The following is a 144,179-nucleotide window of genomic DNA, read 5'->3' as shown; positions in this document are numbered from 1 at the left end:
TTCTTATCTCTTCTGCTTCTGTTGGGTCCTTGCCATTTCTGTCCTTTCTAGTGACCATCTTTGCATGAAATATTCCCTTGCTATCTCCAATTTTCTTGAAGAGATCTTTAGTCTTTCTTCTTCTATTGCTTTTCTCTATTTCTTTGCATTGTTCACTTAAGAAGGCCTTCTTGTCTCTCCTTGCTGTTCTCTGGTCTGTGTTGCTTTGATAGGGTTTTGCGGTGAGCTAATCTTATGGGAAACAAATGACAAACAGATTAGGTGCGCTGAATCTGTTCGTGCTGAGTAACTGTGGCTGTAGCATCTTTGCCATTGCCAGCCCTGGGTCTGCAGCTGTCTCATGGGGTTGGATGTGGTGGACAGTCACACAGACAGTCACACAATGCATCCTGATTCCCTTCTAGAGGACCTGGAAAGTTGTGGAGGTGGGAAAACCCAGAGTCACACTTTGCTTCCTATACTTCTTTGTGGCTACAGTCCTAGATATGAAAGCGATGACACCATAAGATGCATGTTCACCTCTACAGCTACTATTCTTTACCTAAGGCTCCTTGTGTGTAAAACCGAGATCACAGCATCTACCTCATAGGGTCCTAATGAGAACTAGTGAATTAAACTATATAAATTGCTTAGCCTGGTGCATAGTATTGTTAGGGGAAGCACACTGATTGAAACCGCCCACCCTGGCCAGGCACCATAGTAACCATTTGCATGGATTGTTTTATGACAGGAGATCCTGATAAGGAATATGGAACTGATAAGCCACCACCAACCAGAAGAGTTTGGGAAAGTTCGAAAGGAGACACCGCGTGTCTATCTACTTCCCGGAATCCCTCTCGCTAGCATCCATCTTGGCTGAGCGATGCGTATGCCACCATGCGTATGAATTAGAATGATTGGCCAAAGACCACCTGGAAACTGATCCCATCACCATAAAACCTGAGACTGCGAGCCACGCGGCAGAGCAGTTCTCCTGGGCTCCCTTACCCTACTGCTCTCCACCCAGGTGCCCTTTCCCAATAAAATCTCTTGCTTTGTCAGCACATGAGTCTCCTTGGACAATTCATTTCCAAGTGTTAGACAAGAGCCCAGTTTCGGGTCCTGGAAGGGATCCGCCTTCCTGCAACAGTATCAAGTAAGTATTACCTTTATTACCATCTTTGTCACGGTAGTTATTCTGAAGGTGGAAGTGACGGGCAGGCTACCTTCCTGGTGTGCAGCTGTCTTCCTCTGCCCTGGGGATTTCTACAGCCTGGGTTTGGGGTCCCTCATTAACTTCCTAGTTGCCCCAGGCAGTTGGTTGTGGATCAGGACTGTGGAACCGTTTCTTTGAAGTCAACAAGGCTCACTCAACCTCTGACTCCATGGTGGGCCAATTTTGCAATATGCCTTTGAGACTTATTGCAGAGGCCCAGCCTAGAGCCCTTTCTTCCAGCTCCTGCAGTGATTTTTGTAAGAAAATTAAGAAGATTAGGGTTAGGTGTAGGGTTAAGGTTCGGGTGAAACCATTTTCGATAGCTCTTTCTGAGTATGCATCTGTTGCCACAGTGGAATCCTGAATGTGCCTTTCTCAGTGTCCCTTTGCCCATTTTCAGAGTTCTGAAAATGAACACGAAACCTGGCTTAGGAGGTGTCACAGAGCTGTCTTGCAAAGCCCGGTCTGGAACCCAGGGGGTTCCAGCAGCACTGTTCTGCTCTATCGGACTCCAAGGAGGATGTCCTGTCTAGAGCTGCCAACTGACTCTAGAGATCACACCCCGCCTCCCCACAGAGCCGACAACAGAGAAGGGGGAAGGGAGCTTATCCTTTATTGACATCCCCTGTGTTGGACACACCTCTGGAGGCAAAAGACCAATCGTATTCATCTTGTAGCCCCAGTACTGGCACAATCTATTCTGTTTATCATGTGTTTGTTATATATCTGAATTGAGCTGTTGAACAGGGCATATTACAGAATTCCCACATCTCCACTGAGAACTAAGTTTCTGAGGAAACCAAGGGAAAATGACGATGTGCTTATTTCCATGTGTGTTTTAGGTTGGTATTTCAGATTGAATTTACTGTGCATTTTATTTGCTCTGAACTGAGAATGGAAGTCCTAACACAGTAGAACCTAATGAAACTACTGAAACTGTGATACCTCTCTCATTTAAGATGGCATTAACTAAATAAGTTAATTTTTTTAAGATATTCAGATTCTGTGGCTACTGTTTAGTAAGTGGTCTTTATTTCTTAGTCAAAGTTCTTTGGGTTACAAATTAGAGAAAACCAAGCAGAGGAAGGTAGGGTGAATAGGGGGGTTTTTATTCTAAAATGCAGGGTCACTGCACAGATTCAGAGGACAGGATGTGCCCTTGGGGTCACAGGGGACAGAACCAGGAGCCAGAAATCGATCAGACAGCTGCTCTCTGTGTCTCCCATGCTGCCTAGTGCATATCTTCCTTTGCTTCACCCAGCACTTCTGCATCTCTCTCTCTCTCTTTTCATTTCTCTCTCTCTCTCTGCAGGCAAGCTCCTTGGGCTCCACAGACATAAGGTGCAAGATGGCTGCCCCACTGTAGTATCTTCACAACCCCCTTCACAGGGCCTCCCATTTACAGACCAGCAGACACTCTCCCACATCTCTAAGTCTCAACTTCCTAGAAAGGAATGACCAAGTTTGGCTTGCATTCCCAACATCGGTCAATCAACTGTAGTAGGAAACAGTGGCCATCACATAGGCCAAGCTTCCTGTGGAATCAGCTCTGTGGACAGGTGGGAGGGGCAGTTCTTGGGGGCACAGAGAGCAGGTAAACACACCATCCTGTGTATTTGATAATGTCTCAGATAACAGTTCCCTGATAGCTCAGTTGATAAAGAATCTGCCTGCAATGCAGGAGACCCTGGGTTGATTCCTGGGTTGGGAAGATCCTCTGTAGAAGGGATAGGCTACCCACTCCAGTATTCTTGGGTTTCCCTTGTGGCTCAGCTGGTAGAGAATCCGCCCGCAGTGCCGGAGACCTGGATTCGACCTCTGGGTTGGGAAGATCCCCCGGAGAAGGGAAAGGCTACCCACTCTAGTATTCTGACCTGGAGAATTCCATGGGGTCGCAGAGTCGGACACGACTGAGTGACTTTCACTTTCACAGGGAACAAGGACTTTGTCGCTTTAATGTGAAATTGATATAACTCTTATACTGCCTGCATATAGGAGTATCCTGCTTCACATTTAAAAAATGATGCTCTTTTCATGTGAATGTGCATTTGCATTTGAAGTGTGTTTGCGTATGGCCACTTAAAATAAACCACATTAGCTCGGTCTCTTTAGTATTTCCCTTATCTAAGCAGGATGGTATGGCTCTGAGAATAGTTATCAAAGTAACTAGAAAAAGTATCTAATGAGATAACTAAAAAAAGAAGTTGTGGGTGTTGCTGGGTGGCTAAATCATCCTGGGGGTACAAATTAGGCCATTTGGAAGGGACATTCATTTATTCAGGCCACCAGAGCATCACTGGAGGAATTATTATTCTGGAAAGTCAGAGTAAAAAGGACCCTAGTGACTGAAAAATTTGAGACTGCTTCCAAAAGCTCTAATTTGCACCCAGGGAGTACAAAGAAGAATTTGATTGGAATAAATAGCCAGATAAATAATGCAAAAGCAGAGTGTCTGGGCCAAGGTGGAAGTCATATTTGTGAACTCAGGTACTGATGGAAAGATTTAAAGTGTGTTTTATAGAAAGGTGTGTGTGCCTGTACTTTGTTGCATCTGACTCCTTGCGACCCCATGGACTGTAGCCCACTAGGCTCCTCTGTCCATGGAATTTTCCAGGCAAGAATACTGGAGTGGGTTGCCATTTCTTTCTCCAGGGAATCTTCCTGACCCAGGGATTCAACCCAGGTCTCTTACATCTCCTGCACTGGCAGGCAGGTTCTTTACCAGCTGAGCCACTGGGGAAGGCCTTGGTGACCATAGCAAATTGATTGACATGAGGCTTTGACATTGGGGTGTCAGTATCTAGCACACATACCATTGTAGATACACATCTAAGTTTGGAGCCGAAGCCCCAGAATGTCATATCTGAAGTTTTGCAAGAGGAGCAGGCTCCTATTATCACTGCTTTCCAGGCTTCCCCTCCTTCACAACCTGTGTTCTCTTCAACCCTCATCTAAAGCAAGATTCCTCCACTGCAGCAATAGATACTATCAACGTCTTTTTTTTTTTTTAATGTCCTCATAGGTAGTGTCTGTGCACAGAGAATTATTTTTAAAAAATTAGTATCTCAGTTATTTAAAACATGATTATTTCTTAAGCTTTTAAGAGGTCACAGTCTTTTTAAAATTTTCTATTTATTTATTTTTGACCGTGCAGGGTCTCCATTGCTGCATGTGAGCTTTCTCTAGTTGTGGCAAGTGGGGGCTACTCCCTAGTTGTTGTGTGTGACCTTCCCACTGCGGTGGCTTCTCTTGTTCTGGAGCGTGGACTTATTTGCCCCATGACATGTGGGATCTTAGTTCCCTGGCCAGGGATCAAACCCATGTCCCCTGCATTTGGCAGGCAGATTCTTAACTACTGGACCACCAGGGAAGTCCCACAGTTTTTAAAACATGTAATTCTTTTTATATATCTGGACAATTTTAACACTCCCCTTAAGAATAAATTTTTCAAGTGAGTAGATTCCCTTAAATATTTCCTACTATGTTTATACTTTTAACATATTTGATTTACCTTTCAAGTACTATTGAAACAAACAAAACTTTCCTATTTTAAAATCTCGTAAATTAAACTTATAACACCTCAACTTAAAATCAGGAGCCAAATCAGTTGCTCAGTTATACATTTAACTGGGAGTTACAAAGCTAAAATATTATGAATACAGGCCAAATTCTCTTAAAGACTTAAAAATCAAATATGTACAATTTCTTTACCCCAAAGATATTCATGTGATTTTCCTAAACACTCTCATACTAGTTGCCTTCAAAAGTGGAGAGGTGCTTATCCACCAAGGAAAAGATGATGTCATCCCACACCCAGGAAATTATCTTCTCAGGTGCTTCAGACATCACAGAAGAACCAGAAGTTTCAGCCTGACCAGCTTTTCTCAGAACCCGGCCTAGGCTGAGTTCCCGCCTCTAATTACTATAGTTTTTGTGCCATAATTTAAGGGAGTGGGTAGTGAACAGCAAGGCTGACATCCATTAAGTGACGGGCACAGTGTCTAGGACTTTGTGTGTGTGTGTGCCTGTGTTCAGTCTTGTGCAATTCTTTGCCATCTCATGAACTGTAGCCCACCAGTCTCCTCTGTCCATTGAATTTTTCCAGACAGGAATACTAGAACAAGTCACCATTTCCTACTCCAGGGGCTCTCCCTTACCCAGGATCGAACTGGTGCCCACAAATATATTCTAATTTTCATTTCTTTTAAAATCAGAAGAAAATATTAATATGATAACAATGCATCAGTTCAGTTCGGTTCAGTCGCTCAGCCGTGTCCGACTCTGTGACCCCATGAATCGCAGCACGCCAGGCTTCCCTGTCCATCACGATCTCCCGGAGTTCACTCAGACTCACGTCCATCGAGTCAGTGATGCCATCCAGCCATCTCCTCCTCGGTCGTCCCCTTCTCCGCCTGCCCCAATCCCTCCCAGCATCAGAGTCTTTTCCAATGAGTCAACTCTTCGCATGAGGTGGCCAAAGTACTGGAGTTTCAGCTTCAGCATCATTCCCTCCAAAGAACACCCAGGGCTGAGCTCCTTCAGAATGGACTGGTTGGATCTCCTTGCAGTCCAAGGGACCCTCAAGAGTCTTCTCCAACACCACAGTTCAAAAGCATCAATTCTTCGGCGCTCAGCCTTCTTCACAGTCCAACTCTCACATCCATACATGACCACAGGAAAAACCATAGCCTTGACTAGACGGACCTTAGTCGGCAAAGTAATGTCTCTCCTTTTGAATATACTATCTAGGTTGGTCATAACTTTTCTTCCAAGGAGTACGCGTCTCTTAATTTCATGGCTGCAGTCACCATCTGCAGTGATTTTGGAGCCCAAAAAAATAAAGTCTGACACTGTTTCCACTGTTTCTCCATCTATTTCCCATGAAGTGATGGGACCAGATGCCATGATCTTCGTTTTCTGAATGTTGAGCTTTAAGCCAACTTTTTCACTCTCCTCTTTCACTTTCATCAAGAGGCTTTTTAGCTCCTCTTCACTTTCTGCCATAAGGGTGGTGTCATCTGCAATGCATATATACTACCAAATCAAGTTTGGATTATATTCATCTTTATTCCGATGCAGTAGTAAAAATGCAATAAGATTTTTTCCCACAAAGGCAAAAGTGCCCAAAGCTTGCAAAAATCATCAGGGGACCCTGGTTCCTTAGCCCAATTCCCTGGGTGTGAACTCTATCAGGCCCTCATTCTTAAATCAATCTACAGAATTTTCACACCTCACCTAGAAGCATCCCTCATGCCAGTACATTTCCTTAGCTTTTAAGGTACTTAGGGGTCAGAATTCTGTGTTCCTTTTAAATTTTGAAGGACATACAACCCTTACGTATGCTAAAACACTATACAATTAACAAACTTTGAGACAGTCATTTCGTAAAAGAAGCTTTTCAAATGACAGTTGAGCACATAAACTACATCATTAGTCATCAGCAAAATGAACATTGAAACCACAATGAGATAGGTTTTTAGTGCCCTGTATGGGCATATAATGGGTACAATTTTTTAAACTGACAACTCTAAATGTTGGCGAAGGTATGGAAAAACCAAGACACTCAAACATGGTTTATAGGAGTGTGAAGTGGTACAGTCACTTGGGAAAAAATTTTGGCAGGTCCTATGATCCAAATAATTCCACTCCTGGATATTTACCCTGGAGAAATGAAAATATATGTCCACAGAAAGACTAAGATAAGAATGTTCTGAGGACTTCCCTGGTGGTCTAGTGGTTAAGACTGCTTTTCCAATGCCGGGGGCACGGGTTCAATCCTTGGTCAGGGAGCTAAGATTCCACATTCTTTGTAGCATGGTCAAAAGATAAAAATAAATAAAATGATAAGAATTTTTTTTAAAAAGAAAAGAGAATCTTCTAAGTAGCTTTATTCATACGAGCCCAAAATTGGCAATGCCCATTGATAGAAAAATGGATAAACAACCAGTGGTGTATTTATAGGATAAAAGTGAAGTCTCTCAGTTGTGTGACTCTTTGCAACCCCATGGACTGTAGCCCACCAGGCTCCTCTGTCTATGGGATTCTCCAGGCAAGAGTACTAGAGTGGGTTGCCATTTCCTTCTCCACATAGGATGGAAACTGCCTAGAAAAAAAGAATGAATTCTGATACATACAACAGCCTGAATTAATTTTGAAGACATCATGCTGACAGAAAGTATTATGCAACTGTACATAATGCATGATTCTAGTGGGGTTTTTTTGTTTTTTATTTTTAGTTTTAGAGCAGGCTGAAGCAATATTTGATGAATGAAGTCAGAACAGTGATTGTTTTGAGGGATGGGGGAAGGGATTTACTGAGGAAGAGTTTAAAGAAAGTTTCCAAAGTGACAGAGATTTGGATTCACACATTGTCAAAAGTCATCCAATGTTACATGTAGAATTTGTGCACTTCACTTGTTAAAAACAAAATTCAACTGAGGAAATTTCAAAGATTTTATTGACTATATTCAGTGATTCATGAACCAGGCAGCATCAAATGCAGCAGTCAGAAAGGAGTTCTGGGGAGCTGGACAAAATGCAAGACTTTTATAGTTAGAAGGGAATGGAACAAGGAAGTTGTAGCAGGCAAAATAGCAGACTAGTTATTGCAAGGTCACCTGCCTTAGAGGATGGCAGGGGTCTAAGAGGCCAATTACCTAACTAGTGCTGAGCAAGTGACTCCTGATTGACTGGTTGAAGATTCCATTTCAGTGTTGAAACTGTCCTATCTCAGTTTAGTGACATGAATCTTTGCCTAAGTGACTCCATCTGGGGCCGGTTGTCTTGTTTTTAACACACTGTATGTAAATTTTTCCTAGAAACAAGAAACCATAAACAAATATTGAGCTAGAGGTAATAATTTTCATGTTGAACTGTTGAAACTACCACACAATTGCACTCATCTTACACGCTAGTAAAGTAATGCTCAAAATTCTCCAAGCCAGGCTTCAGCCATACATGAACTGTGAACTTCCAGATGTTTAAGCTGGTTTTAGAAAAGGCAGAGGAACCAGAGATCAAATTGCCAACATCCACTGGATAATTGAAAAAGCAAGAGAGTTCAAAAAAAAAAATCTATTTCTGCTTTATCAACTATGCCCAAGCCTTTGACTGTATGGATCACAATAAACTATGGAAAATTCTGAAAAAGATGGGAATACCAGACCACCTGACCTGCCTCTTGAGAAACCTACATGCAGGTCAGGAAGCAACAGTTAGAACTGGACATGGAACAACAGATTGGTTCCAAATAGGAAAAGGAGTACGTCAAGGCTGTATATTGTCACCCTGCTTATTTAAACTTCTATGCAGAGTACATCATGAGAAACGCTGGGCTGGAAAAAGCACAAGCTGGAATCAAGTTTGCCGGGAGAAATATCAATAACCTCAGATATGCAGATGACACCACACCTGGCAGAAAGTGAAGAGGAACTAAAGAGCCTCTTGATGAAAGTGAAAGAGCAGAGTGAAAAAGTTGGCTTAAAGCTCAACATTCAGAAAACTAAAATCATGGCATCCGGTCCCATGATTTCATGGCAAATAGATGGGGAAACAGTGGCTGACTTCATTTTTCTGGGCTCCAAAATCACTGCAGATGGTGATTACAGCTAATAATTAAAAGATGCTTACTCCTTGGGATGAAAGTTATGACCCACCTAGACAGCATATTGAAAAGCAGAGACATTACTTTGCCAACAAAGGTCCGTCTAGTCAAGGCTATGGTTTTTCCAGTGGTCATGTATGGATGTGAGAGTTCTGTGAAGAAAGCTGAGCACCGAAGAATTGATGCTTTTGAACTGTGGTGTGGGAGAAGACTCTTGAGAGTCCCTTGGACTGCAAGGAGATCCAACCAGTCCATCCTAAAGGAGATCAGTCCTGGGTGTTCATTGGAAGGACTGATGTTGAAGCTGAAACTCCAATACTTTGGCCACCTGATATGAAGACCTGACTTGTTTGAAAAGCCCCTGATTCTGGGAAAGATTGAGGGCAGGAGGAGAAGGGGACGACAGAGAATGAGATGGTTGGATGGCATCACCGACTCAATGGACATGGGTTTGGGTGGACTCTGGGAGTTGGTGATGAACAGGGAGGCCTGGCATGCTGCGATTCATGGGGTCACAAAGAGTCGTACATGACTGAGCGACTGAACTGAACTGAAGTCTTTAAGTGTATACTGTCTATAGCTTACATTGCAATATCAATAAATAAGCTGATGGGCAAAGAATTTAAATGGCCTTTTCTTCAAAGAAAATGTACAAATGGCTAATAAGAACATGAAGTATGTTCAGCATCATTTTTCATTAGAGAAATGCAAATCAAAATCACAATAAAATATCACTTTACAGCTCCTAGGATAAGTCCAATGATAATAATAATTTTTTAAAAAGACAGAAAATAACAAGTGTTACAAACCTGAGATCCAGCAAGTCTGCTTCAGCAAATTAATCTAAGGAAATAATGACAAGTTAGTTGAAAAAAATGTATGTGGGAAGAAGTTTCCCAAAGTGTTGTTTATCATAACACAACCTTTGGAAACACAGTAAATAAACACTGTGGCAGAGATGAATCTCAGAGCACAAATTGAGGTATGCCTTAAGTATAAAACTGTAAATACTTTTTCTATGACAACTCAATTTTTACTTTGAGCCCATTCCATAGGAAGAGTAACAATCTCAGTCAATTAATAATTTTCCCTCTTCATGCGTAGGAAAAAAGGGAACCCTCTTACACTGTTGGTGGAAATGTAATTTGGTACAGCCACTATGGAGAACAGTATGGAGAGTCTTCAAAAAACTAAAAATAGAGCCACCATATGATCTAGCAATTCCACTTCTGCACACATATCCAGACAAAACTCTAATTTGGAAAGATGCATGTACCCTACGTTCATAGCAGCACTATTCCCAATAGCCAAGGTATGGAAGAACCTAAATGTCCATTGACACATTAATGGATAAAGAAGATATGGTGTATACATATATATATATATATATGAATATTACTCAGGAATTAAATAATGCAACAACACTGACACAACTAGAGATTATCATATTAAGCAAAGTAAGTCAGGAAGAGAAAAACAAATACCCTATAACATTACTTATACATGGAATCTAAAACGTGACACAAATGAATACATCTGTGAAACAGAAATAGACTCACAGATACAGCAAATGGGCTCCTGGTTGCCAGGGGTTTGTGGTGAGGTGGGGTGAAGGATGAATTGGAAGTCTGGGGTTAGCAGATACAAGCTACTTATATAAAATAGATAAACAACAAGGTCCTATTGTATAGCACAGGGAACTACATTCAATAGCTTATAATAAAGCAACATGGAAAAGAAAAATAAACATTTTAAAATAGAAAAAAATTGTAAAAAATTTCCACCTGAAACTATCACAACATTGTTAACTGGCTATACCTCAATACAGAATAAAGAGTTTTTAAAAAGGAAATTTTCCCTACCCTGCGGGATTATATCTGAGTTTGAGGAGGGGCACTTGCATGGTGCCAAGAGGTAGTATTTGTAAGGAGCAGGCAGGTAATGGACCGAACTGAGCTTCCAGGTAACCATCAACTCTGGTGTCAGCTGGAATACCTATTGGTCCACCTGCCTCTTGGTCATTGTCAAGACCTTTCTGCCAATTACAACTTCATCAGTAATTTTGAAATACTTACTATGAAAAAGTTCAATTATATCTAAAAATATATTCACTTTATCACAGGAGATTTCAACATTATCTTCGTCATGAAATTAAAAAGGAATTGCTGTAAGATTTTTATAATAGAATTATAACTATTAAAATTTTTTGCTGTTTATTATATACTTGTATGAACAAAGAATTTAATCAAGATGATGGCCAACCATTTCAAGAACAACACTAGATATTAAAAAGTTTTGTTCATGGAATCAAGCTCAAGTCTTTTGTTAAGAAAATGGAAGAGACAGTATTTGGAAGTTGTGTACAAATCAAATATTTAGCAACTACATGCCCTGTATTTTATTTTTCTTATATAATTATGTAATACACAAAATGGAATGATTTTTTTTCACCAAGTGTACAAGGTTGGGCAACTGTACTCTGGTGACATGTTACCTCTGATGCACCTCACACAATCTCTTTAGAGCATTAGGCTTTTGGAAATGAAAGTTTTTTATTTTTTAAATTTTTTCTTCTTTTTTTGCCTTGTTACATCCTTCCCATGGGACAATGAGTCTGGTGGACCACTTGTTATAAAGGGAAGACAAGAAGAAAAAAAGTATAAGTTGGTAAAACAAAATTTCAACTGTAAGTGAATAAGGTCTTAGGATCTAATGTAAAACATGATGACTGTAGTTGATGACACTGTATTTAAAATTCGCTTAGAGAGTAGAACTTAAATGTCTTCTCTCTGTCACATACACATACTAAATATGTGAGGTGATAGATTTTAATTAACAAGATTGGGGAATATTTTCACAATGCATACGTATTTCAAATCACCATTATGTGCACATTAAAAATCTTAACATGTTGTCAGTATACTTCAATAAAGCTGAAATTTTAAAAGTATTCTTTAAAAGACCCAGAATAATATTGATAAAATAACTGTTCTTGAAATGCAGCCCATAGTCCATAAAGGATCCCAATATCCTGGCAGGAGGTCTATGAGGTCAAAACTCTTTTCATAATAATACTAAAATGTTATTTGCTCTCTTCATTCTCTTAGGAGATAACAGTGCAGTTTTCCAGAAGCTACACATATAATATCATAACAGACTTTAGCAGTTGATAGAGAATCCAGCTGTCTTCCATTAAGCCAGACATGAAAAGGATTTGCAGAAATGTAAAACAATGCCACCCTTCTCACTAACTGTCTTGCTTTGTTATTGTTCAGATGCTAAGTCATGTTTGACTGCGACCCCACGAACTGCAGCTTGCCAGGCTTCACTGTGTCCCAGAGTTTGCTCAAACTCATGTCCACTGAGTCAATGATGCCATCCAACCATCTCATCCTCTGCTGCCCCCTCCTCCTCCTGCCCTCAATCTTTCCCAGCATCAGGATCTTTTCCAATGAGTCGGGTCTCATATTAGGTGTCTTGAGCGTGAACGTGAAGTCGCTCAGTCATGTCCGACTCTTTGCGACCCCATGGACTGTAGCCTACCAGGCTCCTCCCTTCCATGGGATTCTCCAGGCAAGAATATTGGAGTGGGTTGCCATTTCCTTCTCCTGGGGATCTTCCCAACCCAGGGATCGAACTCAGGTCTCCAGCATTCCAGGCAGATGCTTTAACCTCTGAGCCATAGCTCTAAAGCCAAATTGTGTTACTTATATTAATTTTAAATGTGTTTATAATAATCATTTTTAAATGACTAAACATTTTAAGTTCCTCAGTTTTAATACCTAGTACATTAAATATCACAGATATAAATGCACAAAAATGTTTTTTGACTTTCCAATAAATTTTAATTGTGTAAAGGGGTTCTGAGGTCAAAAACTTTGAGAATCACTGCCAAAGTTTTATTCTGTCACACACCTAGTATGACAGGAAGCTCTGCAACCACTGAAATGGAACATGGAAACCTATCTATTGAATGAAAAGATAGCTTGTTTATTGTGAAAGTCGATATGATATGATTCCATGTTTATTTACTTAAAGCATTTTTTTATATGGACCATTTTTAAAGTCTTTATGCATTTGTTACAGTATTGCTTCTGTTTTAGGCTTTGGGTTTTTGTCCACAAGACCTGGGATCATAGCTCCTTGACCAGAGATCAAACCCATACCCCTTGCATTGGAAGGCAAAGTCTTAAACACTGGACCATCAGGGAAGTCCTGTGATCCCATATTTAATTAAAATAAGTGTGTATGTGTGTCACCATAAGAAAAATGTACAGAAGGATATATGTCGATTAATGCTAATTATTTCTAGGCTGTAAGATTATGAAGACACCTATTTTCTTTATTCATTTCTTTATGTACTAATATAAAGCACTGTATTGTGGTAATAAATACATAACTTACAACTCACCATCTCAGCCTCTTCAAGTGTACAATCCAGTAGTGCTAAGTATGTTCATATTGTTGTGAACCATTTCTCCAGATCTTTTATATCTTGCAAATTTGAAACTCTGCACTCATTAAACAACCACACCCCATCCTGCAAACTCCCAGCCACTAGCAGCTACCGTTTTACTTTCTCTCTCTGTGAATCTCACTAATCTAGGAACCTCATATAAATGGAACATACAGTATTTATTTGTGTGTGTGTGACTGCCTTACTTTACATCGAATTATATCCCTTAACGCGAAAGTGTTAGTTGCTCAGTCATGTCCGACTGCTGGTGGGCTGTAGCAGCAGCCTGTCCATCGAATTCTCCAGGCAAGAATACTAGAGTGCATTTCCTTCTCCAGGGGCTCTTCCCAACCCAAGGACTGAACCCAGGTCTCTTGCACTGCAGGCAGATTCTTTACCATCTGAGCCATATCCCTTAGATTCATCTATGTTATAGCTGTGACAGGATTTCCTCCACAATATTAAGACAATAATATTTCATTGTATGTATATACCACATCTGTTTACATGTTTATTCACCAGTAGACATTTGAGTTGATTCTAAGCATACTAATTTTTTAATTTTTTAATTTTTTAAAGAACACGAATTCACTCTAGAAATAGAAATAAAATGAGGCTATTTCCATTCTTGGAAAAAGATGACACATTCTCCCTTAAAAAGCACAGGGAACAAAGAGAAGGAAAGGGAGGTTTCAGAATTCCTTAATTTAGTTGATCAACCTGTTGTGCAACACTTGACTCATTGGAAAAGACTGATGCTGGGAGGGGTTGGGGGCAGGAGGAGAAGGAGAAGAGGATGAGATGGCTGGATGGCATCACTGACTCGATGGACGTGAGTCTGAGTGAACTCCAGGAGTTGGTGATGGACAGGGAGGCCTGGCGTGCTGCGATTCATGGGGTCGCAAAGACTCGGACATGACTAAGGAAAAAAAATGATTATCCATAATCCTGTCACTGAAAAATTAATCAAGAAAGAAAGAAATGGAAAATTTTATTTGAACTAAATTTGAGGATTTCAAAAAGCTCCAAGAATTGTTCCTCCTTTTAGAAGTCAAGGCAGAGGATGGTCTAGTGGTTTAGACTCCATACACCCAATGCAGGGCACACAGGTATGACCCCTGGTTGGGGAGCTAGGATCCCCCATGCCACTTATGGTGAGTGAAGTCATTCAGTCGTGTCCGACTCTTTGTAACCCCATGGACCGTAGCCTACTAGGCTCCTCCATCCACGGAATTTTCCAGGCAAGAGTACTGGAGTGGGTTGCCATTTCCTTCTCCAGCTTGTGATGAAGCCAAGCAAAAAAAAAGGCAAGGCAGAACTGTATCAGTTTTCCGAGACAGAGGGCTGTACATTAGATGACATATATTTTAAATTGTCAAATATTTACTTTCTTTGTGTGTTATTTAATTTTTATTGGAGTATGATTGATTTGCAGTGTTGTGTTAGTTTCAAGTGTACAGCAAAGTGAATCTGTTATACAAATACACATACCCACTCTTTTTTAGATTCTTCGTAATGTGGACCATTACGGAGTATTGAGTTGAGTTCCCTGAGCTATACAGGAGGTCCTTATTAGTTATCTATTTTATATACAGTAGTGTGTTTATGTCAATTCCAGTCTTCTAATGTATCCCTCCTTCCCTTACCCCTTGGTAGCCATAAGTTTATTTTTTACATCTGTAACTCTATTTCAATTTTGTAGATAAGTACATCTGTAGTTTTTTTTAAAGATTACACATATAAGAGATATCATATGATATCTATTTTTCTCCAGATAATGTAGTATTGACAGTTTATACAATCTAGATCTAAGTGTCATCATGACCCTTTTTAAGATCAAGAAAGAATGCTACCTTTTAAGGAGTTGTCTTACTAATGCTGGAAGAATGTTGCACCTTACAGCTGAGCAGATATTTCTGTCTACAGGGGAGGTTTGCTCAATGCAGTAACAGAGATACACAATACACAGTGTGGGAAGAGAGGAAACTAAAGGGTAGATAACATTTCTCATGTGTAAATTTTTCTTGTCTTCCCATAAAATATGAATTTTACCTCATAATCCAAATATTAATGAAGAAGAAATATGGGTTTGGACAGCTTCTCTGCACATAAAATGTAGAAATCTATCTTGAAGCTGCAATTTACTCTAATTTGACCCTTTTACCCTGAACACTAGAGTCTCCCATGACCACTATCTCCCCAAACTCTCTCCTCTCCAAATTTATACAAAAAAATCTCATCTAGACACTCTGACTTTCTCATAGGCTGCGTGCACATGATCAAGGAATCTGAAAAGTTGCCATACTGTAAGATGTATTCTATCCCCAGGGAGCTAAAACCACTGTAAAACCCTTCATGGTATCATATCTTTTAAACAAACTGATGTTATATTTCTAGCATTTTATTTTATTTTTTTAATTTATTTATCTGGCTGCAAGTCTTAGTTACAGCATGTGGATTCCAGTTCCCTGACCAGGGATTGAACCCCGGGTCCCCTGCATTAGGAGCTCAGAGTCTTAGCCACTCGACCACCAGAGAAGTCCCTCTGAGCATTCTTTTTTTAATGCCCATACACATCTTTTGAATCTTTTTATTATGGACAGTTTCAAACATATACAAAAGTAGATAAAGAGCCAAACGCCCCTCTATTTCATTCCTCTGTTGTTATATAATCTCAAACTTTGTGATATAAATCAAGAACCATTTTAGTAAGTTCCTGGCATCTAAAGATCAGGAATTTGGACAGCACATGGCAGACGTGGCTTGTTTCTGCTCCGCAGTGTCTGGGGCCTCAATTGAAAAGAGCAAAATGAGTGGTGTGATTTGAATCACCCAAGCTGGAATCATCTGGAGGTGTCTTCACTCACAGGTCTGTGCCTGTACTGGGGTGATGGCAAAGCTAAAATTAACCGAGGTTGTTGACTGGAGTATTTCCCTTTGACTTAGGTTTCTCCTAACATGGCAGCTGGGTTCCCAGAGGAAGCAACCCGATTGAGCAAGAGAACCAAGGGCATCAGATGAGAGCTGCATGGCCTTCATGACCTAGCCTCAGAAGTCACCTTCTGTCATTTCTCTTATGCCACGTGTTTTATAAATTGGTCACACTATTGACAATCATTAAATCCTTATGAAAGTAGGGAAGGCTGAAAATGAAAATCACCATAATTTTGGACAAAAGGAAATAGGTTATTTCTATTCTTGTGTGTTAGTCACTCAGTCATGTCCAACTCTTTGCGACCCCAGACTGTAGCCCACCAGGCTACTCTATGGAATTTTCCAGGCAAGAATCCTGGAGTGGGTTGCCATTCCCTTCTCCAATTTCTATTCTTAGTTAATTGAAAATTAGAATATTTTACATGGATAACTATATTTGACAATTCTTATCTGCTCTGAATAGGGAAGTCACAATACTCTTCAGTCAGTTGCATGCCTAAAGGAAATGAGAAACTTTCCCATTCACCTTTATATTTCTTTCTTTTTAAATTTTTATTGGCGTATAGTTGCTTTACAATGTTGTGTTAGTTTCCGCTATACAGCAGAGTGGATCAACTATCTTATGCCATATTGATCAAAGTCATTATAAGCCTGCTAATTTTCAAGGGAAGAAGCATAGGTCCTCACCTTTCTATGGGAGGATGGAAAGGTCAAGTTACAGAAGACATGTGGTTTGGGAAATACTGTTACTTCTATATTTAGAAAATAAAATTGCATCCCCATCACCCAGCTTCAAGAACTGTTCACTCAAGGTCAATCTTGTTTCATCCACATCCAAACCCTCCTCTGGCTGAGTTTTATTTTGAAGAAAATAGCAAACATCATATCACAGTAACCATAAACATTTCAGCATACACCTTTAAAAGATAAATATTCTTGAAAAATAGCCACAATGCCACTGTCCTACTTAAAAACAAAAAATGACAACTTGTCTAATATCATTAAATATCCAGTCTGTATTTCCCTAATTGCCTCACAAATGTTTTAAAACAAAGTTTCTTTGTTTGAATTGGGATTGGAATAAGGTTATTTCTAGCATTTTTGGATAGATTCTTTAGTATGAATTCACATTTGGCCTGCATATGTCTGAAGAACTTCAGATTGAGGATAAACATTTGTCTCTAGGTGCAGCCACTGTGAAAAACAGTATGAAGGTTCCTCAGAAAACTAAAAATAGAATTGCCATATGATCCAGCAATCTCACTCATAGGCATAAAACCCAGAGAAAACTATAATTAAAAAGATGCCTGCACCCCCATGTTCATAGTGGCGCTATTTACAACAGCCAAAGCTTGGAAATAACCTAAATGTCCATCGACAGATGACTGGATAAAGAAAGTGTGTGTGTGTGTGTGGGTGTGTGTGTTTAGTCGCTCAGTCGTGTCTGACGATTTGCAGCCCCATGGACTGTAACCCACCAAGCTCCTCTGTCCATGGAATTTTCTAGGCAAGAATACTGGAGCAGGCTGCTATTTCCTACTCCAGAGGATCTTCCCAACTCAGGAATCAAACCCTCATCTCTAGCATCTTCTGCACTGGCAGGTGGATTCTTTATCACTAGCACCACCCGGGAAGCCCCATGGTACACATATACATGGAATACTTCTCAGTGGTGGTGCGGATGGTAAAGCATCTGTCTACAAAGCGGGAGACCTGGGTTTGATCCCTGGATGGGGAAGATCTCCTGGGGAAGGAAATGACAACCCACTCCAGTGGGTCACAAAGAGTCAGACACAACTGAGTGACTTCACTTCACTTATAAAAAAAGAACTAAATAATACCATTTATGGAACAAATCAATCTATGAAACAAACAGAATCATGAAACAGAGAGTAGACTGGTGGTTGCCAAAGGGAGCAGGTTGAAGAAGGGATGGAGTGGGAGGTTGGGGTGAGCAGATGTAAGCTTTCAATGTGTAGAATGGATAAATAAGGTCCTACTGTATAGCACAGAGAGCTGTATTCAATTTCCTATGATAAACCATAATGGAAAAGAATATATGTGTGTGTATGTATGTATAACTGAATCACTTTGCTGTACAGCAGTAACTAATATGACATTGTAAGTGAACTATACTTCAATTCTTTTAAAAATGCAAAAAAAAGGCAGGGGGAGGGGAGTTTTGCCTCTGTCCCCACACCTAATGATTTCCCACCTGGTTGCAAATGAAATAACTTAACAAGACCCAAGTTTCTCAGCCATAGTGTTTTCCATTTTCTATTCATTTTATGAATAGATGACAAAGTCTAATGCAATGGTCAAATAATTGCACAATCATACCCAAATAACTGTTCAATGAGAGCTGTAGAAGCCCCTGACCATCCAGCTCATTGAGCATTCCAACATGCGCTTGGCCACAATCTGGACGCAAACAACTACCATTACAAGGCCCAAGTCACCAGCACTAAATCAGTTCCACCGCAAGGCCTGTTTCCTACACAGGCCACCTTAACTCCTTATCTGGAGTCAATAAAGTGGGCAATATTTCTACTCCACTTCATAGCACTTATTTCTCAAGAGAGCCCCAAGCTAGCTGATTGCTTAGTTACTAAGCTATGGGATTCTCCAGGCAAGAATACTGGAGTGGGTAGCCATTTCCTTCTCCAGGGGATCTTCCCAACCCCGGGATCAAACCCATGTCTCTTGCATTGGCAGTTACCTGATGCCTGGACCCAAGCCAAGAACACAATAGGTAGCATATGCTACACGTAATATGGGATAGACACCTCCTCCCTGTCTCTCCAACTACTTCCCTATTTCCAAGGCATTTCTTGGCCCACGTTTGCATTGTTTATACTGTTTATAAAACCAGAGATAACAATGAATAATGTCCCACTTAATTCACTTTATTGTGCCTTTTTGGCACGAGGATAATAATTATCAGGGTCTTCCAGGCTCTTCGGGCTTCCCTGGTGGCTCAGATGGTAAAGAATCTGCCTGCAATGCAGGAGATCCAGGTTCGATCCCTGGGTCAGGAAGATGCCCTGGAGAAGGAAATGGCAACCCACTCCAGTATTCTTGCCTGGAGAATTCCATAGCTTAGTGACTAAACAATCAGCTAGCTTGGGGCTCTCTTAAGAAATAAGTGCTATGAAGTGGAGTGGAAATAATGCCTGCTGGTGGGCCACAGTCCATGAGATCACAAAGAGTTGGACACCAGTGAAGCAACTGAGCATGCATGCATGCCCAGGGCCTTCATCATCCCAGAGACTGGTGACCAAAATTGAGCAGTCTGTTTCCTCTGGGGACCTCTGAACAAATCCTCAGCTCACACCACAATAACCTATCTGGTTACCGTGAGTGACCACTGCGACTTATAGGTCCTTATTCTAGGAATACTTTCTGCTTTCTCTGACACCCCTAGGCTTACTTCCAGTCTCCAAGTACCTACTTTCCTATAGACATAGAGTGAAATACACATTTACAGGTATACATCAACATAAAGCTAATAGAAACAAACTGGGAACCTAGTCTAGAGCTGTAGAGAGATGCACATCCATGTTGTATAAACAGACATCCACCCAAGAGTGGAAACAGAATATCTACAGTTTGCTTTTTAAAATATAAATCTAGGACTCTCCTGGTGGTCAGCGGTTAAGAATCTGCGTGCCAATGCAGGGAACATCGGTTCAACCCCTGGTTTGGGAAGATCCCATATGCTGAGCCCACAAGTACAATGCTACAATTACTAAAGTCTGCATGCCTAGAGTCCACGCTGTGCAACAAGAGAAACCACCGCAGTGAGAAGCCCAAGCACAGCAACTAGAGCGGAACCCCCACTTGCTGCAACTTAAGAAAGCCCCCATGCAGCAGTGAAGACCAAAATTTAAACAATTTTTAAATATTATATAAAATGTAAATCTTGACATATCACATCCCTTCTCTGCCTGCCAAAAGCTTGAAGCCCTTCCAGTGCCCCCAGCCCCATTGCTACAGGGATATTGCAAGACCCTGCAATGCCAGTCCCCGCACTCTCTCAGTCCAGCACCTTCACCCATGCACAAGCCATCTCCTTAGCCTCGAATGCTTCCCACTCCCCAACTTTGCTGAGTTGTTTACTCATCATTCAGCTTTCAACTTAAGTTTTACCTCCATTGGAACAACCCCACCCACCCAAATTCAAATCTTTCAACATACGCATGAAAAGCACCGTGATCATCTTTGAAGCATCTGCCACACTTGCAGTTTCACTTCTGTGCGATTTTTATTTTTAATACCATCTGCCTCCCCAGGGAGACTGAGAGTTGCAGAGCACAGGGACTCCTTCTGCTTGCTGCTTCCTACTGCCCAGCCCAGTGCTTGACATGTTATAGGCACCCAATATATCTCTGAGGGGCTTCCCAGATGGGGCTAGTGGTAAAGAACCCACCCGCCAATGCAGGAGACATAAGAGATGTAGGCTGGATCCTCAGGTTGGGAGATCCCTTGGAGAAGGGCATGGCAACCCACTCCAGTATTCTTGCCTGGAGAATCCCATGGACAGGGGAGCCTGGTGGGCTGCAGTCTATAGGCTTGCAGAAAGCTGAACACAGCAAGTGACTTAGCACACACACACACACAACTTGGAATGACTAGATGAATTAATAAACATGTAAGAGCTCCTTGAAGAATAACATATGCTCAGTACATGTTAACTTCCTTCTTTCCAACCTCTGGCATAGACTTGTTTTTAGTTTCTCTTTGCTTTAGACTGCAGTGGGATCATTAAAAATTTTGTTAAATTTCAGTAAATCTTAACCCAATAACTGACAACAACATAGTAGCTGTGTACCATGCTAGTGGTAAAGAACCTGCCTGCCAATGCAGGAGATGAGTTCCATCCCTGGGTCGGGGAGATCCCTTGGAGGAGGGCATGGCAACCTACTCTGGTATTCTTGCCTGGAGAATTTCATGGACAGAGGAGCCTGGAGGGCCACAGTCCATAGTGTTGCAAAGACATGACTGAAGTGACTTAGCACGCATGCATCACAATCTGAAGGGAGCCACAGATGCCTGAGAGATTGCTCTCACTAAGGGATTTCTGCATTAGGAAAATCTTAATTTTTCTAGACAGACAAGTGAAAATATTGTTTTCTGATGATGCTCTGAAATCAGCTGCTGTCCTACAACTGTTTGCAGTTGTAGACCCAGATAAACCTTCTATGAGTCCCTAAAAACCCAGTGTCACAACTGACGTCAATCCAAGGTCACATAGAAATGATGCCCCTGCATAATTATTGAGATTCACATGTACCGCTAATCATGATCATCACAAAATTTGGGAGTCACTGAGTCTGGGAGAAAATAGGGGGAAATCTCTAGACTTAGAAAGCTTGGTCCAAATCTACTTTATAAGGTTATTATGAAGATTAAATGAGTCATAATAATAAGTACTCCTCTCTTGAACACGTACCACATATTGCATATGCAGCTAGATTGTGTTACATGTATAAGGTTAATTGAGTCTCAAAACAAGCACTGTGAACTATGCATTATTACACCCAGTTTCCCAATGAGGAAGTTGAGGCTCTGGGAAGTTGAAAAACTGGCCCAAACTTTCACACCCTCCCAAATTGCAGGGCTAGGATGCTTGTGTTGGGTTGGCCAAAAAAGTTAATTTGGGGTTTTCCATAAGACAGGGGTTCACAAAAAACTCCAAAAGAACTTTTTGGCCAACCCAATTAAAGCGCTCTAGCTAGAATGTATGTAAGCTGAAACATGCCACAAAACTGTAAGGAGTCTAATTATGAAGTGTCTCTGAAAGGACAAGATCTATTCATATCATCATATAGCTTCCCTCCTGTGTGCCTGTATACTCTTATGTTGTTAATATATTCTTATCTGGCATAGTGGATCAAACCAACTGAGATCAGGATCCAGGAACTCACTGGATCTCAACCATCATTTATGCAAGTCAGTTTTCTTCACTTCCTCATTTATGTTTTCCCAGTTTCCATATTAGTAACTCACATGTGGACCGCACTGACCCACATCTCAGGATGTCACGAGGGCTTACTCTTTAAGAAACCTGCAATGATCAATTTTTCAAATTGCCCAAATATTCCAGAGAAACCGGTGTGACTTTTGCCCATGACAACAAGGGCATGGGTGAGGTGGGGTGGTTGTAGAAGCAATGTCATGACAGAGGCAGAAAAAGCGCCAAACATCTGCTTTTCCACCTCCACGTCTGTGGCCAAATGATCTCCTGGGAACTTGGTGCTTATGCAGGAATTTTTTTCTTATGGATTGCTGAAGGATATAAACCTGATTCAGATTGCAAAATTACTGAGTCATGGATACATACATATGTAAAATATCCCAACTGTAACCTTCCTCAATTGACTATACATTTAATTTTTAATGAGAATTTGGAAACCCAGTGGATAGGACTTAGAACTTTTGCTACTGGGGCCTGGGTTTCATCTATGGTTGGGGATCTAAGAATAGATAGATCTGTGAAAATTAGATATAAATTCAGAATAATTCATTTGTACTTATTGCTTTATTGGAGGCACAATCTAAGCAGAAAATTCTAAGGGTTTTGATGTCATTTGCTTACTCAACTTTGATTGATGTGAGGGTGACTTGAGCTTTCATGAACGCAGTAGTAGTATAAACCCCATTTCTGGAGTTTATAATCCAGCAGGTGAGGACAACAGGGGAGCAATACTAACAGATGTGGTTTGAGTTCTATCAAGTTCAAGATGCTGTGAGAGTGTGTCATGAGGGAATTCAGCTGCCTGGAGATTCAGGCAGAGTCTTTGAGGAAGTTAACATTTCAGCTGAGACAGGCTGCTGTTCCTTCTGGGTTCTATAACTGCTTTCCCATCCGAATTCTGACACTTGGAAATGTCAATGTCTCAGAGCTTGGGTGCTCACATGTTAAATGAAGATAATACCCACTTATCAATGTTGTGGAAGTAAGTGAGAAGACAGGTAGAGCATCTCTCATGGTACCAGGCACAGTCAATCCCAAGTGCATGGCTGGGTTTCCCAGGTGTGCCCAGTCACCTCCAGCTCTTTGCAACCCCATGGACTGTAGCTAGCCAGGCTCCTCATCCATGGGATTTTCCAGGCATATATACTGGAGTGGGTTGCCATTTCCTCCTTCAGGGAATCTTCTGAACCCAGGGATCAAACCCAAGACACCTGGATGGCAGGCAGAATCTTTACCACTGTGCCGCCTGAGATCAGTCCATGGAGTCACAAAAAGTCCAACAACTGAGCAGGCACCCACGCAAGCACATGGTGCTTGTTATAATGTTGTCACCAGACATTCCGGGAAACAAACTCACTCAGAAGGACAATGCAGATAGTGAAGTGCAGTTTATTACACCGGTGGGCCCAAGGTAGAGTCTCCTCTTAGCCAAGGACCTCAACCAGTTTTTGTGAAAACCTTATATGCCCTAAGTGTATGTGCCCAAACCCACTTCCCCAAATTTCCTGAAACTAGTCTGAACAAAGGAAAAGAAAGATACAATCAAAGATAACCTGTGATTCATATGCCTTAAGCCTAGGTAGTTAACAGTGGACAATTATCAATAGGCCTGTGGTCATACCCCAATAAGCATAATAGAATGTATGATTCTATTCGGTTACACAGATAATTAGGGTATTCTTTTGGGTGATGGGTTTTGGGAGCCTGGTTTCCTAATTGGTATGTCGTTTCCATAGATACTGGGCTATAGCTCAAAATCCACAGTCCAGCCCAAGATGGAGTCCTGCTTTCAAGACAGAGCCTGTTCTGTTTCCTCCTTAAATAATGAATTATCAGTGTAGGGATCAAAGGGAAAGTGAAGAAAAATTTGGCTGACAGCTAAAGATAAATGCATCAGGAGGAAACTTGGCAAAGGATCCACATTAAAGGGAGAGTCGCTACCCCTTATTTGTAAGGCTTTCAGTTCAGTTTAGTTCAGTCACTCAGTCGAGTCTGACTCTTTGCGACCCCCATGGACTGCAACACACCAGGCCTCCCTGTCCATCACCAGCTCCCAAAGTTAACTCAAACTCATGTCCACTGAGTTGGTGAGGCCATCCAACCATCTCATCCTCTGTCATCCCCTTCTCCTCTCGCCTTCAATCTTTCCTAGCATCAGGGTCTTTTCCAATGAGTCAGCTCTTCGCATCAGGTGGCCAAAATAATGGAGTTTCAGATTCAGCATCAGTCCTTCCAGTGAATATTCAGGACTGATTTCCTTTAGGATGGACTGGTTGTGAAGGAGGAAACAGACAGATCTGGACTCCATCTTAGGCCTATTCATGCTGATCATGCTCGGCCACCTCTCCAATGGACTCTGAACTCTGTGCTTAGTGGCTACGGAAACTACAATAGAAGGATAAGACCCTCTCTGGACAGGGGAACTTGAAGATCACATCCAGGTTAGTCATCGCCTAAGAGAAACATACTCTAATCACCCTTCCCTGCCTCCAGACAGGTCATAAATTCTTATTGATTATTAACTGTTTGAACACATAACACATGAATGATGGGGTTATTGTGATTGTATTTACCCATCCTTTGTTTTTTGTAAGTCTCAAGGAAATTGGGGTGGTGGGTTCGGACATGTACACATGGGGTATAAAAGATTTTCACAAATGCTGGTCAGGGTCCTTGGCTAAGAGGAGACTCTGCCTTGGGCCCGACTCCACTATCTGCATTGTCCTTCTGAGTGAGTTTGTTTCCCGGAATGCGTGGCTATTACATTTGGTGCATGGGCCAGGAAACTCCTCACTTTGAGAAGACAGGTCTCATTTGAGGCCACCCTGAGGCTTTGTGGCTTGAATCTCCTAGAGAGGGGAAGGCGCCTCTCCCCTCTGGAAGAATTCAGCCTTTCCACGCCTGGTTTCTTCGCTTTGGCAGGTAGTGAACAGCAGCAAGGGAACTGAGCACTCAGGTGAGGAGGAACCCACCTGGCAGGGTGGAAGAGGGGGCCTGATCACCCCCCTGGGAGGGACTAGAAGGAGCACGGGCCCACAAGGGCCTGGAATAGGCAGGCACAGCGATTGCTTGGTACACAGGTTGACGAGTGTGCTAGGGCTTAGGAAGGAAATTTGTGAAGGTCATTTAGGAGGTGTGTCCACGCTGTCTCAGGGAAAATTATTACCAGAGATCGCCAGGGGATTTTTAGGATAGAAAACTGGTCCTTGTATGTTCGTATTCTGCCCTCCCCCAGGAGGTGTCCTGTCTGTTGTGAAATTCTTGACCCCCTCGAAATTGTCAGGCTAGAAGGAGGAGGATACATAAGTGAGTATGAATTGGCTTTTCCGGAGACGGCCTGGACGTGGGATATTTAACCCAATTGTGTTTTCATCCACACCTGATCAAGCCCACCAAGGCAGAATGGACTTTAAGGGAGAAACAGTCTTGGACCACGTGGTGTTCTGGTTCAGCTGTGCTGACCGGCAGGTGAAGGCACGCCGATCCCCCCTCTCCCTCTGGGATCTGGCAGGTAAGGCTCTTCTCACCCCAGTTAGGAAGGAGGCAGAATGGCAATTTAAGTGTCTTGAGTGGAAATATCAGAAGTACATAGGGTACTGAGAACTTTGTAGACAGAACGAAAAGGAAAAGTAGGTCTGAAAAGGTATGCAAGATGGGAGGGAGTGAATCTAAGGCAACTGTATTGGAGTGCATGATTAAAATTTTTAAGAAGGGATTAGGAGGAGACTATGGGGTGAAGGTGAAGCCTAACCACCTCCACATACTCTGTGAGGTCGAATGGCCCCCTGTGGGAGTAGGATGGCCGCCAGAGAACACCATGAACCTAAAAATAGGGGAAGCAGTCTATGCAGTAGGAGAGCCGGGACACCTGGAACAATATCCATATATTGGCTCATGGCTCGGGTTAGCTCAAGACCCTCCTACTTGGACAAGGTTCTGTATCCAGAAGGAAAAGGGAAAAATATTAATGGCACAAAAATTGACTGATGATAAAAAAGGAAATTCTACAGGATTTGGACGGGGATGACCTGACCCCTCCCCCATACTGGGTAATGACGCACCTGCCTCCCAGTTCTCCATCAGGACCAGAGGCCGCCTTAATACCCGATCCAGGGCCAGGTGAAGTCCTGCAGCCGCCGCTGCTCCTCCGCCAGCTCTCCCTGAGGTCATAGAGCCGCCACTTCGGCAGGCTCCGAGCCCGGTGACAGAAGCCTCTGGCCAGCACTTCCAGGATCCAGCTCCAGCCGAACTGCCCAAGCTATACCCCCTACCTCTCCCGGTGAGTACTGACAAGAAGGGGAGGGAGACGTTGGAATTAAGCAGAGACTGCGCTCTGCCAGAGAGCCGGAGGGAACAAAAGAGAACAGACAAGAGATTTGCAATGCTAGCTGCTGCTCTGGGAAAGTCTATCTCGGAAAACCTCATCTGCCCCAGCGACAGGACAGTCCTTCAGCCGGTCCCAACGGAGGCCCCGGGGCCCGTTACAGCCAAATTAGTGTGCCTGGTGACAAGCTTTTGGCCACTGGAAGAATGAATGCCCAAGGCAAGGAAGGAAGAGGAAACTCCCGCAGTTGTGGGGCTTGCTGACTTGGAAATTAAATAGGGCTGCCGAGGCTCAGAGATATCAGGTCCCTGAGAGCCGATGGTAACCTTAAAAGTTGGGGATGAAAACATTGACTTCATGGTGGATATAGGAGCAGAACTGTCAGTAGTAACAAAACCTGTGGCACCACTGTCCAAAAAGACTACCGCTGTAACTGGGGTATCAGGAGAAGAGATGATTAAATCGTTTTGCCAGCCCAGAAACTGTCAGATGGGGGGCACCAAGTGATTCATGAATTCCTCTACAGTCCTGAGTGCCCAGTACCCCTGTTGGGAAGAGACTTGCTCTCCAAACTGGGAGCACAAGTGATTTTCTCCCCCGAGAGAGGCCCACCTTCCAGATGGACACTATGACTTATTTGCTCTCTCTCTCCATACCACCCCAAGATGAGTGGAGGTTGCATGAGCCTCCAAAGGCAGAACCAGGTGGGCTGGAAGAGCGTGAGAGAGAGCTAACTCAATTATTCCCTGAGGTCTGGGCGGAAGACAAACCCCTCTCCCCTCAGGCTGGCTAAACATCAAGCCCCAGTGATAATAGAACTCAAAGCAGGCACCATCCCAGTTAGAAAGCGCCAGTATCTGCTACCGATAGAGGCCTGGGCTGGCATACTGCCCCACATCAATAGATTGAAGCAAGCGGGCATTCTAGTAGAGTGCCAGTCGGCTTGGAATACACCGATCATGCCAGTCAAAAAGGAACGAGGACAGGCCTCAGGCTAGTCAACCAGGCTACTGAGACTTTACACCCCACTGTTCCAAACCCCTATACCTTACTTAAATTCCTCCCACCAAGGACTAAAGTTTATACTCGCCTAGATCTCAAGGATGCTCTCTGTGTATGCCTCGCCCTAGCGTCACAGCCCATCTTTGCCTTTGAATGGGAAGATCCAGTTGGGGGCACCAAGCAACAGCTCATCTGGACCCCCCCCCCACAAGGGTTTAAGAACTCCCCAGCCATCTTTGGGGAAGCCTTGCTTCTGACCTGAACTCATTCCATCTGAAAGAGTATGGATGTTGGCTCCTACGATACAGGGATGACCTGCTGCTGGCCACCGAGACCAAGAAAAATGCTGGGAAGGGACAAAAGCACTGCTCCAGCTGCTGATGGAAGCAGGTTACCCGGTGTCAAAGAAGGCACAGATCTGCAAGGAGGCGGTAAGGTATCTGGGGTTTGTTTTAAAGAAGGACACAAGGTTCCAGACCCTAGTTGGGTCCTATACACTGATGGCACTAGCCTGATAAAACAAGGACAACGGCTGTCAGGTTAGCCAAAGCAGAAGGGGCCATCAAGACTCAAAGGGATGGTGGGAATTGCCACGTGGCAAATTATTGGTACCAGAGGAGCTGGCACACAATCTGGTAAGTCAAACACACCAAGCGACCCACCTAGGCCATGCTGCCTGCTCACAGGTTAATGCTGCCTCTTGGGTATTCAGACAAAAACCTCTGGGCATTCAGCTGAAAGGCCAGCTGCCCTTTGAACACCTGGGAGTGGACTTCATTGAAATGAAACCTCAGCGACACTACCGTTACCTGCCGATCATGGTATGTACGTTCTCGGGATGGGTAGAATCTTTTTTACCTGGACTGAAAGAGCATCAGAAGTAGCCCAGTGCCTGCTTAGGGAAATAGTTCTCAGATTTGGACTTCCTACCAGCATTGGTTCAGACAATGACCCGGCTTTTGTAGCTAATTTAGTACAACAAGTAAGCAAAACTTTAAACATCAAATGGAAACTGCACACTGCATATAGGCCCAGAGTTCTGAGATGGTGGAATGAACCAACCAGACATTAAAGAGACTCTCCAAGTGGATCATAGAGACTGATTGCTCCTGGGTGGACTTGCTTCCGACAGCTCTGCTCAGACTCAGGATGACCCCACAGTCCAATGGCTCTTCTCCATACAAAATTGTGTATGGCAGGCCCCCTCCCATAATAAAACAAGTGTCAACAAATTTGCCATAGGTAAGGGGAGATAGGATTTCACAGCAGATGGAACAGGGTAAGGTAATAAATCGGGTAACTCAGTTTGTACAAGAAAGGGTGCCGTTCCCCCTTGGGGAACAGATTCATGAGTTTATGCTTGGTGACCAAGTATGGGCCAAAAATTGGACACATGATTTGCTAGCCCTTTGGTGAAAGGGCCCTTATGTTATTCTAACTACCCCTACTGCAGTTAAAGTTGCAGGTATTGTCCCTTGGATCCATCATAGGAGGGTGAAGAGAACATACTACGCAGACCCCAAAAACGCTCAGTGGACTGCACAGAGGGACCCCGCTGACCCTCGAGAGACTAAGACCATCCTTAAGAAGAAGGAAAAGAAGATCCTGGATGAGCCCCTTCAGGATGAAGCCGCACAATCAACTCCTGCTGCTTGGCCTCATTAACGTGATTTTGAATTTAACTTCCGTTTCAACTCAGGACAATGTTTTCATCTCATGGGCACATCCCTACGCAGACTTCCACAGCACTTCCAACTGCTGGGTATGTACGGCTATGCCTCCGTAAGTGATGGATGGACTTCCTTGGTGGGTGTCACTGCTCTGCCAAGGAGATTTACAACCATTCTGCTCTTTTCTGGGATGACAAAAAGAGACTTTCCTCTCTTATCAATCATGACCTCTCTTTGCTCTCTTGGTGTAAGACCTACGGTCAATAGACTTGGGTCATGACGTTACATTTGATATAAGTGCCAGTGTAACAAAAGCCTAACCTACAACAGTTCAGGTTCAGTTGCTCAGTCGTGTCCGACTCTTTGCGAGCCCATGAACTGCAGCATGCCAGGCCTCCCTGTCCATCACCAACACCCAGAATCCACCCAAACCCATGTCTATTGAGTCGGTGATGCCATCCAACCATCTCATCCTCTGTTGTCCCCTTCTCCTCCTGCCCTCAATCTTTCCCAGCATCAGGGTCTTTTCTAATGAGTCAGCTCTTGGCATCAGGTGGCCAAAGTACTGGAGTTTCAGCTTTAGCATCAGTCCTTCCAATTCCAAAGAACACCCAGGACTGATCTCCTATAGAATGGATTGGTTGGATCTCCTTACAGTCCAAGGGACTCTCAAGAGTCTTCTCCAACACCACAGTTCAAAAGCATCAATTCTTTGGCGCTCAGCTTTCTTCACAGTCCAACTCTTATATCCATACTCCTGGAAAAAACATAGCTTTGACTAGACAGACCTTTGTTGGCAAAGTAATGTCTCTGCTTTTGAATATGCTGTCTAGGTTGGTCATAACTTTCCTTCCAAGGAGTAAGCATCTTTTAATTTCATGGCTGCGGTCACCATCTGCAGTGATTTTGGAGCCCCAAAAAACAAAGTTAGCCACTGTTTCCACTGTTTTCTCATCTATTTGCCATGAAGTGATGGGACCAGATGCCATGATCTTTGTTTTCTGAATGTTGACCTTTAAGCCAACTTTTTCACTCTCCTCTTTCACTTTTATCCAGAGGCTTTTTAGCTCCTCTTCACTTTCTGCCATAAGGGTGGTGTCATCTGCATATCTGAGGTTATTGATATTTCTCCTGGCAATCTTGATTCCAGCTTGTGTTTCTTCCAGACCAGCGTTTCTCATGATGTACTCTGCATAGAAGTCAAATAAGCAGGGTGACAATATACAGCCTCGATGTACTCCTTTTCCTATTTGGAACCAGTCTGTTGTTCCATGTCCAGTTCTAACTATTGCTTCCTGACCTGCATACAGATTTCTCAAGAGGCAGGTCAGGTGGTCTGGTATTCCTGTCTCTTTTAGAATTTTCCAGAGTTGATTGTGATCCACACAGTCAAAGGCTTTGGCATAGTCAATAAAGTAGAAATAGATGTTTTTCTGGAACTCTCTTGCTTTTTCCATGATCCAGTGGATGTTGGCAATTTGATGTCGGGTCCCTCTGCCTTTTCTAAAACCAGCTTGAACATCAGGGAGTTCACAGTTCACGTATTGCTAAAGCCTGGCTTGGAGAATTTTGAGCATTACTTCAATTGTGCGTATAGTTTGAGCATTCTTTGGCATTGCCTCTCTTTGGGATTGGAATGAAAACGGACCTTTTCCAGTCCTGTGGCCACTGCTGAGTTTTCCAAATTTGCTGGCATACAACAAGCACCGGTAAATCTACCTTATTTACATACTAGGTGGACAAGATCCATGTTTCAGTGATATGAGTATATTGCTGCCTTATTTGTACCCTCTGTAGGGACAACAGATATCATGATTAAAGTAGAGACCTTGACTAATTTCACAAAACAGGCCCTTCTAGGTAGAACAAAAGCCATCCAAGCCTTAAATGAAGAGCAAATCCAAATGAGAAAAGCAGTAATTCATAATAGAATGGCTTTGGACATACTCACAGCTACTCAAGGACCTGTGCTATGATTAAGATTGAATGTTGTGTATACATTCCTGACTTATCTGGCAATGTATCCACTGCTTTAGATAACAGGAAAAACCATGTAAAACCAATGTCAAATGAAAACATTCCTTTCTGGACTTCGGTCCTATCTTGGGTGAAGGGCGATTGGTGGAAAACTAAATTTACCACTGTTATAGTTAGTTGCCTTGATAGTTCTGCTTTGTGGACACTGAATTTTACAATATATTATGAACTTTGTAACCCGAAGGTTGACGTCATTCTCCCAAATTGGTGATCAGAGAGCCAGGGTGCAATATATCCCTATGAATGATGCTCATAATATGAGTTAAGAGAATCAAGAGAGGGGAATGAAGGAGGAAACAGACAGCTGGACTCCATCTTAGGCCTGTTCATGCTTATCGTGCTCGGCTACCTCTCCAATGGACTCTGAACTCTGTGCTTAGTGGCTATGGAAATGACAATAGAAGGATAAGACCCCCTCTGGACAGGGGAATCTTGAAGATCACATCCAGGTTAGTCATCGCCTAAGAGAAAACATATTCTAATCACCCCTGCCTCCAGATAGGTCATAAATTATTATTATGAACTGTCTGAACACATAACACATGAACGATGGGGTTATTTTGATTGTATTTACCCTTCCTTTGTTTTATGTAAGTCTCCAGGAAATTGGGGTGGTGAGTTCGGACATGTACACATGGAGTGTAAAAGATTTTCACAAATGCTGGTCGGGGTCCTTGGCTAAGAGGAGACTCTGCCTTGGGCCCACTGGTGTAATAAACTGCACTCCACTATCTGCATTGTCCTTCTGAGTGAGTTTGTTTCCCAGAGTGTGTGGCTATTACTGTTGGATCTCCATGCAGTCCAAGGGACTCTCAAGAGTCTTCTCCAACACCACAGTTCAAAAGCATCAGTTCTTTGGCACTCAGCTTTCTTTATAGTCCAACTCTCACATCCATACATGACTACTGGAAAATCATAGCCTTGACTAGATGGACCTTTGTTGACAAAGTAATGTCTCTGCTTTTGAATATGCTGTCTAGGTTGGTCATAACTTTCCTTCCAAGGAGTAAGCATCTTTTAATTTCATGGCTGCGGTCACCATCTGCAGTGATTCTGGAGCGCAAAAAAACAAAGTCTGTCACTCTTTCCACTGTTTCCCCATCTATTTGCCATGAAGTGATGGGACCAGATGCCATGATCTTCATTTTCTGAATGTTGAGCTTTAAGCCAACTTTTCACTCTCCTCTTTCACTTTCATCAAGAGGCTTTTTAGTTCTTCTTCACTTTCTGCCATATGGGTGGTGTCATCTGCATATCTGAGGTTACTGATATTTCTCCTGGCCATCTTGATTCCAGCTTGTGCTTCATCCAGACCAGCATTTCTCATGACGTACTCTGCATAGAAGTTAAATAAGCAGGGTGACAATACACAGCCTCGACATACTCCTTTTGCTGTTTGGAACCAATCTGTTGTTCCATGTCCAGTTCTAACTCTTGCTTCCTGACCTGCATACAGGTTTCTCAAGAGGCAGGTCAGGTGGTCTCAGAATTTTCCACAGTTTATTGTGATCTACACAGTCAAAGGCTTTGGCATAGTCAATAAAGCAGAAATAGATGTTTTTCTGGAACTCTCTTGCTTTTTCCATGATCCAGCGGATGTTGGCAATTTGACCTCTGGTGCCTCTGCCTTTTCTAAAACCATCTTGAACATCTCGAAGCTCACAGTTCATGTACTGTTGAAACCTGGCTTGGAGAATTTTGAGCATTACTTTGCTAGCTGTGAGATGAGTGCAATTGCATGGTAGTTCGAGCATACTTTGGCATTGCCTTTCTCTGGGATTGGAATGAAAACTTTTCTAGTCCTGTGGCCACTGCTGAATTTTCCAAATTTGCTGGCATATTGAGTGTAGCATTTTCACAGCACCATCTTTTAGGATTTGAAATAGCTCAACTAGAATTCCATCACCTCCACTAGCTTTGTTCATAGTCATGTTTCCTAAGGCCCATTTGACTTCACATTCCAGGATGTCTGGTTCTAGGTGAGTGATCACACCATCGTGACTATCTGGGTCATGAAGGTCTTTTTTTTGTACAGTTCTGTGTATTCTTGCCTCCTCTTCTTAATATCTTCTGCTTCTGTTAAGTCTATACCATTTTTGTCCTTTTTTGAGCCCAAGTCTGCATGAAATGTTCCCTTGGTATTTCTAATTTTCTTGAAGAGATCTCTAGTCTTTCCCATTCTATTGTTTTCCTCTATTTCTTTGCACTGATCACTGAGGAAGGCTTTCTTATCTCTCCTTGCTATTCTTTGGAATTCTGCATTCAAATGGGTATATCTTTCCTTTTTTCTTCTTTGTTTTTTTTTCCCAGCTATTTGTAAGTCCTCGTCAGAGAGCCATTTTGCTTTTTTGCATTTCTTTTTCTTGGGGATGGTCTTGCTCCCTGTCTCCTGTACAATGTCATGAACCTCCGTCCATAGTTCATCAGGTTCTCTGTCTATCAGATCTAGTCCCTTAAAACTATTTCTCACTTCCGCTGTATAATCCTTATGGATTTGATTTAGGTCATACCTGAATAGTCTAGTGGTTTCCCTACTTTCTTCAATTTAAGTCTGAATTTGGCAATAAGGAGTTCATGACCTGTACTACAGTCAACTCCAGGTCTTGTTTTTGCTGACTGTATAGAGCTTCTCCATCTCTGTTGCAAAGAATATAATTAATCTGATTTCGTTGTTGAACATATTGTATGGCTTTATGTCCTGAGTTTCAGATGTTGGAGCACGGAATACTTCAGTGCTCTGCTAAATACAGTTTTCATGAGAAATTGATAAGAAATGTTTGGGATTTTGATCTATTTCCAGGTGTAGGTTGGAATAATGTCGAAGTCAGATTTTTTTTCAGGCAAAACTAAGATGACTGGGAAACAGCACTCCGGCCAGAGAACACACAATTCATCAGATTTTGGCAAGCTCTAAGGGCTTCACTCATAGCTCAGTTGGTAAAGAATCCGCCTGCAATGCAGGAGACCCCTGTTGGATTCAGGCCTTGGGGAAGATTCGCTGGAGGAGGGATGGGCTACCCACTCCAGTATTCTTGCACTTCCCTTGTGGCTCAGATGGTAATGAATCCGCCTGCAATGCGGGAGACCTGGGTTCCATCCTTGGGTTGGGAAGATCCCCTGGAGAAGGGAAAGGCTACCCACTCCAGTATTCTGACCTGGAGAATTCCATGGACTGTACAGTCCATGGGGGTCGCAAAGAGTCGGACAGAGACTCAGCAACTTTCACTTTCAGTGGCTCAGCTGGCGAAGAATCGGCCTACAATTCAGGAGACTCAGGTTTGATCCCTGGGTAGGGAAAATCCCCTGGAGAAGATAATGGGAACCCATTCCAGTTATTCTTGCCTGGAGAACCCCACGGACAGAGGACAGAGGTTCCTGGCGGCCCCAGGCTTTTAGGCTCCAAAGAGTGGGACACGGAGTGACAGGCAAGTGTTCCAAAAGCCAGACGAGAGTGAAGCGATGTATGCTCACTGGAGGCTTTAGTTGAAGTCAGAAGACCTGGTGGGCGCCACGGGGAGGACCTGGAAGGAGAAACTGCTGGCCTTTTCGCTAACTGACTTCATGCTTCAGGGAGCCAGGTCCGGGGTGCCCAGCGCTCCTCCCCGGGAGCTCCCGGGCCTCCCGGACACTTGGCTCCGGGCCACGTCCGCACCCTTCGAACGGGTGTGGGTGATTTCGTAAGTGGACGTGACACAGCCACCGTGGGGGAAAGCGTACAGGGAAGCGGGAGTGAGCCGGAGGCGGGCGCGGTGGGAGGGGTGAGGGGAGGAGGGAGACGGGGAGGACCGCGGAAAGGACGCGGCGCCCGGCGTGAGGAAGTGCACAAGGTCTCGGCGCTGTCTGCGCCCGGCCGGCTGGAGGGGCGGCCAGGTGAGCCGGGGATGCTGGCGTGCGGGGAGCCGGGGATGCTGGCGTGCGGGAAGCCGGGGCTGCGGCCGCCGCTGCTGCTGCTGCTGCTCCTGGGGCCGCTGGGTCCCTGCTCCCCGGGCGCCCCAGCCGCAGCCGCGCCGGCCGACGACGCCGCAAAGCTCGAGTTCTCCACCGAGCGGCCGCTGCACCTGGTGAGTCCCGCGTTCCTGTCCTTCACCATCGACGCCAACCTGGCCACGGACCCGCGCTTCTTCACCTTCCTGGGGTAAGTGCCGGCCTGCGTGTCCCTGGCCTCCTAGCTCCTGGTCTCCTGACGTCCACGGCCGGCCCGCCGGCCCTCCTCCTCTCTTTACTCCGGGACCTTCTCACCATCTGTCTTTTTCTCCTTTCTCTCTCTCGGTCTCTCCCCAGCCCACCCCGGGTGCTGGGTTCCCCGAACCGCCCTTTCCCGCCTTCATTCATTCAGCAAGTGGTGCCTGAGCGCCACTGACGGCTAGATATTAGGGTAGAAATTGAGAAAAGAAACTTTCCATCTGCCCCAGAAACTTGCCTGCAGGATGGTACCCACCTAGAGCACCTGGAGGGCTTTGAGCGCTTGAATTTGCTGCTCAGTGTGGGACAAGTAACGCTGTACCAGGCTCCAGTCCCTTACACGCTGGTAATGTTGTAGCCACAGGTCCTGAAAAACAAACTCATTCAGAAGGACAATGCAGATAGTGGAGTGCAGTTTATTACACCAGCGGGCCTAAGGCAGAGTCTCCTCTTAGCCATGACCCTGACCAGTTTTTCTGAAAACCTTATATACCCTAGTGTTCGTGCCAAACCCACCTCCCCAAATTCCCTGAAACTAGTCTGAACAAAGGAAAAGAAAGATACAATCAAAGATAACTTTGGGCTTCATATGCCTTAAGCCTAGGAAGTTAACAGCAGACAATTATCAATAGGCCTGTGGTCATACCCCAATAAGCATAATAGAATTTATGATTCTATTCGTTTACACAGATAATTAGGGTATTCTTTTAGGCAACAGAGAGTCTAGGTATGAGCCCTGGGGCTCTTCCATGCAGGGGGCCTGGTTTTCAGTTGATATGTCGTTTCCATAGATACTGGACATATAGGTCAAAGTCCACAGTCTGGCCCAAGATGGAGTCCTGCTTTCAAGATGGAGCCTGTTCTGTCTGTCTCCTCCTTTGTTCCCCGCTCTTGATGCCTCCCCGCTCTTGATGCTTTTAACTCATAGTATGAGCATTATTCATAGGGCTATATGCACCCTGACTCTCTGACCTCTAATTTGGGAGAACCACATCAACCTTTGTGTTACAAAGTTCATAATACATTGTAAAATAAAGGGTCCACAAAGCAGAACTATCAAGGCAATTATAACAATGGTGAATATAGTGTTCCACCAATCACCCTTCACCCAAGATAGGACTGAAGTCCAAAAAGGAAGATTATCATCATACATAACTTTTACCTGACCTTCCATTTCCTCTAGGGTGGCTGATACATAGCCAGATAAATCAGGAATATATACACAACATTCAACTTTAATTATAGCACAGGTCCCTCTTTGTACTGAAACTATGATTAGTCTCAAGATGATACCAGCAAGTCCTTGTAGCAGCAGTTGATTGTAGAGCTTCATCTCTTTTTCTTCTCTAAGATGATCTTGGTTTCACGGGGATCAGCAGGGTCCTTTTGTGTAGTCCACTCAGCGTCCTCCAGGTCTCTTGGTATGCTCTCTTCACCCTCATGTGGTAGATCCAGGGAGTGACACCTGCAACTTTAACTGCAGTAGGGCTGGTTAGAGCAACAGTATATGGACCCTTCCACTGTGGGGCCAAGGAGTCGTGTTTCCAGCCCTTGACCACACCTGATCCCTGGGCACAAATTAGTGAATCTGTTCCCCAAGGGGGAACAGCACCCTTTCTTGGACAAACTTAGTTACCTGATTTATTACCTTCCCCAGTTGTTCCATCTGCTGTGAAATCTCATCTCCCCTTACCTGAGGCAAATTTGTTGACACCTGTTTTATTACGGGAGGGAGCCTCCCATACACAATTTGTATAGAGAAGAGCCATGGGACTGTGGGGTCATCCTGAGTCTGAGCAGAGCCGTTGGAAACAAGTCCACCCAGGAACAGTCAGTCTCTAAGATGACTGTTGGAGAGTGTCTTGGAGAGTGTCTCTTTAAGTGTCTGGATGGTTTCTTCCACCATCTCAGAACTCTGGGGCCTATATGTTGTATGTAATTTCCACTTGATGTTTAAAGTTTTGCTTACTTGTTGTACTAAATCAGCTACGAAAGCCGGGCCATTGTCCAATCCAATGACGGTAGGAAATCCAAATCTGGGAACTATCTCCCTAAGCAGGCACTGGGCTACTTCTGATGCTCTTTCAGTCTGGGTAGGAAAAGCTTCTACCTATTCCGAGAAGGTACATATTCTGACCAGCGGGTAATGGTAGTGTCGGTGAGGTTTCATTTCAGTGAAGTCCACTTCCAGGTGTTCAAAGGGCAGTGTGCCTTCTACCTGAATCCCTGGAGGTTTCTGTCTGTGCCGAGAGGCAGCATTGACCTGTGAGCAGGCAGTGTAGTTCTGAGATTTCATCCTGCATAGGGAAGAGAGGCAGGGAACCAAGAAATAGTTTCCAATTAGCTCTTCCAGTTTATCATGGCCTAGATGGGTCGCTTGGTGTGTTTGGCTTACCAGAGTGGGTGCCAGCTCCTCCGGTACCAATAATTTGCCACTTGGCAATTCCCACCGTCCCTTTTCAGTCTTGATGGCCCCTTATGCTTTGGCTAGTTGGTTTTGGGCTTCAGTGTATTTTGGAGAGTCTAGCGTTAGCTCAGGTAGCTCCACCAAAATGAGAGCTTTAACGGGGGCTTCTCTTGTCACCCCCAAGCCCTCAGCTGCTTGTTTAGTGGTCTTATCTACCAGTCTGTTCCCTGAGCCTGGGAGGTATCCTCTTTGACGTCCTCAGCAGTGTATGACTGCAACCCTTCCTGGTTCCCAGGCAGCATCTAATAGGGTCTTAATTTCTTCCTTATTTTTAATATCTTTTTCACTGGCTGTCAAAGGCCTCTCTCCTTATACAGAGCCCTGTAGTGTGGCAAAAGAATACCTGGAGTCTGTGTAAATGTTTGTCTTCTTACCTTTTGAGAGCTGGAGGGCCTGAATTAGAGCATATAGTTCGGCCATTGAGCAGACCAGGGTGATTGGCAGAGAACTAGCCTCAACGATGGTTTCTTCCATGACTACCGCATATCCCGACAGTCATTGTCCCTGTTTCACCAGGCTGGTGCCATTGGTGTACAGGACCCAGTCTGGGTCTGGGATTGGCTGATCTCTCAAGACAGGGCTCCTGGCCTATTTCCTTGCAATCATGTGAGGGCCCACCTTCTCCCACAAGAAAGAGAGCAGCCAGATTCAGGGCCTGACAAGACTCAGTAGTAACATGGGTTTCTCACATAACAGTCCCTGGTATGGAGTAATCTGGGATGTTGCCAGCCATTTATGGGGGTCCCCTCGCAGGGGAGTGTTGACCTCATGTGGGACTTTTATGAACAAATCTTGGCCCAAAGTCAGCTTGGTTGCCTCCCAGACCAGTAAGGCAACTGCAGCACCTGCCTGTAAGCATCCCGGCCACCCAGTGGCAACATTGTCCAGCTGATTAGAGATAAGTCACTGGTCTGTCCCATGTCCCCATAGTCTGGGACAACACTCCTGTAGACACCTCGTCCTTTTCAGTCACATAAAGAGTAAATGGATTAGCGAGATCTGGCAGGCCCAAGGCGGGTGCTGACATAATTGTACCGGGTTTGAGTTCTATTACCAGTGGGACTTGTTTTGCAAGCCTGGGGTGGGTTGTCTTCCGCCCGGACCTCAGGGAATTGTTGAGTTAACTTTCTCTCTCTACTGTTTAGCCTGTCCGGTTTCCCTTCCGGGAGATCGTGCAACCTCCATTCATCTTGAAGGGTTACTGAGAGAAAGAGTAAATAGGTGGTTGAGCCCACTTGAACAGTGGGTCTTTCATGGGGGGAATGGTCACTTGTGCCCCCAATTTAGACAGCAAGTCTCTTCCCAACAAAGGTACTGGGCATTCAGGGATGTATAAAAATTCATGAGTCACTTGGTGTCCCCCTCATCTGACATTTTCAGGGTAGGCTAGAGACACAAAGGCTGCATTTATCACCATCTGAGATCCAGCTCTCGCTGGGTCTACTGGCGTATAAAGTCTATAGGGTCGCACAGTCTTTTTGAGAACTCAGAGGGTGATTCGCTTTCCCTTTGAATCACTTGGGAGGGTTTTGAGATACTCAGCTTTTTGAGACCCCCTCTTGAGACCTTGTAAAAGAGTCACCTGATATCTCTCCAGGTGGCCCGTCCCTTTTTCTGTGTTACAGTCCCAACTTGGCCTCTCATTGGGGGTGGCTAGTTTTGTCCACCGCTGCGGGTTTGCAGTACACTCAGGTGCCACTTCTCTTAACCATTGTTTGGCCTCAGTTAGGATTCTGTGTCTTAAAAAAAAAAGGATCCTGTGTCTTTCCTCATTGCTGAGAAGGGAGACTAGTAGTTGGATTATGTCATCCTATGCAGGGCGGTGGGTTCGAAAAATAGCCTCCATTAGCCTAATCATCAGAGAAAGCAATGGCATCCCACTCCAGTACTCTTGCCTGGAAAATCCCATGGACGGAAGAGCCTGGTGGGCTGCAGTCCATGGGGTCGCTAAGAGTCAGACACGACTGAGTGACTTCACTTTCACTTTTCACTTTCATGCATTGGAGAAGGAAATGGCAACCCACCCGGTGTTCTTGCCTGGAGAATCCCAGGGATGGGGGGAGCCTGGTGGGCTGCCATCTATGGGGTCGCACAGAGTCGGACACGACTGAAGTGACTTAGCAGCAGCAGCAGCCTAATCATGGCTTGTGGCTCCCCCAAGTACGGTGGAGGGTGTCTCTGCCAGTTTAATATATCCGTAGAGGAAAATGGCTGGTAATACTAGGCTCCAAGGGGCTGATGGTAGTTCCCTTGAGTCCTGAACTGGAGGCTCTTGTAGCTCTCTGAGGGACATCTGTAGTGGGGTTCTTCCCCCTGTTCCTTGGTGGAGCACAGCCTCTGTCTAATTGCTGTGTTTTCTTCCCCCTTCCCATCAGTACTCACTGGGAGAGGTGGATCCAATCTAGAAGGTCTAGCTGAGGTGGAGTTCTGGGGGCATTGACCAGAGGTCTCCATTGCTGTGATTGGAGCCTGGTGACTCTACAAACTCTGGGAGAGCTGGCGGAGGAGCATCGGCTGCGGCAGGACTTCATCTGGCCCTGGATTGGGCAGTAAGGCAGCCTCCGGTCCTGGTGGAGCACTGGGAGTCAGGCCCATCATTATCCAGTATGGGGGAGGGGTCAGGTCATCCCCGTCCAAATTCTGTAGAATTTCCTTTTTTATCATCAGTCAATGTTGTGCCATTAATATTTTTCCCTCTCCCTTCTGGATACAGAACCTTGTCCAAGTAGGAGGGTCGTGAGCTAACCCTAGCCATGAGTCAATATATGGATATTGATCCGGGTGTCCTGGCTCTCCTGTGACTACTGTATAGACTGCTTCCACTACTTTTAAGTTCCTGGTGTTCTCTGGCGGCCATCCTACTCCCACAGGGGGCCATTCGACCTCACAGAGCATGTGAAGGCGGTTAGGCTTCATCTTTACCCCATAGTCTCCTCCAAATCTCTTCTTTAAAATTTTAAAATGTATCTAATACAGTTGCCTTAGATTCACTTCCCCCCATCTTGCTTACCTTCTAGGACCTTCTTCTACTTTTCCTTTTCGTTCTGTCTACAAAGTTCTCAGTACCCTATGTACTTCTGATATTTCCACTCAAGACACTTCAGTTGCCATTCTGCCTCCTTCCTAATCGGGGTGAGAGGAGCCTTACCTGCCAGATCCCAGAGGGAGAAGGGGAATCAGCGTGTCTTTACCTGCCGGTCAGCACAGCCGAACCAGGACACCATGTGGTCCAAGACTGTTTCTCCCTTAACTTTTAAAGTCCATTCTGCCTTGGTGGGCTTGATCAGGTGCGGATGAAAATACACATGGGTTAAATATCCCACGTCCCGGGCTGTCTCCAGAAAAGCCAATTCGTACTCACTTATGTATCCCCCTCCTTCTAGCCTGACAATTCCTTGGGGGTCAAGAATTTCATAGCAGATGGGGCACCTCCTTGGGGAGGGCAGAATACGAGCACACAAAAACCAAGTTTCTTCTCCTAAAAATCCCCTGGCAGTTGCTTGATAATAATTTTCCCCAAGACAGCGTGGACACCACCTCCTAAATGACCTTCACAAATTTCATTTCTAAGCCCTAACACACTCGTCAACCTCCGTACCAAGCAATCGTTGCCACCTTCCTATTCCAGGCTCCTGTGGGTCTGGGCCCCTCTTAGTCCCTCCCAGGGAGGTGATGAAGCCCCCTCTTCCACCCTGCGGGGAGGGTGCCTCCTCACCTGAGTGCTCAGTTCCCCTGCTACTGTCCACTACCTGCTAACATGAAAGGTCCGGACATTGAGAAGCAGAATCCTTCCAGAAGGGCGAGGCGCCTTCCCCGCTGTAGAAGATTCAAGCCGCAAGGCCTTGGAGTAGTCCCAGATGGGACTTGTCTCCTCAAAGTGAGGAGTTTCCCGGCCAATGCACCAAATGTTGTAGCCACGCGTTCTGGGAAAAAAACTCACTCAGAAGGACAATGCAGATAGTGGAGTTCAGTTTATTACACCGGCGGCCCAAGGCAGAATCTCCTCTTAGCCAAGGACCCTGACCAGTTTTTCTGAAAACCTTATATACCCTAAGTGTACGTACCAAACCCACCTCCCCAAATTCCCTGAAACTAGTCTGAACAAAGGGAAAAAAAGATACAATCAAAGATAACCCGTGATTCATATGCCTTAAGCCTAGGTAGTTAACAGGGAACAATTAGGCCTATGGTCATACCCCAATAAGCATAATAGAATTTATGATTCTATTCGGTTACACAGATAATTAGGGTATTCTTTTAGGCAACAGAGAGTCTAGGTACGAGCCCTGGGGCTCTTCCATCCTGGAGGCCTGGTTTTCCAGTTGATATGTCGTTTCCATAGATACTGGGCATATAGGTCAAAGTCCACAGTCCGGCCCAAGATGGAGTCATGCTTTCAAGATGGAGCCTGTTCTGCCTGTTTCCTCTTTCAGTAGGAAGGTTAAAGAAAGAAAGAGGAGGTGGAAAAGGTCATCAAGGAGAATAAGCTTACTTATTATCCTATAATAAAACTTTAATTTTTTAAATTTTTATTTATTTGACTACATAAGCACACAGGATTTTTAGTTGCCACATGTGGGGGTCCAGCTCCCAGACCAAGGATGCAACATCAACCCCTTACATTGTGAGTGAGTCTGCCCCTTCCATTATCTTTCTCAGCCACTGGATCACCAGGAAAGTCCCAATAAAACTTAAAGAGTAGTTTTAAGTTCACAGCAAAATCGTGCCCGAGGTACAGAAATTTCCCATTACATCAGTGATACCTCGGAGAAGGCAATGGCACCCCACTCCAGTACTTTTGCTTGGAAAATCCCATGGACGGAGGAGCCTGGTAGGCTGCAGTCCATGGGGTCGCTAAGAGTCAGACACGACTGAGTGACTTCACTTTCACTTTTCACTTTCATGCATTGGAGTAGGAAATGGCAACCCACTCCAGTGTTCTTGCCTGGAGAATCCCAGGGACGGGGGAGCCTGGTGGGCTGCCTTCTATGGGGTCGCACAGAGTCGGACACGACTGAAGCGACTTAGCAGCAGCAGCAGCAGTGATACCTGGGAGATTATTACAGTGACTTACAGAGCCTTAACAAAAAGCTTTCTCTCCAAGATGAGGCTGCAAAATGTGGCACTGCTTTATCAGCTGGAATTTTTTTCTCCTTTGAGGAAGACTGAGCCTGGTGTAGGCAGGTTCCCTGGCCCCTGCCAGTGAGTGTGGGCTAATCCTGAGATAGGGCACTGCCAGACCCAGGTCATCCGGGCCATTCATCTGGTTCATGTGAGCTTCCAGAGAATGCCACGCCTCTCACCCAACTCAAAACAACTGGGAGTCCTGCCACTACCAAACACCTACAATCTAGCCTTCTGCTGTCATTGCTAATTCTAGTTATTTATTATGCAAATAGGGCTCAGAGGTAAAGAATCTGCCTGCAATACAGGAAACCTAGTTGATCCCTGGGTCAGCAAGATCCCTATGGAAGGGAATAGCTACCCACTCCCGTATTCTTGCCTGGGTAATTCCATGGACAGAGGAGCCTGGAAGGCTACAGTCCATGGGGTCGCACAGAGTCAGACACGACTGGGTGACTTAGCAGCAGCAGCAGCACTGTGCAAATAAAAGCACATAGTCTAATTGTCGCACGACTGACACTGAGCCGAGCCTTGATTCCCAACTCTTGTCAAAAACCGGTGGCTTGGTCTTTACAGGTTGCTTGGCAACTTCAACTTTAGAGTGGAACTTCTAAAACCTTCTTGTAGGATTGTGATGAGCATTTGACGAGATAATAAATAAGTACTTAGCATAATGTTTGACAGTGCTCAAAATTTAATTGCTACTTTTGTTTAATTGTTTTTTGTTTAATTGCTTTTTTGTTAATTGCTTCCTAGAAATTGGTGAGTATTTGCTAACCATTCATCAGTTCTCTGTGGATTTCTTTCAATGGTCACTAACCTCTATCAAGAATTTCCTGGTGGGAAGAAGTTCCCACTTTGAGCCCTTTCCCATAGTGAGCTGATATTGGGCAGCTCTTGGTGCTGGTTGAGAGAAAGATTACTCTGGAGAAACACTGGGCTACAGGGCTCCATATGTGAGGACCCCAGGCTTAGAAGGGATGTGAGGAGTGGGGATGGGAGGATGTGATAGGGGAAGAGAGAATGGAAGGTGCCTTACTGCAAACAGAAAGACTAAGTAAATAACCATTTACTGAAATGTGAGAGAACTTAAGTCCTTTTCTGCTATTGTGCCCAGCATATACCCTACCCCACCCCTCCCCAAAGAAGAGCATTTGAGGATCCCTTCCTGGGGAAACAAGTCCAAAAAAACCCTGAAGTATGACTTTTGGGGTTTGGGTCTGATCACCCTGCAATCAAGCTAACCAACTCACAAGCAACACCCTCCCCCCACCCCCACGTCCCCGCCCCAGTCCCAGTCCCAAACATACACACACAACTTCCATCCTGTGATTTAGTGAGTGGGATACCCTCTCCTCTTCTTAAATGCCTCTCTTAATTTCTCATAGCACTCTTTCTTTCCCCACTGGTCTCCACCTTTTTGTTAAAGGCTGGAGGATAATGAAAACCAAAACAGTATAGAGTGCAGTTAATAAAACTGTTTGCTTACAAAACACAGAGCGTTGTTGTTCCCAGGGGCTCCAGAGCTGGCTCCCAGATGAGCTGCTGCTCATCTTCCATGTCTACTCCCAGAGATATCTGCAGGAATATCCATGCAATTCTCATCTGAGACCTTAAAGATTCCAGCTCAGGAAGCATAAGCTCCCTCCCCTTCTCACCTAGGACAGAGCTTCTGAATTAGAGCTTCTGGTGGGTCCATCTCCCCAGGAGGGTTGGCACAGTGCCCAAAATGACCTTGTCATCTCAGAAGACAAAATATTTAGCTTCCATCTCGGAAGACAACCCAGGGCTTATCTGTCACAGGAGCAGAGAGTCACATGGGCATTTTTGTATTTCATTTCCTCAAAAGTTACTTGCTTGGGTGAAGAGCTGAGCAGATGAATGCTGAAATACTAAGAAGGAAAGGATTATAAAAATAGTTGACACTCATTGCACTGTCGTCACAGGCCAGTCCCCATTCTAAGCATCTCCTGGGTATTAGTTCACTTAAGTCCTTGCTACAAAACTCTAAGGTCAGGACTATTATTATCCCCATTTTTAAAATGAAGAGGTTGAATCTTAGGGAGATTCAACAGCTTGCCCATGGTCAGCCAGCTATGAGATGAAGGAGCAGAATTTGAAACCAGAGGCTAATTGCACAGACACGAGGACACAAAAAGAAAGTAAAGCATTTTATATATTTTTAAAGGCAGCAGAGGAGGGATGGGAGAAAAAGATCGTCTGGAAACAAACTGAGATGACTGATGGATGGAACTGAGAATAGAAAACTCAAGGTCCATACCTCGACAGTACTTCAAAGGAGATCTCAGCAAATTCAGTCAGGTGGTTCCGGTTCCAGTTTCCCATAATGGCAAACCGATGTGTTTGGGGGTTTGTTTGTTTGTTTCCCACATTTGCAATTAAAGAACATGGAGTACATAGAACTTCAATGACAGTGAAAGAACAATCTAGAATCAGAAAGGAGCATCTTTTCAGTTTGTCCTCCTCCCAGAGGAAACTCATCAACAACCCAGGCAAAGACTTCCTAAGCCCGAAGATCTGGTTCTCAAAGACGGGAGGACAGAGGCCAGCACAACTCAATGGAAATAGAATGTGGGCCTCATGTGCAAGCCTCGTAATATAATTTAAAGTTCAGTTCAGTTCAGTCGCTCAGTGGTGTCCGACTCTTTGCGACCTTATGAATCGCAGCACGCCAGGCCTCCCTGTTCATCACCAACTCCCGGAGTCTACCCAAACTCATGTCCATCAAGTCGGTGATGCCATCCAGCCGTCTCATCCTCTGTCATCCCCTTCTCCTCCTGCCCCCAATCCCTCCCAGCGTCACAGTCTTCCAGTGAGTCAACTCTTCACATAAGGTGGCCAAAGTATTGGAGTTTCTTCCAATAGCCATACTTAAAAAAGGTAAAAAGAAACAGGAAGAATTTATTTTAATATTATATTTTGCTTAATACAAAAGTATCCAAATTATTATCATTCAACATACAATCAATACAAAATATTAATGAGATATTTTACACTGATTTTCGAGTCAAGTCTTCAAAGAAATCTGGTGTATATTTTATATTCACAGCATGTCTCAGTTCAGACTAGCCACATTTCAAGGGTTACTGCATGTAGTTACCATCTTGGCAGTGCAGCCACATTTCAATCAAGACATATTAAGCACAGTTCACTAATTCAAGATAAAAATTAGAGTGCTGAGCCAGTGGTAGAAATCAGGAAAAAAAACAGTGGTGTTACACAGTAACCATGCAGTAAAAATGCAGATGTGTTTGCTTTTCAAAAGGATTTGAACTTTGGTTCCAGTGGTTAAGACTCCAAGCGCCCAATGCAGGGGGCCCAGGTTCCATCACTGATCAGGGACTAGATCCCACATGCTTCATGGCATGACCAAAAAAAGAAAAATGGTTTGCTTATTTTATTTCAGCAAAATACATCTCCTTTTGCCAATTTGACAAATACTTATTATTTGTAACTTCCAATAATCAGGTTCCTTCGTCTTCATTGACAAAGTTGCTTTTCATCTTGGGAAAAGCACTTATCAGCAATGCCAAATGCAGGTTTGGATAACTGATGTTTGCTTCCCTCGTGGCTCAGACAGTAAAGAATCCGCTGCAATGCAGGAGACTTGGGTTCGATCCCTGGGTTGGGAAGATTCCCTGGAGAAGGGAATGGCAACCCACTCTGTTATTCTTGCCTGGAGAATTCCATGGACAGAGGAGCCTGGCCGGTTCCAGTCCATGGGGTCGCCAAGAGTCAGACGTGACTGAGCGACTAACACTTGACTTCACTCTGTGTGCCTGTTGCTGAAGGAAAGAACCACAGCCAACAAAACAACTGAGGGCAATCACAAGCCATAGGCTCATATGTTTTGACCCCTGAGACTCCCCTCTGGTTGAACAGTGCTCAGTATTCCCTTCCCTCCCAAACCATTCACCGTGCAGCCTGGAGCCCTTTGCATGGTAACCCTGCTCCATCCTCCTTGGAGAAAATTCCTGCTTCTTCTTTGCCTTAGCTCAAACTGAGCTCTTCTCTGAAGACCCAAGTGGAGAAATAGATGCCACTTCCCCTCTGAAGTAGCCCACCAGAGCAGAAGCTGCGCCTTGTCCAACACTGCAGCTCCTTCCCATTACCCAGGGCAGCTTCTAGATCATCGCCCACTGGTTTGAACTCCAGTTGCTGTGGTTCAAATCACCAGGGGCTTGTTACCTTGCGCAGATGACCTAGCCTCGTTTTGTTCAGGTTCCTTGTCTGTAAAATGAGGGTAATAAAGACCCTACTTCTTTGGGTTGTTTGGGGATGAAGTGAAATAATCTACGCAAAGTGTCTAAAGCATTCAGTTTGGACAACTGCTGCCCGCTGGAGAGGACTGTCCTGATCTGTGTGAGGTTCACTGTCTCGTGTCTGGCTCTCCTCGTCCGCTCTTTGCCACTGCATCCACTCCCTTCTTTCTTACTCCTCCTTCTTGATGATCAGCACTGATCTGCTTCCTCTGCACTCCCACGCCCCGCCACCTTCCTAGGTGACTTCAAGTCCACTTGAATACTGTCTTTCAGTTTCTTCACATCTGCATTTTCTAATAATCTTCACTCAGTGTTTTATTGGAACCAGCTTCCACTGGCTTGTGAAATGTGTTCATTTTTTCCCAACTCCACATTCAGTGACATCAGTACCATTATCTTGAAATATAGCCCCGAAGGGAATATTTACATCATGGCAATTGTTAAATGCAAAAAAAAGGGGGGGGGCAGTTTTCTGGGAGATGGGAGCCAGTTTCCTAGCACACACCACTTCATTTCAGCCACCTGATGCCATGTCCGTGGCTTGACTCTTCCCATCACTAAGAACCTTTCGACATCTGAACTCTTAAAACTTCTATTCTTGGACTATACTCCCCACTCTCTTGGGTTTTTTTGAGTCTGTGGATCCCAGTACAACTATTTTTTAAGTACCTCTTCTGAACAGCCTCTTTTTCTATTCCTTCCATATCTGATTTAGGCCTCTTGGTTTATTCCATCAGTCATTCTTATGATAACACCCCCAAACTCCTGTCTTATTTTCTTCTTGCTAAAACCGAAACCTAGCTTAGTCTAGCTATATTTTCCCTCTTGGGAATCTATAAGGTGGCCATAAAGTCTGGAAATGGAAAATATTATCTAATCATGAATAGTCATGTGTATTAATAAGCCAGTTTTAGGTATTTGCCTCTTCTTTCTGTCTCAATGGACACCCTGTGTAGCTGGGCTGTTACACTCTTAGGGGCAAAGGGGAATCTCCCAGCCACATGGATTGATGCTGCATTGGAAATTCCTGGCCTCCAGATTTAATTGCTCTTTTTTAAAAACAATTTTAAGTAAGTGGCTGAGGTTTCTTTATAATTTATTTATTTATGGCTGAGCTGGGTCTTCCTTGCTGCACAGATTTTTCTCTAGTTGTGGTGTGAAGGCTTTTCATTGTGGTGGTTTCTCGTGTTGCAGATAACAGGCTCTAGGGTGCATGGGCCTCAGTAGTTGTAGCTCCCAGGCTCTAGAGCACAGGCTCAATAATTGTGGCTTAGTTCCGAGGCATGTGAAATCTTTCCCAATTAGGAATCGAACAGGTTCCTGCATTGGCAGGTGGATTCTTTACCACTGAACCAACCAGGGAAGCCCCCAGACTAACTTGGTCTTTAATGCTACTCCTTCATGCTCTATTTCCCTGCCTCTCTCATTCTCCACTTCCTTCAAATCTCTGATTCCACCTCCAACTCATCACTCTAAGCCTATGACCACATTTCTCATTCTCAAAGAAAATGAAGTCACTAGACAGGAACTTGGGGTTCCCATAGCTCTGTTGATAAAGAATCCACCTGCAATGCAGGAGACCCCCAGTTTGCTTCCTGGGTCGGGAAGATCTTCTGGAGAAGGGATAGGCTACCCACTCCAGTATTCCTGGGCTTCCCTGGTGGCTCAGCTGGTAAAGAATCCACCTGCAATTCAGGAGACCTGGGTTCGATGCCTGGGTTGGGAAGATCCCCTGGGGAAGGGAAAAGCTACCCACTCCAGTATTCTGGCCTGGAGAATTCCATGGACTGTATAGTCCATGGGGGTCACAAAGAATCAGACACGACTGAGCGACTTTCACTTTCTGACAGGAGCTTCTTTTTCTTCCTGCCGTCAAACCTGCAGGTATAGCACGGATGTGTCTAGCTTTCTTCCTTTCTCTCTTCTCAGGCCAGTTCTTCCAGCTCTGCTGTTGCTCCTGTCCACTCCTGCCTCCCCAAGGACTTTGCTCTAGCACTCATCTCTTCTCTCTCCTGTATCTTTTACCTCTCCCTTATTATTGGATCCTTCTTCTTAGCACAGAAACATCAAGTCTTTCCCCTCTCAAACACCTCTGCAGTCACTGCTTTTTCTCCAGTTTGCAGCCTTTCTTACTGCTAGTGCTTTCCGTGTTCCACCCACATGATGACCCCATCATCGTGTCAAAAAATCAATCTCTCCAACATCATTAGTGACCTTACTTTTTCAAGCTTTTTTTTTTAATTGTGGTAAAATTCATATAAAACATACTATTTTAACCATGTGGAGGAGGAAATGGCAAACCACTCCAGTATCCTTACCTGGAGAATTCCATGGACAGAGGAGCCTGGTGGGCTACAGTCCATGGGGTCTCAAAGAGTTGGACACGACTGAGTGACTAGCACACACATTTTAACCATGGGGCTTCCCTGGTGGCCCAGAAGTAAAGAATCCACTTGCTAATGCAGGAGACGCGGGCTTGATCCCTAGGTTGGGAAGATCCCCTGGAGAAGGAAAATGGCAGTCCACTCCAGTGTTCTTGCCTGGGAAATCCCATGGACAGAAGAGCCTTCAGGGCTACAGTCCATGGGGTCAAAAAAGAGTCAGACACAACTTAGTGACTAAACAACGATTTTAACCATGTTTAACTACACAGTTCAGAGGCACTAAGTATATTCATGTGATTCTGCCACTCTCCCCATCATCCACTCCTGAATTTTCCACCTTCCTACATGAAACTCTGTCCCCATTAAACACTAACTCCCCATCCACCCCACCTCCTCAGCCCCTGGCATCTACCAATGTGCTTTCTATGATTTTGACTATTCTAGGTACTTTGTCTAAGTGGATTCAAATAGTATTTGCCTGCACCTAATGTATATTGGAATGCATTTTTAAGTTTCACTTAATATAAGATCCATGGAATTTATACAGTCCATGGAATTCTCCAGAATACTGGAGTGGGTAGCCATTCCTTTCTCCAGGGGATCTTCCCAACCCAGGGATCAAACCCAGGTCTCCCACATTGCAAGTGGATTCTACCACCTAAGCTATCAGGGAAGCCCAATATATGATCACTGACCTTCATTAATTGAGAAATCCAATAAATACCTTTCAATCCTTGTCTTACTTGTCTCTATTATGGGTTGAATGTCTGGATGGCCCCCCTACAGTTCCTATGTTGAAGTCCTCATCCCTGGCACCTCAATCTGTGACCTTATTTGGAAATAATGTCATTGCAGACACAACTGGGCTTCCCAGGTGGTGCAGTGGTAAAGAACCCACCTGTCAATGCAGGAGACCTGGGGTGGATCCCTGGGTCGGAATGATCCCTTAGAGTAGGAAATGGCTACCCACTCCAGTATTCTTGCCTGGATAATTCCATGGACAGAGGAACCTGGTAGGGTCGCAAAGAGTCAGACACAACCGAAGCAATTAAGCATGCACACACCCAGACATAATTAGTTAAGAATTGGTCATACTGGAATGGAGTGGTCCCCATTCAGTAGGACTGATGACCTTATAAAAAGAGGGAATTTGGAAACAGACACGAACACACAGAGAACACCATGTGTCCTTGGAGCTGTACTGCTCTGAGAAGCTTTCAGAAGCTGGGAGAACTGCCTGCAGTAGACCCTCCCCCACCACCTGCAGGGGGAGTGTGGCCTTGCCAACATCTTGATTTCAGACTCCTTGCCTGCAGAGCTATCAGATGCCACAGGTCCATTGTTTAAGCCGCCCAGTTTGTGGTGTTTTGCCACCACGGCCCTAGCAAACCAATTCAGCCTCCCAGAAGCATTTGGCAAGAGTGACAACTGAAATGCCTTCTCATCCCTTCAGATCGGGGTCTCTGCCATCACTCTAAGGTTCTTCGTCACCTCTTCCTCAAGCTTGTCTCAGTGGCTGTTCCCCAGGCTTCTGACCTAGGCCTTCACCTTCTTTTTTATTATATTTATTTATTTATTTGGCTGCGCCGGGCCTTAGTTGCAGCACGCGGGTTCTTTAGTTGTGGCATGCAAACTCTTCAGGGTTGAACCTGGGCGCCCTGCATTGGGAGCATGGAGTCTTAGCCACTGGACACCAGGGAAATCCCGAGGCCTTCTTTTTTCACTTTACATAATCTCCTGAGTGGTTTCATCTCATCACTTAAATTACTGTTCAGGCAGTGGTGTGTCAAGCAATGCTTCACAACTGGCTCTCTGAGAGGAGAGGAGACTGATTTTTTTTTTTCTGATTTCTGTAGTCTAAACACCCCCACCATGGCTGATTTCCAACTGCCAACAGTTAAACACTGGTTCTCAAAACATAACAGTTGGCTCTCACAAGCTGGTACCAGCCAGTGCAGGGTGACTCCCACACACCTCCGCTTTTGTATCAGAGATAAGTAACTTATTTTTACACATACAGTAAAATAAAAATACCTGCAGACGTTTCTTTCCACTAACAACTGTTCCAGAAACGCAATACCTGCCACAGCTTTCATGTGCTCTTTGGTTATTTCCATGTCATGGTGGTGGTGGTGAATTATTTTCCTCCTTTCTTTTTTCCGTGTGTGATAGACATACTGTACCTTTGTTCAGTTTTGTTTTTAGGACAAGCTCGCAGGTGTTTTAAATCTGGCTTTTGTCAGAGAGCATCAATATTGTTTCTCAAAACAAGAAAAGATTCCATTGCAAAGGAGAAAGACAAAAAGGTCCTTGATACAATACTCTGAAACATGTGATTTTGTTTACTTGGCAGAAGTCATAGCATTGGGTTTTAATTTTGTTCAGGAAATGGTCTATGTCTGACCCCTCATGCCCTGTTGTCAGGCTGGACTCGATTGTTCATGCACTTGGGCGTGCTTGCTGAGTCGCTTCAGTTGTGTCCGACTCATTACAACCCTGTGGACTGTAGCCCACCAGGCTCCTCAGTCCATGGGATTCCCCAGGCAAGAATATGAACCTTTATTAAGCACTAGCTGTGTGCCAGGTACTTATCTAGGTTCTCATCTGGGCACTGAGGCGATTCTGATGATCCGGACAGAGTCCTTCCTTTTCACAGAGCTTAGCTCGAGATGGGGGTGGGGATAGATAGTAAACCAAGCAAACGGAATAGAAAGCTAATTTCAGAGCCTGCTGGATGCTCAGAAGAAAACAAAGGCAGAGTATTGTGGTCGAGAGTGATCTGAGGGGGTACAGCCACCACTTCCGGGAGTCAGGCTGTGGTGCTCCGACTTCAGAGGCAGGCGGTACACAGACGTCTGCCTTGAGATCCCACAGCTCCTGCCTGCACTCATGTTCCCTTCATTTCCCAGAGAGCGCCATTTCAACTGCTCTCCCATCTCGATTGCTTACAGACATCAGCCCCACAAATCTAAAAGAACTTCCTCTGTCACCACACACCACCAAAATCGAAATCTAGGACCAGTATCAGTGCCTGGCCAAAAAGCAGTGGCACAGGGCCAGCCCGAAGTGACTCTGCAGAAGTTCCTTGTATCAGGTTTAGGGCTGCAACTCTACCCGTGGGCTAGGGGTTCACTAGCTCACACCAGTGGTTCACATTAGTGGAACCACATTCGTCAAAGCACCAAAGATGAGCACCGGAGAACTGATGCTTTTGGTGCTGGAGAAGACTCTTGAGAGTCCCTTGGACAGCAAGGCGATCCAACCAGTCAATCCTAAAGGAAATCAGTCCTGAATATTCCTTGGAAGGACTGATGCTGAAGCTGAAGCTCCAAGACTTTGGCCACCTGATGCAAACAGCTGACTCACTGGAAAAGACCCTGATGCTGGGAAAGATTGAAGGCAGGAGGAGAAGGGGACTACAGAGGTCCGTTGAGTCAGTTGGATGGCATCACTGACTCAACAGACCTGAGTTTGAACAAACTTCAAGATAGTGAAGGGCAAGGAAGCCTGGTATGCTGCAATCCATGACGTTGCAAAGAGTCGGACATGACTAAGTGAACATCGACAAAAGGGTAACCACACTAGTGGTTCACACTAAGCGTTCACTGACTTGTAGACTGAGGACTCAACTCCCCTTTATGTGTCTTTTCTGAGCTCCAGACACACATGGCCAGGGGCCTGATGGCAATGGTTACTGGTGCCCCACTGGTATCTTGCAACACTGAGCCCCATGCCCGCCTTCATCCCTGTCTCCAGTCCAATGCCTATTTATTTTTCATCTCATCAAGTATTTCCATCTTCCAAGATGCTTCCCAGGAGTAATCTTGGATTCTTCTCCAACATTCCATTAAATACTCAAGCTAGTATTTCTGGGTTTCCCAGGTAGCTCAGTGGTAAAGAATCTGCCTGCCAATGCATGAGGTGCAGTTTCAATTCCCAGGTGAGGAAGATCCCCCAGAGGAGGAAATGGCAACCCACTCCAGTATTCTTTCTGGGAAAATTCTGTGGACAGAGGAGCCTGATGGACTACAGTCTGTGGGGTCACAGAGTCAGACATGACTGAGCATGCACGCACACTAGTATTTCTATCTCCACTTGTGTCTTGAATTTATCCACCTTGCTTCATCCCTACTTTTGTTACCTGACCTCAGCCCATCACTTTCTTTCAATATTAACACAACCACAGTCTTGGTCCTTCTATTCAGTGATTTACATGGCAGCCTGGGATTCTTTTCTAAAACAAAAGTCTGGTGCAGTCACTCCATTGCTTTAAATCCTCCCATGCCTGCCATTTGTAAACCAGAACTCCTTCCAGGACTTGGCAGCTCACCAGCCATCCATGATAGGCTCCTGACTGCCCTGCCAGTCTATCCTCTCCCAGCACCTCCCTGCCCCGAGTCTCTAGGTTCAAGCCACACCTTGAGCATCTTAAAAGAACTTGAAGTATTTTCGAGGGTCCCTGAACCTACGGTGGGTCCTGGCAGAAGGAGATGAAGCGCAGAGTGAAATTCATTCAGGGATGTTATCAATGAGGAATTAATTGAAATCCCTGACAGCACTAGAGAACTCAGGGAACGGTGGCATCTGCCAGGAAATCCTCAGAACCTCTTGAAAACAAATGGGAATGTTAGCTCGGACCAAGTAAGGATTCAGAAGAAAGTCATTTCCACTTTGCTACGAACCCAAATGAAACTAAACTGTAGGAAGGGGGAACAGGATGTCAAGAAATATTGGCAATTAGATAGTTCTCTGGCATGATTTTCCAATTTGAAACAAACCCACATGCAAACTAATTAACTGGGCCATTTTGAGAACACACAGAGTCAGTCCCATGTATTTTAAGAGCTATCCAGAGAGCATGGTGGCCAGGATCCCATATGTGAGGCTTCAGAAATACATGGCATCTTGTTCCTGTTACCTGCGTCTTCTGTTTTCTTAGTTTTGTTCACTAAGTATTCATGACATCTTCATCTTTCTGAAAGAATGTATTATAAATCATTTTAATTCGGTTCTATAACATCCTGTACTATTCTGAGCACCTAACAGGAACATTTTTGGCTTGATGACTTATTCATTTAGAATTGCTTGAATTGGAAGTGTCCTTGGTGGGTAGGAATTAGAATCTTACACCATTCTAAGTCATTTGACTTATACTGAAAAGGATAGTTTTCCTTGGGGTGGAGGTGGAGGTTGGTTGATGGAGAGGAAAAGGACTCGTAAGTCATTTATGAACGTCTCTAGGAACAGAAATTTTTGAAGACAATATATTTTTCAAAGAAACAGAGTCATCTTTCCTGTAGTTTCCACTCTCTTACGTCTTTTCCTCCATCAGTCACAGAAGATTATGAATTCTCTGAAATCACTAAACACTATCCTGCTAGTCAGGTTGAAATATAAGCTCTTGGCTGAGTCAGCACTCCCAGTGGCCTTCAGATGCCTATAAGAGCAGCCTTGCAATTAGGAAGATTCCAATTGAGACGATGTCCCCAATAGAGTGATATGACTTCTTTCTCCAGTGCCCTTACAGCTAGATGTTAGAAAATGCGTCCACCGAGAGAGGGGAGTCAATGTGTAGACGTAATTGTCTTGGGGAAAAAATAATTTTAATTTCTTGCTTGTCTTCATAACAGTTCTTCAAAGCTTCGTACCTTGGCCAGAGGTTTGTCTCCTGCATACCTAAGATTTGGTGGCACCAAGGCAGACTTTCTCATTTTTGACCCCAAGAAGGAACCAGCATTTGAAGAGAGAAGTTACTGGCTATCTCAAGTCAACCAGGGTGAAATTTTTTAAAGATTACCCATTTATTTGAATTCACTTGAGTTGGTCACGAGCATTGTCATAGAAGAGTGGTGTGTCACATCACCAATTGATAAGAGATGAAGAGCTCCCAGTGGAACTGTGGGGATGCCTACACAAAAGGAGGAAGCAGTGGGCAGGTTTCCTCCTCTTGATGTTCTCAGGAATGTGAGACATGGGGGGCACCGGGAAGGTGCTGGACACGGCTGTAAGAGAGTTAGAGTTACTCGCTCAGTCTTGTTGGACTCTTTGTGACTCTATTGACTGCAGCCCTCCAGGGGATCTTCCCAACCCAGGGATCGAACCCAGGTCTGCAGCATTGCAGGAGAATTCTTTACCATCTGAGCCACCAGGGAAGCCCTTAAGAGAGTTAATTGTGCTGTAAACAGAACAAAGATTGTAGCTAAAGGGCAGAGCTGCCTAGAGGAACCTGTGGGGAGAAATGCAGCAAAACAGAGAGTATTCCCTGCTGAAGAGACAGCACTGATTGAAGCTCATTTATTCCAGAAAATGTGGATAAAAGGTGTAATAAGGGGGTGTGGAGATATGCTCTGTGTCTAAGAATGGATTTTAAGGTTTGATTTGTTGGACAGTGGTTCTTAGACTTTATTGACTATACACAGTCACCCAGGGGGAGTTTGAATATTTGAATTCCTGGGCACCAACCTTAGATTACAAGTTGAGCCAGCTCCTCCTTGTGATTCTAAATATTAGGAGTCTGTGGGCTTCATCTGAGAAACACGCTAAGGCACCACAAGGATTTGCCCTCGTAGCGACTGAACACTCCAGTGTTCTTGCCTGGAGAATTCCTTGGATCGAGGAGCCTGATGGTCTTTCATAAGTGCTATACAGACATCAAATGGAAGCTAAATTACTATCTTAACAATTATTGAATGACATCTGAATGACAACAATGTATTATATATATATTAATGAACAATATTTTGCTATTTTATATATTACATTTTTTGTGTGTGCTTAGGAAGTGTTTAGAACAGTTAATCAGTAATGGGCCAAAGTTGATAGAATAGTAATTAGAAAAAATGAACAAAAGCCAGGAGGGTTTTCCTGGAATAACACCCTGGAATATGTTTAGACCTGGCCCTTTCTCCCCAGTCAGTCATATGCGTTTTAAAGTTCTCCTAAGTTTACACAGGAGACTGTCCTTCATTCTTCAGCTTTCTTCATCCTGGTGGGGAGAGAGGATCACTGGGATTATCCAGGTGCTTCTGAAACATCCTTTATGAGGCGCTTCCCTGGTGGCTCAAACTGTAAAGACTCTGCCTGCAGTGCAGGAGACCCAGGTTTGATCCCTGGGTCAAGAAGATCCCCTGGAGAAGGGAATGGCTACCCACTCGAGTAGTTTTCATTCTGTCTGCCCTCTGATGGATGAGGATAAGTGTCTTGTGGAAACTTCTTGATGGGAACGACTGACTGTGGGGAAAACTGGGTCTTGATCTGATGGGCAGGGCCATGCTCAGTAAATCTTGAATCCAATTTTCTGCCAATGGGTGGGGCTGTGTTCCTTCCCTGTAGTTCAGCCTGAGGCCAAACTATGGTAGGGATAAAGATTTAAGGGAGGAGGAGAAGGGGACAACAGAGGGCAAAATGGTTGGATGGCATCACTGACTCAATGGACATGAGTCTGAGCAAGCTCTGGGAGATGGTGAAGGATAGGGAAGCCTGGCATGCTGCAGTCCATGGAGTCTCTAAGAGTTGGACATGACTTAGCGACTGAACAACCCACTCCAGTGTTCTTGCCTGGAGAATTCCTTGGATCGAGGAGCCTGATGGGCTACAGTCCATGGGGTCACAGTGTCAGACCCGACTGAGTGACCAACACTTTCTGAAACATCCTTTTTATGAACACAGGATGGAGGAGGCACCCGCTGTCAGGAAGCCAGAATGTGAAGCTTCTAAGAAAGGAAGTCACGGGGGGCCAGCCAGTCCTGGCAGCCCTGCTGCCTCGTGATAAAGAAGTATAACAAGTACTGTCCTGCCGGACAGCATGGGGTGGATTTGTCCAAGTACACATGCTGTGGTCTCAGGAGATTTGATGATACCAGATATGAAGGAATATAAGTCAGCATTCCCTGTCCTATCATTTTGGCAAGAGGAGATTGCCACAAAGCAGATATAATCCATGCAAAGCAAATTGTTATGTATTTTGAAAGTGAACTTTAAGAGAACTGAATAATGTTTTGTCTTCCAGAGGGGTTATCTAGTAATTTCAAGTTTCGGAGGAGCCTCCTGAATTGCCAAATAACTTGAAGTTATGTGCAGTGTATCTGTGTCCAGTATATGTGCGGTGTTTCTTAGGAAACATGCCTTTGTGTGTGTGTGTGTGGTGATTGGTCAAGTAGCAAATTTAACATATATAACAGAATACATCTTTCTCGGATCTTAGACCCCCAAACCAGAAACTCAGCTATCCTGCTTTAGTTCACATATATAGCTAGGTAAATAAGCATATCGGATTTCAACTTTATCATTGTAAAAGTAGATTCTCTGAATTATTCATTTCATTTGCAGATATTTGCAAATCCGGATCCATCCCTTCTGACGTGGAGAAGAAGCTGCAGTTGGAATGGCCCTTCCAGGAGCAAGTGCTGCTCAGAGAACAGTATCAGAAAAAGTTCACAAACAATACCTACTCAAGTAAGAAATGAAAGGCACCCTACTGGTGTCCCAGCCCCCGAAATGTTTGGATGGCTTGAACTTGGACTAAAATTTAAGAAGCCCTATAGCAGTCATTGAAAGCTGCATAATCTTCAAATGTTAGCAAGAGTTAGTGGACAATCTTGAACCTCAAGTTTCTGTTTTCTTTACCTGACTTTGCCTACTAGCCAAGGAGTCATTCAGTCTATTTTATCCATAGTATCGATAATGTATATATATCGATCCCAATCTCTCAGTTCATCCCTCCCCACTCCCAGCTTTCCCCTCTTGCTCTCCATACACTTGTTCTCTACATCTGTACCTCAATTTCTGCTTTGCAAATGAGACCATCTATACCATTTTTCTAGGCTTCCCAGGTGGTGCTAGTGGTAAAGAACATGTCTGCCAGTGCAAGAGACATAAGAGACTCAGGTTCAATCCCTGGGTCGGGAAGATCCCCTGGAGAAGAGCATGGCAACCCACTCCAGTGTTATTGCCTGAAGAATCCCACGGACAGAGGATCCTGGTGGGCTGTAGACCATAGGGTCACAAAGAGTTGGTCACAACTGAAGCATTTTAGCATACATGCACACACGCATATTGTTTTTCAAAATAGATAACTAATGAGAACCTACTGTATAGCTCAGGGAACTCTACTCAGTGCTCTGTAGTGACCTAAATAGGAAGGAAATTCAACAAAGAAGGAGTATATGGATACGTATAGCTGATTCACTTTGCTGTACAGCAGAAACTAACACAACATTGTAAAGCAATAACAATTTTAAAAATGAATCATTCATTCACAAGCTAATAATGACCTTAACTGCTCTGAAGAATTAAGAAGTCAAGGAAGACATGAATACATTCCTTGAGAAAAAGTAAAATACAAAAGTGTGAAGAGTGAAATGTGAAATCATTCACACCTCATTGTCCATTCTGTTTCCCCTCTCAGAAGCAGCCCCTGTGATGAACTGTGTATCACTGGCAGGGCAGCTTTCTCATTTTCTTTCCTGCATGGCTTTGGAAACATAGGACTAGCTCAGCTAACCAGGAATTTATTTCCATTCATAGAAAAAGTTTTCCAGTGTTTAAACAGGATGATGTTGTCACATGTGTCTGTGGGTGTGCTGTGTGCTCAGTTGTGTCTGACTCTTTGCAACTGCATGGACTGTAGCCTGCCAGGCTCCTCCATCTGTGGAATTCTCCAGGTAAGAATACTGGAGCAGGTTGTCATTCCTAAACCAGGGCATCTTCCCAACCCAGGAATCAAACACATGTCTCTGGCATCTCCTACACTGGCAGGCAGATTCTTTACCACTCTGCCACCTGATGTTCTTACGCAGGTCTCTAAAACAAACAAACAATCCTTATCTAACTGTGAAATCTGAAAGTTGATGCTTTATACCCAACTAAGGGATGCTGTTGCCCCAGACCTCAGTTAAGAAAATGTCCTGTGTAGATACTCTAAAACTATCTTCTTTTGACTTCTGAAAAATAAATGATCTTGAGAAGACTCTACACATGGTCATCACCAGATAGTCGACACAGAAATCAGATTAATTATATTCTTTGCAGCCAAAGATGGAGAAGCTCTATATAGTCAGCAAAAACAAGACCTGGAGCTGACTGTGGCTCAGATCATGAACTCCTTATTACCAAATTCAGACTTAAATGAAGAAAGTGGAGAAAACCACTAGACCATTCAGGTATGACCTAAGTCAGATCCCTTATGACTATATAGTGGAAGTGAGAAATAGATTTAAGGGACTAGATCTGATAGACAGAGAACTTGATGAACTATAGATGGAGGTTTGTGACATTGTACAGGAGATAGGGAGCAAGACCATCCCCAAGAAAAAGAAATGCAAAAAAGCAAAATGGCTGTCTGAGGAGGCCTTAGCTGTGAAAAGGAAAGAAGCAGAAAGCAAAGGAGAAAAGAAAAGATATACCCACTTGAATGCAGAGTTCCAAAGAATAGCAAGGAGAGATAAGAAAGCCTTCTTTGGTGATCAATGAAAAGAAATAGAGGAAAACAACAGAATGGGAAAGACTAGAGATCTCTTCAAGAAAATTAGATACCAAGGGAACATTTCATGCAAAGATGGGCTCAATGAAGGACAGAAATGGTAGGGATCTAACAGAAGCAGAAGATATTAAGAGGTGATAAGAATACACAGAAGAACTGTACAAAAAAGCCCTTAATGACCCAGATAATCAGGATGGTGTGATCACTCACCTAGAGCCAGACATCCTGGAATGTGAAGTCAAGTGGGCCTTAGAAAGTATCACTATGAACAAAGCTAGTGGAGGTGATGGAATTCCAGTTGAGCTATTTCAAATCCTGAAAGATGATGCTGGGAAAGTGCTGCACTCAATATGCCAGCAAATCTGGAAAACTCAGCAGTGGCCACAGGACTGGAAAAGGTCAGTTTTCATTCCAATCCCAAAGAAAGGCAATGCCAAAGAATGTTCAAACTACCACACAATTGCACTCATCTCACAGGCTAGTAAAGTAATGCTCAAAATTCTCCAAGCCAGGCTTCAGCAATACGTGAACCGTAAACTTCCAGATGTTCAAGCTGGTTTTAGAAAAGGCAGAGAAACCAGAGATCAAATTGACAACATCCGGTGGATCATCAAAAAAGCAAGAGAGTTTCAGAAAAACATCTATTTCTGCTTTCTTGACTATGCCAAAGCCTTTGACTGTGTGGATCACAATAAACTGTGGAAAATTCTGAAAGAGATGGGAATACCAGACCACCTGACCTGCCTCTTGAGAACCTACATGCAGGTCAGGAAGCAAGAGTTAGAACTGGACATGGAACAACAGACTGGTTCCAAATAGGAAAAGGAGTACGTCAAGGTTGTATGCTGTCACCCTGCTTATTTAACTTATATGCAGAGTACATCATGAGAAACGCTGGGCTGGAGGAAGCACAAGCTGGAATCAAGATTGCCAGGAGAAATATCAATCACCTCAGATATGCAGATGACACATGGCAGTGTTCTAGTGTTCAAACAGGAAGAAGAACTAAAGAGCCTCTTGATGAAAGTGAAAGAGGAGAGTGAAAAAGTTGGCTTAAAACTCAACATTCAGAAAATGAAGATCATGGCATCCAGTCCCATCACTTCATGGCAAATAGATGGGGAAACAGTGGCTGACTTCATTTTTCTGGGCTCCAAAATCACTGAAGATGGTGATTACAGCCATGAAATTAAAAGACGCTTACTCCTTGGAAGGAAAGTTATGACCAACCTAGACAGCATATTCAAAAGCAGAGACATTACTTTGCTAACAAAGGTCCATCTAGTCAAGGCTATGGTTTTTCCAGTGGTCATGTATGGATGTGAGAGTTGGACTGTGAAGAAAGCTGAGTGCCGAAGAATTGATGCTTTTGAACTGTGGTGTGGGAGAAGACTCTTGAGAGTCCCTTGGACTGCAAGGAGATCCAACCAGTCCATCCTAAAGGAGGTCAGTCCTGGGTGTTCGTTGGAAGGACTGATGTTGAAGCTGAAACTCCAATACTTTAGCCACCTGATGCGAAGAGCTGACTCATTGGAAAAGACCCTGATGCTAGGAAAGATTGAGGGCAGGAGGAGAAGGGAACAACAGAGGATGAGATGGTTGGATGGCATCACTGACTCAATGGACATGGGTTTGGGTGAACTCTGGGAGTTGGTGATGAACAGGGAGGCCTGGCGTGCTGTGGTTCATGGGCTCGCAAAGAGTTGGACATAACTGAGCAACTGCACTGAACCGAACTGAAGTTAAATTGGGTAGTCAACATTTCTAAGAGTATATTTTTGACATTAAATTATTTCTTTGTAAGATTTTACTATAAACTATCTGAATTCCAGTGTATCCAATGAATTTTTAAAATATTTTTAATATATAAGGTATAGGAGGAAACTAACATGTAAGAAATCAGAAAATAGGTTATATGCTAATAGAAAATGTAGTCCTCTAAATTATTTTTTGCATTTTGTAGCAGAGGGCTGTGGGGGAAATACTCTAATCCTTTACTGATATGATCTATGGGGCTTCCCTGGCAGTCCAGTAGTTAAGATTCTGTACTTTCAACAGAGGGAGTATTGGTTTGACCCCTGGTTGGGAAAGTAAGATCCCACATGCCACATGGTGTGGTCAAAAATTAAAATATATTTTAAAAAAAGATTTAAAAAAATAATATGATCCATGGTTGAACAAAATTTGGCATAACAGGGCCTTCTCAGATCCCATTAAAGAATGACACAAGTCTAAGAGGCCTACAGCAGTAAGATCTCATTTGTAATAAATCATCTGATATAGGCCTGCCAGGAAAAGATGCCATGGTATTAGGCATATCGAGTCACACATGTTTTCTTGGTCACCTTAAATATATTCCAATTTACCTTAAATTTTTCTTTAAAAATGTTTGCTGCCTTGCATGATCTTTTTAGAACCAAGATGGTAGGTTTTCAACATCTTTTCCCTGCCTCTGGAACTTGGACCTTCCTAGTTTCTACACCAGGGGAAAGCCCTTCTTTCACTAACTGTGTCGCTGGGTCAGTATAATCCCAGCCACCCTGTTGGCAATGCTACAGTGTATGACAAATACTACAGATAGTTAATTGTGTTTAGAAAGATTTTGACTTCTGAGTTGAAAATTTCTATTCTAATCTGCATGTCTTAGAAACATATAGATAGAAAATTTACTGCATTTGGTCTGGGCACCAACTTATTGCAGGAATAAGTATCTAAGAAGCTCATACATGTTGCCACACTTGGTTCTGTATCCATGGCCAAGGCTGGTAATTTCTGAGTAACTGAGAGTGGTATCATATGATGGAAGAGGTAGCAAAAGTCTATTTTGTTTTTTGCTTAGTTAATGGCCTGTCCCTTTGAAACAGGTGTCCTAGAAGCTCTAGGTAAGTTTTCTAATTACAGGACACATCAGGACAGGACACATTGTGTTTCACTTAAGTAGAAGATGACAATAACATTTGTCATGAGAATATAAATTCACATTGTAAATCTGTCTGGGCAGGAAAAGGAAGCAGTGTTACAGGTGTGAGTTTGGGTGTGACTGCAGAAAGGAGGATTCCTTTATTAAAACAATCATATTTAATGAGCTATTTTTTTTTCTCTCTTTCTTCTCCACCTTCCTCATTGTTCCACTCCCAGACTGGATGCTGGACACACTTACACAAATGGAAATGATACAATAGTCAGTGCCTATGTTTAATGGTTCATTTAGATAATCTTGGTTCCGGGGAGTTTTCCACCCTCTCAGACAGTGAGAGATAAGAGACTGGATAACGCCTGGGAATTGGATAATTAACTATGAGTTTTCTTATTTTTATTTTGAGGAGGAAATAGGTTGGGTGAGTTTTATTTTATTTTTAAAATTAATTTTTATTGAAGTGTAGTTGCTTTGCAATGTGTTAGTTTCTACTGTACAGCAAAGTGAATCAGCTATGCGTATACATATATCCCTTCTTTTTTGGATTTCCTTCCCATCTAGGTCACCATAGAGCCCTGCATCGAGTTCCCTGAGCTATTCAATATTTTCTCGTTAGTTACCTATGTTATACAAAGTATCAATAGTGTCTATATGTCAATTTCAATCTCTTAATTCACCCCATCCTCCACAACCCTCCCACACCCACCCCGCCACTTGGTGGGTTTTTTATTTATTTTTCGGCTGCCCTGTGTCTTTGTCGCTCTACTAGGGCTTTCTCTAGTTGCAGTGTGAGGGCCTCTCGTTGCAGAGGTTTCTCTTGTTGGGGAGCCCAGTCTCTAGGTATGAGGACTACAGCACTTGTGATGTAGGGGCTCGGTAGTCTAGGCTCACAGGCTCTAGAGTGCAGACTCAATAGTTACGGCACATGGGCCTTGTTGCTCCTCGGCATGTGGGATCTTGCCTGACCAGGGATTGAACTTGTGTCTCCTGCATTGGCAGGCAGATTCTTAACCAATGGACCACCAGAGAAGTCCTGCAGTTTTATTGGTCAAGAGTGGATTTGAACTCTGTAAGATACAGCCCTTATCCTAGGAGAAGTTACTGCTATAGAATATGAAGCTACTTAAAGTATATTTGGAAAGAGGAGATAGAGGAAGAGTAAGGTATGAACTGATTAAATACTCGAAAATGTAAACATTCTAGGTTTCTTGAAAATGCTATAAGCTTTGTTGTGGTTCTAGGCAATCACAGTGCTTTACATCTGTAAGAGTTTTCTATGGTTTACAAAGCATTTGCCCATGTGCTATTTCAACTTGGTTCTGTGAGGTAGATGGATGATGGGACTAGTTCCAGGTCTGTAGATCAGTACCTGAGGCTCAGGCAGGTTGAAGGGTCATCACTGATGATTCAGTCTGTAAGTGGGAGGGTAAGGCCCAAACCCAGATATATGATTCTTGATTGAGGACACGTTCTCAGCTTGATTTGCTATAGATGTGTAAAATACAGCTGTGACCATGAATGACAGTCAGAGGGCCTTTATAACAGGCTCTAGTAATCTGGCACCGTCACCAAACAGCTCTGTGATATTGGGCAAAGCTCTTTATCTCCTTGGGTGTCAGTTTCCTCATAGAGAAGTGAGGATGGGCACCATATTGTAGGAGTAAGTATCTAAGAAGCTCATGGATGTTGTCCCACTTGGGGAAGACTCCATAAAGGCCATGAAGGCCCACACTGTCCTCCACTGCAGCCCCGAGCCCAGGAAGAAGCTGCAAGACTCAGAGAGCTTTTCAGCCCCTGATGTCTGTAAGTCCTTGATGATAGGCAGTAGTTTTGTGGAAGCGGGTGACAGAACAAATATCAAAAACACCGAAATAGCTTGCTAGTGTCATTTCTGCTCCTCAGCTATTATGGGCAGTATTAAATCTATGATTTCACTGCTATGGTAACCCAAGTAGTTCAGCCCGAAGACTCAGAAGTGAAACTGAAGTGAAGTTGCTCAGTCGTGTCCGACTCTTTACAACCCCATGGACTGTAGCCTACCAGGCTTCTCCCTCCGTGGGATTCTCCAGACAAGAGTACTAGAATGGGTTGCCATTTCCTTCTCCAGGGGATCTTCCCGACCCAGGGATCGAACCCTGGTCTCCTGCATTCCAGGCAGACACTTTAACCTCTCAACCACCAGGGAAGTCCAGACTCAGAAATAAAACCAAGACAAACCGCTTTTAGGGAGAAAGGTGGTAAATTTGCCAGATACAAATTTTTTTTAAACTAGCGGAGGGACTTCCCTGGTAGTCCAATGGTTAAGAGTCCAAGCTCCCAGTATAGGTTCAATCCCTAGTCAGGGAACCCACAGGACATGGCCAGAAAAGATAGAAATTTTAAAAAAGGAAAATGAACTAAAGGAGTGAATTTCTGTTTAATAGATAACTCTAAATATACATTAAGATCACCAGATGTTTGCAGATACTAACTGATTTAAAGATGACACTCAAAAATTGTTGCCAGTCTTCCCTGGTGGATTAATGATAAAGAATCTGCCTGCCAAGGTGGGAGACATGGAATTCAATCCCTGGTCTGGGAAGATTCCATATGTCACGGGGCAACTAAGTCCATGTGCACCAACTACTGAGTCAGTTCTCTGCAGCCCGAGCTCCACAACAAGAGAAGTACAGCAGTGAGAAGCCAGTTCACCACAGCTAGAGAGTAGCCACCTGTCCTCAGCTAGAGAACAGCCCGTGAAGCAACAAAGACCCAGCACAGCCAAAAATAAAAACAAATAAGTAAATAAAATAAATACACTGTTGCCACTCTCAGAAAGAAGTTGCTATTGCTATTGCTAAGTCACGTCAGTCGTGTCAGACTCTGTGCAACCCCATAGACGGCAGCCCACCAGGCTCCCCCATCCCTGGGATTCTCCAGGCAAGAACACTGGAGTGGGTTGCCATTTCCTTCTCCAATGCATGAAAGTGAAAAGTGAAAGTGAAGTCACTCAGTCATGTCCGACTCTTAGCGACCTCATGGACTGCAGCCTACCAGGCTCCTCCATCCATGGGATTTTCCAGGCAAGAGTACTGGAGTGGGCTGCCATTGCCTTCTCCACAGAAAGAGGTTAGAGGCTAGCTAATGGTTAAAAAACTGAGTTCAAAAGTTCCAAAGCTTTAATAATCCCTTAGTGATGCCGTAATTTTTTTTTCACAGCACATCTAGCCCAAAAGAAATGCCTAAGAGTTTTCAGTTAAACTGTTAGGTCCGAACAACCTAATAGTAATAGTTTTCATCATGTCTAACAGATGTTGATGTGTTCCCTTGCAAGCTGAAAAGATCCTGCAGTACCCTTGTAAGTCGAGTTGCCTGGTTAAATTTTAATTTCAAATAAACAATCATTTCTTTACTGCAGGTTTTTCTCAAATATTGTATTTGACATACACTAAAAACTATTCATTATTTATCTGAAGTTCAAATTTAACTGATGTCAGATGTCCTGTATATTTATCTTCTAAACTGTCTCAGCAAATTCACTCCTCAGGGTGCCTTAAGGCCAAAGGAAAAGGGGGCAACAGAGGTTAGAGAGCATTACTGACTCAATGGACATAAATCTGTGCAAACTCCAGGAGACAGTGGAGCCTGGTATGCTGCACTTCATGGGGTCACAAAGAGTCAGACGCGACTTAGCGACTGAACAACAACAAAAGGCTACCTTGGCACTGAGTTTGGAAACCATGTCCCTAGAGCCCCAAACCAGTTTTTTAAATGTAAAATTTCATTTGTTAATATTTTGGATTAATAAATTATATACATGATTTTTTCAAACAATGTTTTAAAAAGCTAATCAAAATTACCAAGTTATTTTGTGAGTGAAGATTTTTAGGTTATGAAGAGTGGGATTTGTGTTGGCTAATGAAAAGTCTGGCCTGTGTGTGCTGAGCATTGAGTTTCCCCAGTTCACCTGAGGTCACTTGAGCAAAACCCAAGTGTCAGACCAAAGCCTCTGGTACCTTCCTTGGACTTGATTCAGCAGCTAAAGCAAACAAAGTCATATTGGCTTTTTTTTTTAGTCCAATTTTTTTGGACTCCTATTCATAATTATAAGCACTCATCAGGACTAGAATTCCTTCCATTTAACTACAGAAATAGTAATTCATTACGAGGAGCAAATCTGGAAGCCTTCATCACTTTGACATTCAGGTGCCGACCTAACCATGAAATGGCAACATTTTTCTTTTAGAACACTCAGTGGATATGCTGTACACTTTTGCCAGTTGCTCAGGACTGAACTTGATCTTTGGTCTAAATGCATTACTACGAACTGCAGATATGCACTGGGACAGTTCCAACGCTCAGTTACTCCTGGACTACTGCTCTTCCAAGAATTATGACATTTCTTGGGAACTAGGCAACGGTAAGTGCCTCCCACCTCCAGAAACATTTCAATAATAAGGAGATTCCCCTTTGGCATTATTTGTTCCTATTTATGACCTTTTTAATAATAGTAAATATGACTTTTCTCTTCGAATATTTGTATAAGTGCTCAATGGTGTAAGTTTGGAATTGTGGCAGAAAACTCCTTACATAGCCCAGATGTTATGACTCATCCCAGTTTACATTTGAGCACTTCCACAGCTCCCTTGCCTGCCAGTGCAGGAGACTGTAAGAGATGAGGGTTCAATCCCTGGGTCGGGAATATCCCCTGGAGGAGGAAATGACAATCCACTCCAGTATTCTTGCCTGGAGAATCTCATGGACAGAGCAGCCTGTCAGGCTACCGTCCATGGGGTCACAAAGAGTTGGACACGATTGAAGAAACTTAGCACACACACACAGCTCCCTGATTCCTTTGAGATCTTTGGGGTCACTTGGCAGGTCGCTTGGCAGGTTGGACTCAAGCAGTTTACTTCTACCTTTCCATCTCTTCCTCTGTTCTCTGCTTGTCATTTAATCTCGGCAACCCCATCCTGACATTCATCATAGGTTCAAGCTAGAAGTTCCAGGACAGAATTCCTTCTGGGTCAAGCTCTTGAGTGTCTCCTTCATTCTTTTTTTGCAAGAACTTATAAATTCTAATTAAAGTGGGTCTTCTCTGGTGGCTAAGATGGTAAAGAATTCTTCCTGCAATGCAGGAGGCCCGGGTTCAATATCTGGGTGGGGAAGATCCTCTGGAGAAAGAAATGGCAACTCACTCTAATATACTTGCCTGGAGAATTCCATGGACAGAGGAGCTTGGTGGGTACAATCCATGGGGTTGCAAAGAGTCAGACACAACTGAGTGACTAACATTTTCACTTTTAAAGTGCTAATTAGCCACGTTCACTGAATCATTTACAATGCTTTGTCTATACATCAGCTAATGGAACTAAACATAAAATGGAAAGTGAGATGGTGAATACAGTTTTGACTTTCATTTCATAGATGACCAAAGAGGCACAAAAAGTGTTAGCTAAATATATAGCTGTGTGCGTACATCTGTGCTTAGCTGCTCAATCATATCCAACTCTTTGTGACCCCATGGACTGTAGCCCGCCGGGCTCCTCTGTCCATGGGATTCTCCAAGGCAAGAATACTGGAGTGGGTTGCCATTTCCACCTCAAGGGGATCTTCCCAACCCGGGGATTGAACCCATGTCTCCTGTCTCCTACATTGTAGGCAGATTCTTTACTTATAACGCTAGGCAATTATGAGCTAGAGAAATCTTAGAGGAGTTAGGATTTGAACCCAGGCAGTCTGGCTCTAGAACAAGGTCATTGCTCTCTTGAGACTTCTGTTCTGGAGGTAAGGAGCCAGACCTACCAGAAAGCAAGCAAAGAAGTGATACATATCTATAGTGGCATGTGTTATGATAAAGTCTAGCCACAGATTTGGGGGCTCGGTGGCTAAGGATAACTAACAAGGTGAAGCACTGAAGCAGAATGGAAGGATAGAGGCAACCATATCTTAGCTAGATGCTGCTGACCAGGCTTCCTGCAGCAACTCTGTGAACCATAGGTCATCCTTACCTGTCTCTGTACATCCCTGCCTCCCAACTTTTCTACCCTACCCATCCCCAAGTCCTTCTGCTCTTCAGGGCAAAATAAAATGGTGATGTCATCATGTGTCCCTCTTCCTTGGGCTCCATTTTGCAAAGAGAAGGTCTGGTTTTCAGGGTAAAGGAGAAGAGTAAAGTAAGTTGGGAAGTAGATTAGACATTTCCCGTGCCTTCCTCCCATCTCTTCAGTTTTGTTACTTCCAGATTACTTCATATATAATTTGCCCTTATAATTCTCAATAAGACTTTTTAAAAAGAATTTATGTTAATTTTTATCTGCTATAAGATAACTTTTGACATTATAGAGGCAATGCGGAGCTTCAAAAAATTCTAATTAGTGAAGATGACACATGCATATGGCATTTCACAGATAAACAATATAAGCTCAACAAGAATTTTAATTACATTGTAGAAATGGGTTTTTAAATGCCTTCTCCTCGCACAATCTTTTTAAAAGTAAATTAGGCTATTAAATACTAGATACAGACTACTTCCTGAATATCCATTGGTTTAATATACCCATCATTAATTTCCAACTGTTTTATTACCCCTCATACTTCAGTTATATAACTTAAATTTTTGTTTTCTTGTGATATCTTCTTTATAACTAGGTATTTTACCTTTCTTGACTTTTTGTAATGTGAAAAATGCTCTGTTGCTTTTATGTTTGCTTCTAAATAGAAAACAATTCTAGGTGAGCATTTATTTTGAGACTTGCTCTTTCAGAACCTAACAGTTTCCAGAGGAAAGCTGGTATTTTCATCAATGGACGGCAGTTAGGAGAAGATTTTATTGAGTTGCGTAAACTTCTAGGAAAATCTGCTTTCAAAAATGCAAAACTCTATGGTCCTGATATTGGCCAGCCTAGAAGAAGTACTGTTACGATGCTGGAGAGGTAAGAGCTAGAGGAAGCAGAACCACTTTTCTTAAAAATATTTTTCTTCGGTGGAGGATCCTCAATAAACCACCTGTTATTAAATAATCTTTGGACTTCCCTGGTGGTCCAGTGGTTAAGATTCTGTGCTTCCATTTCAGGGGGGCCCGAGTTTGGTCCCTGGCCAGGGAAGTTCCACGTGCCACATGGTACAGCCAATAAATAAGTAAACCATTTTGTTGCCTGACTAGATGGTTTACCAGAAGAGCAAACACTGACTGGCTCAGAATATCAAAGATTTGGGGGCAAATGGCACCTGTGATTAAAAATTTGTATTAGAATTAGGAAGTTTGTGTTGCTTTATCCTAAAGTAGTAACCAACCCATTTCTAGGGAAAATAACTTGTGTGCATATATTATCCATATAAGAATTAAGTGATAATATAATAGATTTTTTTTTCTAGTTTCCTAAAAGCTGGGGGAGAAGTGATTGATTCAGTTACATGGCATCAGTAAGTATGTCTCCTACTGTTAATACTAAGAAAGTACAGCTAGCTTTACTTATAATCTAGTTTTCAAAATAATGTTTTCATTAAGTGCTAATTGACTTCATAGTGTCTCAAGCAGCATTGTACTAGGATTTTAATATTAATAAAGCAAAAATTTTAACTAATTTTAAGTAACATGGTGGTTTCTACAAGATCAAAGCACACTTTCATTTAAGTCATAGAACAGATAAGTGGCTAAAATGAATATACTTGCCAATGAATGGATAACCCACAATACCTACACTTGTGACTATGTTTTCTCAAGACAGAGTAACTGGTCTCCTCCCATCTTATTCTCTCCTTAGTAGAACCTCTGCCTTTTTTTTTTTTTTTTTAAATAGCACAGGGATGGGAAGAAGTAGAAAGGAGGACAAAGGTTTCTAGTTAACTTAAAAGCAGAAAGTAAAGTTTGGTATTTCTTCCTGAATATTTTCTGAATAATTCAGCTACTATGTGAATGGGCGAATTGCTACCAAAGAAGATTTCCTAAACCCTGATATACTGGACACTTTTATTTCATCTGTGCAAAAAACTTTCCAGGTAATAGTCTTTTTTTTCCCCGTTTCTTTTTAATGTAAAACCAAAGTACTTTGTAGTCTAGCTAGTCCTAAATTTTGTGGGTATATAAATTTACATGTTTTTCCAGTTTTAGAGAACAGGCACTAGGTCTTATTTACCTTCAGTTCCTTCCTCTTGAGTCTTACCCATGTATATTGATTAGAAATTAAAAATACTTCCCACAGCCGTTCGGTAGAATAAACGCTCATAGTATGTAAGAATGGGGTTATTTGCACTCCTTCCACACCTAGTATTCCAATAAAAGTTAATTGCCCAAAACCTAAATGTCTGTGAACATATTTTGTAACTGTATTGGATGGTGGGTCTTGGGAATGCAAGGTTTTGAATGTGGAGTAATCTTTAGCATCATATTTGGTCCTCTCACTTGCAATTACAAAGGAGACTTTTCTGTTCCATAGATTGTTGAGAAGACAAGACCCCACAAGAAGGTTTGGTTAGGAGAGACCAGTTCTGCATTTGGGGGTGGAGCACCCTTGCTGTCCAACACCTTTGCCGCTGGCTTTATGTGAGTGAGCCTGCACTTGTCTCAGGGACCATATAGTACTCTCCTGTTCTTCTATTCAGCTGAAATAACTCATCAGCCAAAAATCAAGGACAATTTCTATGGCAGAACTCCAAAATTCATGCCATATTTTGCAATAAAATGATTTACTAAATTAGTTGGACATCTTTAATGCATACCCCAGATTAATCATTGTATGAATGAACTGCTTTAGAAGTTTTGTTCCTTAAATATGGCCCATAACTATGTGAAGCATTCCTTTCTCTAAAGAAGTACATGGTAAAACAGTGTATCAAGAGCCTTGACCCTGAGAAGGATACTGAGTACTTATAGCTCTATTCATAGATTCTCAAGACGGTTTAGAGCCTGGAAGTAGGAGGTCACACCCGAGGGGCTGCCAATGAATTTAAAGATTTACTAAATCACCACCTTGTCCAACCTCCACAAACTTGATTGCTTGAAAACCAACTTGTTTCAGTTCAATTCAGTTCAGTTCAGTCGCTCAGTCGTGTCCGACTCTGCGACCCCATGAATTGCATTCTGTTACTCGGTTAACGCTCTTAACCTAACGTTCCGTATCCTCACTGAGCTTTATTCTCTTTCCTTTCCTACCCTCATTCTTAGACGCCCCGAATAAAGCACACATCTTTATCCTTATGTAGGGGCATGAGGAACAGAGAAAACAGTGGAAGTGTTTGTTTTGCCACTAAATAAAGATGGGGGGAGTTCCCTGGTGGTCCTGTGGTTAGGACTTTGCCTTCCAATGCAGGGGGTGTGGGTTCGATCAACTGCTTAGGGACCGCATGTGTCTAGATCAAAAACCAATCGCCAGTCCAGGTTCGATGCATGAGACAGGGTGCTCAGGGCTGGTGCACTGGGATGACCCAGAGTGATGGGATGGGGAGGGAGGTGGGAGGGGGGGTTCAGGATGGGGAACACATGTACACCCATGGCTGATTCATGTCAATGTATGGCAAAAACCACTACAATATTGTAATTAGCTTCCAATTAAAATAAATAAAAATTAAATTAAAAAAGAAAAACCAAAACGTAAAACAGAAGCAATACTGTAACAAATTCAATAATGACTTTAAAAATGGTCCACATTAAAAAAAAAAAAAAAAGCTGGAGGAAAGAGGTGTCCATAGAAGCTTATTATTTTGCATTTCACTGACCACCAGCAACCTTTACTTCTATCCTCAACATGGGGATGGAGGTGGAGAGGTGGCGGGTGGGAGGGTGAGCATGGATCCGACAGGATGGAGAACCACTGTCCGTATTGTCTAATTGTCTATGGTTGTGGGCATCTATGGCTTTGTAGACGTTGTCCTATCCTGATAGGGACTCCTATGGCATATTAATAGTCTTCAAGACTTTGTTATCATGCAGAAGTGTGAGAGCACATAAGAAAAGGATAGTCTCTATTTCATCGAAATGTCTTATTCATGCTAATACCACTTTTCTGGTTTTCTGTCAACTCTCCCACACAGAGGAATAAATCAGAATAGTGTAAAGGTAAAATTGAGTTATTTTGTTTTCCAAATCTGAAGAAAGCTTGGCCTCACTCTGTTCCAGGTGGCTGGATAAATTGGGCCTGTCGGCCAGAATGGGCATAGAAGTGGTGATGAGGCAAGTGTTGTTTGGAGCTGGAAACTACCACCTAGTGGATGGAAATTTTGAACCTTTGCCTGTAAGTGACCATTATTTTCCTATTATTGTGAGTTGTTTAAATTACTGAGGTTGCCCATTTTAAGCTTTTATGAGGAGTCAATTCTCTCGTTAAATTCAGCGCTCTTAGTAAGTAGCCAAACCATGGAAAGGTGGACTGGAAGAAATCTTAGAAGAAACCCATTGTAACATTTTTGTGTCTCGAGAAATTGAGACCCAGAAATAATAATTTCAACATGAGTCACTATGAGATTTTTTTTAAAAAGAGGGGTAATTTGAAATTTTATGACTTGAATTTTACATGATAACAAACTTGAATCAACTATTTTTCAAAGTAAATCAAAGTTGAAATTGCCATTAGTATCCAAAGTTTCAAAATGTTTTTACGTCATGAAATCATCATTTATTTAACTTTTAGATAACCTAGTACCATGTATTTGTTCAAAAATATCACCCTAAGATTGGCTATTTTGTTAATAATCTTCAAGATATTTATGAATAAAGTCTCATTTCCACCCTATCTCCAACATCCAACACCCTACATCTGGTGCTAAATCAGGAACTGTAGCCTTCCATATAAAAAGCACCTTGAAGATATATATATGAATAGTATAGATATAACTCTGAGAAGTATGACCTTGATTTTTGTTGTCTAAAATAGCATTTGAGAATATCTGTTTTCTAAGAATAATTCCTACGGGAATTATTTGAACACTGTAGGAAAGCTAAGAAGGTCTGCAAAAAGCACATGCCAAATAAAAGCTAGGCTTTTGTGGTTTATAGATATCCCCCTAAAATTGATTTTAATCTATAGTGGTCCAAGCTCATGGAGCACTCTGTTCATAATAAAACATTTCTACAAAATGGAATCTCTTCCCCAAGTCATTTATAAAATGAGTTAAACCAAGTATGATCATTTCATTGAACAAATATCCAAAATCTACTACTGGCCATTTCTTAAATGGACCTTGAACAAGGAAGAGAAGTTAATAATTTCTTCACAATGTGCTCTAAGTACAATATCTAGAAATTCGCTACCTTACCCTGTCACTCTTTATAAATAATGCCAGCTATTTATAAGGTTGTCTAAAGCTTCAAACACAAACTTTTGACTTAAGAATTCTTTGTATATATGCTAAATATATTTCTTCCTCAAGGTTTACAAGTCAGCTAGAAAAACTTGAAGGAGTAAATGGTACCATTGACATCTGCAGGATCCTAGAGAATCAGCCTTAAACCGATTGTACATGTCTGTTTTCTTATTCGATTTGCGTAACAGTCCTGGAAGGTGGCAACACAGGTGTCTTAGATTCATCTATTTATTAATTGTTTAATTGGAGGATAATTTCTTTATAATGTGCTGGTTTCTGCTGTGCAATGCAAATAAATCATAATTTTATATATGTGTGTATATATATATCCACTCTCTTTTAAGCCTCCCTCTTTCCTCCCATCCCACCCCTCTAGGTCATCACAAGACGCCAGGCTTGACTCCCCATTTTTCAAATGTTGTTCTTGTTCAGTGGCTAGGTTGTTTCCTGTTCTTTGTGACCCCATGAACTGCAGCACGCCAGGCCTCCCTATCCCTCACCGTCTCCTGGAGTTTGCTCAAACTCATGTCCATTGAGTCGGTGATGCTGTCCAACCATCTCATCCTCTGTCGTCCCCTTCTCCTCCCGCCCTCAATCTTTCCCAGCATCAGGATCTTTTCTAATGAGTCGGTTCTTTGCATCAGGTGGCCAAAGTACTGAAGTTTCAGCTTTGGCATCAGTCCTTCCAATGAATATTCAGGGTGGATTTGCTTTCTCATTTTTCACACGGGGACGTTCAAATTAAGGGATGCTTGTGGGATTTGCTGGAGGTCACACTGTCTTGTTATTCTAAAGAATCCTATACAAATCCTGGCTCTTAACCTGCTTGCTTTCTATCCACCCACTCACCTACCCTCACAGAACCATGCTAAAGTTATGCCTCTTTTGAAAGCATTTAATTGATTCTTCTCTGTAAAATCTTAAGTCTCCAGTGTAAAATCTTAAGCAGAGAAACAAAAGCTGTTTGCCTATTAAATCTGCTTTATCTCAGTTCAAGGGCTTCCCTGTGGCTCAGCTGGTAAAGAATCCACCTGCAATGTGGGAGACCTGGGAGGAAGGGTTGACGTTATATATATCTAGTGAATTAAAAAATAACTTTCTTATTATGAAAAATTTCAAAGTAAAGGGAAAAATATATAAAGCCCTAATCTTGTTTAATCCATAATCCTACCTGTCCCTCACCTCCCACTTACTGGATTACTTCTAAGCAAACCTCAGGTATATCATTTTATCTGTAAGTATTTAAGTATGTTTCTCCTTTGGAAAAACATAACACAATATAATTATCACACTTTAAAATATTGACAATAACTTCTTAATATCATTAAATATTTAGTCAGTGTTTCACATTTTCCTTACTGTCTCAACTGTCTTTAGCATTTGGTTTATTCATATCAGAATCCAAACAAGGTCCATATATTGCATATATTATTTCTCTTTTTTAAGCATTTATTATATCTCTTAAGCCTGTTAATCTTTAACTTCTCCCTCCCTCTCTTTTTTTTTGTCCCTTGGAATTGATTAATTAAACAAACCAGGTAATTTGTTCTATAATGTTTTCCACATTCTGCATTTTACTAAGGTTTCAGAGGCAGTTGTTTTAGTCTGTTCCACAGACAGAAGTTTTTATCTTTCAGACTTGGCTCTGTATGTGTATGTGTGTGTGAGTGTGTATCTAAAATTTTTGCTTTGAGTTTTGAATTCTTGGATGACAGACAACACAGAATATTTAAACTGCCTCTGAGCAATCAGTTATATTCTTGAGATCTATCTCCTAGCAGACATAGCCCTCTGAATCATGGAAATACAGTCCTCTGGTGATGAACAGCAGCAACAAGATACTGCCCTAAGATTCACAGTGGCAACACAGACCAAAAGATGAATCCTTTTTAAATACCTCCAGGATAACAATCACACTGTTTGTAGGATAGCTATTTGTTTGACACTGTTTTTGTTAAAAAGTAAGTAAAGATCTATTTTGTCCCTCCCCTCTCCAATCACTCCAACTAGGATTATTGGCTCTCTCTTCTGTTCAAGAAACTGGTGGGCAACAAAGTGTTAATGGCAAGTGTGAAAGGTCCAGACAGACGCAAACTTCGAGTATATCTTCATTGCACAAACATCAACCAGTAAGTGTGTAACACACCCTTTACCAATCAACAAGTTTTAATAAATAAGCACACAACTTCCTACTCTAACACCTTGCTGTCTTCCATTTATACAGTGGATCTAAGGTGTCTCATTGTCCTTTATTTGTTTTCATTCTCATAGTGATATGGTGCCAGAGTCAAGCTAAAAAAAAAAAAAAAGGTTAAATGTAGGCATTTACAGTCCAGCAAAGATTTGTACAATGATTTGATTAATATAATACATAATAAAAATATATCCTGAATTTAAATAAAGTAGTACAAATGTAAGCACATAAAACAGATTTCATATGCATGATTAATCAATTGAATGACTATGGATGAATATAAATATGAATTCATATGAGTGAATAATTATGTGACTATACTTATCATTTTGAATCATATCTGATTAATTTAATAAAGAAGAAAAATTAAAAGGTGACTGATAACAACTCTCATGTTTTCAGAAGTTTTAACCCAGTTTCTGGAATTGAGAGGCCATAGAGATTTTTATAGTACAGTACTCTGGCTTTAGGTAGCAAAAAATATTCCTAAGTTTGAAATTTTTCTCTTCTTAGTTTCAGTTTGTCTTTCCTGATAGAATAATACTAAAATATTAATTTTAGCTACAAAGGCTATCCACGGTTTCCTATTTCACTGAATGGGAACTCTGTTTTTGGTGAGTGGCCCCATTAGGACTGGTGGGGAATGACTTAGGTGGATAAATTCTGTAAAATGTCGGTAGATTTAACTTTCTTATTTGTGTTGGTCTTTTCATAAGGTTAGAAAAAGTCTTGGTTTATATGGTTTATAATATGAATTCATATGAGCCCACAAAATTTCCCTTTTATCATTTAGCTTTCCTAAGTTTGAACATGTATGAGCCGACTGACTTCCTCACAAGTCAGTCTGGCAAAGCAGCAAAGATCGAAAAGTGCTAAAGCCCAGAAACTGGTTGTGTAAAGAGCAGTATTTTTATCACATTTTAAAAACAGGACCACATCAGCAGTCTGATACTATCATAACTGGAAGATGCAAAGAGGGTGCAGCATCACTCCAAGTACTAAATACATTTAGTATTATCTGTGATTATATTGTAACCAACTACTTAATTGCTTAAATTAAATAAACACTTTTATTGAGTTCATGTATTTGCTTTCAGCCCTAGGTATAAAGAAGGAGATTTAACTCTCTATGCCTTAAACCTCCATAATGTCACCAAGCACTTGAAGTTACCACATCACTTTTTTAACAATCAAGTGGATAAATACCTCGTAAAACCTTCAGGACCCGAAGGCTTACTTTCTAAGTGAGTAATTTCCTTGGTTCATTTCAAACTTTCACCCAAAGTGAATTTTATTGGTATTTGCCAGAATACTGTGTGTTGACAGGGAGCAAAAGAAAAAAATAAACTATTTCAAGTTCTAACAATTCTTAATATTCAGAAAGTTATATGTGAATATACAATAATACAGGTGTAACTCATTTGGAGAATCAAAGCAGAGGATGGGAAGACAAATGGCAGTTATCTTACAGAAATGTTTTCATTTCAAGACAACTTGATGTATATCAGGATCCACTCAATGCATTTAGATTATTTGCTCCAAAAAAATAATCCTTGGTAATACAGTCACTAAAGCAAAAATACCTGTATGTAATTGCTATATAAAGGCATAGGAGTTGCTATAAAATATCATGTGTCATGGATGTGATTCTCTTACAGTATCAGAATAGCTTTTTATTGGTTAGAGTGAAGAAAAAGAGTGGTCAGAAATGTGCCTTTTAGGTGAATTATTTAAAGTTGGTTCTTAAACATTTTACTTTTAAAAGCCCATGATTGAATATGTCTTAAAAAGCTTATATTCAACAGAATACCCAGGGGACTTCCCCGGTGGTCCAATGGTTAGCACTCCATGCTCCCAATGCAGGGCACCTGGGTTTAATTCCCGGTCAGGCAACTAGATCCCATATGCTGCAACTAAGAGTTTGCATGCCATAATAAAGACTGAAGATCCTGCATGTGCAAATAAGACGCAGCCAAATAAATAAATACTTTTCTAAAACCAGAATACCCAAGAATGAGTTAGGCACGACAAATATTTCTGTCCAGCGTGTGTTGGAAGGAGCTCTTTTCTTCATGGCTCTTCTCACACTATGTGTGTGTGTGCTCAGTTGCTCAGTTGTGTCTGACTCTTTGCCACTCCACGGGCTCTGGCCCGCCAAGCTCCTCTGTCCATGGGATTATCTCGGCAAGAGTACTGGAGTGGGTTGCCAGTTCCTCTTCTAGTGGAGCTCCCATCTCCGCAAATGCTCTATGAGTGATTTTTTCAGTGACAGCATCAGAACCTGAAAAAGTGCCATAAACATGCTTTATCCAAAGTCCTATCCCCATGCTGCTAAAGTCACTTTAGTCGTGTCCAACTCTGTGCGACCCCATAGACGGCAGCCCACCAGGCTCCTCCATCCCTGGGATGCTGCAGGCAAGAACACTGGAGTGGGTTGCCATTTCCTACTCCAATGCATGAAAATGAAAAGTAAAAGTGAAGTCGCTCCGTCGTGTCTGACTCTTCACAACTCCATCGACTGCAGCCCACCAGGCTCCTCTGTCCATGGGATTTTCCAGGCAAGAGTACTGGAGTGGGGTGCCATTGCCTTCTCCGCCTATCCCCACAGACAAACATTATTAACGATGGGTATCATTCCATGATTTTTTTCCTGTCCTTTATTTTACTATAGATAACTGTAATCATACAACTTCTAATAGGAGAAATTGAAGGAGAACCCACAAGTTTTCCCAAGTATCTTTCCATTTATAGTCTTTGTAGACATTTTAATGGGCTGCACGTTTTATAAAATACCATGGTTTGCTTACTCATTTTCCTACTGTTTTGTCCCATACTTTTTTCCCCCTGTTATAAATAATGTATATTTGAATAACAGATACTTCTCTCTTTGGGGATTTTGACACTTTTTAAAGTTCTTAGCATATTTGTGTCTGAGGCCGAGAAGGGAAAAACTTCTCTGAAGTAACTGAATAACAGTTGTAGAGTTAGATGTATCTTAGGAAGGACTTCGCTGGTGGTCCAGTGGTTGAGACTCTGTGCTCCCAATGCAGGTGTCACAGGATCGATCCCTGGTTGGAGAACTAAGATCCTGAGTGGCACAGCAAAACGCAAAGTCTTCGAGATCATTTTCGTTTAGCCTTAGATGGGTATCTAGGGCCGTTCAGCCCTGTTTGTTTCCTCTCTGTTGGATCTCACAGCCTCTGCTGGTGACTGCTCTCTGTGGCAAGGAGAAGGTGCCTTTGGGCCTTTCATCTGCTGCTCTTAGTTCTATTCTCTGGAGCAGAGGATGGACTCTGCACTTCATGCCTGCGGACAAGTGGGTTTAGAGGGTTTTTTTTTTTTCTCTTTCTGGTAGGGGAGAGTAGCATACACTCTGTGTTAATTTTTATTTCCAATTAGGTGTCAATGTTGTAAAAATTGACAAGTATTAAAATATCTGGATTTCTAGCTTTCCTTTGAAAATAGGTGCTCTGGCCACTCTGGGGTGTTTTCCCAATTCGATGGAGCTGGACTGGGATTATTCACTTTAGACAACTCATCCAGCTCTCTGTTCCCCTTAGTCCCTATGTGACCCTGCTGTCGTAGGCCTGTCCTACTGCTGGTACATGTCACTTGCTTGACCCCGAGGGCATTTGAGTTTGCTACTTTTAATCTGAAACAACACAGAATGCTCTGTTTTCTCCAGAATAACTCTCAAATATTTGAAGGACAATTGGACTGTCTTCTCTCCAGGCTCAATATGCCCATTTTTTTCAGTGATTCTTCTCTATGCTTTTTTTTACCAGACCCTGTTGCATTCTGATCATATATTTCATGCTTTATACTTGGAAAACTGGTGAAATTGTGGACATTGTTGTATTACCCTAAGTTCTTTTTGATGACTATATATTACTTATATTTTTCTCTCTTTAAAATGTTGCAATGATACGTTTAATGAATGCACCGTTTGCACACATGCTCATGCTAACGACCTCAGGGGGTTAAATAATGATTACCTTTAAAAAGTTAGTTTTCACTTAAATAACTTGTATAGTGCCCATATAAGGTCCTGTATCATAAGTATTTAATAAATATTTGAACTGAATATACGTTAACATAAAAGCAGTATTTTATAGTTATCTCAGATGAATTTTGCCCACCTTCTCCAATTCTACCAAATCTGTTGCTTGCTAATTCCTTCCAGCTCTATTTGGTCTGAAACTTGACAAGCATGTCTTCTATTTCTTGTCACCATATTACTAACTTAGAAATAGGAAATAAGACACTTCCTTCAAATAAAACCTTAACCTTATTGGCCAGCCCGATGAGGAAATATTCCGCATGCTTTAAGCTTACACTCAGTATACGGATAACACCCTTTAGCTATATTCATAGCTGATTAAACAGTGTCAACATGGCAAGATATTATCTTGCCCATGTTTCATCATCTTAACCCAGAGCAGCATTAATTTACAGTGATCAGACTTACCTTTAAATCCTGTGACCTCTCCTAAAGACTTTCGGAAACATTTTTGTGCACTGCTGTCACAGTCCTCAGTCTCTTGCAGAAGAGCTCTAACTATCACCATTTAGAGATGTTGTCAAGACCTATTTTTGTTTGCGGTTTCCTGATGGTAGTCGTGGCGTTTCCTCCTCCACCCTTGGCAGGAAGTACTGTGATATAGGTGCTGAGACAAAGATCGGGTACATGTGAGCTGAGTGTAACTGCAATGCAGGCTTGTTAGCCTTCAGCACAATTATGGTTATCTTATTACATCTTTAGGAACAGAGCCCACAACTGGGCATTTAAGCAAGGAATGATGGAAACTAATTTCTCTGCTGACTGATACTTAGTAAGGATAGAGTGTGAGAGCTCTTTAAAAATGAAAACTTTATAACAGTGCTAAACTGGAAACAAACAAGTGTCTAACACTAGACAATTCAGTAAATAAACTAATATGCTCGTACAATGGAATCTTGTGCAGTCATTAGAATGATGCAGTGGATGAATGTTTAATGGTATGAGCAAAAGTTAGGATATGTTAAGGGGAAAAGAATCACGTTTTAAGAGACTATATACTGTATGCTCATTTTTGTCCATATGAAAATATGTATGTTCATACATACATAAAAAAGAGATGAAGAAATATACATCAAAATCTTAAAAACGGTCATGAGATAGTTTGCTTCTGTTGTATTTATTTATCTGCATAATAAGGATGATGATAGATAATACTTTTACATGCTTACTATGTACAAGGCACTGTTATAAGTATTCTACATATAATATATGTATTACATGTATGACATAAACTCTGGCATTAATCTAAATTTTCAACAATATAAAATTTTTTCTTTATAAAAATTTCATAACATAAAAACCATTTAAGAAAAAGATAAAAGAGATAAAAATATCATTTAGAATTATGGAAGTAAGTATCAATAAAACTAAAAGTAGAGCGCTTTTCTTCCTAAGCTCTTACTTATATAAGATTTGTTGCCGTAAGAATATATTGCTATGTTTAGTTGCTTCAGTCGTGTCCGACTTTTTGTGACCTCATGAATCGTAGCTCACCAGGCCCCACTGTGCATGGGGATTCTCCAGGCAAGAACTCTGGAGTGGATTACCATACCCTCCTCCAGGGGATCTTCCCAACCCAAGGATGGAACATTGCATCCCTGGGTTGCAGTCTCCCACATTGCAGGCAGATTCTTTACCGTCTGAGCCACCAGGGAAGCCCAAATATATATTAATTTGATTTCAATAATAATAAATATACATAACACTTGTCCTTGATTTTTTTCTATTTTTGACTCCGTTTTTTATTTAAATTTTAATAGTAAGATGCAAAGAAAACATAATTATCTTTTTAAATCCATGGTTTAGCTAAAGAAAATCATTTTTTCTTCACCACAGCAATATATATTCTACCAAAGTAGCTTAAAACCTTAAGAAAATGAATACATACCTCCTGGGAGAAGGGGAGTAAGAGGGTTTATGGACATAGTTACAAGTGGGAAATTGACGGTCATTTTGTATGTTAAATTTATGCAACTCATATTCCATCCTATATATTTGCTTCATATCTAGATGTTTACAATTACTTACCATTCCCCCCCGAAAATGCCACAAATCCAGACGTATGTCATCTTCATCCTTTTTACACCTCCGTCATCTGGCCTAGTATGGATTGTATGTGCTTCATTTTCTGTAAAGGGCCAGATAGTAAATATTTGGGGGCTTTGCAGACCATATGGTTTCTGTCACAACTGTTCAGCTCTACCAGTGTAGCTTAAAGTTCATCTCAGTCAAATACCTACCTGACATAGTGTTCAAATACAAGTTACATGATATAAACTGCCACAGAAAAAAAAACTGGGGCCTTAAAAAGTTCTCAGGACTTTTATAGAGTAGATGGAAGATGTACAGCTTGGCTAACCTGGACGCATCTTTCCCCTTTGCAGATCTGTCCAGCTCAATGACCAGATTCTGAAGATGGTGGACGAACAAACCCTGCCAGCTTTGACAGAAAAACCTCTCCACCCAGGAAGTTCACTGGGCATGCCACCTTTCTCATACGGATTTTTTGTGATAAGAAATGCCAAAGTTGCTGCTTGTATCTGAAAATGAAAGACATGTACTAGCCTGGAGATTGATTTTTTAAGTGTATTGATAAGAGGAAAGCAAAATTCAAACTATAGGAAGGCGAGCAGATATATTACAGACCCAATGGGTGGGAGATTTCAAGTCCTTGGGAGACTCTCAGTATGTGATTTAGCACAGAATTTTGTTCTAAGTGGACCCCTGCTAATAATGCCAAACACCATGGTTATATGTTTACATGTAGTATTTTAAGGTTATTAAAAATGTACATAATATAACACAGCCAGGAGCCAAGTATGTGAAGGATATATTATTAGTTTCAAGAAAGTATTTAGTTGTTTTTATTTAAAATAAAACAGTTACTAGGAAACTGTCAGATTCTTCCCTCATATGCTATCTCTACTGGCTGCTATAGAAAAAGTTTACTATCGCAAGGTCCAAATCATCTATGAAAGAGAGACAATCTCTTTGCATCTTAACGGAGAGCTGAGTTCAGCTGCTGTTTCCCTTCCCTTTGTTCTGTTTGTCTTTGTCAGTAATACCATGTGAGAAGACAGATGGCTAGATGTGATAGTATTTTTTAAAAAGATTAATGACAATTCAGAGGGAAGGGGTTATATACACTTCAAATGAAATAAAAAATGACTGCAAATGAAATTGATTTACCAGGAGGAGAAAATTTAACTCCACACATTACAACCATCTGTTCATGTTTATCTCTGTTAGTCACGCAGTTGTGTCCAACTCTTTGAGACCCTATGGACTGCAGCCCACCAGGCTCCTCTGTCCATGGAATTCTCCAGGCAAGAATACTGGAGTGGTTGCCATTCCCTTCTCCAGAGGATCTTCGCGACCCAGGGATCGAACCCAGGTCTCTCTCATTGCAGGCAGATTCTCTACTGTCTAAGCCACCAGAGAAGCCCCATGCTTACCTTTAATTTACCTTAAATTCTTGCTTTAGTTGGCTGCAAGTAACAGAAAACCCTGATTCCAGTGGCTTGAACCACCAGACATTCGTGAAAGTGAAAGTGAAACTGAAGTCGCTCAGTCGTGTCCGACTCTTTGCGACCCCGTGGACTGTAGCCCACCAGGCTCCTCCGTCCATGGGATTCTCCAGGCAAGAATACTGGAGTGGGTTGCCTTCGTAATCCCACATAATGAGAAGTTCAAGTTGGGTGAGCTCCACTGCTGAAAATGTCACCAAAGAAACAGGTTGCTTATATCTCTCTGCTCTGTCACTAGCTTCATTCTCAAGCTGGAGGCATGATGTCTGTAGCTATTCCATGGGCCCATTCAGACCTGGCAGTAGCCAGAGAAAGATGAGCCACTTTTTCTGTCTTCTTCATAGACTTTTGAACGTCTCAGAGGTTCTCTCAGCAAACCTCTCTTCCTGTGTCCTTGGCCAGGAGAGGGTTGCATAGCCACTGTCTCGGACTGCCAACATCAGTGAGATTCCTCCAATTGTCTCCTAATAATCTTTTGGAATGGAGAGGGTGTTGAAAAGTCTATGACATTGACCACCTCAGCTCCCGCTTTTATCAGTAACAGAATGTATTATTTTCTCCTGTATCTTAATTCTAAGAAATATAATTATATTTATGCCTGTTATGAATATTGTCTCATTTAAGTACATTTATAAGGAGCTAAAGCTGGTACCTAAAGTTTGGTTGCTTTAATATTTTTAAATTTTATATGTCAGTGGTTTTTATATTTTCACATTTGAAATAAAGTAATTTTTGTAACCTAATGTTACAATGATTATTCTTTTAATAAAGCATAAGCCTACAGAACCCTTGTTTCCTTCACCACTTTATTTACACCTTGACCTTTGTTTGTCCTTTCAGCCTTCCCTACACCAAGAGTTGACCTTGAAGAAAAGAGACCATCAGGCACAAACATAATTCCCTCCCTCATCATGGAGATCAGATCATGATCAAAGTTCAATCCAGTCTATTTTTCTTCTCCCTGTCCCTTCTGCCACTTAATAAATTCAAGGCCCAATTTTTCACTGGTATTGTTATAATCTCCTAATTGGTCTCTTTGACTTTGCTTAAAATTCTTAAAAATTTTAATTGGCTTAAATGGGCTTAAAATGTGCTTAAAAATTAAAATGGCTCTCCATTCCCTTAGCAGATAGGCCCTTCCAGAACAGCACGGGCTGTTTTCTTTGGCCTCAGTTCTTGCTGCTTACCCCATGAATTCTGCTCTCCCGCCCACACGCTGGTTGAACAATCTGGACAAACAGCCTCCTTCCCCTTTTGCTTCTGTACCTTTAGTGCTGCTCCTTCGGCTCTGCATCTGGACTCTTCTAACCGTCCTCTCTACGCGGCAAACTTTCATGTTTATTAAGACCCAAGGGCTTCCCTGGTGGTCAAGTGGCTAAGGCTCCAAGCTCCCAGTGCAGAGGGCCCAGCTTCGATCCCTGGTCAGGGAACTAGATCCCACATGCTGCAACTAAAGATCCCACGTGCGTGCTAAGTTGCTTCAGAGTCGTTCATGTCCACCTCTGTGCGACCCTATGGTCTATAGCCTACCAGGCTCTTCTGTCCATGGTTTTCCCAGGCAAGAACACCAGAGTAGGTTGCCATTCTGTCCTCCAGGGGATCTTCCCCACCCAGGGATTGATCCCGAGTCTTTCATGCCTCCTGCATTGGCAGGCGGATTCTTTACCACTGGTGCCACCTGGGAAGCCCCAAAGATTCCACATGTCACAGCAAAGATGGAAGATCCCCCATGCTGCAGCTAACACCTGGCACAACAAATAAATAAATATTAAAAAAAAAAGGGAAAAGGCCCTGTTCAAACAGCAGTTTCAACGCCATCCCCATCATCTGAGTAGCTTTAGTCGTATTTCTTTCCTCCTATAGCAGTTTAGACGTTTATTTTTGTATGGTTGATGATAGTCCACTAGTTTTTAAATTAGTTCTTAGGTTACTTTATCAAATGCAACTTACATGTTTATTTACATTCCCATAGACCTTTCAAAGGACACTAACAAGGCTAGTTTACCTGAAACTGCAGCACAACAAACTTAATAAGGCAAATCTGCATATTTAACAAAATATTTCTAAACATACCTTAAAAAATTTTTAACACAATTTAAAAAAATTCTTATACATCTAAAAAAAATCACACAAAAATTTAGTAGATCAAGTTCCCTAAGCATTTAAACACCTTAAAAACAACATTAATTACAAAACCTATATAAACACAATTTGTACGAAAATGTCATTTTCTCATGCCAAAGTTACAAATTTACTATCCTAGCCAGAGTTAACAGAATTACCAGTTCAGGGCCTCTATACCAAGTACGGTAACAATTAGCATTTGATTAGAGAATCTAGAAACAGGATATAGAACCACTAGCGTGTTGGGTTCAACCCCTTCCTATGCTTAGGTAGCAGATGTTGGGGTCATCTAAAGCAAAGTCTGAGATAAGGACTTGGGGTCCAGTAGTTTATTTGGGATCTCTGGAAGCAGGCATGAGAGATCAGGGAGAGTGAGATGGAGGAAAAGGAAAAGCCAGTATTGAGGTTTGTTGTTGAATTTGCTGCAGTAGGCAATGAGAGTTCAGTTCCACCAGTACCACTGAGAAACATGGATGCCTTTCATAACTTTTCTCTTATTATTCTCATGTTTCTTAGCAGGTATCATTTCATACTCACTTTATTGTCAGTTATAATTTTCACAAAGAACATCTGCTTCACATAAAATAGTTTTAAGGCCAAACTGAAAGTGGTTAGGAACTCTCTTCAGACAGGAGCCAAGGGAAAGACATACAAAGAAAGTGTGGAAACAGGAAAAAAGAAATTATCTGGCTATCATTTGAAACTTAGTTTGGCTATTTGTGACTGATTATCCTTAGTATTTTAATCGCCTAACCCTGAGGTAATTACCAATTAAAGTGACTGAGCAGGTATGCATTTAGACCACCACAGAACAGAATCACATCAGTCTAATAACCTCCTTGTTTAATTAATTTAATAGAACACACAGAGGAGGATGGTTGTGTGATCAGGAGGTATTCTCTGGCAATGCTGACCCTTGGCCTAAACATCAGAAACCCTATGAAGACCCACATCCTCAAAGAGTACCCTTATCCTAGGGTCAGTGCATCCTCAGAAGCTCTCTATTGTCCTCCACTGAATCAGGGTTGCAAGAATGCCTATCCCTCTGTGGCAGATCCCAACTGGCAAACTATTGTAACATTTATAACTGGGGGCGGGTAGGGGTGGGTGATAGGTAGGAAAAGTCCACCTTGGATGGCTAGACCAGCAAAGGCAGCCACTTTAGAATGTACCTCATCCCCAGAGGCAGGCGTATGACCCTTTACCTGAAGTGCTTATCTGTCTCAGTCTATTTGTTTTGGCTGCAAATGAATGGCAGTCTCTAGGTTGCTATTTATCACTGCCCTCCAGTTATGTGTCTCTAACAGTGAGCTCATCTGTTTCCAGCTTCTGAAAGAGTAAGTTGCATAGCCAGCTGGAGCAAGTATACTTCAGCATGCTACTGCTCTCTCATCCTTGGAGCATGTCTTTTATTTTCACAGAAAATGTCCTAAGCTGAGTCTAGTGACCTGATTGCAAACACTTGCCTGTTTGTATCTTTAAGGAAGGAAGAAGTTTATGCAGGTTAAGTTTCTATTAGGACTAGAATGCCTATACCTTTAAGTCCCCCTCTGACTTCTATATACATATCCATGTATATATAACATTTATATATGGAACACATATTTAAGAATATTTATATAATATTGTCATGTAAGAAAAAGATTTGATCTTTGCCCCCAGTTCTTGGCACAAAGTTCCTGAAACCCTTAGAATTTCCTGAGTGGTAAGAGTGTCTTATCTCATTCGTAAGGAACCCCCTTTGAGCGCAGCAGAATTTATACTAAAGAGGGGACTTTTAGAAGTGACCGTGTTAATCGCTCAGTTGTGTCTGACTCTATGTGACCCTATGGAGTGTATGTAGCCAGGCTCCTTCCTCTGTCCATAGAATTCTCCAGGCAAGAATACTGGAGTGGGACGTCCTGCAGGATGGAGGCTAGCAGCAAGAAGAACCAACCACCTGTTAGTGAGTTGGAACTTTTACTCCCACTCAGACCTCCAGAGGGGGCAAAAGGACGAAAGACTGAGTTCAGTCATCAATGGCTAGTGATTTTGTCAATCATGCCGATATAATGAGGCCTCCATAAAACCCCAAAGGAACAGGGTTCAAGGGCTTCAGGGTTGGGAACACATGGTGGTAATGGGAGAGTGGTATCTGTCTAGAGAGTGGAAGCTCTGTGCTTGCCCTGTTCATCTCTTCCATCTGTCTGTTTCATAGTCATGTTCTTCTATTTTTTTTAAAAAAAAAAAAAGCAAAACTGATCATTGGTAAGTGAAATGTTTTCCTAAGTTCGCTGAGTCACTCTAGTAAATTAATCTGGGTCTTGGGAACCTCCAATTTATAGCCAGTATAACAATGGCAAATGCATGCACCCTCAGTCATGTCTGACTCTTTGCAACCCCATGGACTGCAACCCACCAGGCTCCTCTGTCCGTGGGATTTTCCAGGCAAGAATACTGGAGTGGGTTGCCATTTCTCACTCCAGGAGATCTTCCTGACCCAGGGATCAAACCTGTGTCTCTTGAGTCTCCTGCGTTGGCAGGTGGATTCTTTTACCACTGTGCCACCTGGGAGCAAAATTTATCACTCCAAAATATGTCTCTTTGGCGTGAGGATTACTGTAGACTGGTTGTTTTCTAAAAAAAAAAAAAAAAATGGATCAGGAAGAGTTTTTATCTCCTTCCCTCTTCAACTGCCTACAAACTGGAGAAAGAGGATGTGTTCCAGGAAGGGAGCTATCACCATAGATAAGTACAGTACAGTGTGAGCTAGGTTTGGTAGACAGGGAGGAACCTAGCAAAATCTGTTTGTTAAAATTCTCTGTCTGGGGAATTCCCTGGCAGTCAAGGGGTTAGGACTTCAGCTTCCACTGCAGGGGCCACAGGTTCAATCCCTGGCCAGGGAAATAAGATCCCACAAGCCAAGCAGCATGACCAAAATAAAATAAAATAAAATAAACAAATAAATGAAACTTCATTTAAAAAACATTTGATAAAAAAATAAAATTCTGTGTCCTATTATTTCTATATGGCCCAGTAAATATTTGTTTACCAAACATTTGCTCTTCTTGTTCTCTCTGTGAAATATCTTTCTCTTTGAAGTCCCAGACCCCTATAATTTCTCTTTAGTCCAGGAGATCATATATACATCATTTTACCTGACTGTCTCTGGGGGCTCTCATGTTAGGATTCCTCCTACAAATGTAATTAAATTTTACTTTCTCTTATTAATCTGTCAATGGCCCCCCACTCCAGTACTCTAGCCTGGAAAATCCCATGGATGGAGGAGCCTGGTAGGCTGCAGTCCATGGGGTTGCAAAGAGTCAGACATGACTGAGGGTGCATGACTGAGCGGCTTCCCTTTCACTTTTCACTTTCATGCATTGGAGAAGGAAATGGCAACCCACTCCAGTGTTCTTGCCTGGAGAATCCCGGGGACGAGGGAGCCTGGTGGGCTGCCATCTATGGGGTCGCACAGAGTCAGACACGACTGAAGCGACTTAGCAGCAGCAGCAGCATGTCAATTAAGTCTGAGACTAGTCAAAAGAACCTAGAGAGGCAGAGGAAAACATTTTTCCTCCCCAACAAGGATAGCTCGGAAGCACAGGGGACAACCTAGACTTTTGATGGGCTTTGCTGGTGGCTCAGAAGGTAAAGAACACACCTGCACTGAAGGAGACCTGTGTTCGATACCTGGGTTGGGAATATCCCCTGGAGAAGGAAATGGCAACCCACTCCAGTATTCTTGTCTAGAGAATTTCATGCAAGGAGGAGCCTGGTGGGCTACAGTCCATGGGGTCCCAAAGAGTCAGACACAACTGAGCCACTTTCACTGAAAGGGGACTATCAACAATCTTATAGGACTCAGCCTAAAACCTGTGGGAGCTGATGCAAACTCCAGCTAGATAGCGCCAGGATTGAGTAAAATTTCAGGACACTTGGGTGTTGCAGAAGTGTTTGATGTGTGGAAAATCCACACGTCTGGTGTCATAAGTCATATAGTGCTGTAGCTGAGAATAAACAGATACAGGAGAATGTGTCTTTTCCTTTACAAATATAGAATAAAATTTCCCAGTGCCTGGATCCCGCTGTCTACAACTAAACAGAGCGTTCAGAATGGAAGCCCTTCCACGTTCATTATGGTTCTTCTTCCCCATAATGCTGGAAGGAGGAGAAGGGGAAGACAGAGGATGAGATGGTTGGACGGCATCACCGATTGGATGCACATGAGTCTGAACTAGTTGTGAACTCGTTTCCTAAATTTATTAAGGACCAGTTCCTTGACCACCACCACTGGAGACTCAAGATATCACTGAATTACTGATCGTGGTTTTAAAGATAGGCAGTTTAACCTAATTCCCTGGAACACTAAAATTCAAACGCAAGACTTGCCCACAGTCACTCAGTAATGATTAAATGGGATAATACATGTAAAGTGCCTGTCAAGGGGCCTGGCACAAAGGGCCACCCAGGAGTTGACTAGAATGAAGTGCTCAGCCCAGATGTTCCAGCTGCAATTTCACAGGCTCCCACACACTCACTGCCTCTGGGTTATACAAACTCTGAATTGACTATCAAATTTAAGGTTTTCATTTGCGCAATGAACGTCCCTTAACCCTGAATATGGCTTTAGTTTACATTCTTGGCTTTTGGCCGTTTGGTGACCTTTTAGCTTTAAAAAGGAAACAGTTTCTACTGCAAACCAGTATTGGGCTTCCCTAGGCTTTTCTCAGGTGGTTTTATTTTATTTTACTTTTCCCTATAGCAACTGCTACGTATTTAGATACCAGGAATTCCTTCCTCTGAAGAACTCCTTCACAGCGCTAGGTGACCGCGACACTTTTCATTTCACGATACTCGAAAGGATCAGGCCACTGGGACACGGGCCGGACCGGCGCGGACGGTCATCCCGCTGACGTCACCCCGCAGCCTGCCGCTGACCTGACGCTCTTGAATGACGTCATGCCCCTGCGGGTCCAGGCTCTCCCGAGCGCCATGCTGGGCGCTGGCGGCGCGAAACTCGTGCAGGGCCTGCGGACTGGGACGCAGGCATGGCTGTGCGGCGCGCGCGGCCGCTCCCTGGCCCTGGTGCACGCGGCCCGCGGGCTCCACGCGGCGAGCTGGCAGCCCCCGGCCGGGCGTGGGCCGCGCGGGCGTCCGCTGAGCCTGTCGGCAGCCGAGGTCGTGAACTCGGCACCCCGCCCTCTGCAGCCCTACCTGCGCCTCATGCGGTTGGACAAGCCCATAGGTGAGTGCGGACGGACGCGGCGGTCCGGGGGCTGCAGGCGTCATGGAAATGAAGCCCGAAAGTCGCGGCTTGGCCTCCAGGTGCTCCTTACCCTCGAGAAACCCGAACAGGGCGATCTCCGAAGTGCCCGGCCGGTTGCCACCCGCTCCCTGAATCCTGAGCGCCTGAGCAGGGCAGAAACTCCGCTCATCCCACAGACCGTGTTTGCAAGTTGTGAATCCAGCGGAAATTCCGTGCCCGCATCCCTGCATTTGCGCAGGTTTACAGTGTGCAAGCGGAGAAGGCGATGGCACCCCACTCCAGTACTCTTGCCTGGAAAATCCCATGGACGGAGGAGCCTGGTAGGCTGCAGTCCATGGGGTCGCTAAGAGTCGGACACGACTGAGCGACTTCACTTTCACTTTTCACTTTCATGCATTGGAGTAGGAAATGGCAACCCACTCCAGTGTTCTTGCCTGGAGAATCCCAGGGACGGGGGAGCCTGGTGGGCTGCCGTCTATGGGGTCGCACAGAGTCGGACACGGCTGAAGCGACTTAGCAGAAGCACAGTGTGCAAGCATCTCCACATTCATTGTGTTTCATCTTTCCCATAATGCTGCAAGGCCCCCAAAGCAAATGCAGAGGAAACCAAGGCTCTCTGGAGAGCCAGACCGGATGATGCTGAGTTTCTTAGCTCTTTGCCCTGCACTGTTTGTAGCACAAAGATTTAATTCATTCGAATGCTGCAGGCATTGTACTTGTCTACTACTTATCAGCTCACGGTCGCCTCCTAAGGGAAGATTTCCTTGACTTTTCTGTGTAACATATTAACCTTTCACTGCAGTCTCTATCTCTTTACCTCTCATTTTTCTTCATAACCTTCGCTGCTAGCCTTATGCATTTATTGGTTGATGCACTTTTCCAATACAGCATAAACTCCACTTATATGGGACTTTTATTTCTAGTGTCTAGAAGACCCTGGTGGTAATATTGAAAGATTGAAGTCCTACTGCATTGTCTAGCCTTAGGGATAGAAAGAGCTGTGGCAACTTTGTCCTTTCAGAGAACTCCCAGTCTGGTTAAAAAAAAAAGAAATTATTGGGTGAGTTGGGAAAGTATGGGATCAAATATAAGTGATACAGATAGTAAGTACAGCAGGAAAAGAGTAATTATTGTGAATGTTAATTGCTGGAAAAAGTTGAGAAGAAAGTGTACCTCAAAGCAGTGGTCCCCAGCATTTTTGGCATCAGGGACTGGTTTCAAGAAAGACCATTTTTCCCAGTGTTGGGGGTTGTGGGGGAGTGACATGGTTTTGGGATGATTCAAGTGCAATTTGGGCTTCCCTGGTGGCTCAGCTGGTAAAGAATCCAGCTGCAATGTGGGGACCTGGGTTTGATCCTTGGATTGGGAAAATCCCCTGGAGAAGGGAAGGGCTACCCACTCCAGTATTCTGGCCTGGAGAATTCCATGGACTATTTAGTCTATGGGGTCGCAAAGAGGTAGACACAAGTGAGCGACTTTCACTTTCGCTTCACTTTTCAAGTGCATTGCATTTCTTGTGCACTTTATTTCTATTATTATGACATCAGCTTCACCTCAGGTCATCAGGCATTAGATTCGAGAGACTGGGGACCCCTGCCTCAAAGGACAGGTAGATTTTGCAGAGGAAGAAAGAGTTCCTCATTGGTGGGGGAATTATTTTGCAAAGACTCAAGGGTAGAGTGTTGGTGCACTAAGGATATAAGCTCATGTGGAACCCCACTTGAGCATAGAAAATAATGGGCATCAAGGCTGGATAAGAGCTGGACGGAATTAGAATGGACAGAGGGGTGGGGTGGAGGCTGAACTCCAGGTAATCTAGCTAACGGCATGTACCATTGCAGTGGATGGTTCAGTTCAGTTCAATCGCTCAGTCGTGTCCAACTCTTTGTGACCCCATGAACCGCAACACGCCAGGGCTCCCTGTCCATCACCAACTCCTGCAATCCACCCAAACCCATGTCCATTGAATCAGTGATGCCATCCAACCATCTCATCCTCTGTTGCCCTCAAACTTGCCCAGCATCAGGGTCTTTTCCAATGAGTCAGCTCTTCACATCAGGTGGCCAAAGTACTGGAGTTGCAGCTTCAACATCAATCCTTCCAATGGACATCCAGGACTGATCTCCTTTAGGATGGACTGGTTGGATCTCCTTGCAGTCCAAGGGACTCTCAAGAGTCTTCTCCACCACCACAGTTCAAAAGCATCAATTCTTCAGCGCCCATCTTTCTTTATAGTCCAACTCTCACATCCATACATGACCACTGGAAAAACCATAGCCTTGACTAGATGGACCTTTGTTAGCAAAGTAATGTCTCTGCTTTTGAATATGCTGTCTAGGTTGGTCATAACTTTCCTTCCAAGGAGTAAGCGTCTTTTAATTTCATGGCTGCAGTTACCATCTGCAGTGATCTTGGAGCCCAGAAAAATAAAGTCAGCCACTGTTTCCACTGTTTCCCCATCTATTTGCCATGAAGTGATGGGACCAGATGCCATGATCTTAGTTTTCTGAATGTTGAGCTTTAAGCCAACTTTTTCTTTTTTTTTTTTTAAGCAGTGGATGGTAAATACATTCAAATGCCTAGATATAGTCCCTCCACCTTTGCTCAGCTAAGACCCCCAAATTAGGCCTTGTTTTTGGTATTCTAAATTTATGCACTACCAATTTGAGATCAGAGCACTAAGAATTTATAACAATCAGCAGTTAAAGTGAAAAAGTCAATTAAATGGTAGGCACAGTCCTGTCATCATGACCCATGGCATTTGGGGCCAGATTCAAGTTGATAGGCATAAAATTTTAAGCCTAATTCTAACCTGAAGCCTAATCGTTGTTATTCTATTGTTGTGATATGTGTCACAGAGCCGTACGTAGTGTAGGCTTATGGGCATCTAATATGAGCAACTGCCCTAAGTCCCATTTCCATAAATCTCTGGCTTTTCCCTTAGAGGCTTGACCACATAATAAGAGACTGTAAAGAGTTTATATATGAGTAAAACTCTAGAGCCAGACTTCTTTGAATCTTCCCTCTGCTCACTTGAGAGACCTCTGGTAAGTTACTTTACCCCTCTGGGCCTTCATGTCTCATCTGTAAAATGAGGATACTAAGAATACTGACTTTGTAAAGTGGTCATGAGAATTTAATAAGTGTCAAGTCCTTAGAACAGTGCTTGACATAATAAATGCACCAGAATGTTAGCCGTTACTTGAGAAATTGGAATCGGAGAAGATTGGGTAAGTAGTATTAAGTATGTTAGAAGGATACCGGCCTGCTTGCTTTGGTTCTAAATAAGATGACTGTAGGACTTTTCAGACAACCTATTAACAGTCTCAGTACTGTGCCGTGTGCTAAGTCGCTTCAGTCGTGTCTGCCTTTTTTCAAACCTGTAGACTGTAGCCCGCCAGGCTCCTCTGTCCATGGGATTCTCCAGGCAAGAATACTGGAGTGGGTTGCCATGCCCTCCTGGAGGGGATCTTCCTGACTCAGGGGGGTTGAACCCAGGTCTCTTTCGTCTCCTGCATTGGCAGGCAGGTTCTTTACCACTAGCCCCCCCTGGGCACTCTCAGTACTATTAGAATTCATTCAGCAAGCATCGTTTTGAGCCCCTACTGTATGCCAGGAATGATAAATTGACAGTAGTAGAATTCCAGATTTGATTTTTCTTTGCTTAAATTCTTCTTTTGTGGGTATTATGTGTATGGTTTTATAATTTTATTTATTTTTGACCATGCTGGGTCTTGGTTGCTGCGTGGGTTTTTCTCTAGTTGCAGCGAGCAGGGGCCACTCTCTAGGTGTGGTGCTGGGGCTTCTCACTGGGGTGGCTTCTCTTGTTGCAGAGCACAGGCTCTAGGCCCACGGACTTCAGTCGTTGCAGCACGTGGGCTCAGTAATGGGCGTTCTCAAGGGTCAGTAGTTGTGGTACACAGGCTTAGTTGCTCTGTGGCATGTGAGATCTTCCTGGATTAGGGATCGAACCCATGTCTCCTACATTAGTAGGTGGATTCTTTACCACTGAGCCACCAGGGAAGCCCCTATGTGTGATGTTTTAATTTGCTGAAATTTGCTATTGTTAAAAAGTGGGTTTCACTGTTTTTCAGAAAGGATTACAACTTCCTCCAACCATGTCACAGACTACATTATTTCAGGAAGTTTCAGCAGGTGGCGCCCTTTCCACGAAATTGGTGGTTTCACTGCATTTATGGCTGTTGGTGTTGTCTTGAAGATAGTATCTATTAGCACATGAATCTTAGACTCAGTTTATACAAGCTCCTGGTCCACTCATCACCTTTCAGAATGCTTGCTCAATTTATTTGTAATTTCCCAGAGAGTTTTTACCTTTTCTTTTTTTAAAAAAAAAATTTTATTGTGGTAAAAGTCACATAACATAAATCATACTATTTTAACCACATTTAACTGTACAGTTCAGTGGAACTAAGTAAATTCACATTGTTGTGCAGAGAGTTTTTACTTTTTATGTAATGAATATATCTTTCTAAAGCCTATTTGTATTCTCACTATCTTTCTTCATGGGAGAGAACAGAATGAAAATATCATGTTGATAGTCAGTCGCAAAAGTGTCATAGGGAAGGCAAAGACATGTTGCTGAGTATCAGGAGGACAAAAGAAAAAGAAAGAATTCATGGTTATGTAGAGATTTAGATACCCAGAGTGATAGTCTGGAGGCAAACTGCCTGGGTTTGAATTCCAGCCACGTTGAATTCTGCCATGTTTTATCTATGTTGTTGTTCAGTCACTAAGTTCTGTTGGACTGTTTGTGACCCCATGGACTGCAGCTCACCAGACTCCCCTGTCCTTCACTATCTGCCAGAATTTTCTCAAATTCATGTCCATTGAGTTCGTGATGCTATCTAACCATCTTATCCTCTGCCGCCCCCTTCTCCTTTTGCCTTTAATCTCTCCCAGCATCAGAGTCTTTTCCAGTGAGTGAGCTCTTCGCATCAGGTGGCCAAAGCATTGGAGCTTCAGCTTCAGCATCAGTCCTTCCAATGAATATTCAAGGTTGATTTCCTTTAAGATTGACTGGTTTGATATCCTTGCAGTCCAAGAGACTCTCAAGAGTCTTCTCCAACGTCACAGTTTGAAAGCTTCAGTTCTTCAGCACTTGCCTTCTTTATGGTCCAACTCTCACACCCGTAAATGACTACTGGAAAAACCATAGCTTTGACTCTAGGGACCTATGTCAGCAAGTGTTGTCTCTGCTTTTTAATATGCTGCCTAGAAGGCGATGGCACCCCACTCCAGTACTCTTGCCTGGAAAAATCCCATGGATGGAGGAGCCTGGTGGGCCACAGTCCATGGGGTCTCAAAGAGTCGGGCACAACTGAGCGACTTCACTTTCACTTTTCACTTTCATGCATTGGAATAGGAAATGGCACCCACTCCAGTGTTCTTGCCTTGAGAATCCCAGGGATGGGGGAGCCTGGTGGGCTGCCGTCTATGGGGATGCAGAGAGTCAGACATGACTGAAGTGACTTAGCAGCAGCAGCAGGGGCTCAGAAGGTAAGCAGTCTGCTTGCAGTGCAAGAGACCTGGGTTCAATCCCTGGGTTGGAAAGATTCCGCTGGAGAAGGGAATGGCAACCCACTCTGATATTCTTGCCTGGAGAATTTTCATGGACAGAGGAGCCTGGTGGGCTAGTCCATGGAGTCACAGTCAGACAGACACGACTGAGCGACTAACTCTTTCACTTTCAGGTTTGGCTAGGTTTGTCTGTGTGGCTTTGGGCAAATTACTTTATCAATGCTTCAGTTTCTGTGTTTGTTAAGTAAATATAATATCCTACCGCATGTTTATTGTGAGAATCAAAACTATTAGATGCCAGCACCTGTCGCAGGTAAACACTGAATTTGTAATTGTTTTCCATTATCACTGTCATTAGCATTGTCGTAACAACTCTAAGAGGTAGGTGTTCTTTCCCCTCTTTTGTAGATAAGAAAGACTAAAGTTCACATTTAATATACTTGAGTGTCTGGTATCACTTGCTAGGAGCAGACACTAGAACCTTCATTACAGAAACCTTCCTCATCTGTAGGAGTACCCTACAGCTTCCCATCAGTGCATGCGGAACCTATAACACAGACTTACGGCCAAGGAAATCTTGACACCAACATGAAATGCTATAGGTGGTTACACATCTTTGTCTTTAGAATTCTTCTTTAACTGAAACCTTCAGTTCTTATTGCATCAGGAAAATGCCTGTGAAGTAGTAACCTTTCTTTTCTATCAGAACAGGTTCAGCTAGCCACTCCTGTCCCTCTGAACTCTACTGGTAGGTGCAGGGAAAAGGAAGTTCTGAAACCCACTGTGTATTACTTAAAATCTCTGTGCATCTGTTTCCTCATCTGTAAAGTGGGAGTAATAACAGTGCCTGCTTTATAAGGGTGTCTTTGATGATTAAATGAGTCTGTATGGAGAGAGCATCAGGAGCACTGCCTGACACTCCGCAAATGTTTACCGAACGTTACTGTTGTTACTGTTTGAGATGGGACACACTGAATGTGAGTCTATCCAGGACAACCTAAATTCAGCTCTAGACTGGTCCTTCCTGTGTCTTAGCCTCTCCTTGCCTTGCCTTTTCTGCAGTGTGTGTTTATACCCCTTTTGGAAAAGCTTTCCTGATTTTTCCCTGCTCCGTCCCCAGTTAACTTGGGTGGCACTGTCTTATGCCTTTGTAGGATCCTGTACTTGCCCTGTTGTTGAATTGGTCTATTTTATTGTTATTGTTGGCTTAACTGGGTTTCTCCCTTTTGGTTTACAAGCTGTAGGAAGGGAGAAACCGTCTCTCTCTTAGTCACCATTGTATTCACAATTCCTGGAACATCTCTAGTACAAAGATGTGCTTTATAAATATTTGCAGATGAATAAAGCTTGAATTTAATGAGGCTTAAACATGATCCTAAGGACTTTGTCATCTGACCATTTTTGTGCAGTATCTGATTTCTTTAGCCACATGTCCTATTTCACTTTTTGAGGAGGAAGAAATTATCTTCCACCCTTCTAAGTCTAAGAATTAAGTTGACATGAGACACATTAATAGGAAATAGTCAAACAAAAGTTTAATCGTATGAATGCAGGAGAGAGACCCAAGAAGACTGAGCAACTCACCAAAATGGTCAAAATATCCTCATCTTAAATACCATCTTCAGCTAAAGACATGGCAGGATATTGCGGGTAGTGGTTTGGAACCTCAGAGGGGTGGGGAGGAAGATAATTCACTGCAGATAGAAAAGCAAATGTGTAATAAACAGTTATCTCTGGGCTCCAGGTCCTACCAAGTTTCCCACAGCATACCTAGCCCATGTTTTTGGCAGTTATCTGATGATAGCACTATTCTATAACAAGAAAACTTCCTCAATCTTCTGTTTCTTAAAGGTAATCAGCCTAAATTAATCCTCATGCCAGAGGGACACATTTGAGGGATTGGGGAGGGGGTTGAGGTGGGGGTTGTACCCTTATATTTCTTAGTAGGAAAGGAAAGCTTCAGTTCAGTTCAGTTCAGTCGCTCAGTCGAGTCCGACTCTTTGTGACCCCGTGAATCGCAGCACGCCAGGCCTCCCTGTCCATCACCAACTTCCGGAGTTCACTCAGACTCACGTCCATCAAGTCAGTGATGCCATCCAGCCATCTCATCCTCTGTCGTCCCCTTCTCCTGCTGCCCCCAGTCCCTCCCAGCATCAGAGTCTTTTGCAATGAGTCAACTCTTTGCATGAGGTGGCCAAAGTACTGGAGCTTCAGCTTTAGCATCATTCCCTGCAAAGAAATCCAGGGCTGATCTCCTTCAGAATGGACTGGTTGGATCTCCTTGCAGTCCAAGGGACCCTCAAGAGTCTTCTCCAACACCACAGTTCAAAAGCATCAATTCTTCGGTGCTCAGCTTTCTTCCCAGTCCAACTCTCACATCCATACATGACCACTGGAAAAACCATAGCCTTGACTAGACAGACCTTTGTTGGCAAAGTAATGTCTCTGCTTTTGAATATGCTATCTAGGTTGGTCATAACTTTTCTTCCAAGGAGTAAGCGTCTTTTAACTTCATGGCTACAGTCACCATCTGCAGTGATTTTGGAGCCCCAAAAAATAAAGTCTGACACTGTTTCCACTGTTTGCCCATCTATTTCCCATGAAATGATGGGACCAGATGCCGTGATCTTCGTTTTCTGAATGTTGAGCTTTAAGCCAGCTTTTTCACTCTCCTCTTTCACTTTCATCAAGAGGCTTTTTAGCTCCTCGTCACTTTCTGCCATAAGGGTGGTGTCATCTGCATATCTGAGGTTATTCATATTTCTCCCGGCAATCTTGATTCCAGCTTGTGCTTCTTCCAACCCAGCGTTTCTCATGATGTACTCTGCATATAAGTTAAATAAGCATAGTGACAATATACAGCCTTGATGTACTCCTTTTCCTATTTGGAACCAGTCTGTTGTTCCATGTCCAGTTCTAACTGTTGCTTCCTGACCTGCATGTAGGTTTCTCAAGAGGCAGGTCAGGTAGTCTGGTATTCCCATCTCTTTCAGAATTTTCCACAGTTTATTGTTGGAACTTATCTAATAGGTGCTATATCCAAACAGTCATCGAAAGATTTTCTTTTGAAAATTAGATATCTATTCTTTTGAAAATTGGATATCTACTAAAGTTCATGTGTGAAATATCCATCCCTATAGTCTCCTTGGTTTTAGCTTAATTTCATCTAGTTTAGGCGCTGGGTACCAGAACTACTCATATTTGTGCATGTATTGTTCTAGCAAAATATTTTATTTAAAAAAAGTAGGTTAATCCCTCTCTCCCCAAGTCATTTTATTACATTGTATTAACAACAGTAGTTTTATTCACTTTTTTGAGCAGGTAATCCACACATATAATAATGCATATGACACAATTCAAAAGGTACAAGGGTGTATGTAAAGTGAAAACTAAGTCTTCCACTCCTTTTTTCGTACCAGTTCTCTTCCCTGAAAGCAGTTGTTAGTATCAGTTTCTAATGTGTGCTTCCTGGCATAGTTTATGAACATACATTCGAATGTATATATTTGTTTAATATGTGTATGCATGTGCCTATATATACACATACACACACATATATAGTAAAAATTCTCAGCTGTCCTCCATAGAATCATTGGTAACCTCATCAGAAATACATGAGTATCCAAATCCCCAGAGTATGTCAGACTTTGGTTTTTGTCAACCTGATAGGTGAAAAATATTATCTCAATGTAGTTTCGGTGTGTGTTTATCAGGTTGAGTATCTTTTCATTGGTATAAAAGCCATTTGCATTTTCCATTATGTTTTCTGTCCATTTTTTTTCAGTTGGGCTGTTGATGTCTCTCCAGTTTCTGGGAACCCTACATGTTAGGGAGAATAGTCCCCTGTGACATGAGTTTCAAGATTATTTTCCCAGTTTTGTCATGTGGTTTTGACTTTGTGTTCCTTACTTCTTTTGGCTGCAGCGTTCAAGCAAATGAAAGCAGTTAACTAACTTTGAATCTGTACCCTGTTTTGTCTCTTTATTTTTGCTCAGGAACCTGGCTGCTGTATCTGCCATGTACTTGGAGCATCGGTCTGGCAGCAGACCCAGGTTGTCTCCCAGACTGGTACATGTTATCTCTGTTTGGCACTGGAGCTGTGCTGATGCGTGGAGCCGGCTGTACTATTAACGACATGTGGGACCAGGACTATGATAAAAAGGTAGATTCATCCCAGAAAGGCACAGGGGCTGCTCTCAGTTCTGCAGAGTAAGACCGTGGCCTGCCTTCTGAGTGCCTCATAAAGGGACAGGATCACTTAGTGTCCTCACTGAAATAACAAGTGTCGGTATCCTCTGAATAGCTGGTGTTGTAAAGTGCAGAGAGCTGCCTTTCTTAACCCAGGAGCAGCTGTGGGGGCCGTGTGCACTTCCTTTTTACAACATGAATTCAAACTTGGAAGGCCAGAGTAAGGATATTGGAAGTGAAAGTGAAAATTCCATCCTGAACCTGGGGGTGCCTGAAAGAACTGTCAGCCCTTCCTTTGAGAACTTTTGGGACCATAACTATTCTTGTGTAAATCAAACCTTAATTTAAATGAACCAAGGCAGCCCTACTAGCATTTGCAAAACATAATTTCATCTTTTTTTCCTCCTTAGAAGAAACAATACATGCTTACTCTGAAACACTCAATACAAAAAATAGAAAGAATAGAAAATGCCAGTGTTCCTTATCTGCCTTCCCCAAGCCCCCAGAGAAAACTTCATTTAAAACTTGATACATTATATTTATTTTCCCAAGGGAAAGGTCCATTTTGTTTGCCTTTTATTCCAGCAGCCATACTATAACAACTACAAGCTCATTAAATGCTTGAGTAAATAATCAAATAAATATTCAATTTGTAAGAAATCCAGGGTGAATTATGTAAAGTAAATAATCATATAACACATAAAGTGAATAATCTTCCAGGGTTTGCCTTTCCTATAAGTCTGAGTTTTCCTTAAGTAAAGCACACCTATAATGATTTTTAGTTCAGTTCAGTCGCTCAGTTGTGTCCGACTCTTTGTGACCCCATGAATTGCAGCACGCCAGGCCTCCCTGTCCATCACCATCTCCCGGAGTTCACTCAGACTCACATCCATCAAGTCAGTGAGGCCAGCCAGCCATCTCATCCTCTGTTGTCCCCTTCTCCTCCTGCCCTGAATCCCTCCCAGCATCAGAGTCTTTTCCAGTGAGTCAACTCTTCGCATGAAGTGGCCAAAGTATTGGAGTTTCAGCTTTAGCATCAGTCCTTCCAAAGAAATCCCAGGGCTGATCTCCTTTAGAATGGACTGGTTGGATCTCCTTGCAGTCCAAGGGACCCTCAAGAGTCTTCTCCAACACCACAGTTCAAAAGCATCAATTCTTCGGTGCTCAGCCTTCTTCACAGTCCAACTCTCTCCATACATGACCACAGGAAAAACCATAGCCTTGACTAGACGGACCTTTGTTGGCAAAGTAATGTCTCTGCTTTTGAATATGCTATCTAGGTTTAATATGCTATCTAGATTTTTAGTTCACATTAGTATATTTATCAAATACCTATTGTGAATGAGACACAGTGACGGATTCTGGGATTGCATGGATGAAAGATAACATTGCTGACTTCAGTTTAGTACTATTAGCTATCAAGAGATAGTGTCCATAAAGAAACTTACTGAAGACCACCTGCCTTACCTTAGCATCACGGAGGGTTAGAGAGACTTTTTCAGGTAGGGTAAGGTGACCTTCAAACTATGACAGAATAAGATGCCAAAAGTAAATGCTGGGCTGGGAGGCGAAGGCCACCCTAGGTAGAGGGAGTCCAGAGGCGTGGCTGTGAGCTAAAGTCTGTGATGCTTGATGGCTGCAACTGTGGGTTTGTGTGTGTGGCTGCAGGGTAGGACAGTGGCAGAGTCACGTGACCCACAGTAACGGCATCTCTGTCTCGATGACCCAGTTGGGTTGCCTTGATCCATGCCAAGCGATGCATACTTTCTTAATTTGGGAGGCTGCACTTCCTGGTCGATTTTTCATTCTGTATAACCATATGAATGTGGATATACTAGTGTATATCCGTTCAGAATAATTATTGAACACATGTAGAGCAGCTTGGTGTCAGTTTCCTGATTGTGATATTCTAAAGTTTTACAGAATATTCCCCTTGGAGGAAACTAGATAATGGATACAAAGGGTTTCTATATTTCTTAAAATACAGAGATTTTTTAAAAATTGCACATTAATCCACAAATTATCTCCAAAAGTTTAATTAAAAATTTAATTTAAAAATAACATAATTAACTTTAAAATAACATAATCAAACCAACCAACTTTTTCTACTTATAAAATTAACAAAATAGAGTCATTTTAGTTTTCTCTTAAGTGAATTTTTTTCTCCCTAGGTAAAAGGGAACTGATTAGATATCTTACATCTCCCCCATGCCTTTTTCACTGATTAGAAGAATCCAGAGTCTGTGTTGCCATACAGCAGAGCACTTAAGTGAGTGTTCTATAGCTGTGGTGTTGCTAACATGAATTTTAAAATGTTGTGAGCATCTCTTTGAGGGAGTGGGTTGAAAAGCTTGGTCAAATTGTAATGCTTACCTTGCAGTTTCTTAAAGGCTGTGTATCCGTAAGTATATGTTTAGGGCTGAAGGTTTTGTTTAATGTGTGTGTGTGTGTGTTGCTCAGTCGTGTTACTGCAGTGGGTTGCCATTCCCTTCTCCGTTTGGTTAATATAGTAGGTGACTAAGTAAATTGCTGATACATTAAATGATAAGTGAATTGCTATCAGGTTATATGGACCAAATGTGTTTTGTTGATAAGGTATGTAGTCTGTTCAGTTCAGTTCAGTCGCTCAGTCGTGTCCGACTCTTTGCGACCCCATGAATCGCAGCATGCCAGGCCTCCCTGTCCATCACCAACTCCCGGAGTTCACTCAGGCTCAAGTCCATAGAGTCAGCGATGCCATCCAGCCATTTCATCCTCTGTCATCCCCTTCTTCTCCTGCCCCCAATCCTTTCCAGCATCAAAGTCTTTTCCAATGAGTCAGCTCTTTGCATGAGGTGGCCAAAGTACTGGAGTTTCAGCTTTAGCATCATTCCTTCCAAAGAAATCCCAGGGTTGATCTCCTTCAGAATGGATGTAGTCTGCTAGTCATGTGATAAACATTATGTCCCCAAATCTCAGTGCACAGGTGTTAATGATTTGGTTTTGTCAGCTGTGAGCATTCTAGCTTCATAAAAACCACGTAGAATGTGTTTTTTGATTATCATGTTACATCATTTTTAGTCTTTTGGTGGGTGCTTTATTTTCAGCTCTCACATTTAGCCAGGCAGTTTCCCTTGTCCTGAAGGGGCAGTGTAATCTTGTGATTAGTACCGTGCTTGGTGGGACTGGAATGACTGTACTGCCTTCATGTCTGTGACCTTGGGGAGTTCCTGAGCCTCTCTGTCTCAGTTTCCCAAAACTTAGAAGTGGCAAGAACTTCAAGTGGCTAAAAACGGTCGTTATAAGGACTCAACAGTGCGATGCGTATATAAATCTCAGATTAAGTAGCATACTGTAACACTCAAATACTGGCAGGAATAAGCATAATATCCTAAGTCAAATATAAGAACATAAATATTATTATTACTTGAAACTACAAATCGAGGATAAAATATTCAGTTCTGGCACTGACCAAGATGAATCATTACAGTTTCTGACAAACTATTTCATTGCACAGTGAGGCATGCTCTAAATCTGGTCAGCACAACTTTTCTCTAAAGGGCCAGATAGCAAATATTTTAGCTTTGTGGGCCGTGTAGTCTTTGTTGTAACTACTACATTCTGTTGCAGCATGAAAGCAGACACATACAGTATGTAAGGAAATGGGCGTGTCACTGATTCAATAAAATTTTATTTGTGGACACTGAAATTTGAATTTCAGCCTACTTGCATGTGGCACAATACTTTACTCTTTCTCTGATTTACTTTCAATCACCAAAAAAAGTAAAAGCCATTCTTAGCTCATCAGTTCAATTCAGTCGCTCAGTCGTGTCCAACTCTTTGCGACCCCATGAATCATAGCACGCCAGGCCTCCCTGTCCATCACCAACTCCCGGAGTTCACTCAGACTCACATCCATCGAGTCAGTGATGCCATCCAGCCATCTCATCCTCTGTCGTCCCCTTCTCCTCCTTCCCCCAATCCCTCCCAGCATCAGAGTCTTTTCCAATGAGTCAACTCTTTGCATGAGGTGGCCAAAGTACTGGAGTTTCAGCTTTAGCATCATTCCTTCCAAAGAAATCCCAGGGCTGATTTCCTTCAGAATGGACTGGTTGGATCTCATAGTGCCATATAAAAACAGAAGGCTGAATTTGGCTCACAGGCCATAGTTTGCTGAACCCTTGATATAAGTCATACAAAAATATATTAATTATAGTTAATATTTATGGCATCAGACATTGCACTGTGAAGTAGGTACTGTTATTACCTCTCCCTCTCTCTCTCTTTTTCCTTTAGTAAGTAAGTAACCTAAACCTTGGAGAAGGCAATGGCACCCCACTCCAGTACTCTTGCCTGGAAAATCCCATGGACAGAGGAGCCTGATAGGCTGCAGTCCATGGGGTTGCTAAGAGTTGGACACCACTGAGCGACTTCCCTTTCACTTTTCACTTTCATGCATTGGAGAAGGAAATGGCAACCCACTCCAGTGTTCTTGCCTGGAGAATCCCAGGGACAGGAGAGCCTGGTGGGCTGCCGTCTATGGGGTCACACAGAGTCGGACACGACTGAAGCAACTTAGCAGCAGCAGCAGCAACCTAAACCTGGGGGAGGTCAAGTAATTTGCCAGAATTCACAGAGCCAATAAGTGATGGAATTGGATTCAAATGCTAGGCTCTCTGATACCAGATCCTGAGTTCTCAACTTTCAGCAGTGCTGAAAATTTTGGTTATGCTGTTTATTTGTGGTTGAGTTTAGAATAATCACAAGGTTTCAAACCCGGGCTCCCTGCATTGGAAATTTGAAGTCTTAGCCTCTGGACCACCATGGAAGTCCCATTCCCACTTCCAGACTCACAGAATCTGTCTTCTTTCTTCATATCTGACATCTGCTGCAGTGCTCCCCATACTCACATGATAGCACCCTTATCTGACATGCTCTGCAGTTTCCCTTCCTGACAGTCCCATTAATTTTGTCCCTCATTGCTCTCTGGAAATTGAGAATATACTTGCTAAGCTGGGTATCTAAATAGTTAGATCAGGAAGTTGCTTTGTTTTGTTTGTAGATGGGGATGGGCGACAGAAAGAGGAATGAATGGTGGGACTTCTTAGTTCTTTTCAAAGCTGTTTTAAATAGGAACTTTGATTCTTGGCAGTACTTCCAGTGTTCACTTTTTATTCATGTATCTGTGTTAGTGGGTATCATGGGCCAGTCTCTTGAGTCAATGTTTAAGTAAATAATTGAGCTATTTCTCAACGCTAAGGGATCTGTTTTATGTGTTAAGGTTACAAGAACAGCAAGTCGCCCAATAGCTGCTGGAGACATTTCAACTTTTCAATCCTTTGTTTTTCTTGGGGGACAGCTGACCTTGGCCCTGGGCGTTCTTCTGTGTCTGAATTACTACAGGTACAGTAAATGTGTTTTTCATAATCATGCATAAAATCTCTCATTTGGTACAGAAGTAGATATAAGATAGAATCAAAATACCTGAATCACAAAGTTGTTTAGTACCTAATCAAACATCTGTAAAGTTAACAATCTTAGTAAATCAACCACATGTTGTATAAAGTCAGGAATGCTTTCGGCCAAAGGAATGATGAGATCAGCAATTTCATTTATCCTTCCCTGGTAGTTTAGACGGTAAAGCATCTGCCTACAATGCGGAAGACTGGGGTTCAATCCCTGGGTCAGGAAGATTCTCTGGAGAAGGAAGTGGCAACCCACTTCAGTACTCTTGCCTGGAAAATCCCATGGATGGAGGAGTGTGGTAGGCTACAGTCCATGGGGTCGAAAAGAGTTGGACACGGCTGAGCGACGTCACTCACTCACTCCCTCACACCACCTCCAGGACTTGCGCTGTGTGTTCCCTCAAGGACTCAAGGCACTTTCCTAGGTTTTCTAGGTGCATGCATGGGAGTGTGTGTATAAACCCATTTGTGTAATTTTTCCTATCCACGTAGTGTCTCTGAAGTGGTAGGGGCAGAAGAGGCAGGAATGATTGTACTCACTTTGCAAAAAAAAGTCTTTCTCAGCGTCATATTCCTAATCAGCAACAGAAGAAAAAAGGACTCATTTGTGAACCTCTTGAACGCAGACAGAATTAAACTTCTGTGTATCAGATGGCTGCTTACTACATAGTGTTTTAATAAGACAGAAAAGAGGAGGAGCTCAGCGAATAAGCATGTGGAGACTAGACTTACTGCATATCTTATCCTGAGTAGTTCAGTCGCTCAGTCGTGTCCGACTCTTTGCGACCCCGTGAATCACAGCACACCAGGCCTCCCTGTCCATCACCATCTCCCGGAGTTCACTCAGACTCACGTCCATTGAGTCCGTGATGCCATCCAGCCATCTCATCCTGGGTCATCCCCTTCTCCTCCTGCCCCCAATCTCTCCTAGCATGAGAGTCTTTTCCAATGAATCAACTCTTCGCATGAGGTGTCCAAAGTACTGGAGCTTCAGCTTTAGCATCATTCCTTCCAAAGAAATCCCAGGGCTGATCTCCTTCAGAGTGGACTGGTTGGATCTCCTTGCAGTCCAAGGGACCCTCAAGAGTCTTCTCCAACACCACAGTTCAAAAGCATCAATTCTTCAGTGCTCAGCCTTCTTCACAGTCCATCTCTCACATCCATACATGACCACAGGAAAAACCATAGCCTTGACTAGGCGGACCTTAGTCGGCAAAGTAATGTCTCTGCTTTTGAATATACTATCTGGTTGGTCACAACTTTTCTTCCAAGGAGTAAACGTCTTTTAATTTCATGGCTTCAGTCACCATCTGCAGTGATTTTAGAGCCCCAAAATATAAAGTCTGACACTGTTTCTACTGTTTCCCCATCTATTTCCCATCAAGTGATGGGACCGGATGCCATGATCTTCGTTTTCTGAATGTTGAGCTTTAAGCCAACTTTTTCACTCTCCTCTTTCACTTTCATCAAAAGGCTTTTTAGCTCCTCTTCACTTTCTGCCATAAGGGTGGTGTCATCTGCATATCTGAGGTTATTGATATTTCTCTCGGCAATCTTGATTCCAGCTTGTGTTTCTTCCAGTCCAGCGTTTCTCATGATGTACTCTGCATAGAAGTTAAATAAGCAGGCTGACAGTATACAGCCTTGAGGTACTCCTTGTCCTATTTGGAATCAATCTGTTGTTCCATCTCCAGTTCTAACTGTTGCTTCCTGACCTGCATACAGGTTTCTCAAGAGGCAGGTCAGGTGGTCTGGTATTCCCATCTCCTTCAGAATTTTCCACAGTTTATTGTGATCCACACAGTCAAAGGCTTTGGCATAGTCAATAAAGCAGAAATAGATGTTTTTCTGGAACTCTCTTGCTTTTTCCATGATCCAGCGGATGTTGGCAATTTGATGTCGGGTCCCTCTGCCTTTTCTAAAACCAGCCTGAACATCAGGGAGTTCACAGTTCACGTATTGCTGAAGCCTGGCTTGGAGAATTTTGAGCATTACTTTACTAGCATGTGAGATGAGTGCAATTGTGCGGTAGTTTGAGCATTCTTTGGCATTGCCTTTCTTTGGGATTGGAATGAAAACTGACCTTTCCCAGTCCTGTGGCCACTGCTGAATTTTCCAAACTTTCTGGCATATTGAGTGCAGCACTTTCCCAGCATCATCTTTCAGGATTTGAAATAGCTCAACTGGAATATCATCACCTCCACTAGCTTTGTTCATAGTGATGCTTTCTAAGGCCCACTTGACTTCACATTCCAAGATGTCTGGCTCTAGATTAGTGATCACATCATCATGATTATCTGGGTCGTGAAGATCTTTTTTGTATACTTCTTCCGTGTATTCTTGTCACCTCTTCTCTCACATGCTGGTAAAGTAATGCTCAAAATTCTCCAAGCCAGGCTTCAGCAATACGTGAACTGTGAACTCCCTGATGTTCAAGCTGGTTTTAGAAAAGGCAGAGGGACCCGACATCAAATTGCCAACATCCGCTGGATCATGGAAAAAGCAAGAGAGTTCCAGAAAAACATCTATTTCTGCTTTATTGACTATGCCAAAGCCTTTGACTGTGTGGATCACAATAAACTGTGGAAAATTCTGAAGGAGATGGGAATACCAGACCACCTGACCTGCCTCTTGAGAAACCTGTATGCAGGTCAGGAAGCAACAGTTAGAACTGGACATGGAACAACAGACTGATTCCAAATAGGAAAAGGAGTACGTCAAGGCTGTATACTGTCAGCCTGCTTATTTAACTTCTATGCAGAGTACATCATGAGAAACGCTGGACTGGAAGAAACACAAGCTGGAATCAAGATTGCCGAGAGAAATATCAATAACCTCAGATATGCAGATGACACCACCCTTATGGCAGAAAGTGAAGAGGAGCTAAAAAGCCTTTTGATGAAAGTGAAAGAGGAGAGTGAAAAAGTTGGCTTAAAGCTCAACATTCAGAAAACGAAGATCATGGCATCCGGTCCCATCACTTGATGGGAAATAGATGGGGAAACAGTAGAAACAGTGTCAGACTTTATTTTGGGGGGCTCCAAAATCACTGCAGATGGTGACTGAAGCCATGAAATTAAAAGACGTTTACTCCTTGGAAGAAAAGTTGTGACCAACCTAGATAGTATATTCAAAAGCAGAGACATTACTTTGCCGACTAAGGTCCGCCTAGTCAAGGCTATGGTTTTTCCTGTGGTCATGTATGGATGTGAGAGTTGGACTGTGAAGAAGGCTGAGCGCTGAAGAATTGATGCTTTTGAACTGTGGTGTTGGAGAAGACTCTTGAGAGGCCCTTGGACTGCAAGGGGATCCAGCCAGTCCATTCTGAAGGAGATCAGCCCTGGGATTCCTTTAGAAGGAATGATGCTAAAGCTGAAGCTCCAGTACTTTGGCCACCTCATGCGAAGAGTTGACTCACTGGAAAAGACTCTGATGCTGGGAGGGACTGGGGGCAGGAGGAGAAGGGGATGACCCAGGGTGAGACGGCTGGGGCATCTTATCAGTCGAGTGATGACACTTTGAAAGGTTCTTCCTGGAGGGGTAATGCCAGGTGAGCCGTGAGCATCCTGAGAACATCTGGTGTCTTCCTCCTTTCCTAGGTGCTTTGTGACCTTATCCTGCAGAGAAGTAATGCCTTGTCATGCATACAGGGAGGGGTATTTGGACTCCCATTCTCTGTTAGGACATCTCAGTTTACCTGCTGTCTCGATGTTTTAAAGTGAAATTTAGAGAGGCAGTAGCATATGAGGAACATCGTGTTGGATACGGGGGCCAGATGCCTTAGGCCTGAGCCCAGCCCTGCTGCTGACTAGCTGTCATGACATGTGGCAAATTACTTTCTCTTTGCGCTTTAGTTTTTCCCTCTGCCAAAAAAAAAAAAAAAAAACAACCAAGGATAAAACTGCCCATCTCTTAGGGTTGTAGTGAAGATTATTATGACTTAACCATATTTAGAGCCGTTAAAGTAGTAGTCGTGCCTGACTCTTTGCAACCCCATGGACTGTAGCCTACCACGCTCCTCCATCCATGGGATTTTCCAGGCAAGAGTACTGGAGTGGGTTGCCATTTCCTTCTCCAGAGACTCTTCCCAACCCAGGGATTGAACCTGGGTCTCCCGCCTTGTAGGCAGATGCTTTACCATGGGAGCCACCAGGGAAGTCTAATACATGAAAGCAATATATGTGTTATCTATTCTTATTTTGTTTGGTTGTTTATAACACTGAAGGTATTTTAAGTTATTTTTGAGTGGAGGATAAGTGCATTACAATGTTGTGTTAGTTTCTGCCATAAATGCGAATCAGCCATAAGTATACATATATACCCTCTCTCGAACCTCCCTCTCACCCGCCACCCCGCATTGCAACCCTCTAGGTCATCACAGAGCACTGAGCTGAGCTCCCTGTGTATAGCACTTTAGGTATTTTCTAATCATTCTTTGTACCAATTAAAGTTCAGGAATCAAGGTCTAGGAAGAAAATTTTACCAAATAAAAAGGTATAATTTAAGATAAATCATTTCCTAATTAGTGTTACTATTGTTATCTTTTAGGGATTTTTAAGAGATGGTGACACTAATCTTTTTAAATTTTTTTTTTCTTGATTTCAGTATAGCTCTTGGAGCAGCATCCCTACTTCTTGTCATCACCTACCCGCTAATGAAACGAATTACATACTGGCCTCAGTTAGCCTTGGGTGAGCTTGAAATAACTACTCAAGTATCTCCTTCAATACCCTCAAGCTATGCTTTTATATATAATATACACACGTGTGTGTAATGTGACAGAGATAAAATGTCAGGTCAGTCGTGAAATTTTCCAAACCAGGAATAAATTGTCATTTTTAAAAAGGGCAATTAGCTGCTTTTTTGGCTAAAAAATCTTGGACATTTGCTAAGGTCATCATCATTATTTCCTGAAATGGTCTTAAAAATCTGGGTATGTCATGAAGAAAAAAATGAGCTGCCTCGAGCCTACGTGTCCTGAAGATGGAGTCGACTGAGAAGAAGGGTCACAGTTTGTGAGAGCTTCCTCCCTCTCTGTGAAGCTTCCTTAGACTTAGCCAGTCTCTCTCATAGCACTCTCATGTGGCACTTACTCATTTCAGCAGCAGCAGTTGAACAGGAAGACGCTGAGAGCCTCCCTCTGTCCCCGTTAGTAAACTGTAGACGCCTGGAATATAGACCATTCTTTATATATGGATGGTGCCTCATCTAACATAGCCCTTGGCACATCAGTTGGTAGAAAGAGGAAGATAGGTACGTAAGTCAAAATCTATTGCAAAAAGAACTGTTCCTAGACTTTTCTATTCTATTCCTAGAATAAACTTGAAGAGTATTAAGAAAGCTAGTATATTTACTTTAAGTATTTCTTGAAACCCTAACTTTTACTTTGTGTCAGGAATCATGCTAAGTGCTAGAAAAATAAAAATGACTGAAACACATTCACCATCTTGAAGGAGCAAGTCCCACAGGTACCTCAGACATCTTTTCTCAGATACCCTTTTTTTTTTCCTCCGACGTTGCCTGTTTCCACTTAGACTCCCTCTTCCTCAGCTGATGAAGTGCGGTCCCACAGAGCATGCGTGTCAGCGTGCCTGAGCGACTTGCAGGTTGGAGATGTCTAGCAGGCAGCCCAGTATCTGATCTGAAGCTGAGAGAAGTGATTAGGCTGACACAGAGATACTTAGGAGTTGTCGCCATGCGGATGTTTGTTTATAGTCCTTAGAGAGGGGGTAAGGAACCAGTGTTTCTGTCTGTGCTCTTTGTTTCTGTAACTTGAAGGGGAAATACAGCAATAAAGAAAAGGATACAGGAGTTTGACTCAGACAGGTCTGAGTGCAAACCCTAAGGCATCTACTATTTATTGGTTGTGCCAGGCGTCATACTAGGTAGGACACATGTTCTTCCCACGAAACCCCCTGTTTATCGTGGGATATTATTCTCTCTGTTAGCAATGTAATTTTTAATTACCCTTTCGGGTTCTGTTTTCCTGTTCTGTAAAGTGTTGCTAATAAGTACCATATAGACACTTGGGAGGATTTAAGAAAGAAACGTGAGAAGGCAGCACACACACAGCCTGACACATGGAAGCAGCTCATACCTGCAGATGCCGCCTTCTTCCCCTGTGGAATTCTAAAGTACATTTAGACTTTTCTTCTCTTTCTGTTTCACTAATTGTAGGGTTGACATTTAATTGGGGAGCGTTGCTTGGATGGTCTGCTATCAAGGGCTCCTGTGATCCATCTGTTTGCCTTCCTCTCTATTTTTCTGGAATTATGTGGACTCTGATATACGATACTATCTATGCCCATCAGGTAAAGAAATATCCTTTTTTGTAACTTTGGTTTAACTGTTGGTTTGTTTTTTTTTATTTAAGAACTTTAAAATAAGAAGCAAATTAAAAGGAAAGGTGTTTTCTTTAGGCTTTTTTTTTTTTTTTAATTGAGGTAATTGGTTTATAACGTTATGTGTGTCATTTGTACAGCATTGTACTTTGAATTCTGTATACACGTCAGGGTACTGACCACCAGAAGTTTAGTTTCCATCCATCTCCATATTGTTGACTCCCTTTATCCATTTTGCCCTGCCCACAGCCCCTTCCCCTCTGGTAACCACTAGTCTGTTCTCTGTATCTATCTATGTGTTCCAGTTTTGTTTGTTCATTTATTTTTTTAATATTCCACATGTGAGTGAAATTGTATGGTATTTGTCTTTTTATTTAATATAATATTTTATCTAGCATAATACCCTCAAGATCCACCTGTGTTGTTGCAAATGGCAAGATTTTATCCTTTTATGGCTAAATAGTATTCCATTGTGTGTATATAACACATCTTTGTCAGTTCATCTGTTGATGGGCCCTGAGGTTGCTTCCATATCTTAGCTTGTATATAGTGCTGTGATAAACACTGGGGCACCTATGTATCTTCTTGAATTAGTGTTTTCGTTTTCTTTAGTAGATACCCAGAAGTGGAATAGTTGGACCACACAGCAGTTCTGTTCTGTTCTTTTTGAGACATCTCCCTTCTGGTTTCCCACAGTGACTGCACCTCTGTATATTCCCACCAGCAGTGCACGAGGGCTACTCTTTCTCCCTCGCCTTGTCAACACTTGTTATTCATGTCTTTCTGATAGCCTTTCTAACAAGCATGGGGTGATATCTCTTTGTGGTTTGGGTTTGCATTTCCCTATTGATTAATGATGCTGAACATCTTTTCATATGCCTGTTGGCCATCTGTATGTGTTCTTTAGAAAACCTCTTCAGGGCAATGTCTGTTCAGACCCTTTGCCCATTTATTAACTAGGGGGTTTTTTTTGTTGTTGTTGAGTTCTTTATATATTTTGAATATTAACACCTTACCAGATTTGCAGATATCTTCTCCCATGTGGTAGTTTGTCCTTTCACTTTGTTGATGGTTTCCTTTGCTGTGCAGAAGCTTTTTAGTTTGATGCAGTCTTATTCATTTATTTCTGCTTTTGTTTTGCTTACCTGAGAAGATATATCCATTAAGATATTACTAAGACTGACATCAGGCAGGAGTGTACTGCCTATGTTTTCTTCTATGAGTTTTATGGCTTCAGGTCTTACATTCAAATCTTTAATCCATTTTGAGTTAATTTTTATGTATGATATAAGATAGTGGTCTAGTTTCATTCCTTTTGCGCGTGGCTGTCTAGTTTTCCCAACACCATTTATTCAACTTTTTTCCATTTTATGTTCTTTGCTCCTTTGTTGTAAATTAATTGTCCATGTACAGGTGAGCTTATTTCTGGGCTCTCAATTCTGTTTCCAGTGATCTATATGTGTCTGTTTTTCTGCCAATACCACGCGATTTTGACTATGATAGCTTTGTAGTATAATTTGAAATCAGGACATATATCTCCAGCTTTGTTCTTTTTTCTCAAGATTGCTTTGGCTTTTTAGGGTCTTCTGTAGTCCCATACAAATTTTAGGATTTTTTGTTCTGTTTCTATGAAGAAAGTTGTTGGTATTTTGATAGAGGTTGGATTGACTGTAGGTTGCTTTAGGAAGTATAGATATTTTAGTAATTTTAATTCTTTGAATCCATGAGCATGGAATAATTTTCCATTTCTTTGTGTCTTCATTTCTTTCAACAATATCTCATATTTTCAGACTATAGGTTTTTTACCTCCATGGTTAAATTTATTCGTAGGTATTTTGTTGTTGTGATTGTAAATGAGATTATTTTCTTAATTTCTCTTTCTGCATGCTCAGTGTATAGAAATACAACAAATTTTTGTATATCAAATTGGTCCCCTACAGCTTCACTGTACACGTTTATAATTTCTAATAGTTTTTTTGGCAGCATCTTTAGGGTTTTCTATATATGAAACCATGTCATCTGCCACTAGTGATTGTTTTACTTCTTCCTTTCCAATTTGGGTGTCTTTTCTTTCTTTTTCTTGCTCAACTGCTCTAGCGAGGAATTCCAGTACTATGTTGAATAAAAGTGGCAGGAATGGATATCCTCATCTGGTTTCTGATCCTGGAAGGACAGCTTTCAGATTTTCACCATAGAGTATGTTTGCTGTAGATTTGTCTTATATGACCTTTATTATGTTGAGGTATATTCCCTCCATGCCCACTTTGCATGCAGTCTCTAATGTCACATGACCATGATTACAACAATAAATAGAAATGCTTACAAATAAAGTTGCTAGAAGAGACCAGTCTGCCATGTGGGAGTGTATCATCAAGACCTAGCTCTACTTAAACAGGAAGGGTTTGACAGGAGAAGCAAGGAATAAACTGAGCTGGAAGTGAAATCTGAATGGATGTGGTTAGCTAGCAAGTGATCGTTTTTACACGTTTGATTTTCGCAAGATTGAAATATATAGGAAATCATTGAGGTTTGAGAACTCTGAAGGAAAGAAGAGCTATGTGAAGAATTAGACTTAAGTGTGATTTCTAATTTAGTAAAAGTCAGTATAGGATTGTAAAAGTACAGTGATACACAGACCTGGAAGATCATTTTAGCAGTAACATTTAACTTCAGTTTGGCCTCACATTCATTTTTTATCAACTGAGTTTCTGAGTTACTGCCATTTTTTGCTACTTACGGTATATCTACATAGTTTTTACGTTTTGTTTTTTTTTCAGTATGCTGGGTCTTTGTTGAGGCACATGGCCTTCTCTAGGTGAGGCTCCTGGGCTCTCTTATTGCAGTGCATGGTCTTAGTTGCCCTGCAGCATGTGGGATCTTAGTTCTCCATCCAGGGATTGAACCCATATCCCCTACATTGGAAGGCAAGTTCTTTACCACTGGACCACTAGGGAGTCCCTGCGGGGTCTTTAAAACACAGTTTCTACTGGAATGAGATGTTAGTGATGGTTGCACAAGGCTTCTCAGGTGGCCCTAATGGTAAAGAACCCACCTGCCAATGCAGGCGATGCAGGTTCGATCCCTGGGTCAGGAAGATGCCCTGGAGGAGGGCATGGCAACCCACTTCATTACTCTTTCCTGGAGAATCTCATGGACAAGGGAGCCAGGTGGGCTATAGTCCATAGGGTTGCCAAGAGTCGGATATGATTGAAGTGACTGAACATGCACACACGCACTGAATTACATACTTCAAAATGGTGAACTTTGTGGTATGTGAATTAAATCTCAGTAAAATCAATTTCTTACTACTTTCCAATGTTAGGATAAGAAAGATGATGCTTTGATCGGGCTTAAGTCCACGGCACTGCGGTTCCGTGAAGACACCAAGAAGTGGCTCAGTGGCTTCAGTGTGGCCATGCTGGGGGCACTGACCCTGGTGGGAGTGAACAGTGGTCAGACTGCGCCCTACTACACTGCCCTGGCTGCTGTAGGAGCCCATCTGGCTCACCAGGTTTGGTCTTTTTCTTTCCTTTCCCTCTTTTTTCCTTGGCATAAATTATAAAAATCATTTAAACAAAATGCCCTCTGTGTTTTACCAACAAGACACTTCCTAAAACAATTGCTTGGATTATACTGATTTGACTGTCCCTTCTTTGCCCTAGTATGCCATATAAAAAAGCTAGCTGTATTATTTTAGAGAAACAGTATGAACCTAAACCTAGATATTTTTTTCCTTCTGATTTTCTTGGAATTATTTCTGATGCATGTCTAGAAAAATTTGAGCAATGTCTTAAGGTTGTGACTTGAGTTGAATTACTCTGAAAGCAAACTGATCAACACAACCATGTTTTTTAAATGTGGGCATCTATTGATGGTTAGCAAACTAATCACTCACATGTTCCGGTCCCACTGGCACTGAGACCAAGGCAAGATAAGACACGAAATGCTAAGATGTAGACAGTGAGGGCCACCAGGTACATTAAACATCTCTTGATGCATTGGACAGCCCTGCACAGTAGAGAGCTGTCCTGCCCAAATGTTACTTGCTCTTCTGCTGAGAAACATTGCTCCAAAGGATAAGGCTAAAATCGAGGGTAGGAGCTGGGGGAAGCAGATCTTAGATCAATTGGTGTAAGGAAGAACTTTCTAAATAGAACTAAAAATAGCATGTGTTGTCTCTCCAAGTTTTCCTCCACCTCTCAGGTTCTGGGTCTTAGGACAGCTTAGAGGCTATCCATTGAAAGATATGATCAATTGTTTTCTACGTTGGGAAATAGTCTCAGGTGCATTAAAGTCTTCCTATTGCTTAAAATTCTACAATGTTATCTTCTTCATAGTGACATGTGTATCTGTGATGCTGAGGTCTAACACAGCGTGTGCTCTTTCCTCCTAGATTTACACTCTGGACATCCACAGACCTGAGGACTGTTGGGAAAAGTTCACCTCCAACCAAACAATAGGACTAATAATTTTCTTAGGGATTGTCCTTGGGAACTTGTGGAAAGCCAAGGAGACAGATAAAACAAAGAAAAATATAGAAAATAGAATAGAAAATTAGCAGATTAAGTTTAGGGATTTTTAAATCAAACTTTTACAAAACACTTTCAGGTCTTGTTATCACATAATTAGATTTGAATAAGTCTTATGGTATGTAACTGAATTACAGACCGGTGGATGAAGTTTTAGAGCATTTTGGCCTAGATTTTAGTTCAAGTATGTACATGTCAGATTCTTCTCCTGTCACAGGAACCAGGGACTGTTTAGGATTTGCAGTGACCTGGAGTATTTAAATTAATGCTTTCTTCCTGTTGTAATCCTCATCTAGAGTCACAGGAATTACATGATTTTTAGCACTTTAGCAATAAAAACTCATATATGTCTTATCTAAATGAATGTCTCTAGGAAAGTGGGCACTTTTTAGGGGAAAGAATAAAAGCTGTTACAGAAAGTTGGGGCTTACTGTTCTTTGCATTGACCTTTACTTACTGCCAAAAGCTATAATTCAGGAAACCATTCTGGTTTTTATATTTTAGGAGAATTTAAGTAAGTAAATAAATTTGTTTTTACCTACTCTATCTGTACATACTGGTGTTATTTTCAACCCTGACATTTATTTGCAAAGCCTCTGTGTGCAGCCATAGGGACTATAATAGGCAGGCGGTCACTAGGGACTATTTTAGTTTCTATTTATTTTTTATCTCAGCTGATTGTAATTTATAGGATAGTGGTATGTTGGTTAAGTGTAATAACTATTTCTTTCCTTGCCCCCTTCAGAATATTCTCAACACAGAAGCCAGAATCATTTTTTAAGTCCTCTATCAGATCATGTCATTGCTCTGCTCAGAACCCTCCAGGACCTTCACAGTCACCGAGTACAAACTAAAAGTCTAGTCACCTGGCAAGCCCGCCATGATCTGGCCTTGTCTGTGACTCGTCTTCTCCGGGGGAATCTTCCCAACCCAGGGATCAAACCCGAGTCTCCTGCATTGCAGGCAAATTCTGTACCATATGAGCCACCCGGAAAGCCCCCTTTAGGTAGAGTTGGGGATATGTTAAAACCTGTTAAGGGCTGAATTGTTTTGCCCTAAAATTCATATAGTAAAATTGTAACCCACTCTCAGTAACACAGAACATAACCATATTTGGTGACAAGGTCTTTAAAGAGGTTAGTAAGTGAAAATGAGATTGTTGGGGTAAGCCCTAAACCACTGTGACTGATGTCCCTATCAGAGGAAATCTGGATACACACAGAGACACAGGCACAGAGAGATGACTGAGAAGACGGTCATCCTCAAGCCAAGGAGAGAGGCTTCAGAAACCAGCCCGTTCAACACCTAGACCTCAGACTTCTGGCCTCCAGAACATGAGAAAGCGAATGTGGTTTTTAACCACTCTTTTGTTATGGCAGCCCAAGCAAACTTCATACCAAGCTGTAGTACTGAACTGTACAGAAAAGGTACTTTACAAATGCAGTTCCTAGAAAGCCCTCCCTTTTCCACCCCAACCGTGACTTTTTTTACTCAAAGTACAAGTTTTAACCCATATGGTGCCCATAATAGTAGTAATCGGAATACAACCCTGCAAAGATGTCCATGTCCTAATGCCAGAGCCAGAAAATATATCACCTTATATGGTAAGGGGGCTTTGCGGATATAATTGAGGAGGCTCTTAAGGCAGGGAGATTATCCTGGCTTATCCAGGCGGCTGCAGTATAATCACAAGGGTCTTTGCAAGAAGGAGGCAAGAAGGTCAAGTCAGTAGTAGGAGATGTGATGACAGAAGCAAGAGGTTAAAGTGAGGCAATAGAGGGGTCACAAGCCAAGAAATGTGGGTGACCTTTAGAAGCAGAGAAAGACAAGGACACAGCTTATCCCCTCTGAGCCCCTTGAGGGTCCCAGCCCTGCTGATAACTTGACTTTAGCACCATGAGACCGAGCTTGGACTTCTGACCTCCAGAACTGGAAGATCATAAATTTGTGTTGTTTTAAGCCACTAGATTTGTGGTAATTTATTGCAGCTTCAACACATAAGCTAATAGAACAATTATTTGAGCTCTATTGATCTGTCCTCTGAACTCTTGGTACCAGTGGAGCAGAGGCTGAGAATGCAAGTCCAGGTGACCGCACACCTGGGTTTGAGTCTCTCCTCTAACACACACCAGTTACCTGATCTTCCTATGGTTCAGTTTCTCAAACGGGGCTAACAATAATCTTGTAGATTTCAGAAACATCTGTCTGAAAGCAGATTCCATGATAACTGGAACTTTGTCTTATCCACTAAAATAGCCCCAGTATAGCACACTGTAGGCATTCAATAAATATTTGTATTTTATCATACATCAGTGAGCTAACATTTGAATACATGCCAGAACCAGGGTTAATTACCACTGTTAGAAATTATGAATGGTGTTCAACAACACATTAAAAAATTCACAATGTGAGGCACCATAGTAAAAATATAGATTTTCATGTTGTTTAGTTGTTCAGTCATGTCTGACTCTTTTGCAACCCCATGAACTGTAGCCTGCCAGGCTCTTCTGTCCTTGGAATTCTCCAGGCAAGACTGCTGGAGTGGGTTGCCATTTCATTCTCCAGAGGATCTTCCTGACCCAGGAATTGAACCCAGGTCTCCTGCACTGCAGGCAGATTCTTTACCAACTAAGCCATCTGGGAAGCTCAGATTTTCATGTACACGATTAAAATACATAAACGTATATATAATCAAGACTAAAGAAAAATAGATATGTCATGGGTAATCTGTTATTATAATATGGCTTTATAATAACATTAGATAGGCACTGGTCTTAAATTTCATGTTTTAAACTAATAAATGAATGTAAACTTTAGTTCTATGGCATCACCGCAGAGAAGGCGCTGGCACCCCACTAGAGTCGGACACGACTGAGCAACTTCCCTTTCACTTTTCACTTTCACGCATTGGAGAAGGAAATGGCAACCCACTCCAGTGTTCTTGCCTGGAGAATCCCAGGGATGGGGGAGCCTGGTGGGCTGCTGTCTATGGGGTCGCACAGAGTCAGACATGACTGAGGCGACTTAGCAGCAGCAGCAGCAGCATGGCATCACCGACTCAATGGACATGAGTTTGAGCAAGCTCCAGGAGATGGTGAAGGACAAGGAAGCCTGGTGTGCTGCAGCCCATGGGGTCGCAAAGAGTTGGACACAACTGAGCAACTGAACAATAACAGCAAGATGTTATTTCCGGGCGTAACTGGTGGCTCTGCTGTGTATGTTTTACTGCCCAGTGTAGCTACTGGCCACATGAGATGATCAAGCACTTGACTCATGGCTTAACTGAGATATCCTGTAAGTGTTAAATACACACCAGATTCCAAAGACTTCGTATAAAAGGTGAAAAATATCTCATTAGTAACTTACTGATTTCAAGCTGAAATCACTTTTTTGTGTGTTGAGTCAAATATTTTATTACAATTTTACCTGTTTTTTAAATGTGGCTACAAGAAAACCATTGTATTGCGCTAGTCACTAACATATTTCTCATATACAGTAACACACTATATGGGATCATCCATATGCAAAATATTTGATCTATAACAATGACATAAACTCAGAGCTTTAGTTTCCTTATCTTCTAAACACGGGAACAAACTTAACTTCATTTGGTTGATGTGAGGCAAAACTGATAAATTTCCTGGCACGTGGTAAAAACTCAAAGAATGTTAGTTCCTTTCTCCCCCATTCCCTTGTTTGAAAGGTAAGCAGCTATGGAAAAAGAAAAACACTGAAGCAAACCAGTATGTCAGCACTTTCAAAGCTCAGTGCTACCAGCCGTGTTGTCTTTCTATTTGTCTGGATGCTTTTTCTTGAATTGGTTGAGAGAGATGATGATACATAGAAGATGGATAATGGACAGATGGATAAACCGGCCAGTAGAAACATAGATCTTCAGTTCATCCACCTCATCTACTGACATTTTAATCAGAAAAAACTTCCTAGCTTTCCTTCCCTTCTCAACCTTGAGCTAGAATCATAAAAGCAGTGCACAGAGCCCAGAACAGTAGGAGCACCCACTAATTGCTTGTTGGATGAGTAAATGAGACCTCGTGGAATAGGTAGTGGGTGTAGAAGGGCTTCTCAGGTGGTGCTAATTGTAAAGAACCCGCCTGCCGATGCAGGAGACGTAAGAAACGCAGATTCGATCCCTGGGTCAGGAAGATCCCCTGGAGGAGGGCAGGGCAATTCACTCCAGTATCCTTTGGAGAATCTCATGGACAGAGAAGCCTGACAGGCTACAGTCCATAGAATCGCAAAGAGTCGGACACAACTGAAGCAGCTTAGCAGCAGCAGTGTCCATAGAGACTACCTAGTCCAGTGACTCTAACTTTTGTTAAATAGGCAACAGAAATGCATTCTGCAAATAGAAGCTTACATAAAGTCTCAATATATAAATTACAGATTAAAACAGAGACTTGACCCTTTGACCTGTGAAGGTGCCTGAGTCCTTCCTCTGAGTCTCCCTTTTTCATTCAGTGGCATCCCTGCTGGACTTCTGGGGAGATTTTGGGATTTTCACACATCCAGTGAGAAAACTGTTTCTCCTCTAATTCTGCAGGAAAGGAAACTAGGAAAAGAAAGAATTTACCTACAGTAATTTACCCATAGGGCTTCCCTGGTAGCTCAGCGTTAAAGAATCCGCCTGCCAATGCAGGAGACATGGGTTCGATCCCTGGGTCAGGAAGACCACTTAGAGAATGCAGTTGGCAACCCACTCCAGTATTCTTGCCTGGAGAATCCCATGGACAGAGGAGCCTGGTGGGCTACAGTCCACAGGGTTCCAAAAGAGTTGGACATGACTTAGCAACTAAGCAGCAACAGAACAATTTATTGCCAGATGAAAACTGAGATAAGAATGAACATTTGAAGTCCACATGTTTACTAACTGTCCAAGAGCCAACTAAATCTTTCCAGCTTCAGATTCTTTATATCTAAAATGAGTAAAATACTACCTACCTCATGGCGGTGGTATAAGGATTGCACAAGAAAACAATCTCATCTGGTCTCGTGACTTTAAATGTCATCTGTATACTGATTATTCCTAAATGTACCTTCAGCCTAAGCTTTCCCTTTGAACTTGAACAGAATTGACTGTTAAACTGCCTACTTGACGCTACTCCTTGAATTCCAAATAGGTACCTCCAGCTCAACATGTTCAAAACTGAGCTGTCCGTCTTCCCTCTCAAGCCTCCTCCCACCCTCTGTACCGCCTCAGTAACAGCATCCACTCTTCCAGGTGTTCTGGCCAAACCCTGGGATTGCCCGTGGTTCCTCTCCTCTCACATTCCACATCCAAGACATCACAAGAGCCTCTGGGCTCCACCTTCAAAATTGGTGCAGAAGCCCACCTTTCCTTACCTCCACTTCGACCACCCTGGTCCACGTCACCATCTTTTTCTGAACTGCATACTTATATACTACAAGTATTTTGTGATATACCCTGAATATACTGGTACTTCCTAACTGGCCTCCCTCCTTTCCTCTTGCCCTGTCTTGTTCTGTTCTCCCTGGGTGATCCTATGACAACACAAGCTAGCCCTTGTCGAGCCTCTCAGAACTTTCCAGGGGCGCCCGAGTTATCTCAGTGTAAAGCCAATGTCCTAAGCATGGCCCTCTGGTGCTGTGTGATAAGGCTGCCTGTTTCCTCCCGACTCTTCTTCTGGTCTTTCCCTGCTCCCCTGCTCCAGCTCTGCAGGTCTCCTTGCAGTTCCTGGAATTCTTCCCCCAGGTTCCATCAATGCTGCTCCCTCACCTCCTTCAGGCTTTGCCCGAATATCACCATCTCGGTGAAACCTGTATCTTTGTCTTCCCTTTCTCGAAGTACACACTCAAAACAGACAAACTTCCTTTTCTCTTTTCTTGCTTTATTTTTCTCCATAGTAAAACACAATGTAATTTGATTTGCTGTTGTTGTTAAGTCATGGCTGACTGTTTTGCAACCCCATGGACTGGAGCCCACAAGGTTCCATTGTCCATGGGATTTCCCAGGCAAGAATACTGGAGTGGGTTGCCATTTCCTTCTCCAGGGGGTCTTCCTGGACCAGGGATCTCCAGACTTGGCAGGTAGATTCTTTACCCTTGAGCCACCTGAAAGTGTTAGTCACTCAGTCATGTCCAACACTTTGCGACCCCATGGACTGTAACCCACTAGGCTTCTCTGTCCATGGCATTCTCCAGGCAAGAGTCCTGGAGTGGGTTGTCATTGCCTTCTCCAGAGGATCTTCCCAACCCAGGGATCAAACCTGTGTCTCTTGCCTCTACATGTGGATTCCTGATAGCTGAGCCACCTGGGAAACCCCATACATAATTTGATTTTAATTATTGTCTATCCTCATCATCTAGAATTTAAATTTCATGAGGGCAAGGATGTTTCCTGTTTTACTAGTACTTATATCCAATGCCTGGAAGGGTGTTTAACACAGAGCAAGCCCTCAATAATTATTTGTTGGATGAATCATGTATGTAAAGCTTTTTATAGCATGGAACATATTTATTAAATATTGTGATTGTTTGCAGGCATCTTCAGCTTTCCTTTTCTTCCCAAACTCCCTCTTTCTCAAAATCATCAAGGAGGAACTACTCAAGAGATAGCTGATTTTAAAGTTCTAGTCTAGGAGAATGATTTTCACATTCAGTTCCTAAGCCTGAGTTTCTTAAATGGTCTCAATTTTTCAGGGTTGGGAGAATGGGGAACAGAAAATAGAGAACTTGTTGAAATTATAGATAAAATTTAAAGGAAATATCCTACCCACTAATAAAGTACAAGTTCAGTGTAAAGAAATGGAAAGTAATTATGCTAATGCTAATTGGATTTGTTTGTTTACTTAGGGTTTAAAATTCTAGGGATCTTCTTGTAAAAATTAAAGATACTGTTGGTATTACAAAATACCAGCTGTATAACTGTAAATGGAAAGTAACCTTTAAAAATTGTATATAACATTTTAAAATAATGAAATACAAAATTAAATTTAAATTATCATTTAATTTTTCCTTGGGCAACAGTGAGCATTGTAGCAAAAGTACATGGTCATGACTCTTACTTCCTTTGTGCTTAGGCATCAGAACTACTTGCACTGTGTCAGTGAAAACCACTGGGATCCAAGTTCACGTCTTGTTTCAGGAATGCCTCATAAACACTAATTCCTTTCTGTTTGTGTTATTTCCTTGAAGGGAGACAAGGGCAACCATAACACTTTAGCATCAAGAATGACTTTATGTCTCTGACATAACATACTGAATTCTCAATGACTATTTTAAATAAATTCACTTGAAAACAAGAAAGGTTTTTTTTTTTTTTTTTTGGCCACATGGCTTGTGGGATCTTAGTTCCCTGACCAGGGATGGAACCCAGGTCCTTGGCAGTGAAAGAACAGTCTTAACCCCCAGGGAATTCCTGAAAACAAAGTTTTCAGCAGATTAATTAACCACTAGTTGAAAATTATTACGACCTCACGATGTGCAGAAGATTGTAAGAAAAAGGCATACAGTTTCATAATTTTTTCCCATTGCTGCACTCATGTTTCTGAGCATCTTCAATTTGTTCCTGGCTGGTAGATACTGTGTGTGTAGCTAGACCCTCCAAAGTCAGATGTGCATGAAGTTACAGCGACAGATGTGACTGTGCTCTAGGAAAAAGGGACGGCAAGGGCAAAGCCTGGAAGTAGAGAAAAACCAAGCCAGTCGAGGAACAAGAAGGTCACGTTTCTTATTTATCCCTAGTGCCATGCTGCGTTAAAACTCATGGACTTGCAAATGGCGCTGTCATTTTGGAAGACAGCTTGGCACTTTCTCCTAGTTAACTCGGCTTTCACCACTTGACTCAGCATTCCCATTCGTAGATATTTACGCAAGAGAAAAGGGAACAGGTTCATACAGAAACCTGTGCATGAATGTTTACAGTAGCTCAATTTATAATCGCCCCAAACTGGGGAAAAAACCAAATGTCCTTCAACTGGTAAAAGGTAAACAATCTGTGGCACATATTCATGATGGAACACTGCTCAGCAATAAAAAGTAATTACTGATCTAGGCGTGGCTCTCAAATGCATTGTCCCAAGTAAGAGAAGGGCTTCTAGTGGCTCAGATGGTAAAGAATCTGCCTGCAGTGTGGGAGACCCAGGTTCGATCCCTGGGTTGGGAAGATCCCCTGGACAACCCACTCCAGTATTCTTGCCTGGAAAATTCCATGGGCAGAGGAGCCTGGTGGGCTACAGTCCAAGGGGTCACAAAAGAGTCAGACATGACTGAGAGACTTGACACTTTCACTTCCAAGTGAGAGAAAACAGACTCCAAAAGCAATGTACTGTAAGGATTCCATTTATATGAGATTCTGATAAAGGTGAAACTATGGGGAGAGCAAACAGGTCAGTGGTTGCTGGAAACTGGAGGTCAGGGGAGAGGCTGAGCATAAAAAGGCATGAGGGAGTTTGGAGGGATGCTGCAACTGTCCTATATCTTTTTTAAAAACTTTTTGTTGATGTGGACCATTTTCTTAAGTCTTTATTGAATTTTTTGCAATATTGCTTCTGTTTTATGTTTTGGTTTTTTGGCCACAAGACGTGGGATCTTAGCTCTCTGACCAGGGATTGAACCTGCACTCCCTGCATTGGAAGGTGAAGTCTTAACCACTGGGTCACCAGGGAAGTCCCTCTTCTATGCAAAGATTTTACACAATTGTATACATTTGTCAAAACTCATAGAAATGTGCACACACACAAAGGTGAATTTTACTTGTTAATTATACCACACACACATAAAAGTAAATGAATGTCATTTTTATCAAGTTGAGGTGAAAACAATCAAAATGCAATCACCATTGTTGTTATGCTAATTAAGCTAGAAGCTAAAATTCTATCTGTCTGCATATGGATTTATGTTCCAGAAGAACCACCTGTTAACACCTAGAGTCATTCATTTAATTAATATTTCTCAAATACCTACTATATGCCATGCACTGTCAATGAACAAGATGACTCCCTACCTAGCTAGAGTTTGCATTTTAATAACAAATAAATGAAGGAATGCATAGGTAAAGAAATAAATATACTATTTAAAATAATATAATTTGGCATAGTGGTTAAGTTGTGAAGAAAAATAAAGCATGGTAAAGGGAAAGAGGGTTAAGGGTAAAGGAGGCTATTTTTGATAGAATGTCTGAGAGGAGATTCTGAGTAGTAGTTGAACAGAGGATTAAATGGTGTGATGGAGGAACTATGTAATAGCTGCAGGACGATTGCTCCAGGAAGAGAGGACAGCAAGAGTATTGGCCTTGAAACTGGAGAAATCAAGCAGTTATGAGGAGCAACCAGATTGCTGGACTTCTGGTCTTGTTTCCATAGTCCATAATCATGCCCCGTTATGAATTCAGATCATTTTAATTTACACTTATCAAAATAATAATATACTAGGGGAAATTTGATCTATTTATCCCAAAGTGATAACTTGAAGGTACAATCATGCCCAGCTGCTGTCAAAAAAGTCAAAAACACAAGGGTGTCAGTTCTTAGTTGCAAACGGGTCAATCTCATCAGACAGTTTGTCGAGAGAACATCAGAAATCTCACAGAAATGAAGAACTGGCATGCTAGTTAAGTTATTGCCTCCCAGCTCTAAGTTCAACCCGCGTTACCTGCTCTACGATAATGGAGCCTGGACCCTGGAAGCGTTTCTCCTTGGCAGTCAGCCTGATATTAAACTTTGCCAGTAGAGGGTGCTGGAGGGACATCGCAGGAGGAAGGGGCTCCCTTCCTGATTCAGGTGTGTTTCTACTTGCTTCTTGCTTTCAATACATGTGGCTGTCAGTGGCATGCGATCAGGAAATACACATTTTGTGTGAGGAAATACATATCTGTTGTTGAAGCCACCCAGTCTGTGGTACCCAGGTGTGGCCATCCTAGTGAATGAACACACCAGCTGTGCACAGAAAGGTAAGCTCTCAGTGCCAGCACAGCTAAGCTGCAGCCCTCCTGACAACAGGCCTCAGGACTGCTGGCTGGAAAATGGGTTCTTGTGCCCTAAATCTCCACACAGACCCACATGCCAGCCTCTGTCCTCCTGGATGCCAGGAGGAGTCTTTGCCAGCCTTGCCTGTTTGTATCCCAGAGGTGTTTCCTGCTGACCATGATTCCCTGGCCAGCCCTCCTCCTGCCAGAAGAGTATTTTCTGCTTGTCTGATGCTTATGCTGAAGGCCATCCCATGGGCTGCAGCCACTCCTCTAGGGTTAGGGTTAGGCTTCCACAGGTTTGAGTCCCAGCCTGAGAACAGGGACCATTCCAAGTTTGCTTTCTCCTCAGGTACTTTTCTCAGACCTAGGGTACTCTGCGGAGAAGGCGCTGGCACCCCACTCCAGTACTCTTGACTGGAAAATCCCATGGACGGAGGAGCCCGGTAGGCTAGTCCATGGGGTCGCTAAGAGTTGGACACGACTAAGCAATTTCACTTTCATTTTTCACTTTCATGCATTGGAGAAGGAAATGGCAACCCACTCCAGTGTTCTTGCCTGGAGGATCCCAGGGACGGGGGAGCCTGGTGGGCTGCCGTCTATGGGGTCGCACAGAGTCGGACACGACTGAATCGACTTAGCAGCAGCAGCAGGGCACTCTGTAGAGTTCTCTTTACCTCTCATAGTTATTATTCTGTTACAGTTAGTAATTCTTGATCTTAAACTTTCACTTTCATATTATGAATAGACATTCACTGCTACAGTCTGTTACAAAATCAGTGCTGGAAGCTGCCCTAAGAGGCAGACCTGCAAAGATGGGATTTGGGAATTTGTCTGGTGATGTCCTGGCATTTGAGCACAGTGTTGAGCTCTTTGCCAGTGGGGTGAAAGTGAAAGTCGCTCAGTCGTGTCCAACTCTTTGTGACCCCATGGACTATACAGTCCATGGAATTCTCCAGGCCAGAATACTGGAGTGGGTAGCCTTTCCCTTGTCCAGGGGATCTACCCAACCCAGGGCTTGAACCCAGATCTCCTGCATTGCAGGCAGATTCTTTACCAGCTGAGCCAGCAGGGAAGCCCAAGGATAATGGAGTGGGTAGCCTTTCCCTTCTCCAGAAGATCTTCCCAACGCAGGAATCGAACTGGGGTCTCCTGCATTGCAGGCCAGTGGGGTATAGGAAGCTAATAATTCCTGCACAACCAAACTCTCACCTGTGGTTGACGGTATCAAAGTGCAAACTGTAACAAATGTCTTAGCATCCCGAGTGGTTGATGCACCTGTTATAGCAGTCAGTGATGACAATAAGAAATGTAGTGCAAGATCAATTATTTCTGAGTACACTTGAGTACTTTACAGAAAGAAAATGACCAACTCAAATCTTTTAACTCTGAGCTCAAGTCACACTTGAAGAGAAACTTCCCTCGTCCAGTGGCTAAGATTCTGGGCTTCCAATGCACAGGGGGCTCAGGTATGCTCCCTGGTCAGGAAACTAGATGCCACATGCCACAACTAAGAGTTCAAATGCTGCAACTAAAAAATCCTTTGTACGCCAATGAAGATAGAAGATTCTGTGTGTGACAGCTAAGACCCAGCACAGCCAAATAACAGCTTCAACAAAAAAGTCGCATTTGGAGAACTAGAACTCTTCCATGACAGCCCTAAAAGAAGCTTATGCTGGCACTACTGAGAAATAAACATAAAATTTAATTGTTTGAGTTGCTGAATTATCACAATGATGGAACTTAGTTTCTGAGCCTCTTTTTCCTATAACAGCAGCTTGCAAACTAAGTCAAGCAAACAAGTCTTCCCTTGCTTAAATACCTGTGGGAAACCCACCTGAGGCCACTCAAGATGTCTTGAAAGGGATCTTTCATTCTCAAGACCCAGTAGCCCAGTTTTGTAACTAGATGCATAAGTCAGGTTGAACCTCAACATGTTCCCACAGGACAGGTACACATTATGACCCAGGAAGAAATGGTTTCCGTGCCAACAGAACTGCCACATTTTCTAATATAGCTCATCAGAAACCTGAGAAACACGTGGGAATTTATTTTAGAGATGTTAAAACCAGAAGACTGTGATACAACCCTAGGTCAGGCCAAATGGTCTTCCCTGGTGGCTCAGACAGTAAAGAATCTGCCTGTAGTGCAGGAGACCTGGGTTTAATTCCTGGGTCAGGAATATCCCCTGGAGGAGGGCATGGCAACCCACTCCAGTATTCTTGCCTAGAGAATTCCATGGACAAAGGAGCCTGGTGGGCTTCAGTCCATGGGGTCTCAAAGGGTAAAACAGGACTGAGCGACTAACACTTTCACTTTTCAGGCCAGATGTATTGACCTGAGTATGCTTACCAGAATGCTTTCCTGGCATAATGTGGAGGAGGGGTGCAAAAGCTTAAGGAGACAGGAATGTTGGACCTAATTTATCACGTGTGATCGTCACATCCACCTCCCAGTTCTGTTCCAGGAAAAGGCCCAGAAGATCAGTCCCCTCACTAAGGCACCTACATCCTTGACAGTCTCTGTCCTTACTCTCTTTCATAGGCTAGGTGTGACTGAAGAGGGTGTCACCATCAAGAAGGTCCCATTGATTTGAATGGGGCTGAGGGCACCCCAGGGTAGCAGAGGCCAAGTGGCAGCATTTAATCATCAAAAACAAGATGTGTGGGCATACCCACAGTAAAAGGTGGCAGTGATGTCTCAGAAGTCAGAACGCTTTGGCTCACAGAGGTCTTTGGCAGTGGTTAACTGATGGAAAAGAATGGACAGCCTGCCATATGGTTTGATTTCTAACACAGGGAAAACTCTAGGACTGGTCGCCCAAAACTTGGCAAGTCATTGCCTTTCACTCTGGGTTTCTCGGCCTACATAAATTTATTTCTTTGAATATCTTTGAAGGAAGAATCTCCCTTATGACACATTCTAACCGGAGCTTCACAGGGAAAGAAATTCTGGGCTACCACGCCCAGTAAGGAGTAGAACAGGGACTTGAATTCCACTCCTACTCTCGTTCTCTCTTTTTTTTAAGATGTATTTATTTATGGCTGCACTGAGTCTTTGTTGCTGCACCAGCTTTTCTTGAGTTGCAGCTACCAGTCTGCACTCTCGGGCTTTTCTTTTCATTGCCGTGCGTGGGCTTCTCATGCTTGTCTTGTTGCGGAGCATGGGATCTAGGCACGCAGGTTTCAGTAGTTACAGCTCAAGGGCTTAGATGTCCCATGGCACGCGGCATCTTCCAGGACCAGGGATCGAACCCATGGCCCCTGGGTTGGCCAGTGGATGCTTAACCACTGGACCACCAGGGAAGCCCCAGCCCCTACTCTTAGCCATGATTATCTTTTATCTCCATACGGGACACAAGGTAATGAGACAGTCAGCCTTGGTCTGAATGACGTGTGAGTCCAACTGAAACTCACTGAGCTGTGGCTGTTGTGGACTGCACACAGCATTCTAGATGCTGAGCGGCAGACCTGCAACTGTTGGAGAGTGATTGGGGCTGCTTCTTCTCTGGGAGGAGAGGCTCCTAGGAGCTTGCAGATGGAGGATAGTATTTGACCTATGTGTTCGAGGTGCTGCTATTACTCAGGGCTTTCTAGGCTTATAAAACTTCCTTACCCCCCAGCTAGGATGAGCAAACATCCTGGCTTGACCAGAACTGAGGTATTTCCTGTGACTTGGGACTTTCCATGCTGCAACTATGGAAATCCTAGGCAAACCAGAATCCCGATATCCCAGTAATCCAGCTACATTCTAGCAGCTGTATTGCCTAGGAGTACAGGAAAACAAAGATGAATTGCTCTTCCATGAACAATGGGGAAGCAATGAATTGAGCTTACCCAATTTTGGCTCCACTTTATGATATAATCAAGTACATTAGTCTATGTGGAACTTTTTAAAATAAACTATCCTCTAAATTTTACATGGGCTTTCCTAGTGGCTCACTGGTAAGGAATCTGCCTACCAATGCAGACTACCATGGGTTCAATCCCTGGGTCAAGAAGATTCCCTGGAGAAGAAAATGGCACTCTCCTCCAGTATTCTTGCCTGGAGAATTCTATGGACAGAGGAGCCTGCAGTGGGCTACAGCCCATGGGGTTGCAAAGAGTTGGACATGACTTAGCAGCTAAACAACAACAAACAAAAAAAATTTTATGTATCTTTTGGCCATTAGTATTGATTCCAGTCAGAAGATGGTAAAATATTTACTAGAAACTCAGTGGACAAATAGTTAATGTGAAGCTCAAAATTACAAAATCTGTCGTAGACAACTGACTTAAAAATAACTACCTCAGAATTTGCAGAATATCTTAACATCAGTAAAGTCCAATGTTAAGCTAATGAGAGGAACCTCAGTTTCAATCCCTGGGTTGGGAAGATCCCCTGGAGTAGGAAATGGCAACTCACTCCAGTATTCTTGCCTGGGAAATCCCATGGACAGAAGGGCCTGGTGGTCTACAGTCCATGAGGTCACAAAGAGTCAGACATGGCTTAGGGACTAAACAACAAAAATGAGAGGAACAAATAGTATGTACGTAAATTCAATGCCTGGGTGATCTGAAAACTCTCTTTTAGACTTTCTTTCAACAGCTGCCTACTGACTTTTTTTCATTTCAAAAAAATTATTTCAATTCTCTTTTTTTGAAAGGCTGATAATCAGTTAAATATCTAAAAGGCAGACAGCTGATAAACGGCAAGAAAAAAAGTAATTTTTTTTTCCTATGCTGTAATCACAATCTTAAGCATCTTAAATTTCAAAACAATCCCAACAGCTGCCTGAACCTGGCCCTGTAACTCTTTGATGGGTAGATAGTGGGAGTGACGTGTTGAAAATGATAAGGGAAGCCCAAGAATACTGGAGTGGGTAGCCTGTCTATTCTCCAGGGGATCTTCCCAACCCAGGGATCAAACCCAGATCTCCTGCATTTCAGGCAGATTCTTTACTGTCTGAGCCACCAGGAAACCCCGGACAAATACTCTGAGAAAACCATCATTTAAAATGATGCAAGCAGGCTTCTCTGGTGACTCAGTGGTAAAGAATCCGCCTGCCGATGCAGGAGACAAGGGTTCAGTCCCTGATCCCACATACCTCAGAAAAACTAAGCCCTTTTGCCACAACTACTGAGCCTGTGCTCCAGAGCCCGGGAGCCACAGCTGCTGAGCCCATGGGCTGCAACCACTGAAGTCAAGAGCCCTAGAGCCTGAGCTCCACAACAAGAGAAACCACAGCAATGAGAAACCTGTCCAGCACAACTAGAGAGTAGCCTTTGCTTGCTGAAACGAAAGAAAGGCCCGAGCAGCAATGAAGACCCAGCACAGCCAAAAATAAAATTAGTAAAAAAGATTCCCATGGCTAACACAATATTGTAAATCAACTATATGCCAATAAAAATTAAAATAAAAGACACATGTACCCCAGTTTACACTGCAGCTCTATTTACAATAGTCAGGACATGGAAGCAACCTAAATGCCCACCAACAGATGGATGGATAAAGAAGATGTGCTATATATCTGTAATATATATAATACAATGGAGTATTGCTCAGCCATAAAGGAATGCAATTGGGTCGTTTGTAGTGACACGGAGGGACCTAGAGTCTATCATACAGAGTGAAGTAAGTCAGAAAGAGAAAAACAAATATTTCAGAGTAGCCCCCTTGGCTCTGGTTCTGGTCTAGACCTGAAGATTCTGCTTCCTGTTCTGACTTGTGAGGAGCCGAACTTGCCTGTAGAATATTCTTGCACTTGTCTTGATTAACCTTTTCATGTTAATGATATTAAGATATTTGGCGATATGCCAGGGGTGGTAAAGGGCTTCCCAGGGGCATTAGTGGTAAAGAACCTGCCTGCATCCTGGGGTCAGGAAGATCCCCTGGAGGAGGGCATGGCAACCCACTCCTGTATTCTTGCCTGAAAAATCCCACGGACAGAGGAACCTGGTGGGCTGTTGTCCACAGGGTCTCTAAGAGTTGAACACAACTAAAGTGACTTAGCACATTATACAGGCAAGGTAACAAGTGGTCATCCATGAAAAGAATCCATTCCTGGTACATAGCTACAGCATACTTCCAGCCCACCTAATGGATAGGTATGTTCACATGGCTATGTTTTATCTGATGGAATGTCAGAGAACGTGTACCTAGATTTCTGAGCTTAAGCCTTAAGACCATGAGTATGCCTCTGTGTTCTCTTTCCCTTCTTGCCATTTCGGTAGCTACGACCTTGACCATGCAGGCAACGAAGCCCTGGAGATGGTGGAAACTCATGTTACAAGGAACCTGAGTCCCTGGGTAACTGCCTAGAATAGAAGCCACCAGCTGACCTGAAATGTTCCTTTCAGGCTCTTGCTTTAAACTACTGGACTGCTTTTGGATCTGTTCCACTCTGCCTTACCTCAACTAATACAGTGCCTAATGGATTGAGCTGAGCTTACAGTAACAGGGTGCATGCGTGCGTGCTAAGTCACTTCAGTCATATCCGACTCTTGGACACATGTCAGATATCTCAGATATGTACTCCCCTGTCCATGGGATTCTCCAGGCAAGGATACTGGAGGGGGTTGCCATGCCCTCCTCCAGGGAATCTTCCCGACCCGGGGATTGAACCGGAATCTCTTACATCTCCTGCACTGGGAGGCAGGTTCTTTACCACTAGCACCACCTGGGAAGCCCCATGAAGTCCTCACCTACCTTTAACTGTTGGAGGGCTCCAACATCTCCCAGTAAGAATCTAGCAGTTGTTAACAGCCAGTTAGACTTAAGTCAATTTGCAACACGCCCATTCTGAGCTCTGTGAGAGAGAGGGAGACGCCAAGACTAACTCAGGCTTCTGAAGGACACAACATTTTCTAAATGAAGGGAAAAAAGGATGAGTTCAGTTGGGAATATGTTGAGCTGAAAGTGACCAAGATTTTCAGGTGGATCCAGAGTGAAATATTTTAGGCCTAGAAATCAGAAGAGAGAGAGATCTGGTTTGGGGATAAAGGTTTGAGAATCATCCACATATGGAGATGACCTTAGGGGAGGACATGAAGTGAGAAAATCAGAAGGATTAGGCTCTTACAGAGAGCAGGCATTTGATGGATGGGGGAAGAAGAGGTGTCTGCAGGGGAAATGGCGAGGAGGCGGCATATTTAGAGATTAACCAGAACATTGCTTTCCTGGAAGCCAGAGAGGAGAACCCATTTGGAGTGAGAGAACAGGTAATAGTTTCAGATGCCAGAGAGCAGGTAAGCAAAGCAAAGGCTGAATATAGGTGGTATGGCAGCAAGAGCCTGGCTGCAGTGGATTTAAGGTGAGAATTTAAAAAAAGAAAGAGAGGTAACTTTTCAAGAATTTTGGCTATGAGTTTTGAGGAAAGAAATAGGACAAGAGTTAATAGAGGAAATTTCCTGGTGGCACAGTGGATAAAATTCTGCATACCAATGCAGGGAATACAAGTTTGATCCCTGGTCCGGAAAGATTCCACGTGCCACGGAGCAACTAAGCCCATGCGCCACAACTACTGAGCCTGTACTCCAGAGCCCGTGAATCACAAGTACTGAGGCCCACCCACCTAGAGCCTGTGCTACTCAACAAGAGAAGACACTGCAACAAGAAGCTTGCACCTCTCAACAAAGAAAAGGTCCCAATTGCCACAACTAGAGAAAGTCCACTCAAAGCAACAAAGACCCAATGCAATTAAAAAGAAATTTTTTTAAATTAAAAAAAGAAAAGAGTTAATAGAGGAGGACCAACCCTGAAGAGGGCCTCCCTGGTGGCTCAGCTGGTAAAGAATCCACGTGTAACATGGAGACTTGGGTTTGATCCCTGGGTTGGGAAGATCCCCTGGAGGAGGAAAAGACTACCCACTCCAAGTATTCTGGCTTAGAGGATTCTATGGATTGTATAGTCCAGGGGGTCGCAAAGAGCTGGACACTACCAAGTGACTTTCACTTTCTATCTAAAGAAGTTGTTATTTTGTAGTGAGTTCACACGAAAGGAATCTGAGGAAATGTTAAGTACTGATGGGAAAGTCCGTCAGAGAATTAGGGTGGAAGATGTGGAGGAGAAGATGGTTGGTGGACTAAAGATCCCAAGGGAGCAGGAACGGAAGCATAGGTAGAAGAAATAATTTTTTCAACTCAGTACTCAGAAGCCAAACGTCAGCTGGCCACTCCAGCCCTCATGCCCATCATGTCCCGATGCGTAGTCTCTGTTTCATTCTCTGTCAACCAAGGACTCAGAATTGGTTTGGGGGACGGAGGAGATCTAGTAACCCAGACATTTTATAATTCTTCTAGAATGTACTTAGAATTTGGAGGATCCATAAAGAGAGGCATTGTGCAATGCCCAGTATAATATAATCCTTAGACCTATAGGAAGATCTCCTGGGCTGGGCTTAGTGCTTTAGGGAAACTTACTCTGACCTCCTCTGACCACACCCTCCCTACAGGACAAGGAACCTGTTGGACCCAGAAGACATACTCACCTGGGCCCAGAGCCACTCCCTTCTATACAATGCTTAGGATGCCTGAGAACCCAGAATTACAATTACCTGCCCCAACAGCCCTGAACCAGCCCTTCAGGACTTGTGCAGCCTGTTTCCCGATTCAATCCTCCCAAGGGCAGAGGGCTAGCTGAAATACATACCCAGAGTCCTCATGCATGCCAAAGGGGAACGTGCTTTATGGACTCTGTGGCTTGGGACGAAGTGACGGGTAGAACTAGAAGAGGAACTGGCTTTAGGCTAGGGAGCGGCGTCCGGGAGCCAGCTGTTTCTTTATTCTGCTGTGAACCCCAACAGAAATTAAATTTGAATCTATACTTTCAGGTCATTGTAAATGTATACTTGTCAAACATATTCTATGTAATAGTTTGTTACCTTGATTTATAGCTTTTAAATACTTAGACATGTTATGTCAGCATCTCTTTAAGGCATACCTCGTTTTATTGTGCCTCACTCTATAGCACTTCACAGATATTACATTTTTTTTTTTAAACAATTGAAGGCTTGTGATTGTCAGATGATGGTTAGCATTTTTAAGCAATAAGGTATTTTTGAAGTGAGGTCAGTACTTTTTTTAGATGCAATGTTATTGGACACGTAACAGATTATAGTACAGTGTAAACGTATCTTTTATACGCCCTGGGCAACTAAACAATTCATGTGACTCACTTTATGGCCGTGTTTGCTTTACTATGATGGTCTGTAACCAAAGCCACAGTGTCCCTGAGGGTAGGCCTGCATACACTTGCCCCACACTCAGATGTGTGCTGTGAAATAGGCTCTTGGAGGAGGGGTGAGCTTGGTGACCCTGGTGTGCAGGGCTCACAGTGTCCTTGGAATAAATACTCGCTTCTGCCATGGGTATTCTGGCCTAAAGAATTCCATAGACAGAGGAGCCTGGTGGGCTATAGTCCATGGGGTCGCAAAGAGTCAGACACCACTAACACTTTCACCGTGGGTTATTTTAAGCTAACAACATGATGACGCAGCCAGAATTGCACAACTGGCTTTCCTAAGCCAGTCGGTACACACCACATCCCTGCCCCAATCCACAAATATTCTGGGCTGGACTGGCCTGCCTTGTGCCATCTTGCTTGCCTCTTTTTCTCTTCCTGCTCTTTCTCCCCAGCCCCTTTCTCCTTTCTCCCTCTCAGGAGTAATATAACTTCTCCTCACTGATGGGTAATAATTTTACAGCCATCTTCTGTGGCTCAAGTCTCGCCTTGGGTCTTACCGTTCATCCTCACTAGTTTTTCAAATCTTTTCTTTTAACATATTTCTTGATTCTTTTAACTTTTTATTTTGTTCAGTTCAGTCGCTCAGTCATGTCTAACTCTATGCAACCCCATGGACTGCAGCACATAGGCATCTCTGTCCATCACTAACTCCCGGACTTTACTCAAATTCATGTCCATTGAGTCAGTGAAGCCATTCAACCATCTCATCCACTGTCATCCACTGTCATCCACTTCTCCTCCTGCCTTCAATCTTTCCCAGCATCCAGGTCTTTTCCAATGAGTCAGTTTTTCACATCAGGTGGCCAAGGTATTGGAGTTTCAGCTTCAGCATCAGTCTTTCCAATGAATATTCGGGGTTGATTTCCTTTAGGATGGACTGGTTGGATCTCCTTGCAGTCCAAGGGACTCTCAAGAGTCTTCTCCCACACCACAGTTCAAAAGCATCAATTCTTCGGCACTCAGCTTTCTTTATAGTCCAACTCTCACATCCATACATGACCACTGGAAAAATCATAGCCTTGACTAGAAGGACCTTTGTTGACAAAGTAATGTCTCTGCTTTTTAATATGCTATCTAGGTTGGTCATAACTTTTCTTCCAAGGAGTAAGCATCTCTTAAATTCATGGCTGCAATCACCATCTGCAGTGATTTTGCAGCCCCCAAAAATAAAGTCCGTCACTGTTTCCGCTGTTTCCCCATCTATTTCCCATGAAGTGAAGGGACCAGATGCTATGATCTAGTTTTCTGAATGTTGAGCTTTAAGCCAACTTTTTCACTCTCCTTTATCACTTTCATCAAGAGGGTCTTTAGTTCTCTTCTCTTTCTGCCATAAGGGTGGTGTCATCTGCCTATCTGGGGTTATTGAGATTTCTGCCGGCAATCTTGATTCCAGCTTGTGTTTCTTCCAGTCCAGCGTTTCTCATGATGTACTCTGCATAGAAGTTAAATAAGCAGGCTGACAGTATACAACTTTGACGTACTCCTTTTCCTATTTGGAACCAGTCTGTTGCTCCATGTCCAATTCTAACTGTTGCTTCCTGACCCGCATACAGATTTCTCAAGAGGCAGGTCAGGTGGTCTGATATTCCCATCTCTTTCAGAATTTTCCACAGTTTATTGTGATCCACACAGTCAAAGGCTTTGGCATAGTCAATAAAGCAGAAATAGATGTTTTTCTGGAACTCTCTTGCTTTTTCCATGATCCAGCGGATGTTGGCAATTTAATCTCTGGTTCCTCTGCCTTTTCTATAACCAGCTTGAATATCTGAAAGTTCACAGTTCATGTATTGCTGAAGCCTGGCTTGGAGAATTTTGAGCATTACTTTACTAGCATGTAAGATGAGTGCAACTGTGCGGTCGTTCGAGCATTCTTTAGCATTGCCTTTCTTTGGGACTGGAATGAAAACTGACCTTTTCCAGTCCTGTGGCCACTGCTGAGTTTTCCAAATTTGTTGGCATACTGAGTGCAGCACCTTCACAGCATCATCTTTCAGGATTTGAAATAGCTCAACTGGAATTCCATCACCTCCACTAGCTTTGTTCGTAGTGATGCTTTCTAAGGCCCACTTGACTTCACATTCCAGGATGTCTGGCTATAGTGAGTGATCACACCATAGTGATTATCTTGGTTGTAAAGATCTTTTTTGTATAGTTCTGTGTGTTCTTACCACCTCTTCTTAATATCTTCTGTTTCTGTTAGGTCCATACCATTGCTGTCCTTTATCGATCCCATCTTTGCATGAAATGTTCCCTTGGTATCTCTAATTTTCTTGAAGAGATCTCTAGTCTTTCCCATTCTGTTGTTTTCCTCTATTTCTTTGCGCTGATCGCTGAGGAAGGCTTATTTCTCCTTGCTATTCTTTGGAACTCTGCATTCAAATGGGTATATCTTTCCTTTTCTCCTTTGCTTTTCGTTTCTCTTCTTTTCACAGCTATTTGTAAGGCCTCCTCAGACAGACATTTTGCTCTTTTGCATTTCTTTTTCTTGGAGATGATCTTGATCCCTGTCTCCTGTACAAAGTCACGAACCTCATTCCATAGTTCATCAGGCACTCTATCTATCAGATCTAATCCCTTGAATCTGTTTCTCACCTCCATTGTATAATCATAAGGGATTTGATTTAGGTCATACCTGAATGGTCTAGTGGTTTTCCCCACTTTCTTCAATTTAAGTCTGAATTTGGCAATAGAGAGTTCATGATCTGAGCCACAGTCAGATCCAGGTCTTGTTTTTGCTGACTGATTAGAGCTTCTCCATCTTTGGCTGCAAAGAATATGTTGCTGCTGCTGCTGCTAAGTTGCTTCAGTTGTGTCTGACTCTGTGCAACCCCGTGGATGGCAGTCCACCAGGCTCCCCCATCCTTGGGATTCTCCAGGCAAGAACACTGGAGTGGGTTGCCAGTTCCTTCTCCATGCAAAGAATATAATCAATCTGATTTCACTATTGACCATCTGGTGATGTCCATGTGTAGAGTCTTCTCTTGTGTTATTGGAAGAAGGTATTTGCTATGACCAATGCATTCTCTTGGAAAAATTCAATATCCTTTGCCCTGCTTCATTCTGTACTCCAAGGCCAAATCTGCCTGTTACTCCAGGTGTTTCTTGACTTCCTACTTTCACATTCCAGTTCCCTATAATGAAAAGGACATCTTTTTTTGGTGTTAGTTCTAGAAGGTCTTGTAGGTCTTCATAGAACCGTTCAACTTTAGCTTCTTCAGCATTACCAGTCAGGGCATAGACTTGGATTACTGTGATATTGAATGGTTTGCCTTGGAAACAAACAGAGATCATTCTGTCGTTTTTGAGATTGCATCCAAGTACTGCATTTCGGACTCTTTTGTTAACTATGATGGCTACTCCATTTCTTCTAAGGGATTCCTGTCCACAGTAGTAGATATAATGGTTATCTAGTTAAATTCACCAATTCCAGTCCATTTTAGTTTGCTGATTCCTAGAATGTCGACGTTCCCTCTTGCCATCTCCTGTTTGACCACTTTCAATTTGCCTTGATTCATAGACCTAACATTCCTGGTTCCTATGCAATATTGCTGTTTACAGCATCAGACTTTGCTTCTATCACCCATCACCTCCACAGCTGGGTGTTGTTATTGCTTTGGCTCCGTCTCTTCAATCTTTCTGGAGTTATTTCTCCACTGATCTGCAGTAGCATTTTGGGCACCAACCAACCTGGGGAGTTCATCTTTCAGTGTCCTATCTTTTTGCCTTTTCATACTGTTCATGGGCTTCTCAAGGCAAGAATATTGCCATTCCATTCTCCGGTGGACCACATTTTATCAGACCTCTCCACCATGACCCATCTGTCTTGGGTGGCCTTACAGGGCATGGCTCATAGTTTCATTGAGTTAGACAAGGCTGTGGTCCATGTGATGAGATTGGTTAGTTTTCTGTGATTGTGGTTTTCTGATGGAGAAGGATAAGAGGCTTATGGAAGCTTCCTGATGGGCGAGACTGACAGGGGGAAATTGGGTCTTGTTCTGATGGGTGGGGCCATGCTCAGTAAATCTTTAATCCAATTTTCTGTTGATGGGTGGAGCTGTGTTCCCTCCCTACTATTTACCTGGACCAAACTATGGTGGAGGTGATGAAGATAATGGCGACCTCCTTCAAAAGGTCCCATGCACACACTGCTACACTCAGTGCGCCCAACCCTGCAGCAGCCCTGCCAAGAGTCTGTTTCCCCAGTCCTGTGTAAGTTCTGGAAGCTCTATGGTGGGGTTAACAACGACCTCCTCCAGGAGGACTTACACCACACCCACACCTAGAGCCCTTGCCCCGCAGCAGTCCACTGCTGACTGTACTTCCGTAGGAGGTGCTCAAACACAGTTCTGCCTGTCTCTGTGGGGTCCCTGGGTCCCGGTGTGCACCAGGCTTGTTTGAGCCCTCCGAGCATCTCTGTCGGGAATAGGGTTTGATTCTAAATGTGAATTCGCCCCTCCTGCCTTCTTGCTGGGGCTTCTTCTTTGCCCTTGGATGTGGGGTATCTCCTCACGGCCGCCCCAGTGCTGCCCAGCCGCCGCTCCACCGCTCTGGATTGGGGAGATCCCCTGGAGAAGGGAAAGGCTACCCACTCCAGCCCATGGGGTAGCAAAGAGCGGGACACAGCTGAGCGACTTTCACTTACTTTCACTTTTATTTTGCATTGGTGTATAATCCCCATCCCTGGAGACGGAAGTGGCAACCTACTCCAGTATTCTTGCCTGGAAAATTCCATAGACAGACAAGCCTCACAAGCTATAGTCCATGGGGTCACAAAGAGTTGGGCACAGTTGAGCACACACGGACAACCCCAATACAAAATTATACCCCGATGCAAACTAAAACAATGTTGTGATAACATTGTGTTAACACAAACATCATGATAACATAAATATTGTTTGTTATACAAACAATGTGGTAGTTTCAGATAACAGCAAAGTCAAAGTATTTCTTTTGAATGAATTTGCCAGTCTTCTCCAGAGAACTTCTTACTGAACTTACATTTTGTCCAGCATGTTCCACAGCAGACTGCTTTGTGTAAAAATTGGGTCTGGAGATAGGTAATTCACCTTAACGACAATGATGGACTCGAAAAGAATGTTTAGAGGCTTTTGAAACTAAAACTGTCCCCTGCATTGTCCTAGTATACCAACTCCTGGCAAACTACATACGGTTCATCCTTTTGCTTATCTGGCTTCCTCATTCTGAGTAACAGCTAAAGAAATGAGTCAAGCATGGGGGTGGGAATCCAACAATCATTTCATTTTGAGACTGCAATTTTTATTTACAGTAAGACACCCTGACCTGGGTACGTGCCTCTGAACCCAGGTCCCGAGAGCTGGTTTTCAATTACCTTGTTCGGTTTGAATATTCCTCTAATTCATTCCTCTGTCTGGAGATAGTCCCTGCATATGCTCTGCAGATACCAAGCATCATAATTGCTTTTATTTTAGTGAATATTTAACTTGAATCAGGTATTCAGTAAACTTAAACTAGTTGACTGTTTAATAGTTGTGGAGGGACTTCCCTGGTGGTTCAACAGCTAAGACTCCATGCTTCCAATGCAGAAAGTCGGGGTTTGACCCCTGGTCAGGGAAATAGATCCCACAAGCTGCAACTAAAGATCCTGTATGCCAAAACTAAGTCCCAGCACAGCCAAATAAATAAATATGTACAAAAAATAGTTGTGGAATGCCTTTAACACTCAAGAAAATGAAAACAGATATGAAGTTCTAGGAAAGTACTAAAAATCATATGCTAAAAATAAGTCAATAATGATGTTTCTGTAAATATATCTCTTTTGAAGCAGATCTACCTGTGAATTTAAACATTTTGGTACACATTTCAAGGACAGACTCTAAAAATAAGATAATTTGTTTCAACTGTCTCAAGCTACCTGAGACAAAAGTCTATTATTTGCTAAGATTTAGTAGTTTGCTTTAGATTTATCTCATCGTGCTTCTTCAGATTTTGTGCTTCTAAAATGAGAGGAGAAAGAATTGCCTCTGTTAGTGTTACATTCCCCCCCCAAAGTTGTATGCAAATAGCTTAATTTTAGATGATTACCCCCTCCAAGATGGCAGTGGAGGGAGGATAACGATGGAAGAGACATAGGTTACACATGTTCTTCTCAGTTTATGTCAAGTGCATATACATTTTAAAAATAGTCCCTTCGTTTTTAAAAAATAAATATTCCCTTAATACTTATTGATTTTTCTGCCTGCCTTAGCTCTTAGTTTCGGCAAGCAGGATCTCCTAGCTGCAGCATGCAAACTCTTAGCTGCAGCAGGTGGGATCTAGTTCCCCGACCAGTGATTGAACCTGGGCCTCTTGCATTGGGAGCACCGAGTCTTAGCCACTGGACGATCATGGAAGTCCCAGTAGCCCCTTCATCTCATTGGATCTTTCCCTTCACATCATTTCCAGTAGTGTAGGTGCTAATTTACTTAATAAATGCTTGATCCCAATCTCTTCTGATCATTACCAAATCAACTTTATCCAGTACTTAAGATGGGTATTAGGATAAATTCATGTAAGATTGGCAGTGCTTCCCTAGAAGTAGTAAATAGAATCTAGGGATTGGGTAAAATGTTCAGTACTTATAATTTTGAAAGGAAGTGAGTAAGATTGTATTTCTGTCAGTTAGTATATCAGTTCTTAACCTGATAAACTGTTTCAATATGTATTACTATTCTAGTTATATAAACTCCCTGGGGATAACAACAGTTATATTTATATTTTATATCTTACCTGTCATTATGCCTCATCATACAGATTTTCTTCTTTTTCTTTTCTTTTTCTGAGGAGAGTTAAGAGGAAGCTTTTTTCCTTAAAGATTTGTATGCTTGGAAGATGGCAAATTGTATAAAAAATTCCACGTTTTACTGGAATTTACTGGAAGGAAAGGAGATGAGACAGAGGTCTTTTGGGGGGCGGGGGTGGTGCCGCTCTTCGTTGTAGCACACAGGCTCTCTAGTTGTGGCTCAAAGGCTTTTAGTTTGCCCAACATGCAGAGTTCCCTAACCAGGGGTTGAATCTGCATCCCCTGTGTTGGGAGGTAGATTCTTAAGCACGGGACTACCAGGGAAGTCCCCGATGTAGAGGTCTTAATGGCAAAATTAAAAGACAAACTAATCTTTGGGGTAATCTTTGGTGGTATCATAAAATAAGATAGTTCTCAGTAAGATAGTAAAATCCCCACCTTGCTTCTAAGAAAGACTTGAATGCTAAATAATTGGAGTGACAGAAAAATAGTTTCATCCATGCTAAGTCTTGAGAAATCTGTATGCAGGTCAGGAAGCAACAGTTAGAACTGGACATGGAACAACAGACTGGTTCCAAATAGGAAAAGGAGTACGTCAAGGCTGTATATTGTCACCATGCTTATTTAACTTCTATGCAGAGTACATCATAAGAAACGCTGGACTGGAAGAAACACAAGCTGGAATCAAGATTGCCGAGAGAAATATCAATAACCTCAAATATGCAGATGACACCACCCTTATGGCA

At 42.8% G+C, this 144,179-nt stretch overlaps 2 protein-coding genes across 2 annotated transcripts; both read left to right on the top strand.

Moving 5' to 3' along the window:
• Nucleotides 1-35,005: 35,005 nt before the first annotated feature.
• Nucleotides 35,006-83,750, top strand: HPSE (heparanase). Its single transcript, XM_040237243.1, has 12 exons — nucleotides 35,006-35,333; nucleotides 55,269-55,414; nucleotides 57,967-58,092; nucleotides 67,261-67,434; nucleotides 69,781-69,949; nucleotides 70,392-70,439; nucleotides 70,922-71,015; nucleotides 71,453-71,559; nucleotides 73,132-73,246; nucleotides 76,326-76,444; nucleotides 77,607-77,753; nucleotides 82,954-83,750. The coding sequence occupies exons 1-12, from the start codon at nucleotides 35,080-35,082 to the stop codon at nucleotides 83,111-83,113; spliced, it is 1,659 nt and encodes a 552-aa protein (XP_040093177.1). The 5' UTR covers nucleotides 35,006-35,079; the 3' UTR covers nucleotides 83,114-83,750.
• Nucleotides 83,751-91,156: 7,406 nt separating this feature from the next.
• Nucleotides 91,157-118,050, top strand: COQ2 (coenzyme Q2, polyprenyltransferase). The gene is made up of 7 exons (XM_040237242.1): nucleotides 91,157-91,447; nucleotides 101,002-101,168; nucleotides 106,455-106,576; nucleotides 111,244-111,329; nucleotides 112,816-112,949; nucleotides 116,302-116,490; nucleotides 117,373-118,050. Exons 1-7 carry the CDS (start codon nucleotides 91,162-91,164, stop codon nucleotides 117,535-117,537), a joined length of 1,149 nt encoding a protein of 382 aa, XP_040093176.1. The 5' UTR covers nucleotides 91,157-91,161; the 3' UTR covers nucleotides 117,538-118,050.
• The last annotated feature ends 26,129 nt before the right edge of the window (nucleotides 118,051-144,179 follow it).

Source organism: Oryx dammah, unplaced genomic scaffold (assembly GCF_014754425.2).
Source record: "Oryx dammah isolate SB20612 unplaced genomic scaffold, SCBI_Odam_1.1 HiC_scaffold_3, whole genome shotgun sequence".
NCBI lineage: Eukaryota > Metazoa > Chordata > Mammalia > Artiodactyla > Bovidae > Oryx > Oryx dammah.
This window is presented reverse-complemented; position numbering and strand designations above follow the sequence as displayed.

Excerpts from the sequence above, each read along its gene's own strand:
- HPSE (XM_040237243.1), top strand. The coding sequence starts at position 35,080 with ATGCTGGCGTGCGGGGAGCCGGGGATGCTGGCGTGCGGGAAGCCGGGG. Across the intron at positions 71,560-73,131 it reads ACCTTTGCCGCTGGCTTTAT|GTGGCTGGATAAATTGGGCC; the intron begins GTGAGTGAGCCT and ends ACTCTGTTCCAG. Across the intron at positions 76,445-77,606 it reads CATTGCACAAACATCAACCA|CCCTAGGTATAAAGAAGGAG; the intron begins GTAAGTGTGTAA and ends ATTTGCTTTCAG.
- COQ2 (XM_040237242.1), top strand. The coding sequence starts at position 91,162 with ATGCCCCTGCGGGTCCAGGCTCTCCCGAGCGCCATGCTGGGCGCTGGC. Across the intron at positions 91,448-101,001 it reads GCGGTTGGACAAGCCCATAG|GAACCTGGCTGCTGTATCTG; the intron begins GTGAGTGCGGAC and ends ATTTTTGCTCAG. Across the intron at positions 116,491-117,372 it reads GAGCCCATCTGGCTCACCAG|ATTTACACTCTGGACATCCA; the intron begins GTTTGGTCTTTT and ends CTTTCCTCCTAG.